The sequence below is a fragment of the Chiloscyllium punctatum genome, chromosome 19 (genome assembly GCF_047496795.1).
Source record: "Chiloscyllium punctatum isolate Juve2018m chromosome 19, sChiPun1.3, whole genome shotgun sequence".
In the NCBI taxonomy this organism is placed as follows: Eukaryota; Metazoa; Chordata; class Chondrichthyes; order Orectolobiformes; family Hemiscylliidae; genus Chiloscyllium; species Chiloscyllium punctatum.
The window spans coordinates 72,553,133-72,697,311 of NC_092757.1; the positions used below are offsets into that span (position 1 = coordinate 72,553,133).

At 40.1% G+C, this 144,179-nt stretch overlaps 3 protein-coding genes and 1 non-coding gene across 6 annotated transcripts; 2 read left to right on the plus strand and 2 right to left on the minus strand.

Moving 5' to 3' along the window:
* Positions 1 to 6,971: 6,971 nt before the first annotated feature.
* On the minus strand, positions 6,972 to 37,004 carry LOC140491465 (stromal cell-derived factor 2-like). The gene is made up of 3 exons (XM_072589655.1): positions 36,775 to 37,004; positions 35,380 to 35,576; positions 6,972 to 8,726 (listed from the first exon to the last, which is right to left on the minus strand). The coding sequence occupies exons 1-3, from the start codon at positions 36,965 to 36,967 to the stop codon at positions 8,436 to 8,438; spliced, it is 681 nt and encodes a 226-aa protein (XP_072445756.1). The 5' UTR covers positions 36,968 to 37,004; the 3' UTR covers positions 6,972 to 8,435.
* A 5,410-nt stretch (positions 37,005 to 42,414) lies between these two features.
* supt6h (SPT6 homolog, histone chaperone and transcription elongation factor) lies at positions 42,415 to 116,634 on the plus strand. 2 transcript variants are annotated; one of them, XM_072589657.1, is made up of 38 exons: positions 42,425 to 42,559; positions 43,011 to 43,073; positions 43,280 to 43,396; positions 50,870 to 51,055; positions 51,490 to 51,560; positions 61,749 to 61,941; positions 63,082 to 63,166; positions 63,581 to 63,857; positions 66,649 to 66,750; positions 71,868 to 71,984; positions 76,145 to 76,234; positions 77,029 to 77,171; positions 77,847 to 78,001; positions 80,672 to 80,773; positions 84,696 to 84,825; positions 85,072 to 85,222; positions 86,435 to 86,589; positions 88,062 to 88,257; positions 89,086 to 89,228; positions 91,669 to 91,786; positions 93,805 to 93,881; positions 94,764 to 94,899; positions 96,049 to 96,186; positions 96,483 to 96,650; positions 97,052 to 97,179; positions 98,356 to 98,563; positions 99,485 to 99,632; positions 99,746 to 99,888; positions 101,236 to 101,376; positions 101,462 to 101,657; positions 101,976 to 102,214; positions 102,688 to 102,801; positions 107,016 to 107,140; positions 108,199 to 108,311; positions 108,570 to 108,650; positions 109,490 to 109,644; positions 111,111 to 111,277; positions 113,771 to 116,634. In XM_072589657.1, exons 3-38 carry the CDS (start codon positions 43,291 to 43,293, stop codon positions 113,958 to 113,960), a joined length of 5,187 nt encoding a protein of 1,728 aa, XP_072445758.1. In that variant the 5' UTR covers positions 42,425 to 42,559; positions 43,011 to 43,073; positions 43,280 to 43,290; the 3' UTR covers positions 113,961 to 116,634. The 2 variants fall into 2 exon arrangements, with proteins under 2 accessions (XP_072445757.1, XP_072445758.1); XM_072589656.1 differs by lacking the exon at positions 43,011 to 43,073 and having other exon boundaries at positions 42,415 to 42,559.
* LOC140491702 (small nucleolar RNA SNORA35) lies at positions 91,953 to 92,086 on the plus strand. The gene has a single exon (XR_011963374.1). It is a non-coding gene; the product is annotated as a small nucleolar RNA SNORA35 (small nucleolar RNA).
* Positions 116,635 to 132,173: 15,539 nt separating the features above from the next.
* Positions 132,174 to 137,496, minus strand: LOC140491467 (uncharacterized). 2 transcript variants are annotated; one of them, XM_072589660.1, is made up of 4 exons: positions 136,916 to 137,496; positions 135,821 to 135,953; positions 135,328 to 135,453; positions 132,174 to 133,543 (listed from the first exon to the last, which is right to left on the minus strand). In XM_072589660.1, the coding sequence occupies exons 1-4, from the start codon at positions 137,343 to 137,345 to the stop codon at positions 132,430 to 132,432; spliced, it is 1,803 nt and encodes a 600-aa protein (XP_072445761.1). In that variant the 5' UTR covers positions 137,346 to 137,496; the 3' UTR covers positions 132,174 to 132,429. The 2 variants fall into 2 exon arrangements, with proteins under 2 accessions (XP_072445761.1, XP_072445760.1); XM_072589659.1 differs by having other exon boundaries at positions 135,319 to 135,453.
* Positions 137,497 to 144,179: the final 6,683 nt, after the last annotated feature.

Below are 144,179 nucleotides of genomic sequence, written 5' to 3' on the forward strand. Positions count from 1 at the left end.
ACCCCGATTACCAGAATTCTTCTTGTTTCTTCTCTTTTAAAGAAAGCATCATACACAACAAAGGTTTCACAGCTACTTCTTTAGATCAGATTTAGGTTTCATTGTCACAAGTACTCAAATAGGGGGTACTGTGAAAAGGGTACAATGTCACTACACACGGTGCCATCTTAGGTACAAAGTACCTAGGTACAAAATCTTAGTTACAAAAGTAGAAAAATAAAGAAATAATTTAAAGAGTTCAGCACTGTAGTCCTCTTTGATTAGAAGTTAAAAAGTCAAATAATACTCCTTTCTTAAACCATAAGCCTGCAGATGTTCCAAGCTGGGCTAATCCCTCTCCCCTGCGCTGGACATGTTTCACCCATGCTCGCCAGCCACCTTCACTACCTAATGCCACTACTGACCTCCATTAGGCACACTGGGCATCACCACCCCTCAAGAATTTGGCCGTGGCCAACATCCTTCACCGCTGGCTGCCGCCTCGCTGCTGCCACCACCTGGGCTCGCGCCAAACCCCAACCACTACCACTCTGTTCCCATGTTAGCTGCCTTGCTGCAGAGTCCTGGTCTGCTCCTGACATCGATAAAACCACAACACCGCCAACCGCCAGAGTTACACTGGGGCACACCAGTTGTCAAAAACTCCCAATTGTTGCCATCGCCAGTGATGACTCCAGAACTGAGCACCTTGCATAAGGTAAGTAAAGGAGGAAAAAAAACTGAAAAACTAAAAGGAAGGAAGGAAAAAGCGAGAAGAACAAAGAGGTTGGAGTTGATGAGCTCCGGTCAGGAGTCCTACTCTGCTGCCATCTTGCTTATCTTGATCAATGGCCCAATTTTGCTTTATGACAAGATCAAATCTAATCATTAAATAGGTGCAGGCTTCTTTCTATTCTTTGAGGCAAAAATGTTCATCTGAGGAACTTTGCAAACATATTGTGTTTATTGCTTGATGGACATGTTGTCATTTTAGACCACCATGATATTCCTGCAGTGGCTTGAAAGGATTCATCAAATTGAAAGCCTCCATGATTTGAAACTCATCATCTAATGGGAATAATTGGCCTTGTTGCAAATGATGCTTGCATGCCATCTTGCCCCATATAACATGACTCTGCAAGTGGTTTTTGCAGCATAGAAATTGCACACCTAAATATGCACAAGGCGTCAGTAACATGGGGGCGTGATTAGTATGTTTGAAATATCTCCACCCTCATTGCAACTGCATTTGGAAAACATCTTCCTCAGCTAAAGCAGGAAATTCCCAGTCCTAACTTTTACTATTAATGAAAATGGCAGCAGAAATCAAGAACAAAGAAGAAAAGTATTGGTTGGGGTGGTGGTGAATAATAGCAGGAAGGTCTAATCCACAGAGCCAAGAGTAATCATAAACAAATAAACAGCAATTACACTAGCAACTAAAACAGACTTTTCTTTGAGAAACCGACTTGAATACATTACATCCTTGGACTGCTCCTGTAATCTTATAGGAGGTTAATACACTGCAACTATACTGTATTCCCTGAAATCACAGACTCAAAAATCCACATAAGTAACATTGGCATATGCTACCTGCTCACTGCCAATGTTGGACCCTTCCAAAATATTTAATGTAGTAGTATCTCAATACTTGACACCTTTACCACCTCCCTCTCACCTAACTCAAATCAATTGCATTGCTGGAAATAGATACCAATGATCGGTAGGAAATCTACAGTGATTATAACATTAAAAACAAAAACACTGCAAAATAATACAAGCAGCCCTGATTAAAATCCATCATGCACTCCGTGTTCCCACAAGGACAAAATCAGAATAAAGATTAGCTGAAATTAAAGATCAACAATCTATTCACTGTAGTTGTTCTATTCAAAATGAATACTAATGCAAAACTCAGCAGGACTCTAAATCAGGATATGAAATGAAACAGATTCTGAAGTCCATTAATCTCATCCAGTCGCATACAGCGATACAAAGCAAATTTGCCTACATGGGTATTTTTCTCGATCCTATTTTCAGCATCAAAAATTAGCTGAATGACTTAGAATCTCTGCAGGAAAACTTCAAAACTGTCACTGTGCACAATCACATTAAAGCAGTGTTCATCGTGAGAAGCTGATGACAATTGTGTGTAACTTAGAACAAAGATATATTTCAGTCCTCATTATTCCCAGAAGTAAATATTTAACAGACTAGAATAAGAAGCGATACAGCACAAAAGACGACCATTTGGCCCATCATGCCTTTCACAGAGCTATCTATTTAATCCCACTTCCTTCCTTCTCCCCATGACCTTTTTTTCACATACGTATTAAATATTGTTAAAGGAGGCAAAGGATTGAAGATTTTCATCTGGTCTTCACTGGGACTAGGACACAAGAAACAGACATGAAAAATGCATACAGCATGAGAAGATGGTGCTGATTGGTTTGGCCATCATTGCCATAGGAATACCAGAACAGCTAAGTGTCAATCATAGTTCTCAAACCAAACAGGTAGAGTCTGATTGGTCAGGATGTTGTACAGGAATGCAGAAGTCAAAAATCACAACACCAGGTTATAGTCCAACAGGTTTAATTGGAAGCACACTAGCTTTCGGAGCGACGCTCCTTCATCAGGTGATAGTGGAGGGCTCGATCATAACACAGAATTTATAGCAAAAATTTACAGTGTGATGTAACTGAAATTATACATTGAAAAAGTGATTGTCTGTTAAGTCTTTCATCTGTTAGAATACAGTGATAGTTCACTTCTTTCATGTGTACATGGCAGGTACTCATGTGACTCAGCCAATGTTGTCTATCTTATACATTGCAGGCAAGGATGCCCGGAGGCATGGTACATTGGGGAAACCGAGCAAAGGCTACGACAACGGATGAATAGGCACCGCACAACAATCAACAGACAGGAGGGTTCTCTCCCAGTTGGGGAACACTTCAGTGGTCCACGACATTCAGCCTCAGACCTTCGGGACAGGCAGCAGAGAAAAGTGGCCGAGCAGAGGCTGATAGCTAAGTTCGGTACCCATAGGGAGGGCCTCAACCGGGACCTTGGGTTCATGTCACATTACAGGTGATCACCATTGCACTACACACACAGACGCGCACACAGGCACCCACACACACCCTTATAGAGACACATACTCCGACACTCTCACATGCACCCCCTCACAGACTTAAGGCGCGCGCGCACACACACACACACACACACACACACACACACACACACACACACACACACACACACAGCCCCCACCCCAGACAGACAGACACAGACACACACACACACAGACAGACAAAGACCCACATGCGCACATATATTTTGTGGGGTGAACTTGTACTTGCAGAGTTACATTGTACTTTGCTCAAAAACTGCATGAATTTATGTAAAACTCCGTTATCTCACTTTTTAAGATTAGAATCAATCTAAACATCATGGCATAGACAGAGAACACGGGGGCCAACATCTTCAACATATTGTCTAGCTATCACCATTGTTAACAGCTAACCCGAGAATGCAACTTTAAAAAAAAAGGTTTTGTGATTTACACATGAAAGAAGTGAAACTATCACTGTATTCTAACAGATGAAAGGCTTAACAGACAATCAATTTTCCAATGTGTAATTTCAGTTACATCACACTGCAAATTTCTGCCATAAATCCTGTGTTAGGATCGAGCCCTCCACTATCACCTGATGAAGGAGCGTCGCTCCAAAAGCTAGTGTGCTTCCAATTAAATCTGTGTGACTATAACCTGGTGTTGTGTGATGTTTAACTTTGTACACCCCAGTCCAACACCGGCATCTCCAAATCATGACTGCAGTAGAAGTCAGCACCTTCCACGATTCCATCACCTTTCCATAAAGAAGGTGCTAAACGCAAATTCCATTGCTTACATAAGACAAGATCCTGGGTATTAATAAATGCAGCTTTTAGCATATGCACAAATAGAATCATACAGAACTTATTGCACAGGAAGAGGTCATTTGACTTATTGTATCTTCACTCGTCATCAAACATCAAGGGGTTCTAATTCCCATTGTTCAGCACTTAGCCTGTAGCCTTTTATGGTATGGCATTTCAAGTGTTATCTAAATCATTTTAAAAATATTTTGAGGCCCACAACTTTGAGTGAAAAAGTATCTCCTCAAATCCTTTTAAACCTTCTGTTCATTACCTTAAAATTGTGCCCTGACTATTGGCCTCTCTAAGAAGAGGAGACGTTTCTCCCTATTTACCCCACCAAAGCCCCACATTATTGATCTAATTGCAAACCTCAATTAGATCAATAATGGAGAAAATTATCCCTGGGTTTTCTGCAATATAAAAGCATGATACAGCTAGCTTCACCTGCTACTCAAAACGTTGAGTCATCCCCTTTTCCAGGGTAATCTGGGGAAGCCTGTGCACTGCTCAAGGACCAAAAGTAATGGAAATGGGCACTTTCACAAGTTTTTGAAATGATTTTATCAGAATAGTCATTCTGATGGACAATTTTGAGACATCCTATCTCAGCATCAAGCTTACACAATGTACAGATGGCTAGGGTTCTCTATTCACAAGGTTGCCTATAAGATTATTCCTGATGAAGGGCTCCGACCTGAGACATCGATTTTCCTGCCTGACCTGCTGTGCTTTTCCAGCAACACACACACACCTCTGATCTGCAGACCTGTCTCCTGCTTATAAGATAAACCTTATACGGTGTTCAATTGTAGAAATTTCAATGTGTACATTGACCAGTGAATGCAGGTTTTCATAAGATGATAATAGAGAAACCATTAGCAAATTTCTCAACTAACAGGCCGAGGAAAGGAAGCTGGTTTGATTGCTCCATTTCAATAGCAAATTTGAGCACAGGACGGTTCTTATCAAGTTGTGGAACAAGATCCTTGGATTTAACTGCAGATTTAATTTTTGCAAATGTGTCATCAACCTATCAGAACTATGCAGACTTAAAGGTTAATGGTCACTCCAGCAACAAAGATGCCAGCAAGAGCTGGACTTAGAAGGGATCCCACAGCAACATCAACCATTTAAGCATGCATAGTTGAACTGGAACTGAAACTGAACTCAATTGCACAAATTGCTAAATTCATGGACGGATAAACACAGATCAAGAAACAAATGACACAGCTAGATTATCATGATAAAGAATAAAGAATCCCTACAGTGTGGAAGCAGGCCATTTGGGCCATTGAGTCCACACCAATCCTCCCAACAGCATCCCATCCAGGCCCACCCCCTTACCTTTCTCCTGTAACCATGCATAACCCATGGCTAATCCACATAATTTACACATCCTTGGATACTGGGCAATTTAACATGGCCAATTTAGCATGGCCAATCCACCTAATCTACACATTTTTGGACTGTGGGAGGAAACCAGACCACCCAGAGAAAACCCATTCAGACACAGGGAGAAGGTGCAAACTTCGCACAATCGCTAGAGGGTAGAATCAAACCCTTGTCCCTGGTGTTGAGAAGCAGCAGTGCTAACCAGGAAGTCATTGTGCCGCCCTAATATAATGACACAGTTCTTGGAGTGACAATGAGTTCTTGGAATGGTACAATGGCAAATAAACTGGAAATGACAAAACAGCTCATCGATATGCTATTGCTCTCAAAGTACAGTTCTTGAATGGTCTTCATTCAGGCATAGACATAGTGGCCTGTAAGGATGAATTCCATCATATATCACCACACATGATTCCACTCTGATATGTAACAAACACCTCTAACATGGCTTTTCAGTCCTACGGAGTGGCAGGTCCTGTAGATAAGACTTAGAATCATCATTAAGCACAGTATGTATTTTGGTCACGTAGAGACTTCTTCTGTCTATGCCAACTCCAGTCTGTTTGCTGGGTTTACTTACATATAACAGGGAGAGAGAGGAGAAACGGGGGGGTGAGGTGGGAAGAAGAGAGGGAGAAACAGAGAGAGACTAGGAGAGAAAAAAAACTATATCAGAAAAAGTGTCCTCCAAAAAAGTGGAAGCAACTGAATTGGTGAAAACTTCTCCCACAGGTTGCCTACCTCCCACACTTGCTCCTGAAAGGTTTTCTAGTCCTTCTAAACTAGCATAATCCTGACATGTAAAGGAGGAAAACCACTGCAAATAGAAAGCATCATGTGCTGGCATTGAGGCATGTCAGTATTAGTCTTCAATGGGAACCAGTCAAGCCCCAAAGCCAATGAAGAATGGCTAATTGAGTAATCCAAAGGTTTGTTGGTGCACATGGCAACAACATCCTAGCAAGAACCAGCAATTTCACAACAGATTAAAATTGAGTTTGGGGAATATATTGACAACATATTGAATGCTGAGCCTTTATTTTGTTGGTGGGTATGGAGGGCGGAGAAGAATAGTCTTATAACTCAGGCAAACCTTTCAAATTTGAAACATATGCCGCTTGTTACCAGACTGTAAACATGACAGCTATAAACCATTTAAGTAAGGAAGTGATTTATTAAAAAGGGATAGAAAAAAGGTTAAAAATTCAGTCACCTGCATCATTCTAAAAAGGATTAAATACAACATTTTGATACTTAGCTTACATTTATTCTATCCTATGTACAATACATGCCAACACCTGGGCATGTGGTTTATGGAAATATTCACTCGGGTGCCAAATATTCCAAACGAGAAAGGGACAAACATGGAAATAGATTACGGTCGAGTAAGTGTGTGAAGGAGAGAAAGAGAGTTAAGTATTCATTACTGTTATTCCATTGTTGGCACATAAGGAAAACCAACCATTCTAAGTTTCAGGATTGATACGTTTATAATGAAAAAAAGTTACCTATAGTCAGCTAAATAGATATTTTAGCAGACCAAAATAGGCAAACTCAAAATGCTCAAATTACAATAAAACTGTTAAATGATAAAGATTCACATCTCAGAACTAACAAATCCAATGAATAGAAGCTCCAAGATAAAGTTTTTAAAAAGTCACTTTTTACAAAACTTCACATAAACAGATTTTATTCCATGCAGTACAATGAAAAATGGTTCATTGACATCATGTAGCAGAAGTTTTATATTAAATGGTGGATTATAACATTTGGGCATTTTGGTTCAAGTTCAGGAAGAGAATATGAAAATTCAATGTACAGCTGTAGCAACATTTAAATTTACGGTAGTTTGGTTCAGGACTAATTATGTTACTTCATTAGACATCACAATCGTCATTTTCCATTACAATTTTGCAAAAACCAGAGTTTCAATAATTTCCTCCTTTTTTGGTCCAAACATACTTCATAACATTATCCTATCATAACTTTGTTACATCACTAAGACCGTATGCATAACAGCAAAGATGCTCAGATGTGTTAAAGTAGTAATGGCTTATCTCTAAATATGAATTCCAAAAGCCAAAAGAAATTGATTTTATTTAAAAGGTCTTAAAAGTGTCAGGATTCTTGAAGAATAAAACAAAGAATATAGTAAATACTTCACAAAGATGGGGGTGGATTGGAAATGGCTGCTAAAGAAAAGATGTTCTTTCAAATGATTGCCTTTGGCTCTTAACTTGGCACCCAAAATCAAACAATTATGTTTGGTCTAGCGATTATAAAACTAAGGTTTTAGCTCTTTAAGACTGCCCCTTCCAATCCCAGTCCCACTTTCTTTACCTTTTGCAGGCTGATTGCCATCATACATCTTCCCAGCGAAGGTGAATTTAACAATTCGCTAAAGAAATTACTTCTCATTTAGTAAGGGTTTGGCCCTTCAGCTTTCCCATTTCAAATTTGAAATGAGGTACCTTGCCTTTATTTTGCACAATCCCACGCATGTAGCTAAAGAATTGAAACCTTATGAAAATCGGCCAACCAAGAAAAGCAAGTTCATGATCTTCAGACTATGAAGCAAAACTAATTCAATACCAGTCTTTTACACAGCCAATTTTAATTTCAGTCATTCCAAACTTCATTCAGTAACTCCACTTTCCCTTTATTTAATAATCTAAATTTCCTTTGCATTAATTCAGGACTCAAAATAAATGACCACCAATATAATTAATACTTTCTTTTTGCCACTGCTTTTTAGTGGTCCAAAGGTTATAGCCTTACTATTCTTCTGAACTGATTTCTAATTTTAAATACTACATGGGTATGTTCCAGTCAAAGAACACATTAAATGCATCCTAAATTTTGTTTTTACATTGCAAGCATAAGTAAAAACAAATACAGTCCCATTCAACTTAAGTGTTTTAAAATGTTTCTGCAGCCATCCGGTGTTAAAGAATAGGACTTCCCAGTACACCTTGTGCTCTTCTCAGGATCAATGTTTCATAAATATACTGTCAAGGTGCAAGATTTTGCATGTCCAACTCACAGTATACAAAATACTGAAAATAGATTGAGATTTAGATTTTGCTCAGGGCCCAAATGCAAATTAAACCACATGTTACTGACAGCTTTTGTTTTACTTATAGTTCAATATGTGCTTCCACTCCAGCCCTTGACACTTCCACAGGCTTCATAAAGATTCCTTCCATTACTTTCCAAGAATTAAACTGGTTTGAATACTGCATGCCATGAACTTCAAGTTGGCCATTTATTGGTCGCCCATATTGTTCTCCTGTAATGGACAGCAGGACTTCTGTAGCAGTATGTTTAAACCTCACCGGATTTTTTCGTTCCCAATATGTTCCACTACACATAACAGTCCAATTATCCAGGCTATCTCCTTCTCCATTCTCACCAAATGCACTCACCTCCTTTATGAGAAAAAAAAAAGAAAAAATATTAATACAACCTCATTTGACCACATTTAAATTGAAAATTAAAATACAAATCCACAAATTATGGTGGAGTATGAATATAATCCTTTGTTTTTGTACTCAAAAGCAAACAGAAAACAATAAAGGCTCACTGTGGCTAGGACTGCTATTTGCAAGTAAGTTAATTCAAAATAAAAAGAAATAACATAATACATAACAAAATTGCGCTAAACCAGCTGCAACAATCAACCGAAGTGGTACAGAATCTTAAATTCAAAACAAAATGAAAATAGCAGTGGGAAAGAAAATCAAAACAGATATAGCAATTAAGACTTTTGTTTAACATACAATCTAGAGACAAGTAGAAAAAAAAATGAACTGACGCAATATTGGTGCCTGCAACTTACCAACATCTCAAAGTTAAATCATATCTTGGACTGTTAAAAGATTTTAGATCATAAGTTGCCAATTTTGAAAAATCCAACTTCTGTGAAACATCATGTAATGGTGCTGCACATTTAAAATTTAGACTTTTTTTTAAATTGAAAATTTATGTAATGAACTTCCATCAGTAGTAATATAACAATGTTATAATTGTAGGGAATACAGTTATTATTTTACTTGCATGAATTCCCATTATTGAATGTCTCCAATTATTACAACACTTGCAAAATGTGCATGGTTGAATACTTACAATTTCCTAAGGGTTATAAGGCTATGTTTCTCAGTTCCTCCCCTCAATACCTCCCAGACACACACTCCAACTTCACTTTGCAGTTGTCACGATTCATTCCTAAATGTTGCCTTAGGTAGAAAAAGCCATTTTATGTTGCAAGTGCAACCTCAAGTGTCAGTCTTTTTTTGGACATTCCCTTTGTTGCTCTCTAGTGCCATAAATAAAGTTAGGGAACTACCATCAGGTTTTTAACTTGTTAATATATTCCATATTTAAGATTTTAAGAACATATATAATTTATAGCATTTGCAGAAAATGGAAAAAAAGACTTTTGTTTCAGGAATAATTTATTCGCTACACTTTTCTGGCTTGGCATTATAATGGATTGTTCAAGGAGCCAATTTTCTTGTATTGAAGTTATGATTGCCCCAGAGCAATACCATAACTCAATAGTTTACCCACCTTATTAATTTGCAGTCAGGGGCTTACATGCTCACTGTACAGTATTCCTAGATATACGTTAATTGTGCTGTAAGTGAAAATTGTCCGTGATGCTTTGCTCCATTGCAATGAGAGAGAACAGGACATTTAAATAAAGCATAAAACATAACCTATTAAATTTATTCACCAATATAACATTTATGAGATGTATAATAATACACCAATAAATGGAAGCACTCGAGCACAGTCTCCAGTAACTTCACTAAGGGTGTCATTAAAATGGGCTTTCAAGTTCATTTATTTATTTCAATGCATTATCATCAACATGGAATTACATTGACTGTTAACACAGTTAGTGCTGGCCTCAGGAAAGCTGACCCTGATTTACAGTTATGTATGGAATATCAACGTTGGAATGATAGCATTTACAACCAAACATTGATGTACAAGTTATACTCAAAGCTAAAGTGCATTTCAGACAGAATATGATCCTAACCAGATGTGCAAGAAAATGCTTTTAATGTAGAGCATCTTTACACCAAAGTTGGAGTTATCAACAGCTGGTACGTAGCAGAAAGTTTGTGAAGTGAAGATGTTTTCAAACCACTGAGCATTATCCGACTGTACGAGGGAGTGTATTGTAAGAGAGTGAGTCAAGCATATCTATACTCTATCTGTCTCTTAGGACAGGTTCCCAAACAATGGATCATGAGTCCCATGGGACAGTTTGTCAGTGCCCTAATTGGTTGGTTAATTTAGTGCATTGACAAGCTAACTAGTTTTCCTGGAATGTGTTCATAATGGACACAGAATACAGGGAGGACTGGCCATTTGGATACAGAACTGGCTCAAAGGTGGTGGTGGAGGATAGTTTTTCAGACTGGAGGCCTGTGACCAGTGGAGTGCCACAAGGATCGGTGCTGGGCCCTCTACTTTTTGTCATTTACATAAATTATTTGGATGCGAGCGTAAGAGGTACAGTTAATAAGTTTGCAAGTGACACCAAAATTTGGAGGTGTAGTGGACAGCGAAGAGGGTTACCTCAGATTACAACAGGATCTTGACCAGATGGGCCAATGGGCTGAGAAGTGGCAGATAGAGTTTAATTCAGATAAATGCGAGGTGCTGCATTTTGAGAAAGCAAATCTTAGCAGGTCTTATACACTTAATGGTAAGGTCCTAGGAAGTGTTGCTGAAGAAAGAGACCTTGGAGTGCAGGTTTGTAACTCCTTGAAAGTGGAGTCACAGGTAGATAGGATAGTAAAGGCAGCGTTTGGCATGCTTTGCTTTATTGGTCAGAGTATTGAGTACAGGAGTTGGGAGGCGATGTTGCAGCTATACAGGACACTTGTTAGGCCACTGTTGGAATATTGCGTGCAATTCTGATCTCCTTCCTCTTGGAAAGATGTCATGAAACTTGAAAGGGTTCAGAAAAGATTTACAAGGATGTTGCCAGGATTGGAGGATTTGAGCTATTGGGAGAGGTTGAACAGGCTGGGGCTGTTTTCCCTGTAGCATCGGAGGCTGAGGGGTGACTTGAAAGAGGTTTACAAAATTATGAGGGGCATGGATAGGATAAATAGACAAAGTCTTTTCTCTGGGATCGGGGAGTCCAGACTAGAGGGCATAGGTTTAGGGTGAGAGAAGAAAGATATAAAAGAGACCTACAGGGCAACTTTTTCCCGCACAGAAGGTGGTACGTGTATGGACTGGGCTGCCAGAGGATTCGGTGGAGGCTGGTACAATTGTAACATTTAAGAGGCATTTGGATGGGTATATGAATAGGAAGGGTTTGGAGGGATATGGGCCAGGTGCTGGCAGGTGGGACTAGATTGTGTTGGGATATCTGGTCGGCATGGACGGGTTAGACCAAAGGGTCTGTTTCCATGCTGTACATCTCTATGACTCTATGGAGGAGATACATTGAATAGACAGTGTGGAAAATGACAGGACAGCCCTAGGATCGGCTTATACATGTATGTGCAATTCTTAGTTCCGAGGCCCTATTAACTGTTGTGAACAAAAAAAAACTTGCCCTGCTGTTCTAATAGGAAATGTAGGGGAGTTCTACGATAGATATTCTAGCTAGGTGAATGACACACAATAGTTACCAATATTGGCAATTCTGAAGGAGGGAAAAGGCGACACAAGTAGTCAAATCGGACCAATTTTGGGAAAAACAAAGGTTCTTGGAAATTACTCCCAGTGCAATCAAACAACATTCAAAATGTCCACTGCTGCCCATTTAACCTCTTTCTTTGTTTTCAGAAAAACAGGAAGCTCTTAAGCTCGAAAAGACTGCAACTGTTCTTCGAGTTTCAAAGGGAAACCAACCTATATCTTTTAAAGGCACAATTAACTAAATTCCAATCATAATACTTAGGAATTTTTTAAGTCTTTCCTTTGTGTTGCAGTCCAGGCAGGGGATTTTGCATGACATATCACATTCAGGAGGAATAGCTATGTCTTAACTGTGCATTCAATTTTCTACCTCTAGATGAAACAACAAGACTTCTCTTTCTGACAGTCACCAATCAAAATGCCCAAGGAAAACGTGCATGAAGAAACCGAAATTGCTGAAAAAGCTCAGTAGGTCTGGCATCATCTGTGGAGCGAAATCAGAGTTAACATTTCAGGTCGAATGATCCTTCCTCAGAACTGACAGTACCTAGGAAATGTCAGTTTATATGCAGAAGATACTCATGAAGAATTACTTTGCAACTGTTTCTCAGCTGTCCTTAAATTGTTCTGATGTCTCTTTTCCCCCAAAGTAGACACCCATCGTAGACTTTTTTCAAAAGGCAGATGTCCAATCACATAGTGCAGAGTTAATGAAGCTGAATATGTTGTTACTGAGTTGATGCACATGAAAAAAAAACATGATCAATGCAAAATTTGCAGAACACAAACTGTTATTGCACACAGTAGCAATAAATAATAATTGAAGTCATGGCACTTGTCAATCTCAGGCTCAGGAATAGGTTGCAAGATTGTTTAGCAAATCACAGTTGGAAACAATCAATTACAGAAGAGCTGAGAAACAGTTGAATAATAATTCTTCATACATGCTTTCATTGGGCATTTTGTTAAAAACCAGACCACCCTTGCATGCTAAACAGGAAGACATGGGGTCAAATGATGCAATAGGTAGGGCATCTAACACATCTGACTTGACTGTAAATTTGTTTTTATATTTCTTGGTTGAAAACTGGCTGAAAATATGAGCTGATATTGTCACAGCAAGGGAAACGACATCTGGGACCAGAAGTAGCAGGGCATTTCAACTAATTAGATCAAAGAATTGTTAAATTAATAACTGATTACAAAAACTGAGAAGGAACAGTAAATTAGAATGGGTGGATTCAGTGCTATATTAGATACCAAAACAGAAGTGAGAAAAAAATTGGACTGAGTATAAGAACCTATCAAAAAGATGACTCGCATTTATATCGTACTTTTCAACACAACCAGATATTTTGCAGCACTTAATGGCCAAGTATTTTTAAAGTGCAGTCATCGTTATAATGTTAGTAATGAGGCAGCTAGTATATGCTCAGTAAACTCTCACAATGTGATAATGACAACATCATTTTTGTTTTGTGATATAGTTGAGTAATTCATATTAACCAGGACAGAGGGATAAAGAAGTTCAATTTACCGACAATGCTCCCACAAATAAATATAGATAAACAACTGCAGAGTTTATCTTTTTATCGCAAAACAAAACCACCCTGGAAACTCAAGAGGAAACTAAAAAAAAAATCAACTTTAAGCTGAGATGAAGATAAAAGGTACTAATTATATATATATATATATATATATATATTATGTGTGTGTGTGTGTGTATAAATGTATATACATAAAGCAGGGTTTCTGCACTTTCAGTAAAATAAAATTTGATGACCTTTCCACATTGACAATTTCTTCAATGAGTTTTATGCAAAATATTGTTGCAAGTGAATCTCAATGATAGATGTGCAGCATTATTTCAGACAATGTCTTATCCACAAAGTTCTTGCTCCTGTTCCACCTCATTTACTGTGCTGTAGCACTGGATGAGGCACCAAAAAAATCTGCAAGTGACACCAGCAAACACAGCTCTCCTCAAATGAAGAAAGCAGAACAGGAGCAATTAGGGAATCTGGTACTACGTTATCGATTATTGTTAATACTTTTGACACTGTTCAAAACTGCCAATCAATGACTGCAATAGAAGGGATCAGGCAGGAGGAAAACAAAAAGAAACCAAACAAGTTCCAGACATGCAAAATGAAGCAAAGAGTTATGGAGATGGAAAGTAGATTTTGAAAAATAACTTTGGTAAAGGCTGGAACTCAACACAAAGTCGGTAGAATTCCTTTTCTAAAGATATTAGCAAATCAGATGGATTTTTAGCACAATTGATGATACTTGTCATTATCCCCATCTCTCTGATTAGCCTTTGCATTCTAAATTTTATTAAATTTCAACTCCATCAACTGCCATGATGGGATTTGAACATGTCTCGAGGACATGAGCCTGGGTTTCTGGACCAATAACATTACCTCCATATCATAGTTGCCCTGAACTCCTGAAAAGCACATGTGTTCAGCATTAATCTTTAATTTCATTACTACCATGATACAATAGCATTGAAACAGTCATTATACAGGCAAGAAAGCTTAGTCCTTCTGAGAAAGCTTAAACCAGAATTGTTCATGGTGCAGTTTTATAAATACAAGGCCCAGCAGGCCCTTTTTGTGATACACTGAAAAATTTGTGAGCACACACCCCTAAACTCCAGATATACTCCAGCACCATTTTCGATTAAATAGATAAAAGATCATCTGTAACCCAACCTCAAGGGAAAGTTAAAAAATCATTAAAGGTCAGTACATTTTTTTCCAACTGACATCAGTCAACTAAAGATATGAATCAGAATTTTGAACCTATAAAGAAAACCTATTATCAACTTTCTCCTGTGCCTCAGGAACTTAAATTGCCCTGTGGCTTTTTGGAGCCTGTTGTGCTGACAACACAAGTTTACAAAACACATTTTCATGCAGTCAGTGGAGGGAGGCAAATGAATAAACATCGCAAATTATTGCTTCGGCTTGACACCCTGACAAATATCAATCCTACCATAAAAACCTTCTGTTGATCATCACTATGTAATCGATGGTACTCGGTTTGTGCAATATTGGAAATCAAAAAATATCTGTCCCTCTCAATGATGCATTTATTTTAGAATTAATGGAAGTTCAAATTAACTGCACACCTAGATGTCCTCAAGATATGGGATTGTCACTATTCAGAAGTCTGGGAGCTGATTGCAATGAGTGTGAAATCTCACCAGTGAGGATTGAGGCTTACGTAATCCAAAAATAATTAAGTTCATGTTAATGTAAATGCAAGGCAATTCATCATTGCTTCCAAAGCATTAGACAAACACTTTCCTCAAGGGTTCCATTGAAACATTTTAAAATGTTAAGCAAAATGAAGAAAAACCTAGCATAAAGCTTGTACTATTTTAACAATTCCTTCAAGGTCAATGTATTGGTTTAGAATAAATATTAATGAGCCAAGCATTTAATGTGTTTATGATGCTAAATGTTTCCAGATGGAATTTCAATCTCTGGGTTCTCAGTTTAATGCCAGAAAATATTTCAAAGAAATGAAGCTAGATAATATGTACATTTAAATAGCGTTATTTCTTCTTTTGGACTGTGGAACACAAAAGTAAGCAAGGAAGACAAACAACTCACATAATGAGTTGCAATTCTCAGAACATGTTCAAATCGTTTGCAGCCAATGAATTATTTTTCAAATATTGTCTTAAAAACAAAAGGAGTTAATTTGTATGCAGTTAAATCCCAAAAACAAGGAGGAGATGAATCTATTTTGGCGAAATGGGCTAAGGGATGATCAGTGGACAGGGGTTAAAAGAACTCTCCCCTCTTTCAAAAGGTTAACGTGCTTTGTTAATGACAAAGCTGCAGCACTGCCTCACAACTGAAATGAAGTGTCAGCCCATAATCATTTGACAGAGAAAAATGCTACTAATGAAAAGTCGTCATTTAGGTCCACATAGGTTGTTTTGCAATAGATGTAAAATAATAGATAGATACAATTCAATTCCAAGAGCTGGTCAAGGGAAATTTCAAATGCAATTTCTAAATATAAAAAGGGACAACAAGAAAGCTCTATAATAAATAAAATACCAATGAACTAACCACAGGTAAGAAGTGTGGGGCTGAAAAGGCATAGCAGGTCAGGCAGCATCTGAGGAGCAGGAGTGTTGACGTTTCAGGCACAAGACCTTCATCAGGAATGGGGCGGGGTGGGGGTGGGGGTGGGGGGAGAGAAAAACAGGAGAGTGGGGGTGTGGCAGGGGGACAGTAGCTGGGAAGGCAATAGGTAAAATGTAGGCAGGGGAGTGATTGTGATACGGTGTAGTGGATAAGTGGGAAAGAAAATGGACAGGTAGGACAGGTCAAGATGGTGGTACCGAGTTGGGGGGGGGGGGGGGGGGGGGGGGGGTTGGATCTGGGTGGGGGGGGGGGGAAGAAAGAGATTTGGAAATGAGTGAACCACCAATGTGGTTGAAGGGTCACAAGGAGAAAGATAAGATGCTCTTCCTCCAGTCGTCAGGTGGCTTGGATTTGGTGATGGAGGAGGCCCAGGACTTGCATGTCCTTGGGTGGAGTGGGAGGGACAATTGAAGTAGTCAGCCACAGGGCGGTGGGGTTGCTGGGTGTGTCCCAGAAATGTTCCCTGATACATTCCATGAGTTGGTGTCCTGTCTCCCCAATGTAGAGGCGACCACTGCAAGAGCAACAGACACACGAGGTGATGTGGTTGAATGTGCAGAAAAATATCTGGCAGATGTGAAAAGATACTTTGTTACCTTGGACGGACGTGAGGGGGGGGTGGTGTGGGCACAGGTTTGACACCTCTTGCAGCGGCAAGAGAAGGTGTGCATATGGAGGGTGGGTTGGTGGGGGCTGTGGACCTAGCGAGGAGTCACGCAAGGAATGGTCTCTGCAGAACACACTTCGGGGTGAGGAGGGAAATAGATCTCTGGAGGTGGGGTGTGATTGTAGGTGGTGGAATGATGGAGGATAATGCACTGTATCCAGAGATTAGTGGGGTGGAAGGGGAGGACCAGTGGGGTTCTATCCTTGTTGCAATTGGAGGGGTGGGGTTCAAGGACTGAGGTGTGGGAAGTGGAGGAGATGAGCCAGAGGGCATCGTTGATCACGTGGGAGGGGAAATTGTGGTCCTTGAAATAGGAGGCTATCTGGGATGTCCTGAAGTGAAACTGATCCTCCTGGAAGCAAATACAGCAGAGACAGAGGAATTGGGAGTAAGGGATAGTGTTTTTATGGGTGAGGGGGTGGGCAGTGTAGTCCAGGTAACTGTGGGAGTAAGTGGGTTTGAAATAGATGTCTGTGTTGAGTCGGTCACTGGAGATGGAGACGGAGAGGTCCAGGGAGGGGAGGGAGATGTCTGAGATGGTCCAAGTGAACTTAAGGTCAGGGTGGAAGGTGTGAGTGAAGTTGATGAACTGTTCAATTTCCTCATGGGACCATGTGGGAGCGTCGATATAGGTATCAATGTAGCAGAGGAAAAATGTGGGAGATAGTCCCAGCGTAACTGCAGAAGATGGACTGTTCCATGTACCCAACGTTTTGCCACCTACAATCAGATCCCACCTCCAGAGATATATTTCCCTACTTATCTGCATTCCGCAGAGACCATTCCCTCCATGATTTCCTCCTTAGGTGGACTCCACCCACCATTCCCGGCACCATCCCTTGACGTCGCAAGAGGTGTAAAACCTGCGCCCGCATCTACTCCCTCACCTCCATCATGGCCACAAGGGATCTTTTCACATCCGGCAGAGATTTTCCTGCATATCCATCCACCTCATCTACTCTGTCCATTGCTCTCGATGTGGTTTTCTCTACATCAGGGAGACAGGATGCCAACTCATGGAGTATTTCAGGGAACATCTCTGGAACACACAGATCAAACAACCCCACCGTTCTCGGGCCGATGACTTCAACACCCCCTCCCACTCCGCCAAGGACATGCAAGTCCTGGGCTGCTTCCAACACCAAATCCAAGCTATCCGATGACTGGAGGAAAAACGTCTAATCCTCCACCTTGGGACCTTTCAACCACACGGCATCAATGTCGGCTTCACTAGTTTCCAAACCTCTCCCCCCCCCCCCCCAACGTAGATCCAACCCTCCAACTCAGTACCGCCCTCTTGACATGTCCTACTAGTCCATCTTACTTTCCAAAGTTTGGGAGAAGATTTGTAGCTCGGGTTCTCGTTGTTGTGGTTCTGTTCGCTGAGCTGGGAATTTGTGTTGCAAACGTTTCGTCCCCTGTCTAGGTCACATCCTCAGTGCTTGGGAGCCTCCTGTGAAGTACTTCTGTGATGTTTCCTCCGGCATTTATAGTGGCTTGTCTCTGCTGCTTCCGGTTATCAGTTCCAGCTGTCCGCTGAAGTGGTCGGTATATTGGATCCAGGTCGATGTGTTTGTTGATAGAGTCTGTGGATGAGTGCCACGCCTCTAGGAATTCCCTGGCTGTTCTCTGTTTGGTTTGTTCTATAATAGTAGTGTTGTCCAGTCGAATTCATGTTGCTTGTCATCTGCGTGTGTGGCTACTAAGGATAGCTGGTCGTGTCGTTTCGTGGCTAGTTGGTGTTCATGGCTGCGGATCGTTAGCTGTCTTCCTGTTTGTCCTAAGTAGTGTTTTGTGCAGTCCTGAAGCACCTACCACACCAGAGACAGCAGCAGCAGCCTCTCCTGAATCGCCCAGGGAACTGACAGACTCACAGGAATTGGTCGCGGCGATGGAGAGACTTACCTTGAAAGTTGTGGCTGCGATTGAGGAAATCCGTGGGGAGATTCGTGCCCAGGTCCAACCTATCACATCCATGCTGCAGAAGCACGAGCAGGAGATCCAGGGCCTCGGGGAGAGGCTGGAGAAGGTAGAGAGTCGACCTAAGGCCTCGGAAGTTGTGATGGAGTCATCATCCAGTTGGATCCAGGTGCTGGAGCGAGAGGTGCGGGCCTTGTGAAACCATATCGATGACCTCAAAAATCGAAGTTGGAGGATAAATCTCCAAATTGTCAGGCCCCCTGAAGGGGAGGAAGATGAGAAACCAGTCAGCTTCTTTGAAAACTGGCTGCCGAAGGTTTTGGGCCTTCACATAGAGTCCAGCAGACTTTGGATTGAAAGGGCGTATGGGGTTACAGTGCACAGGTCAGAGGCGGTGCAGCATCCCTGCCCGGTCCTAGTGCACGTCCACTCATATAAGGACAAGGAAAAGGTCATAGAAGCTTCCAGGTCCCTGGGAAAAGATTCACAGGCGCTGCTGTACAAGGGGTCAAAAATCATGTTTTTCCAGGATTTCTCTGTTGTAATCTGAAAGAGGAAGTCCTTCGATGAAGTTAAAAAGAGGGTGAGGAACCTGGGCATCCAGTACTCCACGAGATACCCCGCAGTGCTTTGTTTCAGAGACGAAGACTCAGTTTATACATTCGACTTGGCGGATAAGGCTAAAAACTTTGTGAACACTTTAAAATAGACGGATTGGCCTGCAGAATATGGTTAATGTTTGTTCTCTTTTCTATTTTTCCCCATGTTTTCCCTTCTTTTTTTATTCCTTTCTTTCTCCCTAATAATTTCCTTTTTGGAAAGGGGAGCAAAGACTTTGGAATAAGTTGTTCCTTTTTTTTAATAACTGGATGTTCTGATGGGAAATTTTGTGGATGTTCTTTGTTGTCTCTCTCCTTTTTGTTTTTTGTTCTGCTTCTCTTTTAGTCACAAGTAGGGGTGTCATGAAGCCAGGGATGGATGGAGTGCTCATCCTGATTTTGTCTTTTTTTCTGTTGATTTAAGGATCATCTCCTTGTTTTTTCTGGCCTAAGGCTGGGGCACAGGTCAGGTTTGAAGGAGCTGTGAAGGAGGGGATGGGTGGGGTGAGTGCCCCCTATGGGCAGGGGGAAGAGTTTTCCATTCAAGGTTATATAGTTGGTTTTCTTTGTTGTTTATAGTTATGATAGTTTTTGTATATATAGTTTTTCGATTCTATGAGTCTTTATTGACTTATGCTAGGCGCTTTGTAAGCAGGGTTCTCCCTCCGAGGGGTTCAAGGGTGTCTGAAAGGCGATATGGCTAAGTGTCTTATTAAATGGTGCACCTGGAACATTAAGGGAAGTCATTCGCCTGTTAAAAGGAAAAAAGTGCTTTCTAGAGGGAAAGGGTTGATATCGCTTTGTTAGAGGAAACCCACCTTGATGATGGGGAACACCTGAAATTACAACAGGGGGGTTAAGACCAGGTATTCTTTTCATCCTTTACTACTAAAAGTAGGGGAGTGGTGATATTTATCCAGAAAGATCTTCCATTCACATCATTAGAGCAGGTGAAAGATGAGCAGGGACAGTTTGCGATACTTAAAGCCCTGATACATGGGGAGGAATATGGCATTTTAAACGTCTACTGTCCTCCGGCGCATCCCTTCAAATTTTTGATGAGTGCTTTCTCTAAGTTGAGTGCTTTTGGAACACGGCACATTATTATGGGGGGGATTTTAATTGTCTTTTGAATCTGACAGAGGACAAGGTGCATTGTGGGCCCCCAACTATTTCTTCGCGGGCCAAGCAGGTGGTTGACTTATGCGAGGAGTTGGGGCTGGTGAATATTTGGAGATGTCTTCACCCTACCAGCAGGGACTTCACCTTTTTTTCCAAACCCACATAAATGTCACATGAGGATTAACCTCTTTCTGGCTCCCTCGGTCCTTCTGGATTCGATTAGGAGTTGTAAAATTGGGAATATAGCTATCTCTGATCACGCGGCAGTATATTTGGAGGTTAAAGCCAAGGGTGAAGGGTTAGGTTTGTGGTACTGGCGTTTGGACTCTTTTCTCCTTAAGGATTCCAAATTTGTAGAATACTTTTTGAAGGAGTTTCAGGAATTCTTGACTATCAACTCAGACACGGCTAGTATTTCGTCCATGCTATGGGAGACTGCTAAGGCCTCTGCGAGGGGATTAGCTATTTCCTATTCGGCTAGCTGGAAACGACAGAAGGAGGAACAGCAGTGTCTTCTAGAGACGCGGTCGAAAGCTGGGGAGGCAGCACATTTTGCGCGGCCTTCGGTGACTAAGCTACAGTGGATCACGGCCCTTCGGCTGCCTTGAATTCAATACTGACACAAAACGCAAAGAAAGAAGTTGCTTTTGCTCGACAGAAGCTGTTCGAATATGGAGATAGGCCAAGGAAGTATTTAGCGTACCTGACTAGGAAAAAGGGTGCTCCCCAATCCATTACTGCAATCAGAGACAGCGCCGGAGTCCTTACATGCGATGCTAAAAAGGTTAATGAGGCTTTTCGGAGCTTTTACTCTGAATTGTATCGGTCTGAAGGTCGCGAAGACAGGAGTGCTAAAATGGAGACCCTTTTTAAGAACCCGGACCTCCCAGGGGTAACCTTGGAACAGGCCTCTCTCCTTAATGCCCCCTTGACAGTTCAGGAAATAGAGGAGGCAGCTAGGCAACTTCAGAGTGGGAAAGCGCCTGGTCCTGATGGTCTTCCGGGTGAGTTTTATAAGGAGTTTATAGGGATTCTGTCAGGGCTGATGTTGGAGATGTACAATCACTCTTATATGCAATATCACCTACCACCATCTTTGAGAGAAGCTAATATTTCCTTAATTCTTAAGAAGGGAAAGGTTCCTGAGGATTGTGCCTCATTCAGGCCCATCTCTGTATTAAATTCAGACTTCAAGATTCTATCCAAGATCTTGGCACTGAGATTGGAAAGGGTGTTGCCCCATATTATTAAGGAGGACCAGACAGGCTTTATAAGGGGCCATAGGTCCTCTAATAGTATTAGAAGGTTGCTGAATATGGTCCAAGTTTGTCAGCAACGATTGATTCAGGAGTTGGTGATTTCCTTAGATGGAGAGAAACACCCCTGGTGCTCACCTTCCACCCTACCAACCTTCGCATCAACCAAATCATCCTCCGACATTTCCGCCACCTCCAAACAGACCCCACCACCAGGGATATATTTCCCTCCCCACCCCTTTCCACCTTCCCCAAAGACCATTCCCTCCGTGACTACCTGGTCAGGTCCACGCCCCCCTACAACCCACCCTCCCATCCTGGCACTTTCCCCTGCCATCGCAGGAACTGTAAAACCTGCGGCCGCACCTTCTCCCTCACCTCTATCCAAGGCCCTAAACATCCAAAGTTTTACCTGCACATCCACTAATATCATTTATTGTATCCGTTGCTCCCCATGCGGTCTCCTCTACATTGGGGAGACTAGGCGCCTCCTAGCTTTAGGGAACATCTCCAGGACACCCGCACCAATCAACCACACCGCCCCGTGGCCCAACATTTCAATTCTGCCGAGGATATGGAGGTCCTGGGCCTCCTTCACCACCGCTCCCTCACCACCAGACGCCTGGAGGAAGAACGCCTCATCTTCTGACTCGGAACACTTCAACCCCAGGGCATCAATGTGGACTTCAACAGCTTCCTCATTTCCCCTTCCCCCACCTCACCCTAGTTCTAAACTTCCAGCTCAGCACTGTCCCCGTGACTTCTCCGGACTTGTCCTACCTGCCTATCTCCTTTTCCACCTATCCACTCCACCCTCTCCTCCCTGACCTATCACCTTCATCCCCTCCCTCACTCACCCATTGTACTCTATGCTACTTTCTCCCCACCCCCACCCTCCTCTAGCTTATCTCTCCACGCTTCAGGCTCACTGCCTTTATTCCTGATGAAGGGCTTTTGCCCGAAACATCGATTTCGAAGCTCCTTGGATGCTGCCTGAACTGCTGTGCTCTTCCAGCACTACCAATCCAGAATCTGATTTCCAACATCTGCAGTCATTGTTTTTACCTCATATCTTTTTTATGTCTTAGAACAGTTCGGGTTGGATAGAGTCTTTGCTAGGTGGGTGGAGGTTTTATATCGCCACCCTCTGGCCACGGTCACCACCAACGGGGTGAAGTCTGGGAATTTTATGATTGGTAGGGGTAGTCAGCAAGGCTGCCCCCTCTCACCGTTGTTGACGTTGGTGATAGAGCCACTGGCAGAGGCCATTTGTCAGAACATCCACATAACCGCTCCGGAAGTGGGACCGAGGGCACACAAGATTACACTGTACGCAGATGATGTCCTTCTGTTTTTAAATCGAACCCGATGACCATACTCCATTTGATACAATGCATCAATTCATTCGAGGCTATTTCAGGATACAAGATTAACTTTGCAAAATCGGAGGCTATGCCTTTGGGGAAACCAAGGATGTGCCAGAAGTTGAAGGTGGCTCTAAGTTCCCTTTTAAGTGGTCACAGGCAGGGCTCCAGTACCTAGGCATTTTTATTACCCCCAAGTGTGATCTGTTATTTCGGACTAACTTTGCTCACTTGCTCGACAATATTAGGCGAGATCTCCAGAGATGGGAGGCTCTTCCAATTTCATGGCTTGGCCAAACATCTCTCATTAAGATGAATGTTCTTCCTCGTTTGCTTTTTCCCATGCGTATGCTCCCTATAATGTTTCCCAGGTTAATGCTGCGGAAGCTTATGGGGTGATTTGGTTCCTTTGTCTGGCATCGTGGGTGGCCCCTCATCAAACTTACTAAATTGCAGTTGCCTCAAGGAGGGGGAGGAGTTGATTTCCCAGACATCAGAAGGTATCAATTGAGTTTCCTGCTGTCCTTTGTCTGCAATTGGGTAGGTAACGATCCAAACTCAATATGGCTGGATATTGAGGCCTCCCAGGCAAAGTGCCCTCTTATTAACCTATTGTTAGTGGATAAGATGAGGACAGTTATGGACCACTGCCGGAACCCCATTGTCATTAGTACAGTCAAGGCATGAAGGGTGATGCGTCAGAGTGAGGGTCGTTTATCCAAGACTTTGCCACTTACACCTTTAGTTGGCATGTCAGGTTCCGACCAGGGATGACGGACTCGGTGTTCAAACTATGGGCAGCAAGAGAAGTTTCTAGTTTGGGAGAGTTGTTTGAGAGGGATGTTATGATGTCTTTTGAGCAACTGAGCCGCAAATATGGGTTGCCCAGCAGAGACCTTTTCCGTTTTTATCAGGTTAGGGATTTCATCCAGAAGACGACTACGCTTCTCACTAAGCCCCATAACCCGATACAGAGGGGTTGTTGCTACACTCCACAAGCACCCTTTTGGTTAGTGCCCTCTATCGCCTGCTGGGTGGCAGGGCCTGGCAAGATATTAACCAGTTATGTGAGGCCTGGGAGCAAGAGCTGGGAGTAAAGATCTCTTCTGAAACATGGGAGAACGCTCAAAAGATCTCAATCTGTAACAGGACATGTGCTACACAGTTAAAAGCTCTGCACAGGGCTCATCTGGCACCAGACCGTCTGGCGAAGTTTAAAAAAGGGGCATCTTCAGTGTGCCCCAAATGTAAAATAAGTGTAGGTACTCTTACCCATTGCTTCTGGACGTGCCACAGGCTCCGTGTTTATTGGAGCGCTATGGCGGAGAGATAGGGAGGGTATTGAGGGCTGAAGTCAAAGTAGACCTGATATCTCTCCTCTTCGGTCTACTGAATTTACCATCTTTAGACGGGCATGGGAAGAAACTATTTAATATTCTTGCATACTGTGCACAGAAGAATATTCTGATCAATTGGGTGTCTGAGTACCCGCCGGGTCTGCTGGGATGGCAGAAATTAATTATGGAGCACATACCCTTGGACTTTTTCACAAACATAGTGCACCACACAACAGACAATTTTTTCTAAGACATGGCAGCTCTACTTGAGTTATTTGGATATAGATTTATCAGTTATCTTAACCAGGGTGTTTGTTTAACCAGGATGATTAGATTTGTCAAGCTTTGGGCCTTGGAGGGGGTCTCCCGAGTTAATACGGGTATGTATACAATGAGAATAAAAGCACGGACTACTTTCTAAATGGTGAGAAAATTAATAAAGCCAAAGCACAAAGGGATCTAGGAGTGCTAGTCGAGGATTCTCTAAAGGTAAACATGCAGGTTGAGTCCGTGATTAAGAAAGCGAATGCAATGTTGTCACTTATCTCAAGAGGGTTGGAATATAAAAGCAGAGATGAACTACTAAGACTTTATAAAGCTCTGGTTAGGCCCCATTTGGAGTACTGTGTCCAGTTTTGGTCCCCACACCTCAGGAAGGACATACTGGCACTGGAACGTGTCCAGCGGAGATTCACACGGATGATCCCTGGAATGACAGGTCTAGCATATGAGGAACGGCTGAGGATACTGGGATTGTATTCATTGGAGTTTAGAAGATTAAGGGGAGACTTAATAGAGACGTACAAAATAATACATGGCTTGGAAAAGGTGGATGCTAGGAAATTGTTTCCGTTAGACGAGGAGACTAGGACCCGTGGACACAGCCTTAGAATTAGAGGGGGTCATTTCAGAACAGAAATGCGGAGACATTTCTTCAGCCAGAGAGTGGTGGGCCTGTGGAATTCATTGCCACGGAGTGCAGTGGAAGCCGGGACGCTAAATGTCTTCAAGGCCGAGATTGATAAATTCTTGTTGTCTAGAGGAATTAAGGGCTACGGGGAGAACGCTGGTAAGTGGAGCTGAAATGCGCATCAGCCGTGATTGAATGGCGGAGTGGACTCGATGGGCCGAATGGCCTTACTTCCACTCCTATGTCTTATGGTCTCCCGTTCCTTTGTTTGGGAGCCTTGCGCCGAGTGTAGCTGTTCTGTTTTTTGTGGTTTTTTTTGTTTTGTTTGCTTTTTTTTTGCTGTTGCGTTGCACAATGTTAGGGTTTGCTTTGTATTATAGAGTAGGTTAACAGTTAGTAGATAGTAGTTGTATTGTAATTTGTGTTTTTTTATTATACTGATATTTGTGATTTGTTTTCAATAATTTTACGTTTGTAAAGTTAAAAAAATTGCTAATAAATATATTTACAAAAATAAAGCTGATAAATGGGAAGATCCAAGATGGCGTCGACCGAGGAGGATCGCATTGCTGGGGTCTGCACCACAACATCAGCAGAACAGAGCTAGAACCCATCCATGTTACTGTGAACAAAAAAACCGTAGAGGAGCTACAGAACCTGAAAATTTTACTTAACTTTGTTCTGGCTGCAGGAGAATGCCAAAGAAAGGAGGAAGTTCGCCTGGACTTGGGGTCGAGGCTCAATCCACCAAGGCAGCGGGCTTGCTTACTCACCATGTCTTGGTTGAGGAGTTCGCCAAATCTAGAGGTTCTGGGGAAGACGACTTAAAAACAAAAGAGGAAAAGCTGGCTGCGGTCTCTGCTATGCTGCAAAAGCACAAGCAACAGCCAGAAGACTTGGGGAAAAGGACTGATGAGCTCAAACGCCAGGTCACAGGGTGGAAGCAGAGGCTGATTCATCAAGGGTCGGATTGAAGCCCTGGAAATACAGTTCCATGGTTTGCTAGATCTGGTAGATCACCTTGAGAAAAGGGGCAGAAGAATGTTGTTGGCATGCCAGAGGGGATGGAAAGTGAGCAGCCAGTGGAATTCTTTGAGAAGTGGTTCCCAGAATTCCTTAGTTTGGAGGCTGAAAAGGGAAGGAAAAATATCGAGAGCGCCCACCGGGTCGTGGCACAGAGGCCAAGAACAGATCAGCACCCTCGCCCTGTCGTGGTACAGTTCCATCATTATAAAGACAAACAGAGTCATGGAAGCTTCCAGAACACAAGGGAAGGATGCAAGACCATTTGTGTGTGAGGGCTCCAGGGCCACGTTTTGCCAAGATTTTTCAGTAGTGGTGATTTGGAAGAAGTAGTCCTATGCCGGCATCAAGAGATTGAGCGTGCTTCAGATCCATTACTCTAAGATATGCAGTGGTGCTTCAGATTAATCATAATGGATCTATACATGTATTTGACTTGCCAGAGAAAGCAAGAAACTTTGTGGACATATGGACTTAAGATGGACAATTGAACAGGCATAGATAACAGTTGTTTGGGTTTATCAGTCTTCAGAGAGGACTTGGTGGAGTCTCCTTTTGTTGGTAATAAATTGCATTAAATTATTCTCAGGATGGATAAAGTATTTATCTTTAATGTCTAAGCAAAGTTACTTATGTATATTACTAATCTTGTTTTTCCTTTTTTTACTACTTTATCCTGGGTTGCCTGTGCTTGTCGCTCGACCCTAACTAGTAGGAGTTAAGAGGATGGTTGGGAAGATTAGTAGGGTTTTGGGATATGTAGGTATCCCCCCTTTGAAGGGGGGATAAATTCTTCTAATCAGTGCCTTAGGTCTTTTTTTGCTTTTCTGTTTTTGGTGTAGGTAGTTTTTTTATAAGTTTTGTAAGTTCGTTGACTGTAGCGGTTTTAGTTTATGCAGTTTTTTTGTGTTTTGTGGACTTTGTATTGAAACTCGTCGATTTGCAGTTCGTGTTCTTTCTCTCTGGAGTCTAAATAGTGCTAAAGAGGGTTATGGCTAAGGATGTGTTCAAGTAGTTGTACCTAGAACATTAAGGGGAGTCATTTGCTGGTTAAGAGGAAGAAGGTATTCTCCAGTCTTAAAAGAGAGAGGGTCAATGTTGCCATAATGCAAGGAACATACTTAAATGATGCAGAACATTTGAAACTGCAACACAGTGGGTATGACCAGGTTTATTTCTCATCATTCAATACTAGGAGTAAGGGAAGTCACCATACTTGTTAGGAAGAATCTCCCATTGAAGTTGTTAATGTGTGTATTAAAGACACACACGGGAGATTTGAAATCCTTAAAGCTTTGATAAATGGGGAAAGAATATGGGATCTTAAACGCTTATTGTCCTCCAGCCCACCCCCTCAAGTGCTTGATAGATGCACTTCCTAAACTGGTTAGCCTTCCATCTCAGCATATTTGTGTGTGAGGGGGGGGGGATTTTTTTTAATGTCTAATAGCCCCTATGGTGGAGAGATTGTCCAAAGGTCTCCTGATATCTTTTTCACGACCTAAGCAATTAAGGGATTTGTGAGACTGGTAGATGTTTGGAGGTGCCTTTAACCTACTGGCAGGGATTTTACATTTTTCTCGAATCCACACAAACGCCATACCAGGATCGATCTCTCATTGACACCCGCCGCGCATTTGGGCTCGGTGGAGTCATGTACAATTGGCAATATCACTATTTCTGATCACGCTCCAGTGAATCTAATGGTCAAGAGTAAGGATACTATGGTAGGTTCAAGGCACTGGCGACTGGATCCTTTCATCCTTAAGGATAGCAAGCTTACCGAATTAGTTTCTACTGAATGCTGGGCTTTTTAAGACATTAACCCAGGCTCGGCCAGTAATCCATCCATTCCTTGAGAAACTGCTAAAGCCTATGCTAGGGAGTTAATTATTCCCTATTCTGCCAGTAAGAAATGGCAGAAGGGTGAGCAGCAACGCTTGCTCAAACATGTGTGAAGGCAGCTGAAAAGACATACCTTGGTAGGCTTTTGTTGGCTAAACTGCAGAGGATCACGGCACTTCAGTCCACACTGAACTCCATGCTCACACAGACAACTAAGAGGGAGCCTACATTTGCAAAGCAAAGGTTGTTTGAGCATGGGGATAAGCTGGGCAAGTACTTAGCGCAGTTTGACAGGAAAAGAAGTGCTCCCCAAGCCATTACCTTGATCAGGGAATTTACTGGAAATTTAACCCATGATTATAAAAGGATTAATGCAGCATTTCAGAAATTTTACTCCAAACGATGCCAGTGTGAAATGAGAGAGGATGGGCTGGCTAGGATGGAGTCTTTTTTAAGAATTTGAACCTCCCGGGAGATGACCCTTGAGCAAGAGTCTCTCCTTAATGCCGCACTGTCAATGCAAGAGGTGCAGGAGCTGTGAGGCAGCTTGAGAATGGAAAGGCACCAGGTCCTGATGGACTTCCCAGTGACCTTTATAAGGAATTTAAATATATCGTCAGGACCAATACATAGTATGTTGACTGATTCACATAGTCGTGGCCTCCTCCCACCATCTCTCTTATGCTTAAATAAGGGCAGACTGTGGAGGTCTGTACTTCCTACAGGCCCATCTCACTTCTGAAGGTTGATTTCAAAATCCCTTTAAGACTCTTGCACTAAGACTAGAAACTGTGCTGCCCTCCAACATTAAGGAGGATTAGACAGATTTTATAAGAGGTCACAGATCGTTGAATAATGACAGGAGGTTACTTAATATGATCCAAATATGTCATCAAGATCGGTACTGGCATTAGTGACCTCTCTAGACACAGAAGATATTTGACCAGGTCGAGTCGCCATACCTTTATACTTTAAAGCGGTTTGGCCTGGGCGAAGTCTTCATCAGATGAGTAAAGGTTTAGAATAATGGCCCTTTTGTATACTGGCCGCGTTTCTCACCAGTGGTGTGCGGTCAAGCAATTTCAATATTCTTAGGGGCAGTCAGTAGGGCTGTACCTTATCAGCATTGCTTTTCATATGATGATTGAACCACTGGCAGAGGCAATATGTAGGATCCTAATATATTTGCTCCAGAAGTGGGGACAAAGTTACATAAGATTACATTGTATGCAGACGGCGTTCTTGTCTTTTTATCAAACCCAACAGTTTCAGTGCTTTATCTGACACAATGCATTAATTCATTTGGCGGCTTTTCAGGTTACAAGATCAACTTTGCGAAATCAGAAAATTGCCCATGGGTCGTCTCCAGGAAATGCCTGGGCCTGAGGACAAATCTCGATTTCCCTTTAAATGGTCACAGGAGGGCTTTCTCTACTTAAGGGTATACTCATTACTTCAGTCTTTGATCAGCTATTTAAAACCAATTTTGCTCATTTATTCGACAGAATCAAACAAGATCTTCAAAGATGGCAGGTGCTTCCAATCTCTTGGCTAGGTCAGATAGCCCTCATTAAAATGAACATTCTCCCTCGCTTGCTGTATCCTACGCGAGTGCATCCTCTGCCGTTTACTAAGCAAACACTGAAATGACTAAACAGCTGGTTCAGTTCCTTTATCTGGTATTGCAAGCAACCCTTTATTAAACTAACTGAACTGCAGCTACCCCACAGCCTGGGAGGAGTGGATGTCCCAGATATCAAAAACTATCAATTAAGGTCGTTGCCAACTTGTGAATGACTGGGTCGGGGGCTTCCTCACTTATCATGGTTGGACAAGATTCCTCCTTACTAGCTAGCTGTTCTTGGACAAAATAAGGACAGTTAAGGAAAATTGCCCTTTCCAGATACTATAAATTATAGACGGTTGGAAGCATTCAATGGTCTACTAATTATTCAAGATTAGCAGTTTAAAACTGAATCACATCAGATGCCATTTTGTCAGGACACATTGTGATATTCTGAAATATTTCAGACAGATGATGAGTATGGACAATTATGGCTGGATAATAGAACATAAAAGATTTGTTTGTGTCTTAGGTATTTATTTCTGGCACAGTAACATTTGGTAGCAGGAATTAAATATTGGGCAAATAAAGGGCTGCGGTGAGCCAGGAAAGCTTGAGACAAATAAGACTGAGTCATGAATTATACTCACCCTCCTCAGCATATAGATTAATCATGTCATATCTGACCTCAAGACATCCTACTAATCACCACAACATAACTAAACTTGTACCTTTCTAATGTCTGTGTGATGTGGAACAACCTCAGATGAGATATAAGAATAGCATTAGGAACAAAAGGTACTCATTGTTTTCCAAGAGGTGGAATTCAAATGTACACAGAACCAAAATAAAATCAAATTCCTAAGAAATTCTTATATACTTTCAAACAGTTCAGAGGGGGAGTCACTGATCAATGCATATGCTCTTAAACTAGGCTATTTTTATAGCATTGAAAAGCAAATTTGTTATCTTTATCACAGGAGCATTTTTGTAAACAGAGTTAAGAGTGCCCTGGCCATATACTGCCTGCGATGTGAGTTGCAGCCTTTAACTTTCTTTCATCAAACGTCACAGTATTTTCAGCTGGCTTGAGTTGGACCACGTGTATTTAAATAACATTGAGACATTGCATTATGGTAAAAGCACAAAGACAAAAGTACACAAATACAGTGCATAAACGCAAGTTTCTAGACATAAGAGGAGGAGCAGCCCTTCAAGCCTTTTGTACTGATCATGGGCTGATCTCCAGCCCAACTCTATACATAGCTTTGCCCCATATCCTTTCATATTTTTGGTCAACAAAAATCCAGCAATCTCACATTTAAAACTAATGTTTGATCTAGAACTTGTTACTTGTGGTAGGGACATCCAAATTTCAATTACCATGCACATGCAAAAGTGCTTCCGAGTTTCTGCCCTGAAAACTCTGACTCTAGGTTTTAGGTTATGCTCTTAGTCCTAGACTCCCCAACCAATTTCTTCTCTTGTTACCGTATTTATTTCCCTTGACGTCTTGAAAATTTTATCAAGTTACTCCTAAACCAGTTTTAAGCATTTTGTACGTTGGACATTAAATCGAACAATAGATCATAACAGCACCAAAATATACTGTCAACTTAAAACAAGAATCTGATCCCACTAACAGTACTTCTATCATTTGCAATTTATAAAGCTTTAAAATGTGCTTCATAAAATTAAATACATTTTCATGACTCAAATTTTGCCCTCTCTTGAAAGTTTAGTGTATATTCAGAGAACCAAGTTAAATTATTAAATCACAATTTATGTTGTTTACCAAAAGATTGCTAAAATCTAATGGCAGGCAGCATGTCATTAATTCTGGAATTAAAATTAGTCCCACCTTTAACTAGAATTATCTTTTAAATAGGTATTGTGACCCATCAAAATTATTGAAATATACAGCTCTATTCCCCCATTCTATGATGATTGGTACATGTAGTATCAATAACGTTAAGAAAGTTTCACATGAATCCTCAACAAGCTACAAGACTACAACGCTGAGGAAATAAACTCCAACTTAAATACACATTCATTTTTGTACTATCATATTATGAAATGTTGCATCGATACCAAAGGAAAGCACTGCAGACATATTTACCCAATACAAAAGCCGCCTGTAAAATTACACTGTGTGCAGTGTACTAATATGTTCTTTCCCAGCACATGGCCTGCAATGATTCAAGAAGGCACCTCTCCATCACCATCTGTGGGACAATTCGAGACGTGCAATAAATGCTGGTCCAGAAATAGTCTCTCACACCCTCAAGTGAATAAAAAAAAAGTCACAATGGATTTCTTCCTGACTTACAGAAAAACATAATTATTTGACAGTGATGCCAGATGTGACAGTTAAGGAAATGTGGCCTTTACCTCATCCCTTAGCCTGTAGTCCAAGAAAACCGGAAGAGAAGTCAATTTTAAGGACTTATAACTGAACCAACTAGCTTCAGTGTCAAAAGGTAGCAAATGAAAGGGTATAGAATAAACTCTCTGATTTTGATACAATCCAATTTGCAATAACATTCATGTGACATACAAACATTAAACCACAGATACAGCTATATTCCCTCAACCTTAATAGCATCACTAAGTCTGCCCTTCAGCAACATGTTGAGACCATCATTAACCTCAAGATTAGTAGGCTCAATGTCAACATAATGATAATAGAAATGGGACATGGGGAAGATATGCATTAATGACTGGCTAACTAATTCTGTTCTCCTCTTCTCACTGACCCACCCCCTCCTTTTTTTGTTTACCCAACTCTGCTGACCCTTGAGTTGGGACTTTACAAAGGCAGGAAATAAAAGGTTCCAGAGTGTAACCCAAGCACAAAAATATACAAAAAGCGCCACCAACCCAGGACACAGCAGTCTGCTTGTTTGCAGCCTTGGCAATAAGATTACTACTCCAGCGACGTTACACCTTACACCAGTGTCTCCCTCACTAAGGCAAGGTCGCAGGAGACAACCACCTCTGCATGGGATAACAATTTGAAATTTATTGAGTGTGCAACTTCATTCAAGAAATAATAATAATAATAATAATAATAATAATAATAATAATAATATCAGATCCTGGAACTTTGGAATGCTTCACTAGGGAAGGTAGACTGTGCAATTATGGAATATCACTGGAAAATTTAGTGATAAGTTGCATCTTAAAGGCAGAGTTGGTAAAATAAAGTACATGTAAGCAATTTCTCTCTGTTCAAGGAAAGAAAACTGTAAAAGTGGGACGCACTTTGTCTGACTGGACAAGGCTATTGAGATGAATATTCTTGGGGAGGGGGGGTTTTGGGAAGAATCTGTCACCCTTACCCAGCCTGGCCTATGTAGGACTCCAAACCATAGCAACATGACTGACTTTTCAGAGGACAGTTCAGAGTGTGATGAAGCAGCTCCTTTAATGAGGTTACACTGTTCTTGGCTTTTTTCCAAGAGAAGTTGTTTCTGACAAAGACTTTGAAAAGTCTGAGATTGAAGGGTTTTAGGGTCGATTTGATAATATCTAACAGAGACTGCCTCAGACAGAAGGCTTTCAAGTTAAAAAAATACTTGTACAATGAAAGGGGAGTGGCCAGTTCTCCCAGCTAGGCTTTTCTCTGGTTTGGTTTGATTTGATTTTTAGCAGTAGTGTGGAAAAAAACGTTACTGGACCCAAAAAGGCAGCTCCAGGCTGGTACTCTCTCTGACTCCTCTCCTGTAAGAACCTGTGTTTGATTTTACCTTTTGTGCCAAGAGGATGTTTATGGGGATTGTTGCAAGTATTTGGAACAGCCTCATTAAAGGTGGGATGATCTGTTGGGTTTTCAGAGAGGTTAGGTTATTTGGTCTTCTGTTTTCTGTTGTTTGTGATTCATTCACTAATTTTGTAAATAAATTCTGTTCTGTTTGAAACGAAGCACTTTGACCAGCCGCATTTCTCCTGGAACATCCATTTTACACCTGCTTAAAACAACTAGCGAAGTTGGGGCCTGGGGTGTCTTCCTGAAATGTTTTGAGGGCTCTGGCCTGGTCCATAACAAGAATCAGTTGTATAAAAATCAGTAAATAGCACTAAACACAATAAAATTGGTCAGACCAACCTGGCATCAACGTGATCAACAGAAATGCCAGAAGTGTACCCAACCTGGTCAACCCTCCAGTCCTCCTCTCTAACATTTGGAAACCTGCTAAAATTGGGACAGCTGATCTACACAGTATTCAAGCAACAAGTTGCCATAGACATTCTCATTTAAACATACTTGTCACCCAATGTTCCAGACTTCTCAATCATTACCCACCCTCTCCCTCATCTATGTCCTACGCCACTCACAGGACAAGCCGATCAAATGTGGCATCACAGTAGTAAACATTTAGGAAGCAATAATCTGAGGAGTCCTGAACATGGACTCTGGCAGCATGCCAAGTGGGCTAGAAAACCTCCCACTGTTTTCCATTAACTGAAGAATCAATGCATTGTCATGTTAAAAACCACCTGTAAGCAGTACCAATGGTGACACATGCACCGGAAACTAAAACGTTCATCATTAAGGGTCATTTCCAAGAATATAAATTCCAGACTGGACTTGTAATGAGCACAAGACTCCGACGACAAAAGGAAAAACCTCTTTGGCCCAGCTGCAATTTATGCATCCAAGATACATAACCATATTGATAAGAGCAATGATCGTACATTTCTGACAAGACAAGACCTCTCTTATACCACCCAGCATGGTATGTGGCACTAGCATCACACAAAATGGGATAAATTCAAAATAGTATTTGTATCGCATGGGTCTGGATTTTGGAAGCAACAACGTTTGAGAAAAAAGGGATTTGAAGATGGGTTGGGTAATTTGCATGGGTAGTTTTTTTTTCCCCTTTTAATAGAATTTTGCTGACAATGGACATAAAAACACAGTGACAGCATCTGATGAGACGGAAAGTTTAACAATGTCATTTAGAATGAGGACCAGGAGGGCATGTCAATAATTTAGTAGGATAAAAGGAGGCAAAAGCTAATATTATAGAAAATGTAAACTTAGTGAGACAATGAGGGAAGAACGGAGAGACAGAGTTTAGAATTAGGTTATGGGGAAGCCAAAAGAATTGTTAAGAGTAAAAATAGAGGTGGACTCAGCCAAATGGATTGTATCAACCTACACGTCAAAAGTTTATGCTGCTGAAAAATAACAACACTATAACTGGCAGCAAATTTAAATGCCATGTATTTTGCTTGCTATCAAGCTTTACAGTTCAACCTCTATCCAAACTGGTAAGGAACAGAAACATGCACTTCCTAATCTTGAAAAACATTCCTGAGTCATTAAAGAATAGATGATTAGCTGTCTATGTAGCCAATACAAGTAAAACCAATTATGGTTACAGAAATGTGAAAATATGCAGTTATTTTGAAACATTGCAAAACTAAACCCATAAAGTAATTTTAGATGGCTTTGGCAGGGCTGTTGCTGACGCTAATTGTGTTTCTCAATAAAAGTTTCAGCTACAGGTTCCTTAAATAGAATCGTAGAAAGTACATTGTCAATTTAGGGGCTTTTAAAAAGTTAAATACAGAAGGCATAGATGGCATTAAAAAAAAATCACTGATTAAAAATTTGTTCAGCTCACCTGGTTTCCTGATAATGGAGATGTAAAGTAATGGCTGTGCAAATTGCGGCCCGTGTTTATATGGGTCAAACGAATAGTTTCACCACATTTTATCGGATTTCCACGTTGGCACACAGTGTCACTTTTTCCACGTATCCTCCAATAACTATTACTGTCATCTGCTTCAGTCACTCCAGTCACAGACTGCTGACCACTTCCTGAAACAAAATATTTCATAGAAATTACTTTAATATTGGTTCCAGAATTTCTTCAGGACACAAAACTAATATGGGGTTCGAAAACTGAAACAGCACTGGAAATCCAAAATCAAAAGTAGCAAAAGACTCTTGAACAAATAGCTGTGTCAGAGCACACAGGTACCTCTAGGTGGTGCAAGGAGCATACAAGCAACTTCACTGATAAGCAATGGATGAAGTTGCCTTCCAACTGTAATGATAATCAATTTAAAACCTGAAGAACTACAAATGCTGTAAATCAGAAAGAAAAACAGAAGTTGCTGAAAAAGCTCAGCAGGTCTGGCAGCATCTGTGAAGAGAAATCAAAGTTAACATTTAGGGTCTAAAGACTGTTCCTCAGAACTGAAGAACAGAATGATAATCTATTCAGCCAACACTCAATGGGCTGAATAACCTACCGTATCCTCTGAATGGAGATCTTTAAGAGATCCTAAAGGTAGATCAAATATACTTCCTACAGGTCATGTTCCCACCCTCATCCCTTTCCACCCCCTCCCCCTTCACAGCCCTTTTCCAGCACCTTCCCCCTGTACCACTCCAGACCCCTTCCCCCTTCTCGCTCCAGATCCCTCCCTCCTCCCAATCCCTCCAGCCCATCATACCCCCTCCCACATCCAGACCACCACACCCACCGCACCAGATCACCATCCCTCCCACAATCCCTCTCCCCATCCTGACCCCTATTCCACCTTCCTCCTACAGATCCCTTCACCATCCCAAAGCCTATCCTGCCTGCCCCATCCCAATCCCTAACCCCCATTCCTCCTGCAAACACTTTTCCCCATCCCACTTCTGGACCCCTAACATCCCCTTACCCCTCCACACCCCTTCCCCATCTCAACCCCCAACTCGTTCCCCTCCAGACCCCTTCCCCCATCCCCCATCCCAACCCCTCCAGACCCCTTCCACCATCCCAACCCCTCCAGACCCCTTCCCAACCCCCTAACTCATCCCCCTATAGACCCCTCCCCCCATCCCGCCACCTTTCCTTCCCCCCCCCCCCCCAATTCCGACCCCTTCGCCCATCCTGACTCCTATCTCGTTTCCGCCTACAGAAGCCTCCCCCACTTTCCTGCTCCAGACCCACATCCCCCCCCCCACCTCCTGACCCCTACACCCCCTTCTTACCCCATTCCACCTACAGATCCCTCCCCCTTACCTGAGCCATACTTCACGTCGTGCGAGTGCAGCCTCACATTGTGCCGGGTGTTTAATAATTTTATAACCGAGCCACAAGTGACATAGCTCAAGTCAGATGTCCCCAGGAGGCCGCACACCCAGAAACAGGAAAAAACACAAAGTCGCCAAAACAACGGAGCCACCTTCCCTCCCAGACTCATCTTCCCTTTCATCCAGCTCCAACTGACTGACAGTTCAACGTCAGCCCAGAAAACGGGCGGCAAGAGAATCCAAACCGTCAAACACCGCACTCCGAGGACAGCGCCACCGACAGATGGGAGGATCAGCCCCGTCTGCGCTACTGGGAGGATGAGCTCATCAGCGGCACCAGCTGACTGGGAGGTCCAGCTCATTCGCCCCAAAGACAGGATTGGAGGATCAGCTCAATTAGCGCGGATTGGAGACCAACTCAAGCATCTCCACCGGCTGGGGGGAGGATCAAATGCTTACAAGGAGCCAGCTGTTAAAGAACAGCTGGAACCTGACATGTAGTGTTCAGCTGTTTACGAGCTTGCAGTCACTTATAGATCACCAAACCGCAAAAACAGCCTAGTAACAAGGTGCAAAAATTGTTTCATTTGTTTTTTTTAGCCTTTTTTTAGTCTGTAAACATTAAACGATAATTGAATTTTTCTCTGCTACCCATGAAATTAAAATCGTTTTTCCATTACATGTAGTTGAACTCAATGAATCACAAACTTTAATGTAATTGCAATTGTATGTATTAAATGTTTAACGTAAGAGTTTGGATAATTTCAACATTACAGAATTTTGATTGTATCTTTCATTTTCTCAAATTATACTTTTGCTTTGATGTGTTGAAAATATATTTTGCATTATGTGCATATTCTGTTCATTATCAAAAGAACTGCAATATTATTTGTCTGTTGTAATATTATTTATACTTGAGTATTTGCTTCCAATCAGTAACTTAATCGTAAAATTATATTCTTGATCTTCGACCGCATGCTGTATCCTCCTTCTCAAATACAGCTAAGGATAGGCAACAAATAGTGACACTGATATCCTAAGGACAAAACCTGTTTCTTTGTTTGATTCACTGCTGATTTATTTTTCTGACAATAAGTCAAAGGATTAGCGATTTTTGAGAAGATTTGTAGCTCAGACTGATGATAAGTATGTAAGTTAGCTCGCTGAGCTTTAAGGTTTGTTTTTAGATGTTTCGTCACCATATTAGGTAACATCATTAGTGAGAGTCTCTGGTGAAGCGCTGATAGTATGTCCCACCTCTCTCTTTATAGGTCTTGGTTTCTTAAGGTGGGTGATGTCATTTCTAGTTTTTTTCTCAAAGGAAGGTAGAAGGGATCATCAATATCAGGGGTCATAGTGGAAGCAATAATAATGCAGAGACTTGAACAAGCTGCCCTGCCATCTATCCAACCCAAACTTTGGATCCGCTACATAGATGACACCTTTGTCATCACAAAACAGAACAAATTAGAAGAAACATACAACACCATCAACAATATCCTGACAGGCATAAAATTCACAAAAAAAAAGGAGAACGACAACAGACTCCCATTCCTAGATGTGACAGTTGAACCTATAGTTAATAAAAAGCTTCAAATCAGCATCTACAGAAAAACACACACGGAACAAATACTTAACTTCAGAAGCAATCATCGCAACACCCACAAACAGAGCTGCATCAAGACATTATTTCAATGAGCGACATCACACTGCAGCACCCAAGTACTACAAAGAGCAGAAGAAAAATATTTATACAATCTTTTCATGAAAAACGGGTACCCTATTCCTCAGAAACAAACCCAAACAAGCAGACACAGTGCAACCAAAGACCAAAGCCACATTACCTTACATCAAAGACATACCAGAAATGACTTCCAGACTACTCAGACCCCTTGGCATCATGGTAGCCCACAAACCTACCAATACACTTAAACAGCAACTAATGAACCTAAAGGATCCAACAGATGTCACCAGCAAACTAACATCATTTACAAGATACCATGCAAGAACTGGAAAAAACACTACATCAGACAAACTAGCAGGAAACACCAGGATACATGAAGACCAACTGGCCACCAAAAGACACGAACCACTATCACTCATTTCTATACATCGAGACAAAAAAGGTCACCACTTTGACTGGGACAACACACACATCCTAGGACAGGTGAAACAAAGACACGCATGAGAATTATTTGAGGCATGTTATTCTAACCAAAACTCCATCAATAAACACATTGATTTTGACCCGATCTACCTTGCCTTGAAAAGGGGACCGGAAATGACATCACCCACCTGAAGAAACCAAGACCTATAAATAGAGAGGCAGGACATACCACCAGCACTTCACCAGAAACTCACTGACGATGTTACCTAGTATTTTGATGAAACGTTTGAAAACAAACCATCGAGCTCAGCGAGCTAACTTACACACTTAGCATCAAAGGATATTGAGGCAAGTCAACATCCAAATTGTAAAGGCACAGCCCACAGCTTTTCAGTCTTCCTTAGATTTGGCTAGAAAATTGAAACCATTGCATGCTCACACAACAAACAAGTCAGTTTAAGGTCAGCAACTTCAGGTCAGTCAGTTTAACTTCAGTGGTGGAGTATCATTCCAGCTGTGAGGACATTTGATTGAGGTATTCAAAATCATGAGTATTCTGGACAGACAGATATAGAGAAATGTTCCCACTTGTCAAAGTATCAAGAACAAGGGGGTACAGATTTAAGGTAATTTGTAAAAGAAGCAGAATGGCAAGTACAAAATCTTCTATATGCAATGACAGGCTAAGAACTGGAATGCACTGCCTGGTAGCAGAAATTAGACTATTACGTCAAAAAGATAAATGTGGGTTATGGGGAGAATGACATGAAATGATTTGTCTGCAGACAGGTGATGCAGGCACAATGGGTAAATGGTTTCCATTTGTGCTCTAACAGTTCCATAATTATGTGAAATTATGTTCCAACCAAAGGGAAAGATCAGTTTAAAAATTAGTAATACCTGAAAATGAACATACTGATCATACTGAAGTTCCATTTTGAAGTATACAAGACATGTCAAATCAGTGTATGTCATTCACTAGTTTTACTGGTTTTGCCTTAAAAGTGGTTAAAGTTATCAACATAAGCAAAATATCCTATACACACTCAAGTAAACAACTGTGGAACTGTGTTTGTTTGCAGAAGAGACCTGCTCTGCTGAACAAGGAAGTATAACGAGCAAGATAAAAATAGTCATTGAGGAGAATGAGAGGCGACTTTAGAAATATATAAGTTTCTTAAGTGAAGTTGTTTTTCATTGTTGGAGAGTCTAGGACCAGGACGTAATCACTCAGAGTAAGAAGTGGACCAGTTTGGACAGCGATGAAGAGGAATTTAATCTTTCATAGAGTAGTGGACCTGTGGAATTCTTTACTCAAGGCTGAGACAGTTTTTAATCAATAAAGGAATCAAGGAACAAGAAAGAAAAGTGGCCTGGTGGGCGGCACGGTGGTTAGCACTGCTGCCTCACAGCGCCAGAGACCCGGGTTCAATTCCCGCCTCAGGTGACTGACTGTCTGGAGTTTGCACATTCTTCCCGTGTCTGCGTGGGTTTCCTCCGGGTGCTCTGGTTTCCTCCCACAATTCAAAGATGTGCAGGTGAATTGGCTACGCTAAATTGCGCATAGTGTTAGGTTAGGGGTATGGGTGGGTTGCGGTTCGGCGGGTTGGTGTGGACTTGTTGGGCTGAAGGGCCTGTCTCCACACTGTAATCCAATCTAAAAAAAAGAGGAGTTGAGGATTAACTGATTGGCCATGGTCTCGTTAATTGGTGGAGTAGACACAATGGGCCGAATGGTGGAAGAGGCTCAATGGGCCTGAATGGACTACTTTTGCTTTAAATTAGAAAGTGTTAGAGGAGCTCAGCTGGTCGTGCAGCACGTGTAGAGTGAGGACCAAGAATAAGATCATAAGAAATAGAAATAGGAGCAGGCCATTCGGTCCCTCACATCTGCTCCAACAGTCAGTAGGATCATGGCTGATATGATATTCATCAAACCCCCTTTCCTTGTAACCCTTAATCCCTACTGATCAAGAATTGTTGGAATATTGCGTGCAATTCTGGTCTCCTTCCTATCGGAAAGATGTTGTGAAACTTGAAAGGGTTCAGAAAAGATTTACAAGGATGTTGCCAGCATTGGAGGATCTGAGCTACAGGGAAAGGCTGAACAGGCTGGGGTTGTTTTCCCTGGAGCTTCAAAGGCTGAGGGGTGACCATATAGAGGCTTACAAAATTATGAGGGGCATGGATAGGGTAAACAGACAAAGTCTTTTCCCTGGGGTTGGGGAGTCCAGGACTACAGGGCATAAGTTTAGGGTGACAGGGGAAAGATATAAGAGAGACCTAAGGGGCAACATTTTCACGCAGAGGGTGGTACATGTATGGAATGAGCTGCCAGAGGAAGTGGTGGAGGCTGGTACAATTGCAACATTTAAGAGGCATTTGGATGGGTATATAAATAGGAAAGGTTTGGAGGGATATGGGCTGGGTGCTGGCAGGTGGGACTAGATTGGGTTAGGATATCTGGTCGGCATGGACGGGTTGGACCGAAGGGTCTGTTTCCATGCTGTACATCTCTATGACTTTATAAGTGATCTATCTCAACCTTAAGTATATACAAAAACTCTGTCCCCACAGCTCTCTGAGGCAAAGTGTTCCAAAGACTCACAAACCTCAGAGAAGAAAATCTCAGTCTTAAATTGGTACCCCTTTATTCTGAATCTATGCCCTCTTGTCCTAGACTCTTCCATTGGGGGAAATATCCTCTAAACATTTACTTTGTCAAACCCTTTAAGAATCCTGTAAGGTTCAATAAAAATCACCTGTCATTCTTCTTAATTCCAGTGAGTAGAGACCCAATCCATTTAATTTTTACTCAGGAGATAAACCACCCAAAGTAGATATCATCCTAGTGAACCTTCTCAGAACTGACTCCAATGAAACATTCTCTTTCCTTAAATTAGGGAACCAAAACGGCTCTCAATATTCTCAGTGGGGTCTTGCCAGCACATAGTTTCAGTTGCAATAAGACTTTCCCTACTCTTATATTCCAAAATTCTTGAAATAAGGGCCAACATTCCTTTGGCTTACCTGATTCTCTGCTGCATCTTTGTGCCAGCTTTCTGTGTTTTGTACACAAGTACCCCAAAGTCCCTTTGTGTTGCAGCTTTCTGCAGTTTTTTCTCCATTAAAATAATATTCTATTCTCCCCTCCAAAATGAGCATCTTTGCATTTTCCCAGATGATACTCCATTTACCAACTTTCTGCCCACTTAGTTATCAACATCTCTCCGCGAACTGTTTGCATCCCTCTCACAACCTGCCTGTCCACTTACTTTGGTGCATTCTGTAAATTTGGCTGCAGGGCACGACACTTGGAGTAAGAGTTAAAACTCACACAACACCAGGTTACAGTCCAATAGTGTCGTGTAATTTCTAACTTTGTACATTCCAGTCCAACACCAGCCCCTCCAAATCCTGAAGAGGGGGATGTGCTCTCCACTCCCTATTCCCCCTTCCCTGCTTCCGGAACCGGGGGCGGTGGGATAAAGGAGCCGGGCGGGCGGTTTGTCGATGCACACGGGCGGCCATTTTTAAAGCATTTCCGTGCAGTGCTCCGCTCCGACAGTTTGGATTCTCGTTTCTCTCGGGATTTTCAGACGGTTTCTGGTCTTTTCTTGTGTGTGTATTCTGCCCGTCCGTCGTCACCTTCCTGCTTGTCGGCGAGGTGCTGATTCCCATCTTTGTGTCGTAGTTATTTTTGAAGATTAGTGTTGTTTATGCTCGAGCGCTGACCTGTTCTTGTCGGTTTGTGGTGGAGGCCCCGCACTAGGCCGCAAACCCTGCCAGCCCCGAGACCCATTCACTTTACCCCCCCCCAAACACCTCACCCTCTCCTAGCCCGGAACAAGCAAAACCATCTTAAACCACCTCCAACCCAATCTCCTCTAATTCGCCTCCTCCTATAGATTTATCACAAGTACGTCCCAAGGCTGGACGGTTATTTGGACAGAAGTGATGTCCAAGGGTCTTGGGGGTGAAGGCAGGAGATTGGCACTCGATAATGAAGCTCATTTAACGAGCTGCTGTAGGCACGATAGCTCTTCTGTGGTCTGTGGGCTCAGTTGAGCTAATGCATATGAAGGTTACCTTACTGACACGCTATTTTAAAATTTCAGAAAGGTGCATCCTTGTACACGACACTACAGTTCCACGCTCTCTCCTTTTTAACGTTATAAAATGTAAGCTTAATGAATTTTACACCGAACATTAAACTTTTGGCATATTAATAAAATTATTTTTAATTTAATATTTGTCATCTGTTTTAAATGAGCATTCGTTTCTCATCTGGACAAACCACATTATCAAGGCTTTTTTGTTTCATGTGTTCTTTTAGCTGTCTTGTAGACTTAGTGTTACACTTAAATTTCTTCTTCCTCTTGTGTAGGGCCTGTGATCATGTCTGATTTTGTTGAAAGTGAAGCTGAGGAATCTGAGGAAGAGTACAATGAAGAAGGAACTATAGTACAGAAGAAATCTAAAAAATTCATGGACGATGATGATGGTATGTGCAACAATGTTGCAACATATGCATGAATGTTATATGTTTGGTTAATGCTTTGCAAGAGCAAACAATGCTAAAACTTTTATAATGTGAGGGCCAGCTGAATGTCTAATTTTGGTTATTTTCAGTGTAAAGAAGATTTGAAGTTTGGTTAATGTACAGTGGATGTTCAGATCATTATTCATGTCATCTAATAGACAAATATTTACATGAGACAATGTGCTCATCTCAAAGTACGTGGAAACTAGTTATTTTTGAAATGCTAGTGTTGTCTAGATATCTGTCAATCAGTTTGTAAATAATGATCGTCAAACAGCAAATGAGTAATTCAAATTTGTTTTTAGCAGTAGATGACAGGATTGCTGAACTTTATATAATGTTACGAATTTGGCTGTGCTCGCCAAAAGGGTGGATAGAGCTTGTGGCCATGCTTCAATATTGCAATTAAAAGTCACACCTGAAATGAGTGACTAAAATTCATTGTACAGCTTATGCCATCATTTGACCCAAGAAATCATATTACGGGGTCCCCAATTTATGAACAGCTGACTTACAAACGCTCGTACTTCTAAGCATGAACTCATACAAGGCTGTAATTTTAAATCCTGGGTTACGAACATGTCCTGTACTTATGAATGGCAATTTTATAACTTTCCTGCATTGTCTAAATTAACTTGCAAATACAACACAGAATGGAATCTGTTTGCAACCCAAGGGTGCCTGTACTCTATCAGTTCTAAGCTAATATGTTGTAAATTGTACTGAAAGTAAATTTGTGAATGTTAGTAACAGCAGTGCTAAACGTTTTTAATCTAAAAGGTATTTAAGTATGGAATAGAATCTCCAAACATGTTGCTTGCTGTAGGACAAATAGAATTGAAACTTGACCTATTTGAATGCAGAAACAAAAGCAGAAATTCCTGGAAAAGCTCAGAACTGAAGAGGGGCATTTCTGTTTTTGTTTCTGATTTACAGCATAGAGTCATAGAGATGTACAGCAGAGAAACAGACCCTTCAGTCCAAGCCGTCCATGCCGACCAAATATCCCAACTCAATCTAGTCCCAACTGCCAGCACCCGGCCCATATCCCTCCAAACCCCTCCTATTCATATACCCATCCAAATGTTCTTAAATGTTGCAATTGTACCAGCCTCCACCACTTCCTCTTGTGTACAAGATGATTAGGGGTTTAGATAGGGTTGACAGTGAGAACCTTTTTCCGCGTATGTAGTCAGCTGTTACTAGGGGACACAGCTTTAAATTAAGGGTTGGTAGGTATAGGACAGATGTTAGGGGTAGATTTTTTACTCAGCGGGTTGTGAGTTCATGGAATGCCCTGCCAGTAGCAGTGGTGGACTCTCCCTCTTTATCGTCATTTAAGCGGGCATTGGACAAGCATATGGAGGTTATTGGGCTAGTGTAGATTAGGTAGGCTTCGGTCGGCGCAACATCGAGGGCTGAAGGGCCTGTACTGCGCTGTATTTTTCTATGTTCTATGTTCCTCTGGCAGCTCATTCCATACACGTACCCCCCTCTGTGAAAACGTTGCCCCTTAGGTCTCTCTCATAACTTTCCCCTCTCACCCTAAACCTATGCCCTCTAGTTCTGGACTCCCCAAACCCAAGGAAAAGACTTTGGCTCTTTACCATATCTATGCCCCTCATAATTTTGTAAACCTCTATAAGGTCACCCCTCAGCCTCCGACACTCCACGGAAAACAATCCCAGCCTGTTCAACCTCTCCCAATAGCTCAAATCCTCCAATGCTGGCAATATCCTTGTAAATCTTTTCTGAACCCTTTCAAGTTTCACAGCATCTTTCTGATAGGAAGGAGACCAGAATTGCACGCAGTATTCCAACAGTGACCTAACCAATGTCTTATACAGCCTCAACATGACCTCCCAACTCCCGTACTCCATACTCTGACCAATAAAAAAGCATACCAAATGCATTCTTCACTATCCTATCTACCCGTGACTCCATTTTCAAGGAGCTATGAACCTGCACTCCAAGGTCTTTGTTCAGCAACACTCCCAAGGACCTTGCCATTAAGTGTATACATCCTGCTAACATTTGCTTTCCCAAAATGTAGCACCTCGCGTTTATCTGAATTAAACTCCATCTGCCACTTCTCTACCCATTGGCCCAGCTGGTCAAGATCCTGTTGTAATCTGAGGTAATCCTCTTCGTTGTCCACTACATCTCCAATCTTGGTATCATCAGCAAACTTACTAATTGTACCTCTTATACTCGCATCCAAATCATTTATGTAAATGACAAAAAGTAGAGGACCAAGCACCGATCCTTGTGGCACTCCACTGGTCACAGTCCTCCAGTCTGAAAAACTATCCTTCACCACCACCCTGTGTCTTCTACCTTTGAGCCAGTTCTGTATCCAAATGGCTAGTTCTCCCTCTATTCCGTGAGATCTAACCTTGCTAATCAATCTCTCATGGGCAACCTTGTTGAACGCCTTACTGAAATCCATATGGATCACATCTACCGCTCTGCCCTCATCAACCCTCTTTGTTACTTCCTCAAAAAACTCAATCAAGTTTGTGAGACATGATTTCCCAGCACAAAGCCGTGTTGACTATCCCTAATCAGTCCTTGCCTTTCCAAATACTTGTACATCCTGTCCCTCGGGATTCCCTCCAACAACTTGCCCACCACCGATGTCGGGCTTACCGGTCTATAGTCCCCCGGCTTGTCCTTACCACCCTTCTTAAACAGTGGTACCATGTTAGCCGACCTCCAGTCTTCCGGCACCTCACCTGTGACTATCAATGATACAAATATCTCAGCAAGAGGCCCAGCAATCACTTCTCTAGCTTCCCACCGAGTTCTAGGGTACACATGATCAGGTCCTGGGGATTTATCCATCTTTGTGTTTCAAGGCATCCAGCACTTCCTCCTCTGCAATTTGGACATTTTGCAAGGTGTCACCATCTATTTCTCTACAGTCTATATCTTCCATATCCTTTTCCAAAGTAAACACTGATGCAAAATACTTGTTTAGTATCTCCCCCATTTTCTGCGGCTCCACACAAAGGCAGCCTTGCTGATCTTTGAGGGGCCCTATTTTCTCCCGAGTGACCCTTTTCACCTTAACGTATTTGTAAAAACCCTTTGGAATCTCCTTAAACCTATTTGCCAAAGCTGTCTCATTTCCCCTTTTTGCCCTCCTGATTTCCCTCTTAAGTGTATTCCTACTGCCTTTATACTCTTCTAAAGATTCACTCGATTTATCCTGTCTATACCTGACTTATGCTTCCTTCTTTTTCTTAACCAAACCTTAAATTTCTTTCATCATCCAGCATTCCCTATGCCTACCAGCCTTTCCTTTCATCCTAACAGGAATATACTTTCTCTGGATTCTCATTATCTCATTTCTGAAGGCTTCCCATTTTCTAGCCATCCCTTTACCTGCGAACATCTGCCCCCAATCAGCTTTTGAAAGTTCTTGCCTAATACTATCAAAATTGGCCTTTCTCCAATTTAGAACTTCAACTTTTAGGTCTGGTCTATCCTTTTCCATCACTATTTTAAATCTGGGTTTCTACTTAAATGGAGTTTGTCATAATACCATGTGACTGGGCATTGAGAAGCAGCAGTTCTGCAATACAATTTCTGAAACCACAGATATGTTTTATCTGAGTAATTTTTATTCTTTGTTTGTGATAAGTGTGTATCAGCTTTGGATAATGCCTTATCATGTCAGGGTGCAGAATTAAAGTGGTTCAAAATTTTCATGGCCTGTTTTTCTAAAGTTCTTGAGCATTGCTTTGGCAGCAAAGAAAAATTAAATTAGTTCTTTTTAGTAAAGCAAATTTTGTTGAAATCGAGGCAGAGCAGCAGAAGAGTTGACTGTTTCAGCCCTTTGGGTCTATTCCACCATTTCGATGAGGTAATGCAGATATATCCTTCAACACAATTGATCCATTTTGTTTCATATTCCTAATGCGTTCCAAAGATGTATCCACAGCTTTTTGGGGAGTTGTGGTCCAGGTTTCCAACTTCGATATCAAAAAGATACTCAAATTTTAAAATTATGCTCTTTTGCCCCATGGAAGGAAATAGTTTCTCTGTGTCTGCTTCAGCAAATTCCTAGGTTGTTATAAATGCCTTGATTGTATTATCTTTCAACCTTGTAAACTCAATGCCCAGAATGGAGTTCAAATGTTTTACTTTAAACTTTATATTTTGTTAAATCTGTGTGAGTGTTTTCAAGTCCAAGTACCTGCTAATTGCTCCAAACTGAACAGTATCCGTTGGCCAGGAAACAGGAGAATTGTCCTGTTCCTCCATTTTGTAAGTGCCATGGAAGCTTTTACACCCATAAGTACTCAGTTCTTAGTTTTCCCATCTACTCTAAAAGGCAGTCACCCTGATAATATAGACTCCATCAGTAGTACAGTATAGATTATTTGTGCTTATCATGGATTATTCAAAACCATATCCAAGAAAGAAGAATGCTCCCACTGACCTGTCTTATAAAATTTGATTGTGACATATCTATCACTGGCAAGACGATCCTTTATTGACCCCTTCATGAGCGCACCTTCTATTTTTCTGGACTTCATAGTCTATTAAGGCAACATAGTCTAGATTTCCTCAGCATTCTGTGGAAAAGGTTCTTTGCAGTTTCACTCCCAAATAGTTCCGCTTCAGTTTCACGATTATGCCCTATGGTTTTAGTTTCCCATCAGAGGAAAATATCTGCTTTGTTAAATTGCTTAATTATTATCAGTCCCTTAATTCTATTACCTTCCAATCTTTCAAATTCATGTTGAATGCAAAATTTGTTGTTCTTGAGAAGGTGCCAATGAACTGATTCTGAGCTGGTATAGTCTGCATGGTTTAAGTATTGATGAAGTTCTGTTAAGGACAGGGTTCAGGAATTCTGATCCAGCTGCATTGAAAGAACACAGTATACACTTCCAAGTGAATTTAATGTGTGATGTGATGTTATTTAGTGTATTAAAAATCCAATAAGCCCCCAAGCCTCTAGTTCAAGAATCCTGTTAAGAGCCATGAAAACCCTTGACAAACACACTTAGCTGACAATTAATGTAAGCTACACCAGCTGTAGGCAAAAGGTCGCTACCATGCGACATCTGCCTTGATGCACGCTCTGTCAACATAGATCATCCCAACCCATGTTACTGACCAGAAACAACTTCAACTGAGGTGCTTGTGAAGACTTTCTGATTAAGAGTGTTCAGTCATCAAAAGAGGTACAGCAGATGACCTCATTTGATCTCCTCTGTTGTGAAGCTGTGTGTGTGCAGGAATTACTTTGTGCTCGAGGTGTACAGTATGGAAGTGAGCACTGATCAAGAGTGGATACTCCTGACTTTGTGATGGAGGGAAAGTCATTTGATGAAGCAGCTGAAGGTGGTCGGCCCTCAAGTGTCTGAGGAACATCTCTGGAAATTATTGGCTTTCAGCAACCACATCCTTCTTCCATTGTATTGACCCACTGGAGATGCTTTCCCCACAATTGTCATTGACATCAACTGTAGTAAAGCTCCCTAATTATAAATGCTACCTGGATGTCAAGTGAAATCATTCTCACTTTGTCTTGAATTCAGCTCTTATGCTTATAATTGGACCAAAGTTGAAATGAGGACAATGATGCCAAATTGACCTGAAAGAATCCAAACTCCGTATCAATGAGTAGGTTACTTGCAAGTGGGAGACAAATGCCACTTGCTGGCACTGTTGATAAGCTATTGTTCATCACTTCAATTAAGTGTAAACAAGTAAGGCAGCAGTTGATTAGATTTATCCTACAAAACCTATCAAGGCACATTGGATGTATGTTGGTGTCGTAGCTGCACTGGAACAATTTGGGTTAGTTTTGCAACTGGTTCTGGAGCCCAAGTCTTTACAATATGCTAGATATTGTCAAGGGCTCATAGCCTTTGGTGCAACTACTTTGCTAATCTGTTTCTTGAATCTCATTGGTGAATTGAGTTAGACTGGAGACCTGCTTCAGTAACGCTGGAGATCCAAATAAATCTTGACTCGATGAAAATGGTTGCGAATACTGCATATTCGTCATTATCATGATAATGTGGACATTTTTTTCATCATTGAGAGCAGTGATGTTTCTTCTATTTTTGTTGTTTAATTGTCTATTGGTCATGGCTTGATGTTGCATGACTGCAGAGTGTTGATCTGATCTTTTATTTGTAGTATTGCTTAGCTCTCTCTCTTGCATGCTGCTTTCAGTTTTTACCATGAACCTGGTCCCATGTTATAACTTCACCATTTGAGGCTGCATTTTAAGGTATGCCTGGTGTTGTTCCAAGTATGCTTTTCCTCATTGAACCATGGTTGGTACCCTGTCTAAATGCTAATGAAACATTGAGGGATATGCTTGCCGATGCTGCTAGAACTGCATTGGATTTATCCCATTTAATGTAGTGTTGTGTCACAATATGGTGAAGGGCATTCTCAGTGCAAAGATTGAAATTCAGCATTGCAAGTATCCTGGGGTAGTCATTCTGATCAATTCTGTCTTCGATAGGTGAATCTATGATGGCTAGATTGGTAAGTCATAGAGATGAATAGCACGGAAACAAACCCTTTGGTCTAACTCGTCCAAACTTGTCCATGCCGACCAGATATCCTCCCTTAATCTGGCCCCATTTGCCAGCACTTGTCCCATTATCCCTCTAAACCCTTCCTATTCATGTACCCATCTAGATGCCTTTTAAATGCAATTGTACCAGTCTCCCACACTTCCTCTGGCAGCTCATTCCATGCACGCACCACCCTCTGGATGAAAAGGTTGCCCCCTTAGGTCCCTTTTAACTCTTTTCCCTCTCACCTTAAACCTACGCCCTCTAGTTTTGGAATCTCCCACTCTGGGGGAAAAGACCTTGTATATTTAGGAGAAAGTGAGGACTATAGATGCTTCTGATCAGAGTAAGGTGTAGTGCTGAGAAAGCACAACCGGTCAGGCAGCATCTGAGAAACAGGAGAATCGACATTTCAGGCATAATCCCTTCATCAGGAATGAGGCTTGTGGACCAAGGGAGCGGAGAGATAAATGGAATGGGGTTGGGGCTGGGGGGATGCGATAGGTAGATGAAGGTTGGATCTGGGATAAGGTGGGGGGAGGGAAAATGAGGAAACTGGTGAAATTCACATTGATTCCATGTGGCCGGAGGGTCTCAAGGCAGTAGATGAGGCGTTCTTCCTCCAGGTGATGGATGGTAAGGGTTTGGCGATGGAGGAGGCCTGGGACCTGCATTTCCTTGGAGGAGTGGGATGAGATCAGTGTGGATTTCACCAATGTGAATACTGCCTGACCAGCTGTGCTTTTCCAGCACCATGCTCTCGACCTTTTTCTATTTACCCTATCAATGCCCCTCATGATTTTATACAACTCTATAACATAATGCATTTTAGATATGTGAGGAACTGGATATCTAAACTTTACTTTTGTGTTCATACCGACAGAGGAAGAAGAGGAGGAGGATGAAAATGCAGATGACCAGGATGAGCAGGGAAATTTAAAGGACTTCATTAATGATGATGACGATGATGAGGAGGAAGAGGAGGAGGAGGATGATGATGATGATGACGATGGAGCCAGTGAAGGTTCTGGGGGTTCAGACTCTATCACAAAGAAAAGAAAGCGTAAAAGTCAGTGTTTAAATCATCTTATTTTTCTTCAGTAGATATTCAGAGTCCACAAGGCTAAGACTTCTGTTTCGTGTTAGTACTTGCAGCATATATGCTTGACTCACCGAATTTACACCATACTTTGGTGTATTTTAATTATTTTTAAAAAGGAAATTCTCCTTTGGAAAATATCTGCAGATAATGTCCTGTCATTCAGAAATTCTTGTTGATATGACTCTTGATGAAAGGACAAGACAATCAACATTCTAGGCATTTGGAGATTTAATATACTGTGGGAGAGGCTGTAATGATGTCAAACAATTTAAATTTATATTTGTGAATGTTCTGTTGGATCAACAAGATTTTAATAAAATCTTAATGAATCATAGTCACTAGAATGTCATGTTTCTATGTCCATAATATGATGAAAATAATTGTTTTCTTACTATATGCAGCTTATGATGACAGGCTGGAAGATGATGATTTTGACCTAATTGAGGAAAACTTGGGTGTCAAAGTCAAAAGGGTAAAGCTAATTCTTTTGGTTTACCTGAAACTGTTTGGTGATTTGAAGTTTAAGAATTAAAAATTAGAAATTTTTTAATCTATCCAAAGTAGAAAACTGCTCTAACATAGTGATGTTGTAAATAAATTAAATATTACTAATGTTCATAAGATTTTTAAGAAAAAGTAATGTTTTCGAGTTTCTTTTGTGTAATGTGTATGTCGTTGCTTCAGATTTTTGTCTGTCTTAGTTTAATTACACAATTGTGTTTTCAACAATGTAGCATCAGGGTTGTTGAGTTATTGGTGGTTACCAGGTCATTTACCATTCATATGGGGTACAACTAGAGATGATTGAAGAGCTTTGTGCCAAAGCCAAACCATTAGTTTAGCTGAAAATTTTCCTCTACATATGTTGGTGATAATAGTATTAAAGTGTAACAATTAGTCATAGAGATGTACAGCATAGAAAAAGACCCTTTGGTCCAACTCATCCATGCTGACCAGATATCCTAACCTAATCTAGTCCCATTTGCCATACTTGGACCATAACCTTCTCAATCCATCCTATTCATAAACTCGTCCAGATGTCTTTTAAATGTTGTAATTGTACCAGCCTCCATCACTTCCTCTGGCAGCTCATTCCATACATGCACCACCTTCTGTGTGAAAACGGTGTCCCCAGGTCCCTTTTAAATCTTTCTCCTCGTACCCTAAACTTATGCCCTCTAGTTTTGGACCCCCCACCCCATGAAAAGACGTCTATTTGCCTTATCTGTGCCCATCATGATTTTATAAACCTCTGTAAAGTCAGCCCTCAGCCTCCAGTGCTCCAGCGAAAACAGCCCCAGCCTGTTCAGCCTCTCACTATAGCTCAAATCCTCCAACCCTGGCAACATCCTTGTAAATCTTTTCTGAACCCTTTCAACTTTCACAACATTCTTTTCATACCCGGGAGACCAGAATTGCACGCAATATTCCAAAAGTAGCCTAACCAATGTAGTCAACAGACGCAACATGACTTCCCAACTCCTATACCCAATGGTCTGTCCAATAAAGGAAAGCATACCAAATGCCACCTTCACTATTCTATCTACCTGTGTCTACTTGCAAGGGACTGTGAACCTGCACTCCAAAGTCTGTTTAGCAACACTCCCCAGGATCTTACCATGAGGTGTATAAGTGCTGCTATGACTTGCCTTTCAAAAATGCAGCACCTCATCTTTATCTAAATTAAACTCCATCTGCCACTCCTTAGCCCATTGGCCCATCTGATCAAGATCCCGCTCTGAGGTAACCTTTGTTGTCCACTACACCTCCAATATTGGTGTAATCAGCAAACGTACTAACTATAGTGTTCACATCCAAATCATTTACGTAAATGATAAAAAAACAGTGGACCCCGCACTGATCCTTGTGGCACACCAATGGTTACAGGCCTCTAGTCTGAAAAGCAACCCACCACCACTACCCTCCGTCTTCTACCTTCAAGCCAATTCTGTATCCAAATGGCTAGTTCTCCCTGTATTCCATGAAGTCTAACCTTGCTAACCAGTCTACCATGTAGAACCTTGTCGACCGCCTTACTGAAGTCCATACAGATCACGTCCACCACTCTGCCCTCATCAATCCTCATCATTATTTCTTGATAAAATACAACCAAGTTTGAGAGGCATGATTTCCCATGCATACAGTCATGTTGACTATCACTAATCACTCCTAGCCTTTCCAAATGCATGTAAATCCTGTCCCTCTGGATTCCCTCCAACTTGTCCGCCACCAATTTCAGGCTCACCAGTCTATAGTTCCCTGGCTTTTCCTTACCAACTTTCTTTAATAGTGCCACTATGTTAGCGAACTTCTGGTCTTCTGGCGCCTCTCTAGGATTTGAGCTATAGGGAGAGATTGAATAGGCTGGGGCTGTTTTCCTTGGAGCATCAGAGGCTGAAGGGTGACCTTATAGACGTTTATAAGATCATGGGGGACATGGATAGAATAAATGGACAAAGTCTTTTCCCTGGGGTGTTGGATTCCAGAATTCAAGGACATAGGTTTAAGGTGAGAGGGGAAGATATAAAAGTGACCTAAGGGGCAACTTTTTCACACAGAAAGCACACACTGTTATGGTCTGAGCTGTCAGAGGAAGTGGTGGAGGCTATAGTATAATTGCAACACTTAAAAGACTACTTAAACCTCGCTAATTTAAAATAGGAAGGGTTTGCAGGGATATGGGCCAGGTGCTGGCAGGTGAAACTAGATTGTGTTGGGATATCTGGTCGACATGGTCACGTCTGACTAAAGGGACTGTTTCCGTGCTGTACATCTCCACGACCTGATCAGGTCCTGGGGATTTATCCACTCTTATACGTTTTAACACATGCTCTGTAATATGGGCATTTTTCAAGATGTCACCATCTATTTCCCTACATTCTATATCTTCCATGCCCTTTAAGTATACTCTTTCTGCCTTTAACTCATCTAAGGAGTCACTCGTTCTATCTTGTCGATACCTGACATATGCTTGCTTCCTTTTTCTTAACCAAAACCTCAATTTCTCTAGTCATCCAGCATTCTCTATACCTACCAGCCTTTCCTTTCAGCCTCACTGGAATATACTGTCTCTGGAATCTCATTATCTCATTTTTGAAGGGTTCCCATTTTCCAGTTGTCCATTTGCATGCGAACAACAGCCCCTAATCAACTTTTGAAAGTTCTTGCCTAATACCATCAAAATTGGCCTTCCTCCAATTTAGAATTCAACTTTTAGATCCAGTCTATGCTTTTCCATCACTATATTAAAATGAATAGAATTATGGTCGCTGGCCCCAAAGCGCACTCCCACTCATACCTCAGTCACCTGCCCTGCCTTATTTCCCAAAAGTAAGTCAGGTTTTGCAGCTTCTCTAGTAGGTACATCCACACACTAAATCTCAAAATTTTCTTGTACACACATCAAATTCCCCTCCATCTCAATCTTTAACACAGTGGCAGTTCCAGTCTATGTTTGGAAAGTTAAAATCTCCTATCAAATCCACCCTATTATTCTTATCGATAACTGAGATCTCCTTATAAATTTGCTTATCAATTCATGCTGACTACTGGGGAGTCTATAATACAATCCCAATAACAAGATCATCCATTTTCTCTTTCTCCGTTCCACCCAAATAACTTTCCTTGATCCATTCCCAGAAGTATTCCTCCCTAAGTACAGCAGTAATGCTATCCCTTATCAAAAATGCCTCTTTCCCCCTCTCCTCTCTTGCTGCCCTTTCTATTCTACCTGTAGAATTTGTATCCTGGAACATTAAGCTGCCAGTCCTGTCCATCCCTGAGCCACATCTCTCTAATTGCTATGATATTACAGTCTCATGTCCCTAACAATGCCCTGAGTTCATCTGTCTTTCCTGTTAGGTCTCTTGCATTGGAATAAATGCAGTTTAATTTATCAGTCCTATCTTGTTCTCTGCTTTATTCCTGACTGTTTGACTCACTCCTTTTCCCAACAGTACCAGTCTCAGATTGATCTCTTTCCTCAATATTTCCCTGAGTCCCACTCCCCTGCCTTACTAGTTTGAATCCTTCTGAGCAGCTCGAGCAAATCTCCCTGCAAGTATTAGTCCCCTTCCAATTCAGGTGCAAACTGTCCTGCTTGTACTGGTCACTTCTTCCCCAGAAGAGAATCCAATGATCCAAAAATCGAAACCCTTTTCCCCGCACCAGCTCCTTAGCATTCCTCTGCGGTATCCTCCTAATCCTACCCTCACTAGCTCACAGCATTAGTAGTAATCCAGATATTACTACCCTCCAGGTCCTCTTTTTTTTTAAAAAAAGAAATTCCAGCCTAACTTTCTATATTCTCCCTTCAGAATCTCATCCTTTTCCCTTCCTATGTCTTTATTTCAAATGACCTCCTGTGGTCCATTTCCCCTTTGAAACCGTTCTCTGAGATATCCTTGATCCTGGCATCAGGGAGGCAACACACCATTCTGATTTTTCACTGAAATGTCTGTCTGTGCCTCTGACTACAGAGTCCCCTATCACAATCGATCGCTTGGAACCCGATGTACCCCTCATTACATTAGAACCATTCTCTGTATCAGGAACTTGGCTATTCATGTTATATTCCCCTGAGAGTCCATCATCCCCTATATTTTCCAAAACAGCATACTTATTAGAGATGGGGATAGCTGCAAGAGACTCCTACATTACCCAGCTACCCCTGCTACATTTCCTAGAGTTAACCCACTTACCTGACTCTATCGGTAGCTTTTCTCCCTTCTTATAACTGCCATCCATCACACCACCTAGCTCCTGTAAATTTCTTATTGCCTCTAACTACCGCTTCAACCGATCCATGCGATCTGATGGGATTTGCAACTAAAGATACTTCCTGCAGACACAATCATTAGTAACACGGAAACTCTCCCGAAACTCCCCCATCCGACAACAAGAGCATTTCATTCTACTAAAGGCCATCTTTGCATACTGTTTTACATACTGGTGTATAGTTTTGGAGATTTTGTGGGGAAAAAAAACAAAACAGTGGCACTTTAAAAAGGAAGACAGACAAAGATAACAACCACATGGCCAGAGAAAGAAACTTATACTGTTGTCTGACACAGCAGTGAATCTGGACAATTACTGTCTTTGCTTTCAAGTATCTTTGAAGTGCATCCATACAATCTGCCAATCAAGAAAATAACACTGTCTTTCTGCAAGAAAAACGCTGCTCAAGGCTAACTTAATTTAGCCTTGCTTATATTTTTAAAATTTAACCAAGAGACAGATCTCAATAAAACATGTAATCAAGAAAGAACCCACTCTACTCACTTTTGTAGATTTATAGCAAGGCTACACTTAAAAACAATGCACTGATCTGTTCCTGTGCTGTGAACCCTCCCACACAGGTTCCTCCAAGATCAGCTGTGAATTTCACTCTTTGTTCAGTTTCTTCTCGTTGCACTTCAATGATACTTGAAAGCAAAGACAGTAATTGTCCAGATTCGCTGCTGTGTCAGACAGCAGTATAAGTTTCTTTCTCTGGCCACGTGGTTGTTACCTTTGTCTGTCTTCCTTTTTAAAGTGCCACTGTTTTGTTTTTTTTCCCCACAAAATCTCCAAAACTATACACCAGTATGTAAAACAGTAATTGCTGCTCCTGGAATTCAAGGAAATCACCTCCAACACTGAAAATACCTCAAAAAAGGCGCAACTCTTACACCACAATTTTTTCCCCGTCCTCCATCTTTGATTACCCAGAATCTTGAAGTGAAGAAAACTTCACTTCGGACGTAGAAAAAGAACTCAATTTAAAAAAAAGTTAAGCCTGTTTGGCATTTTGTTTTTACTATATAGATTAAATGCTGTTAATTTGTTAAATGCTGTAAAAGAAATGAGTCAGGTTTTACAAGAATAAAATTAAATCTTGTGAACAGAGCTGTCTCTAATTACAGTCTGAGATTTTAGACTCTGTAGAAGTAGGAGATTTCAGTAAATCCTTAAATGAATTCAGTAAGTCAGTTTGTGATCAATTTATTACTAATTTGGTCATCAAACTCTCAAAGCCTCAGTTTTACATTCTTTTCTCTACATCTCTGTTTTCAGACTTTTTTTATTTATCTGTTCTCTTGTTTAATCCCAACTGATTCTGTTTTGGGCTTTCCATATGGACTTGTTTGCAAATATTTGTTAGCTTTTGCATAACTGTTAGTCAAACTATCATGCTTAACCATCCCACTGTATTTCTCACACCAAAATGGAATTAAGGGAGAAAATGGTCATTGTCCTTGTGTATTTGGACTTGGAGCTGGATGGCCTGGTTCTGTCCTCTGACAAAATAACCTGTACTTTGGAATTTTATGCTAGTAAAAATATTTAAATAAAATAAAAACATTTCAAAAGACAGATTTACATTAAATGTATGGTTTTTAGCTTGAGAAAACGGGCAGGAAAGAAACCAACTAGTATATCATACTTGTCTTATAGTTGTGATGTCTTAAGCTTCTTGAGAATTAGATATCCTTTATCTATCTGTGTGCATGTACTCTCAGAGTCAGCATGTGAAATTAAAAGATAGTGAAGAAGAACAAAGCTGTCTTTAATTACAGTGTGAAATTTTAGAGTTCAGATTGGAAAATACCTCTTTACTCCCCAGTGGTTGAGAGCTAGTCAAGAAGATTGCATTGACTTGTGTTACTCAGTTCTTTGAACGAGAGAGTTAACTTGTACATGAGTTTTTAAAAAGTTTTAGCAAAGGTCTCAAAATTGTAATAAATGGGATTAATGTGGTAGTGTTGATATACAAATATTGACTGCAGGACAGAAACAGATTCTGAACAGAGGAATAGAGTTGTGTTTCGCAAGATTGTTATAATAACCATAGCATTTTTTGATATGGATGACCTTGGATGTACAGGGTATAATTTCAGTCTGCGGATGATGTGGAGCTTAAAGTTGGCAAGGCTGGTGTCAGGAGGACATAGGCTAGTGAAATGAACAGGCATGTGTCAATTGGAATTTGATGTGAAGAAGTGATACATCTTTTATGGGTTATAACCTTGCTCATAATTCTATAATGTAGAATAGTGTTTCTGTTTCTGGAATAGCAATCTAGAGATCTGGGCAAATGATTTGGAGAGAGAGGATCAATTCCTACCAGAACATTTGGGGAATTTTAAATCTTTCAAATATACTAAAATCTGCAATAAAAAGCTAGAATCAGTAATAGTGACCATGGAATTGCGGGTTTTTAAAAACCCATCTGATTCACTATTGTCTTTTTAGTAAAGGAAGTCTGCTGTTCCTGCCGGTCTAACCTGTATGTAATTATGTCGCACTATTAATATGCTTGACTGAAATTGCCACAGAAGTCAGTTAGGTGTACAAAACTGCAATGAAAAGCTAAAAGGATGAGAATACAACAGAGACCATTGAACACCAACCTGGACATGATAATCCATATGCCTTGCAAAGTTATCCTTAGTAATATTTGTAAACTTGTGCAGCAACTGGAAAAGCTGCCCCACATTATTCCACGGTCTGATTCTGGACACTACGATTATTATCTCTGGATCTATCCTGTCCTACTGGCAAGTCAGACCTACCAGAAATGGGGAGGCAGTTGTATCCAGTTGAAAATAAGCTATCCTTGGATTCCTTGACATCAATTCATCACTATGATGTCAAGTCAAAACAAAAAGCTGATTATTACCTTCTGCCTTTCATAACTGAGGCGTATGTGCTCCTCCATACTGGGATAAAAAAACCCCTTTAGAAATAACATAATCTCAGCACCTACTCCCAATGAGAGATTCAAATGTCAATTAACAGGAATATCTTCAAGCCCTGATTATGACTAAGCTGGACAGATCTGGTAAGACATAAACACCAAACTGGTGAGTTACTCAATAATAGGGGAAAATGTTATTTGAGCTTGTCCTCCATAATCTGTCGCAAATGCATCTAGTAGTAGCAACCATAGCATGGTCCTTGTGGAGGTAAAGTTCTGTCCCAACTCTGAGGGCGCATTCCTCTTGATGTCCAAGCTATTGCAGGAGCCAGTCTTCAGCCAATTTAACTTACTCCACAATACCAAAATACGCAACACCACAAAGGTCCTGACAGCATTGGCCTGTAGTGCTGACATCATCTAGGCTGGACATCTGCTCAAACTGTTCTAGAAAAGGCAAAGCTCTACCATCCAACCCTGACAAAGTAGAATGCTGTGTAAATTAGCCTGTCCACATAAAATGCGATAAACCTAGTCATGTCCTGTCAAGTCTGCTCTTTTGTCAGCAAAGTGATGGAAGATGTCAACACTGCAAATAGGTGGTACTTTCTCCCAATCACCTGTTCACTCACCTTTAGTTAGAGTTTTTTCAAGACCTTGGCTCAGATATCATTATCCTTTATTCAAATATGGCTGATGTGGAATGAAGTGCCTGCCCTTGATATCAACATAGTATTTGACTGAGTGTGGTATCAAGGAGTACCAGTAAAGTTGATGACTGAAAGTTGTGCAGAAGTTGTTCACTGGCTAGAATCATATCCAGCCGAAACAAAAAATGTTTGGGACTTTTGGGGTCAACCATCTCAGCTCTAGGTTATCATTGACAGAGTTTGTCAGGACAGTGTTTTTGAACCAACAATTTTCAGCTGCTTCAGTAATGGCCTTTCCTGAAACATGATATCTGGTGGCGATTACTGTTCAGAACATCTCCGATAAAGTCTGTGCCCACTTCCGACTGGACCTGGACAGCTTGCTGGCTTGGGATGTTCAGTGACAAGTAACATTTGGTCTGTACACGTACCACAAAATTACTTTCTCAAAAAAAGAAATGGTCTAAACACTTTCCTTTGACATTGAACAACATTACAATAAATCCCCCACCATTATTATCCTATGAGGAGTCATCATTGACCAGGAGTTTATTGAACCAGCTGCATAAATGCAGAATATAACTGCAAGTCGGAGGGTTGGTGTTTTGTGGCACATTACCTACAATATTATGATTATTTCTTAATCATTCACTCCCTGCATCACAAATGTACAATGGCAATCAAACATTCCTTCAACTGCACCTCCAAAACCCAGAGCCTCAATTAGCCTCCTTCATCGTAGAGATAAAATCCCAAAGCTAACTAACCAATAACCATTTCACCAGATGAATTGTAAGAATCTGGATGACTCCACATTTAGTGTTAAACTAGTTAAAGGTTGATTTATGAGACAACTGTTGTACAAGATTGTTAAGTAAACTGTAATAGTTACTAGCTTAAATACAGATATGGAAACTAGCAGTGGGTATGGATAAAAGATAGTTTCAAGGGTGAAAATAAGAACAGTCTTTTATCGTTATCCTGTTAACTGCCCAAATATTTCTCATTCTGAGGTGAAGGACTTGAAGGTAGAATCCAGCATTTGTGATGGCTTTGTAATTGACCATTTGGAGGTTTTTTCCACAAGTAACTGAACTGAATGGAACAGATTTTGGGAGCAAGTGAAGCCTCTTTTATTTTGCCTTTACTGCACTACAAGTTGAAGCCCTTGGTGATCTGATTTAGTGCATTCGTTTCTTAGCTGTGTTGAATTTCTCTTTGTGCTCTCTCTGGTTGAGCGTTCTGTCTTTTCTGATGATGTTTCTCAGACTACTTTTTTCGAATTTTATTAAAATTGTGCATTGTGTATATACAGGTTAAAAGTTCAGATAGCTATTGTTAATTTTGAATTATTGTTCCACAAAGCAAAGATAATTATGCAGTAATTCCTTGTGGATCCTTCCAGTCTCCTGTTTTTCCTCAGAGACTTTTGAATTCTCTCACCTTCTATTAGTATGATACCATTTTCTTGATTGCCTTCCAGTTAATCAAATTCTAAATGTCTTTCTATGTGATTGCCAAGATTACACACCAGTCTGTCTCACTGGCTTAGCTGACAGTGAATTAATAAGGGCAGTCACGCGATTTCTGGTACAATTTTCTAAAATCTTGTGTTCACTTTAAGTTAGATTTGCTTTGTTTGCAAAATACATAATGTTATAATTATTCAGTCATAACAATGCTAAACATATTGAAGTTACCCTTCATTTAAATCCTGTGAAAGTAAAGATTTTTAGCTGGGAATCATTCTTGCGAGCCTCCTCTGAATTATATTCAGTTGCGCCCATCGATATTGCTATCTGGCTGAGGAGATGAAAAACCTGATTCTTGAATATGGTTGAACCACACTAAATGATTTTGCACCAAATTAACTGCCCTGATACAAAGCTTTTTGTTTGATTGAATACCCGGAGTACAAGAAGAATTTATGTGCAAATTAAAACAGAATTTTCTCACTTTAGTTTAAAATGTAAGCTAATGGGAACCATGGTTGAGCAGTGTGAAAAGTTTGCCCTGCAGATTTCAATTTGTCAAGTTTGAATATTCCATAGCAAATGGCTGACTTAAAGGCTAACCCAGTGCAACACCTCTTTCAGAATCTGATGTATTACTTTACAAAGTAAGTTTTTGTCGTAATTCTCTATAAATTGTGATAATCTTTGCAACAATGTCATGTGTAGTTACATTGGCTATTTAATCCAAACAAAATTGACCTAATTTGTTATTAGGTAGGATAATAAACACTCACTTTGAACCTGTTTCTGTTCATTCTAAAATATTAAAATGTTCTGATATTCAATTTGAAAAGTTGTTAATATTTATGACTTTGTAGAAAAAATTCCGACGTGTGAAAAAAGTATCTGATGATGAAGATGATGAAGAAGAAGATACTGCAAAGAAAGGGCACGAGAAAGAGGCTATCGCTGATGAACTTTTTCCAGAATTTGAAGGTGAAGAGGGAGAACAGGTTGAAGCACCGGTGGTAGCCCCAGAGGAAGAGGAGGAGGAAGAGGAGGAGGAGTCAGGTATGTTGGCCTGCAGTACAATAATGACTGCATGAAGGTTTTAAGAATGGATGCCTGCCTGTCTGCATTAGGAAATAAACAGAAGTAATTTTATTGTGTTCAACATGAAACTCTCAAAAAGCAAAGTTATGTTTTTAATGTTTGTCTCAAAAATTGTGTAAACTCTTCTGTTACTATGCACAAATTAGATGTTGTATCTCATTTATTGAGAGAAAGACATTCAGTTCATTTGGAGTTTTGGATAAATTTAACATCCCTATTCCATTTGGCTGAGAAACAAACTTATTTGTTCAATCTTAGAAACTTAGCTCCAAAGGGTAAAAATGTTAGCTGTGGCTTAGCATTTTTCACTTCCAAGTTCAATGGCTGTCTATTCTGGTCACTCCAGAAACTTGAGCATACAAGCTAGGCTGACGTCTCCACTGCCGTATTAAATGATGCCATGTTAGAAGCATTACCTTTGGGATGATAATTTAATTCAAGGCCAAGTCTGTTAGGCAGAATGTTAATACTTATTTGTTAATAAGAGGGACCTATTTACCAATAGTTAGCACGGCCAATAAGTGATAGCTCTTTGAAGTTAGGATTATTTCCTGTCTCCATCACTAGATGCTGACTTAGATGTGTTTAAAGCTTGTGCTGTGTAAACACAAGAGAGAATGTTTCAAGTGACTGAAATTAAGTAAGGTGGAGCATCATGTAAAGTATAAACACGGACACTGATAAGTTGGTGTCAAATGGCCAGTACCTGTCCTATAATTTTTATGCACTTGAGTTGTGTTTCCAAAGACAAGAAAATGACTGAGGTTTTATTTTGCAGTAATAGTTTCCCCACTGCAGTACCCCCAATCCCTCCTTGACTCCTATTCCCTATATTTCCTACCATTTCTGTTCAGGTCTATAACATTTACTATTTTACTTTTCTTAATTACTAATTAGTTGCTCTTGGCATATAATGTCACCATCATCTTTAAACCTTGTAAGCATTTTAGGTTTTCAACTATTTGTGGTGTGGCATAAAGCTAGACCCACACTCTGAACCATTTTTAAAAAGTGTTACTTTTCTGAAGCCAAATGTGGTATGCAACTTTGGAGGAACAGGAATTGCAATATTTCAAATTGATTTTGCATTAAATATAGATATTGATGACTTCATTGTTGATGATGATGGACAACCAATCAAAAAGCCAAAATGGAAGAGGAAGTTCCCAGGTTACACAGATGCGTAAGTAATGTCCTATACAGATCATGCTTTACAAACCACACAGCTTTCTCTGGTATAATAATACCAAATGACCAACTCTGACAGAAAAATGCACATAAAAATAGTTGCTGTATTATAATCCTTTAGCTCCACTGCATACAGCTCTTAGAGAAATATCATAAGCAAATGTGTATTTTTACATTCAAATGCTTGGTGCAATTTCAGTTTAAATATTTTTAAAAACCCACATAATCTGCTCATAAAAAGTATGCATAAGAACATGGGATGTGTTGGCATGTAATCTCTGCGTCATCTTCGAGCATGATTGCATGGCATTTTGTAATTTTGGTCTTGAATTCCAATCTTAGTGAAAGTTGGATTGGTTTACCCAGTGGAATCCTATCTATATACAGCAGCTTTTACTTTTCATTGCAGTGCTCTTCAAGAAGCTCAGGAGATCTTTGGAGTAGATTTTGATTATGACGAGTTTGAAAAATACAATGAATATGATGAGGAACTTGAGGATGAATATGAGTTTGAAGATGAAGAATTGGGAGAAGGTGAAACAAGAGTTCGCCCAAAAAAAACCGCCAAAAAACGTGTCAGCCGCCGTAGTATCTTTGAGATTTATGAGCCTAGTGAACTGGAGAGCAGTCACCTCACGGACCAGGACAATGAGATCAGAGTTACAGACATGCCAGAAAGATTCCAGGTTAGTGTATCATTTTGAAGGAAAGAGACCGTATGCTTCAACTTAGCTTTATTTCAGAATTGTATAAGAGATTAAGGGAAAAAAAAACATTTTTTTCCAGCTTAGATCTGTTATTTTGGTTGATTTCTTCTAAAACAGCTGCGCCACGTAGTATCATGTACCAGTGCTTAACATTTTACATTGTGAGCACATAGTCCGATACTCTTAATTCAATTTTATACCCTCCATATTTGGATGTTCCGTCAAATGTATCATTATTGTTCATTTATCAAAAAGCTAAAGAGGATTCAAGCATTTAAAAATTAAGCTTTTGGTTTAGACTTATATAAAATAGATGTTTAAATTACTTTATTGCACTATAAACCTGCTGGTCCAGTTTAAGCATATTTATTTACCTCTGTTACAACAGTGGCAAGTTGAGTGTTGCTGATTCTAAACCATGTGCATCATAAGACTTTAATCCTTTTGAAGTTATTAATCACCCACTAGGTTCCATATTCCAGTTTTATCAAATTACTTGTTGTCTTGGATGACACATCTGCAATGTTTCTATTTCAGCATCCCTATAAATTCATAAATCCACAGCCTGTTAAGTATTATATCAATGACTAGAAAATAAATTTAAGCTTTTCATGCTACTGTTCAGCCAGTTTTTTCTTCTTGGTTTCTGTTTCCAGATAAAACATTGAATTTGAGTAAGTGAATGCCTGTAATTCTCAACATGCAGTTGTTTTCAGTTCCTTAGTTCCTGTGGTTAGGAATCTGACGCAAATGTTCCACCATTGAAACTTGACAATGTATTTGCTACCAGTTTTTTTCCAATCAATAACTGCTGATATTTCATCCAGTTGCTTAATAAAATTTCAGCAATCTCCACCCAGTTGACCTTACTAAGTTCCCTTAACAGACATCAACCACAATCTGATGCATCCAAGCTTGGGATAGTATCTTATCAGCATACAATCTGGGTTCTTGGGTGTTTCTATTCCCACCACTGGGATTGATTCACCAAATGTGTGGACGCAGTGAAATATCTTTTTGAATGAGTGGTTCTGGGTAAACTTACTGACCCCACAGCTTGGAGCTTCAGAAGAAGAAAGGTCAAAGCTAACCACCTAAAGTCCTGCTCACCTGATAAATCAGCGTTCCTCTATGTTCACAGTCATTAGTTACATTGTAGCATGGGAAGCAAGTGTACAGAATAATAACGTGTGATCTTCTGTAACTGCCAGCAAGAGTGGCTTAGAAGCACCACTGTTGGCTGACCCCAGAAAGTTATGGCTGTCAAACCTAGTTTGGATCATGTGGTGAGAAGCCTAATCAAATGTAGAGTCATAGAGATGTCCAGCACAGAAACAGACCCTTCGGTCCTACTCATCGATCCTGACCTAATTGAGTCCCACTTGGTCCATATCTCTCTTAAACCCTTCCTATTTATATACGCATCCTGATGTCTTTTAACTGTTCTAATTGTACCAGCCTCCACCACTTCCTCTGACACCTCATTCCATACTGCATGGAAAGGTTGCCCCATAGGCCCCTTTTAAATCTTTCCTCTGTCACCCTAAACCTATGCCCTCTAGTTCTGGTCTCCCCGACCCCAGAGAAAAGATCTTGTCTATTTACCTTGTCCATGCCCCTTATAATTTTATAAACTTCTATAAGGTCACCCCTCAGCCTCCGATGCTCCAGGGAAAACAGCCCCAGCCTAATCAGCCTATCCCTCTAGCTCTAACTCTCCAACCCTAGCAATATCCTGTAAATATTTTCTGAATCCTTTCAAATTTCACAACATCCTTCCAATAGGGAGAAGACCAGAATTGCACGCAATATCCCAAGTGGCCTAAACAATGTCCTGTAGAGCCACAACATGATGTCCCAACTCCTATACTTAATACTCTGACCAATAAAAGAAAGCGTACCAAGCGCCACCTTCATTATCCCATCTACCTGAGACTCCACTTTCAAGGAACTTTGAACCTGCACTCCAAGGTCTCTTACTTCAGCAACACTCCCCAGGACCTTGCCATTAAGTATATAAATCTTGTTCTGATTTGCCTTTCCGGAATGCAGTACCTCGCATTTATCTAAATTTAAGTCTATCTGTCACCCCTCAGCCCATTGGCCCATCTGATCAAGATCCTGTTGTGCTCTGAGGTAACCTTCGCTATCCACTACGCCTCCAATTTTGGTGTCATCTGCAAACTTACTAACTATGCCTCCTATGTTCACATCCATATCATTTATATAGATAATGAAAAGCAATATAGTAACTTACTTGAGCTTATTTGCTCAAATCTAACTGTTGCAGACAAGCCTGTCCATGTTGGCACTGACAAAAAGTGTTTGCAACTGAGCGAAATTAAGTGTAAATCTAGCAGCTTAACTCTACACAAAGTTGTTTCAGCAGTGCTTCTTATCTGCACATCAATCTGTATCACTGTTTCAAATTAAACCATCGATGCCATCAGACTTTCTACGTTTCCCTCCAGGTCATGTTATTCAGACTTGGGCATAGTACCCTACCTTCATTCTCTTGTTTCTGCTGTTTAATTAGTATGCTGACTGTGAAGACTGCTCTGTCAAAGCAAAGGCCTACTAGAAGCTTGTGGGAACCAGTGTTGGGCCAGTGTATTCAGTGCATGAAAGCAATTTCATTGCTGACATGTCCACAAGATTTGATCCATGAAAATTGATTTATTTAACCCTCATCATTAATAGAAGGTTGTAAAGTTTTAGTGCATTCAAGTACAGCAATGGTTAAATTGACTTTATTAAATTCTTTCTATAGCTTCGTGGCATTCCAGTTAAACCTGCCGAAGATGATGAGCTAGAGGAAGAGGCTGACTGGATTTATAGAAATGGATTCTCAACGCCAACCATTTCTTTGCAGGTTAGACTCCAGATCTACTTCCCAAGTAATTAAGGGATTTTCTTTCTATTGTTTTAAATCTGTCACAGTGTGTCTAGAAAGTGATAGTTCATACACAGTGAGAATTTAGCACGCTTTTTGGGTATTTGTGCTATTGTTAAGATCGTTGTTTGGATAACAGAATTTGGCTGGTTGTAGGATTGTCGACCTCTGTTCAAAATACAGGGCTTTGTGTGGGAACGCATGTCTCACAAACTTGACTGAGTTTTTTGAAGAAGTAACCAAGAGGATTGCTGAGAGCAGAGTGGTGAACTGATCTATATGGACTTCAGTAAGGCTTTCGACAAAGTTCCTCACGGTAAACTGGTTAGCAAGGTTAGATCTCACGGAATACAGGGTGGACTAGTCATTTAGATACAGAACTGGCTCAAAGGTAGAAGACAGAGTGTGGTGGTGGAGGGTTGCTTTTCAGACTGGAGGCCTGTGACCAGTAGTGTCCTACAAGGATCAGTGTTGGGTCCAGTATTTTTCGTCATTTATGTAAGTGATTTGGCTGTGAACATGGGAGATATACTTAGTAAGTTTGCAGATGACACCAAACTTGGAGGTGTAGTGGACAACGAAGAAGGTTACCTCAGAGAGCACAACGGGATCTTGGCCCATCTGATCAATGGGCTGAGGAGTGGCAGATGTAGTTTAATTTAGATAAATGTGAGGTGCTGCACTTGGGAAATGCAAATCAGAGCATGACCTATATATCTAATCGTAAGGTTGTAGACAGTGTTGCTGAACAAAGAGACCTTGGAGTGCAGGTTCATAGCTCCTTGAAAGTAGAGTTGCAGGTAGATAGGATAGTAAAGAAGACATTTGGTATGCTTTCCTTTATTGGTCAGAGCATTGAGTACAGGAGTTAGGAGGTCCTGTTGGGCCACTTTTGGAATATTGTGCGCAATTCTGGTCTCCTTCCTATCAGAAGGATGTTGTAAAATTTGAAATTGTTCACAAAAGATTTATAAAGATGTTGCCAGGGTTGGAGGATTTGAGCTATAGGGATAGGCTTATGAGGTTGCGATTATTTTCCCGAGAGAGTCGGAGTCTGAGGGGTAACCTTAGAGAGGTTTATAAAATCATGAAGGGTATGGATAGGTTAAACAGACAAGGTCTTTTCTCTGGGGTGGGGGGAGTCCAGAATTAGAGGACATAAGTTCAGGGTGAGAGGGGAAAGACATGAAAAGGACATAAGGGGCAACGTTTTCATGCAGAGGGCAGTGCATATATGAACTGAGCTGTCAGAGGAAGTGGTGGCGACTGGTACAATTACAGCATTTAAAAGGCATCTGAATGGGTATATGAATAGGAAGGGTTTAGAGGGATATGGGTCAAATGCTGACAAATGGGACTAGATTCTGTTTGGATATCTGGTCGGCATGGACGAGTTGGTCCGAAGGATCTGTTTCCATGCTGTACATCTCTGATTCTACAAGTTAAATAAAAAGTTAATTACTCGTATTTCAGTGGAACAAACTAAAGAATACCAGAGAGCACAAAGAGAAAGGGCAAGACACATTTTTCAGGTTTCTGACTTTACAGTGGTAATTCACAATCCTGGGCTTGCAGTGGGATGCTTATGCTTCATTTCCATAAATTAGTCTTAAATGCGCCTAATTGAAATGATCCCCCAATATATGGCCTGTGGTGCTGGTATCAAAACTGTTGTGATCCCAGCTTATGTTACAAATGGACATGTCAGATCCCAGAATGAAATGTGACTGAATAGATTTTTTTTAATTTAAAGTGGTCATTCAATGTAAAAAAGGAATTCCAGGAATAAAACAGAAGTTTAATACACAATAGGAAAGGAATCCTAAAACATGAGGGAGTACTGGTGTTGGACTGGGATGGACAAAGTTAAAAATTGCACACCAGGTTATAGTCCAACAGATTTATTTGGAAGTACTAGCTTTCTGAGCACTGCTCCTTCGTCAGGTAGCTAGGGGGTAGGATCAGAAGACACAGAATTTATAGCACAAGGTCATAATGTTGTGTAACTGATACAATATATTGAACAAACCTAAATTGCTGTTAAGTCTTTCATCTTTTAGAATGTGTTGCAGGTCTCAGTTCATTAATATGTAAATCCCAGAATTTCTTTCAAATCACATTCCTGAGATAATTTGAGGTTTTATTTTAAAAGAGTGACATCTCCACTCTCACAATGCATTAAAGGTGTGAGATTCGAGTCTGTCTGTATTCCAAAGTAGGAATTTATAAAATGTCACATGGATTGACGGTCTGCAGATTGTGTGTATTTTGAACAAAATAGAATGTATCTGCAAATACAGTTCTGCAAATGCAAATTCACCCCATAGACTTATATGTGTGTGTGTGCATGCTTGGTAGAGTGCGTGCATGAGTGTGAGAGTATAAGCTGAGAGAGGGTCAGTGTGTGGGGGGGTGTATGTCTTTGAGAGAACGTGTGGATCTGCGTGAGTGTGAGAGTATTATAAGAGTGTGTGTGTAAGTGTGTTTGTGTGTAGTGGGGTCATCTGTAGTGTGGCATGTTCTGGTTGAGGCCATCCTCATGGTTATTGAATTTGGCTATCAGCCTCTGCTCAGTCACTCTGCGTTGTTGTGCATCCTGAAGTCCACCTTGGGGAAAGGTCACCCGAAGGTCCCAAACCGCTGAACTGTTCCTCAACTAGGAGGGAACATCCTTGTCTGGTCATAGTTGCACGGTTTTCATTTATCTGTTGTCTTAGCATCTGCTTGGTCTCACCAATGTACCATGCCTCTGAGTATCCTTGCCTGCAGTGTATGTGATAAGACAATGTTGGCTGAGTCACATGAGTACCTGCCGCATACATGGTGGGTGGTATCCATGTTGACACTCTGACAAGTCTTGTGGTGGTTGCCATAACATGGTTGTATGGTGTTGTGGTCGATGTTATCCTGAAGGCTGGGCAGTTTGCTGCGAACAATGGTCTGTTTATGGTTTAGCAGTTGTTTAAAGGCGAGACGTGGAGGCATGTGGAATGTCTTGGTGAGGTGCTCATCCTCATCGATAATGTGTTGCAGGAAGATGAGCCAAACCATCTAAATATAAAACACAGTTTGAAGAAAATTTTAAAACAAATAGCAAATCAAGGTTTTGCTTATGTCTCAACTTTATCACTTTATAGCAAACCCAGTCCAGAGTCATAGAGACATACAGCCCGAAAACAGACCCTTTGGTCCAACTTGGCCATGCCGCCAGATATCCTAATCTAATCTAGTCCCAATTGCCAGCACTTTGGCCCATATCTCTCTCAACCCTTCCTATTCATAAATCCATCCAGATGCCTTTTAAATGCTGCAAATCTACCAGACTCTGCCTCTTCCTCTGGCTATCCTTCCAGATCGCATCTTTAGATTTCACTTAACTGCTGCTACGTTCTGACTATGAATTGCACAATCTTATGAACTGTCACAAAACTGAAAGCTTAGACTTTCTCGGTCTTTTTAATAGTCAACTGATTTCTAACCAAACACACCGCTTCTGGAAATTTCACAAGCTAAAATTTTACACCAAGTGAGTTGAGCCTCCAGGAGAGAAGCTCTGTTTTTGCTTCTGATCCCAGTCAGGTCTCCTCAAAAATTATCCTAAAAATGTTCCATCTCTGGCTTCTCTAAGCTAGCAATCCTTGTTAATTTCAGATGAGAAAGTGAGGACTGCAAATGCTGGAGATCAAAGTCGAAAAGTGTGGTGCTGGAATGACATTCCTGATTAAGGGCTTTATGCCCAAAATGTCGACTCCTGCTCCTCAGTTGCTGACTGACCTGCTGTGCTTTTCTGACTTGTTATTTCTAGACCAAAACAAGATAACTCCTTTCAACGTTTGCTCTGTGTCATAAACCCAAACTATAAATAAACAATCTTCCATTTACACTCCAGGGGCTTGCAGTCATACGCTGTCTGACATATACTGAATTAGGTAATGCTTTTGGACCTTTCAGAACCCTCTTCACAAATGTGACAGGCACCCATGACGCTACAAATTGAAAGCTAGTAACTGAAAGGCTGGTGGTGTTGACAGATTGATAACTGTAAGGGTGCAGGTGCATAGTTCCTTGAAAGTAGAGTTGCAGGTGGACAAGGTGGTGAAGATGATATTTGGCATGCTTGCTTCATTGGTCAGGCAGCACATTGAGTATAGGAGTTGGAATGTCATGCTGCAGCTGTGCATGACATTGCTGAGGACACTTTTGGGATACTGCATACAATTTTGGTTGCCCCTCTTTGGAAAGTTGTTGTTAAACTTGAGAGTTTTCAGAAAAGATTTACAAGGATGTTGCCAGGACTGGCAGTTTTGAGCAAGAGGAAAAGGCTGAATAGGCTGAGGCTGTTTTCCCATAAGTGTCAGAGGCTCAGGGGTCACCTTATAGAGGTTTATAAAATCATGAGATGTACGGATAGGGTAAATAGCCAAGGGTGGAGAGTCCAAAGCTAGAGGACATAGGTTTAAGGTGATAGAGGAAAGACTTAAAAAGAACCTGAGGGGTAACTTTATCAAACAGAAGGTATTGCGTGTATGGAAGGAGCTGCCAGAGGTAGTGGTGGAGGCTGATACGATTACAACATTTGAAAGGCATCTGGATGGTTATATGAAAAGGGAGGGTTTAGAGGGTAACAGGCTAAGTGCTGGCAAATCAGACTAGGATGTCTGGTCAGTGCGTATGAGTTGAACCGAAGGGTCTGTTTCCAGGCTGTATTGCTCTTGACTCTAAGTAAGTGGGTGAATATGAAAAAGGAAAAGATGTGCATGATTATTGGGTAAGAGCAGCTGACAAGGACTAATTGGATAGCTCTTTCAGAGAGTCACTACGGGCATGATGATTCAGTGATCTTGCTGAAAAAAGTGCTGAGAGTAATCAATTCTTTTTGGTAACTCACTTTCTCTAACCCCTTCACTGATTGAACTCCGATAACTTGAATTCATTTCTTGCTGTGTATAACTTGGTATAACAATGTTTGAAGCAATTTCTAGACGGTGTTGCATTTGAAACAATATGCAATTTGCTTCATTTCTGCAGAGAAGTTTGTGAAATGGCCATTTGTTTTAGGGAGCTCTTGACAACAGAACATCTTTTTGTTATCATAGGAAAGCTCCGAGTACCTCGAACGAAGCCAGGGTGTCAGCAACTTCAGCCGCAAAGGCCCTGCCACAATCCAGAAGATAAAAGAAGCACTGAATTTTATGAGGAACCAGCATTTTGAGGTACTTTCATTTTGCTGATAGTTTTAATGGCATTATTTGAATTAAAGCAATAAACATTTCATGGATCCATTTTACAAATACAAAGCAAATTACAGAACAATATTGACATTTCACAATTCTCATGTGTTGGAAACATAGAGATGGGTTTTGCAAATTTGAGCTCCGAAAAAACGTAATGGAGAGCGCATCAGGAGTTTGGAATAAACAGTGAGGCCCTGTAAATGGGGATAGGAACTGTTGACTTTCACACCCTGACATGACACTCCCAGGGTGGAATACAAATGTCTAAAAATGTTCCTGTGGTGATCAACTTTGAGTCCTCAGCGGAGGCATCCCTGTTACAGTAACCAGGACAATTATGTGAATGTTGAGATAATATCATTACAGAAGATTACAAAGAAATGTGCATCTGTATTTTGATATCTACATTGGCGCTGCACTTACTCATTACCAATTGTCTGGTCTTTGGCCTTTCATTCGTCATGGCATTTCTGCCGCTACTAATCTGTCCAATCATATCCTGTCCATCACCTTGCAACTCAATTTTTTCATGAAAACCATTACTCCATCACTCACTCTGGAAAACCTCCACCTAAGATCCTCATGTCCTCTTCTTTGGATGCAGGCTAGCACATCTGTGGTAACCGTTAAGTGCTCCTCATCAGATCTAGTCAGGCTATGTACTTCAGTACCTCCTGCTATCCATATTTTTCTATTCAATGGTCAATTTGGAACGCACCAGTTAACATTCCAGCTTCTCTCCTCAACTGCATGTTTCTGTAATCACCTTCACGTGCCTCCTTCACCCTCTCCATCAATAACAAATGAACAGTTTTGTTGCCACAAAGATCAAGTTCCATCTGTTCAGCTTCTGTTTGCTTTTCCTTAGTTTGCCAATCCAAATTTCTACAGTTGGCACTATCATGGTCCTCATCTCACAACTTCGTCTAAATTTTCTTCTTTCACTCCTCACTCTCCAAATTCATCTTGCCTGTGAAGTCACTATCATGTGATGGTCCTGTTCCCACTAAACTGCTAACCATTTAAATTCTCTTTCTGGCTCATTTTCAGTTCAGATGCTGGCCTCCCATCGCCTTCTGATCTTCCATTTGTCCTCCAGAAACTCATCCTCTATCCTTTCAAATGGCTGCCATCTCCAATCTTCCTTTCTTCTCAGGACCTTAAATGTGTTGTCAATCTTTTCTGCATTTCACCCATCAATCAGATTTCTTCTATCACAATCATTTGAGTTTCCTTCCCACATCTGCAAATTTTAACTGATTTTAATCACACTATCACAGCTGTCAAAGCAGTGACATTCCCATCCTAAACCACTCCCCATTTGCTATTTAAAATTGTCTCTTTGACAAGACTTTGGTCATATGCAATGATATCTCCTTGTCTGTCTCTGAGTCCAATTCCATTTGATCACAGAATTGCGGAAGTGTTACAGCACAGATGCAGCAATTTGGCTTATCATGTCTGCACCAACTCTAAAAATTTACATTATAATTTAGCTGTATTCTCCTGCCTTTTCGCCATACCCTTTGCGTGTTATTTCTACATAAGTAATTATCCATTGCCCTCTTGAATGCATCAGTTGAACTTAGCTCCACCATATTTTCAGGCAGTGCACTCCAGAGCCAAACCACGCGTTGTGTGAAAGTATTTTTTTCTCGCATCCCATTCATCTTTTGCACATCATCTTAAATCTGTGCCCCCTCATGCATCAACCTTTTAATGAGTAGTAACAAAAGTTTCTCTCTATCTACTCTATCCAAATCCCAAACAACCTGGAAAGCTTCCACTAGATCGCTTCATATCCTTCTGTCCAAGGAAGATAGTCCAAAACTCTCCAATCGATCCTTATAATAATCAAAGTTTCTCATCTCTGGCACCATTCTTATAAATGTCTCTTTTGTCTTCTCTCCAGCACATTTACGTCTTTCTATAGGCAGTACTTTAGTTGGGGGCAAACAGGTATCTTATACCTCCATGCTTTTGTACCTAGCCTCCCTTAATAAAGACAAGGATGGTGCACCCTTTCTTAACTGCTGTCTCTTCACCTGTCCTGTCACATTCAGTGATCTATGCTCATATGCACCCAAATGTCCCTGCTCTCGCACCCCCTTGAGAGTTGTACACCTTATTTTGTATTGTCCGTCCAAAATGTATCACTTCACAGTTATCGACATTGAACTTCATCTGCTCCCTATCTGCCGACTCCATCAACCTGTCAGTGTCCTTTTAGGGTTCCAGTCTGCTTCTAACTTTGACATCAGCTGCAAAATTTGGAATTGGCCTCTGCAAACCAAGATCTAAGTCTTTGATTTATGCCAGGAAAATCAGTTATCCCAATACAGATCTCTGGGGAACTCCACTACAAACCTTCCTCCAACCCAAAAAATAGCCATTGACCATTGCTCTTCATCAAATGTTACAGTCTTATTGCTACTGTCCCTTTAGTTCCATGAGTAATTTCATTTCTCACAGGTCAGTTGTGTGGCATTATCGAACACCTTTTTGGAAGTCCATGTGCACCACATTAATAGCATTACCCTCATCAGCCCTGTCTGTTATAACTTTTTCAAAAAAGTTAGTTGAGCACTGTTTCCCCTTTGAAACCCATGCTGGCCCTCTTTAATCGATCCATGTGGCTACTAATTCTATGTTAAATAATTATTTTTTAGAAGCATTCCCACTTTTGAAGTTAAACTGACTGGTCTTCTGCTGCTGTGAAACATGTTGGGAAATGTTGCCACATTAAAAAGTGCAAGATAGTTGAAGATAGTTCTTATATATTTAAGTAAAAGTTTGTTGTTATGAACACTAGCATAGATGATAACTGATATGAATTGAATTCTTAAATATCACTGCATTGAAGAAGGTTGCTGAAATCCTTAGGATGAAAAGTATTGACGTAATACTAGTTAATATTTGTTCAACCTGTTTCTTCGAACAGCTGATGAAAGAAGTTAATTAGCAAGGTTAGATCTCATGGAATACAGGGAGAACTAGCCATTTGGATACAGAACTGGCTCAAAGGTAGAAGACAGATGGTGGAGGTGGAGGGTTATTTTTCAGACTGGAGGCCTGTGACCAGTGGAGTGCCACAAGGATTGGTGCTGGGCCCTCTACTTTTTGTCATTTACATAAATGATTTGGATGCGAGCATAAGAGGTACAGTTAGTAAGTTTGCAGATTACACCAAAATTGGAGGTGTAGTGGACAGCGAAGAGGGTTACCTCCGATTACAACAGGATCTTGACCAGATGGGCCAATGGGCTGAGAAGTGGCAGATGAAGTTTAATTCAGATAAATGCGGGGTGCTGCATTTTGGGAAAGCAAATCTTAGCAGGACTTCTACACTTACTGGTAAGGTCCTAGGGAGTGTTGCTGAACAAAGAGACCTTGGAGTGCAGGTTCATAGCTCCTTGAAAGTGGAGTCACAGGTAGATAGGATTGTTAAGAAGGCGTTTGGTATGCTTTTCTTTATTGGTCAGAGTATTGAGTACAGGAGTTGGGAAGTCATGTTGTGGCTATACAGGACATTGGTTAGGCCATTGTTGGAATATTGCGAGCAATTCTGGTCTCCTTCCTATTGGAAAGATGTTGTGAAACTTGAAAGGGTTCAGAAAAGATTTACAAGGATGTTGCCAGGGTTGGAGGATCTGAGCTACAGGGAGAGGCTGAACAGGCTGGGGCTGTTTTCCCTGGAGTGTCGGAGGCTGAGGGGTGATCTTATAGAGGTTTACAAAATTATGAGGGGCATGGATAGGATAAATAGGCAAAGTCCTTTCCCTGGGGTTGGGAAGTCCAGAACTAGAGGGCATGGGTCTAGGGTGAGAGGGGAAAGATATAAAAGAGACCTAAGGGGCAACTTTTTCACGCAGAGGGTGGTATGTGGATGGAATGAGCTGCCAGAGGATGTGGTGGAGGCTGGTACAATTGCAACATTTAAGAGGCATTTGGATGGGTATATGAATAGGAAGGGTTTGGAGGGATATGGGGCGGGTGCTGGCAGGTGAGACTAGATTGGGTTGGGATATCTGGTCGGCATGGACAGGTTGGACCAAAGGGTCTGTTTCCATGCTGTACATCTCTATGACTGTAAGTACATTTTCTTTGTCTTCTTTATTAACATATCTTTCCTTTAATAGGTGCCTTTCATTGCATTCTACAGAAAGGAGTATGTAGAGCCAGAACTGAACATCAATGACTTGTGGAAGGTCTGGCAATGGGATGAAAAGGTAGGAAGAGTTGATGTTTGAAATAGAATAAATTCCTATTAGTTTATTTAAGAGGAATCAACATTTATTTCTTGAAGGGTTTGGAAGTCAACAGTATTGAACTGGTATTGAAGGAAAGGCAGGAGAGAGAATATTGAACTACAGGACTGTTTGTTCCTGTAGGACGTTCTTGTTGACCAGGGAGTCTAGAACCAGGGGTAATTGTCTAAGGGTACAGGGTAGGTTATTAAGGGCTGAGGTGAGAAATTTCTTCACTTGGAGAGTGGTGACCCTATGGAATTCTGTCGTAAAAAGCAATTGAGGGCAAATATTGAATGTTTTCAAGAAGGTATTAGATTGATTCTGTTTGTCCTAAGAGCTCTAAGGGTATGGGAAGAAAGCAGGAAAGGGAGACTGAATTGGATGATCAGCCACAACCACATTAAATAGTGGAGCAGGCTCAAAGGGCCGCTTAGCCTACTTTTGCTCTTTATTTTTCTATGTTGCTATATTTCTAATGAGCTGGACCCCAATTTCTAATGCTGTTGACCTGCTGAAAGCTACTCTTAATGTCTGTTCACAGTGGCACAATAATTTGTACTCGTGTGAAACTGCAGATTTCATGGCAAGAAATCGCCAGTATGTAGTTGATTCAACTGCAGTGTACATTCAAATTTTTGGTTTAGAACTTTCAATTGGCAAAACTTGCGATCTGGCTGTCTGTCATACTCCGATTTATTGGGTCTGTTGGAATTTTATCACTGACAAATATTGCACAGTTCTGCTGAGTCACAGTTTACAATTCCCTATCACAGTGGACACAGCTGAGAACTCGAAAGGAAAACCTTACACGACTGTTCCAGAAGATGCAAGCGTACCAGTATGAGCAAATCTCTGCTGATCCAGACAAACCCCTGGCTGATGGAGTTAGGGCACTTGACACAGCAGACATTGAAAGGTAACTTTTAGATGTTATGAAATGGAATTTTAGGTTCTAAACTTTTTTTCTGAAAAGTTAAATGCAGAATCTTTGGTGGTGCAGCCTCAGTGGGCTGAAGGGCCTCTTTGCTGTATAATTTATTTATCTATTTCCTCATTTAATCATTAAAGCATCGGATTGTTAATTAAGATGGTTGTGATCTTTGCAAAGCAACATATATTTTGAAATCATAGAATTAAATGACTGAAGACCAGTTCTGTGAAATATATTATGCGTCACAGAATGATGAGGCACACACTGTAACCCACAGCCTGACATTCTGTGAATTGCATGGAATGCTGGGTCTCTTACAGCTTTCAGGACTTTGTTCTGGAATTCTGTGACCCTTTATCCAAGTGATTAATGATTTCCCTCCTGAATGGCCTGCTTCACATATTAAAATTACAGATATTTTCCATTCAAACTGTTCAGAGATGTTCTTACACGCCTCTGGAGCAGGTAGGGCTTTGAACCCTGGCATTCTGGCTCAAAGGTAGTGATGTTACCACTGCACCACAAGAACCTTATCCGTATAAAATTTTCCAATCGACTCTGTTCAGAAATACTATTCATACTTCTGGAGTAGATGGGGCTTGAAACAAAGCAAAGTTTGCTTTGTGCTTTTGTATGATATGCTTCTTTTCACTTGTGTAGATTGAAAGATGTACAGTCGACTGATGAGTTGCGAGATGTCTATAATCATTTCCTGCTGTATTATGGTCGTGATATTCCAAAAATGCAAAATGCTTCAAAGCCAAGGAAAAAGAAGTATAAAAAAAACCAGCAGGGTGGAGAAGATGAAGAGGAAGGTTAGTATATCACCACTTTGACAGAAAACTTCCTTGTTGTAGAAGATTAAATCATTTTCTTGAAGCTTTGCCACGTGGATTTGATGTGGATTTTCCTACTTACAGACCTACACAAAATTATATTTCAGGCGTAGATTTATCCCAGAATGTTGAAGGATGTAAGTATGAGGATAATGGATGCATTGGTGTTACCTTTGACAATTCTAAAGATTGTGGGAAGGTGCATTCTTACTCAACTACAGCAAATGTAATCCCACTATTTGAGAAGGGTGGAAGAGGGAGAGTGGAGAACTACCTGTTAGCTTGATGTCCATAGCAGGGAAAACATTAGAATCTATTTTAAAGGATATAATAATGGAACATTTAGAACAAAAATGGCAGCATTGAGCATTGTCATCATGGATCTATGAAAGAGAAATCATATTTGGGCAACTTGTTGGAGGTTTCTTCAAGATGGTAATTTTAGCATTGCCAAAAAGGAACCAGTGGTGTGTGTTTGAACTTTCAGAAGACTTTTGATAAGGTCCCATACAGGTTAGTAAATAAAATCCAAGTGCATGGGATTCCAGGGAATATGCTCCTTCGGTTTGAGAATTGATGAATAGACAGAAAACCGAGTCAGAATAAACAGATCACACTCGGGTTGTTGGCTGTTACAAATAGAGTACCATCATGATCTGTGGTAGGTTCGCAATTGCTCACAATCTATGTAAATAAATTAGATGTGTGGACTAATTGAAATACTTGCACAAAATGGACGAGAAAGTAACATTTGAAGGCTGCAGAAAAGTTCAAAACGTCTTGACCGAGGTCAGTGAATGAAAAGTGAGAAGTTGTTCACTAACACTAGCATACAGGTCCAGCAAGCAAGCAAATGAAAAGACAAATGGTATATTGGCATTCATGTCAAGAGGATTTGAGTACAGAAGTAATAATGTCTTGCTGCACTTGTTTAGAACCTTGGTGAGATTTCAGCTGGGGTAAGTGTACAATTTTGGTCTCCGTATCGATGGAATGAGATACTTAGTATGGTGGGAGTGCAAAAGAGATTCAGCAAATCAATTCTCGGGATTGCAGGTTTGCTTTAGGAGATTGAGAATGCTGGGTCAGTATTCTCCAGAGTTGTGAAGAGCTGATCTCATTGAAATGTGCAAAATTCTTAGTGCGTGACAAGGTGGTTAGAAATAGAACACTCCCCTGGCTGGTGACTCTTGAACCAGAGAAGATAATCTCAGATAAGGGACAGGCCTTCTTCATTCAGAATGGTGAACCTTTGGAATTCTGTATCCCTGTGAGGCTCAATCATTGAGCAGATTCAAGGCAGAAATCAGTAGGCTTCTGCAGAGTAATGACGTCAAGGAGCATGGTGATAGTGTGACAAAGTGGCATTGAGGAGATAATTAACCCTAGAATGGGTGGTGGGTAAGCTTGATGGACTGAATGGCCTCCTGTTGCTATGTAAAGTATTACCTTAGTTTAACAATAATTATGACTATTAAAATCTTTAAGGAGATCTTAGTCAGTTGAGGTCAAGGCGAGAGCTAAATATTTCTTCCAGGGATAAATGATTTGCATTACTGTTGTCATCCTTTCTACTCTGGTTTACTAATGATATTGTAACAATAACGTGAAATTCCAAACTACAGTACCACATTCTAATATGGCAGATTAGACTACTTTCCACTTCCCCAATATGAATTTACACAGGCATTTGAGATTAAATATGTTCTAGGTTTCAAGGAGCTTAGTAATAATTTTCCATTTCCCTGGAAGTTTTCCTTGACACACTCCTATTTGTGATCTTGCATAGTAACACACTGGCTTTCACTGTCTTATGAAAACATAAAGGGAACAAAACTGTGATCGAAGTAATTTGTGATTGGTGATATCCTTCTGCCTTGTATGCAGATGGTTCATCATCTTGATGGTGGCAGTCAACACTGTTAAACATTGCTTCGGGAGACTCGGGAGCCCATCTCTGACATGCAAGCCTCTGGCACTTTCTGCAGAGGAAGATAGTGGATGAGTGGGTACACAATTCTATGGGCTTGGTTTTCTCTCCGCCTTCTTCGCAGTTGACTAAATTCTTTGTTTTTGTATGCTTGTTCTGTTAGTTTATATTAAAAATCCTATTTCCTGTTGTATTCCTGAATGAGCACAGAGATTCATGATTCCATATAACTGAGAAAAGGGCCACTCAACCTGAGACGTTAGCTCTTCTCTCCACAGATGCTGCCAGACCTGCTGAGCTTTTCTAGCAATTTCTGTTTTTGTTTCATATTATTAGACTGTTTGTTTATTCCTTGCTTATATGTTTCAACTGTTGTATAACATTCTCAACCCTAAAAACCTTACTTTCTGTACCAGAACAAATTGATTATCTTAAATGTTACGTTACTGCCTTTTTAAGATGAAATTGGATGCAGTGACAGAGATATGGGTTTTCGATAAACCATAGAAAACTATATTCGCTGGTGTGAATTTTCTATGAAGTCCCAATTGGCTAAGTCCAATGGTAAAGAGTAGTCAAGATGTAGGGATATGTACCATGTATCAATGATAATGTGCTGCTTATTATTCTGTTTACAGTAACTTGAGTATTTGTGAGAGTTGTCATATTTTTGCACTTGATTAATTGCCTTCACTATCAATTTATCATACTTTTTCCAGGAGAGAGGGATGAAGAGGTTGAAGATGACGAGCATCATGGGCCAGAACTTAAGCAGGCTTCTCGCAGAGACATGTATACCATCTGCCAGACAGCTGGTCTAGGTAAAGAACCGGAATGTGTTTGCTTCATGTCTGTAACAAAACCTAATTTTAGGCCAAGGATTGCTTTTAATAACAAACCAAAATACATTTTTAACTTTCCACACTATCCGTGGGCAATGTTTGGTTAGAAAATAAGACAGCCTTTAATTGTAATCTTATTGTGTACATTAAATTATTGCCTCAATATTCCACACAATTAACTTAGTTTTAATCAAACCTAAGTGACTTCAGACTATAAGGCAAAGTGGAGAACAATTTTTTTCTTTGTGGAGTAGGGACATGTTAATGGAAAAGAGCAAAACTGGCTATGACATCAAAATGAAAATTGTCTTTTGGAACAGTTCTCAAGAAGAGTCATCAGACTCAATTTTAACTTTGTTTTTCTTTCCACAGATGCTCCCAGAATTGCTGAGTTTCTCCACATTCTGCTTTTATTTTAGATCTCCCATCATCCAAAGATGTGCAGGTTGGGTGATTTGGCCATGCTAAATTGCCCATAGTGTTCAGGGATGTGCCGGTTGATGCATTAGTCTGGAGTAAATGCAGAGTGGTAGGGGAATGTGTCTAAGTGGGTTTCTGTTCCGAGGGTCGGTGTGGACTTGTTGGGCCAAAAGGGCCTGTTTCCACGCTGTAGCGATTCTCTGATTTTTTTTTAACTCAGTTACAGAATGTGTGCATCACTATCTAGGCTACAATTTATTACCTACATCTGATTACCCAGAGGGTAGTTAAGGGTCAGTTACATTGCTGTGGATCTGGAGTCACATTAGTAAACCAGCTGGGTTTTTCCAACAAAGGTAGAAGACAGAGGATGGTGGTGGAGGGTTGTTTTTCAGACTGGAGGCCTGTGACCAGTGGAGTGCCACAAGGGTTGGTGCTGGGTCCACTATTTTTCATCATTTATATAAATGATTTGGATGTGTGCGTAAGGCATATAGTTAGTAAGTTTGAAGATGACACCAAAATTGAAGATGTAATAGACAGCAAAGAAGATTACCTCAGATTACAATGGGATCTTGATCAGATCGACCAATGGGCTGAAATGTGGCAGGTGGAGTTTAATTCCGGTAAATGCGAGGTGCTACATTTTGGGAAAGCGTATCTTAGCAGGCCTTATACACTTAATGGTATGGTCCTAGGGAGTGTTGCTGAACAAAGAGACCTTGGAATGCAGGTTCATAGTTCCTTGAAAGTGGAGTCGCAGGTAGATAGGATAGTGAAGAAGGCATTTGGTATGCTTTCCTTTATTGGTCAGAGTATAGAGTACAGGAGTTGGAAGGTCATGTTGCGCTGCACAGCACATTGGTTAGGCCACTGTTGGAATATTGCATGCAATTCTGGTCTCCTTCCTATCGGAAAGATGTTGTGAAACTTGAAAGGGTTCAGAAAGGTTTACAAGGATGTTGCCATGGTTGGAGGGTTTGAGCTATAGGGAGAGGTTGAATAGGATGGGGCTGTTTTCCCTGGAGCATCGGGGGGCTGAGGGGTTACCTTATAGAGGTTTATAAAATCATGAGGGATAGGACAGGATAAATAGACAAAGTATTTTCCCTGAGGTGGGAGAGTCCAGAATTAGAGGGCATAGGTTTAAGGTGAGAGGGGAAAGATATGAGGGACCTAAGGTGCAACTTTTTCATACAGAGGGTAGTGCATATATGGAATGATCTGCCAGAGGAAGTGGTGGAGGCTGGTACAATTGCAACATTTAAAAGGCATCTGGATGGGTACGTGAATAGGAAGGGTTTGAAGGGATATGGGCCAGGTGGGATTATATTGGATTGGGATATCTGGTTGGCGTAGACAAGTTGGACCGACGGGTCTGTTTCCGTGCTGTATATCTCTGTGACTCCAAGTGGCAGCAGTTTAATGGTCATCATTTGATCCTTGATCCTTGGTTCTTGATCTTTATTGAATTCAAGTTCCACCATCTGCCATGGTCTGATTCAAACCCAGATGCCCAGAACATTGCCTATGTCTTTAGGTAGTCTCGTGACAACACCTCTAGGCCATCACCTCACCAAATATTTTGCTAATATTATGTTTATGTTCTGGCTGGTCCTGCATTGGCATTACCAGCATTGTTGAGGCTTTTGCTTGATATTTGTCAATCCCTTTATATCAGTGAAATATATATGATCTACGTTCATGAAGCTTGATTTGTGCAAAAGTTAATTGTGAATGTTTTAAATTTTAGATATAATTTATAGATGGGGGTTAAATGTGACAATAAATTGTGCTTCATTCTTTGTTTTGTCAACAGTCCACTGTTAGAAGTTAAGTTGGTTGCAGAATAGAGAGCTTTACATTGGCTTATGAGTTTGCTATAAATCCACAGTACAAAGTCAGTACCTTTTTTTTTTCTTTCCATCCCACCTTTGGATGCATTGCACCAAAGTTCACTGTAGTTGTACATTTGAATAGCAGTAGGTATTAATAAGATTGCAGACACGAGTGAAAAATTCGGAGAAAACAAAGTTGTTAGATATTTAAAGTAAACCCATGTGGTTAAATTCTGCCTTTTCAAACACTTACTGACCGCATCTACACTTTACCCATTTCCTCCACCCACCTTCATAATGGAAGCTGCCAATGTAACTACAAAAGCTCTCTGGTCACTGCCTTTGTGACTTCTTCCATCAACATGTCGGGGTATAGTTGCAGAATGAAACATTAACAATAATGGCACCTCTCTGTGATCAATAATAAATATTCCTTTGTCCTTTTTGGTGTGTTTGCAGCCTTTAATACACTTGACCACCAATCCTACTCCAGTGCTTCTCCACCATTGTCAAGCTGGATGTCAGGCACACCCTGGTTACCTTTTCACCTCACCAGAGTAGTTTACAGTAGTTTTTCTTTAGGTCCTACACCGTATCCTCTAATGGCCCAAAACATCTTTCACTATATTTCTCAAATCCACGTTGCCACTGAACAAAATGATCAGAAAGAAAAAAACCTCCAAATAAATATGGAAGCAATATTATGTCTTCATTCTCCGCCACAGACTACATTCCTCTTCATATCAGTAATCTGAGGCTGTAGACATTTTGAAACAGGTGTTATATTTGATCCTAAAACAAGTTTTGCACCAAGAATGCTTATGATCTCATTTGTAACATTGCCTGACTCTGCTCCTACTTCAACCACTGCTGAATTTCTCATTTATGTTACCTTCAGTTGACAATTCGAACGCACCAGTGGCCAAACTCACATCTTCCACCTTCCATAAAGTTAATGTCATCAAAAATTCTGCTGTCCATGTACCAACTATTTACTTAACTTGAAACCAATGCTTGATGTTTTAAAAAATTCTTGTCTTTTGTACACATTCCTTTGTGGCCTTTCCCACCCTATTTCTGTAATCTGCACTACAATACTTAGTTATCTGCTCTGCCCATGATTGACCTCTTGCGCATCTCCAGTTTTAATTGCTTCACTATTGGAGGCCATACTGTCAGATGTAATGACGGAATTCCATTCCTAAATCTTACCAACTCTTTACCTCTCTTTCATCCTTTGTTATGCCCCTCAAAGCTCACTGTTTGACCAAATCTCTTGCCATGCGCCTTAATATCTTAGAGTCTGATTTGTTCAATGTTGCTGCCATCAATATTTCTTTAAGTAATAAAATGCTAAAAGATACCCTATAAACGTTTTTGTTATCAAACTGGACATGTGATAGAAACATACTAAATCAGGGTAGAATGGTGTGACACTCAAGTGGAGAGTGCATTGCATCTCCAACTCTTGGCCCAGTTGTTACTGGTTTCTATTTACCTAAAGACAGTATTTGATATCACTCCTTTGAAACATCATAAAATCAATTATGCTAAATTATATCACAAGACAAATGATTATGGGAAAAAACATAGAGCGCAAGAATAATAAATGCATTTGCTGACATTAACCACATGTTTTCTAGATGGTCTTGCAAAGAAATTTGGTCTGACCCCTGAACAGTTTGGTGAGAACCTGAGAGACAGTTACCAGCGACACGAAACTGAACAGTTTCCCGCTGAACCACTGGAACTCGCAAAGGATTATGTCTGCAGGTTAGAAATAAAACTGACAACGCATACAACTTTTAGACTGTAGTTGACCTCACAATATTTATTGGACTTGCATGATGTTTAACACTTAAATCTATGTCAGCTGCCTTTTTGAGTTTAACATACTATTTCAAAACCTGCATGAGAAAAATTAATGTTTGCACCAAACTGAAACCCTAAACATTTAAACTTATACAAAAATGAAGTTAGCCACCTGCATCAATCTGATAATCTTTATGCATCTTTCAGTCAATTTCCAACACCTGAGGCTGTACTGGAAGGTTCTCGTTACATGGTGGCCATGCAGATTGCCCGAGAACCATTGGTCAAGCAAGTTGTAAGACAGACCTTCCAAGAGAGAGCCAAGATTAATATTAATCCCACAAAAAAAGGCAAAAAGGTAACATGTGAAACCTCAACATGCATGTATATCTTAGAAGTCGAGAAAGGGGAAAAACAGTGGTTTTCTTTGGTTCTCATTTCTAGCATGTCAAATTGAGGAAGCTAATGCAATTAGCAAATTTTTATTGTGACTTTGCCAACATAATTGGGTAAATTCATGGCTGACGTACACCAGAAACCTTGAAGCAACTATATCAGGTTATCATGCAGTGAAGCAGCATTAGCCTGAAGTATAAGCAAGAACAACTAGTTTATTTCGAGAGTTAAAACAATGCATTAAATCTAATTTGGAATCTCTGTTGGAAGTACAAAATAAATTAACCTCTTCATCACATGTAGTTGACTCATTAATTATATAATTTCTCCAACATCCTCTCCAATTCTGAAGAGATATCCTTAATTTTGGCATTGGGCAACTAACACCCCTTCAAGACCATCATTCTCAGCTGCAGTGAACAGCACCTATTCCCCTAACTACAGTTTTAAATTGTCTTCTTCAGCCTCAGACTCAGTCAGAGGGTGTGTGCCGGAAGAAGACGACTGAAAACTGAGTTTAAGGAAATCTGTATTTGCTATGAAGTTAAAGTAGCAGTGAGTTTAGTTTGTGGTTTGCTTAAGTGTCTCCAGGAGAGACAGCAGCAGAGTGAAAGCCCAGAAATTAGACGTAAGAAAATAAAATAGCCGCCGTGCTAGCTTGAACAAGAAACCTTGGCGTGGAAATAGTGATAATCCTTGACTGAAAGCTTTGATGTTTGTCAGGATATTGCTGGCATAAAGGAAATAATGTGAATTTGAATCCTTCTATGATGTCTGTATTGAATTCTTTCGACCTATTTTGTCTAGTTTAATATCGTTCACATTTTTCTTAATATTACACTGCCAGACTCCTGCAAATGTCTTCAGTGATTGGCTTTCCTTTAAAAAAGAATGTGAGGGTCGACCAAGCCAGGTTTTACTTTTGAGGTCTGACTTGTTCAGTATTACCATTGGCTAGAATCTTAACAAGGGGGACAGTAAAAATGTTATTCCTTTGGAAATTTTGAAGAGTAATATGACAGAACCCAGTAGAGTAGAGATTAGTATTTCAAATAAATTAGGCAAATAGGATGAAGACTAAGAGAACATTTTTCTCTTTTTTTATATTCCCACTAAATGTATCTACAGCAGAAATTCTATAAATGAAATTTACGATATTGTTTTGTCATTGCAGGATATTGATGAAGCCCACTTTGCCTATTCATTCAAATATGTAAAGAACAAGCCAGTCAAGGAATTGAGAGATGATCAGTTCCTCAAAATGTGCCTTGCTGAAGATGATGGCTTACTAACAATTGACATCTGTATTGATATGAAAGGAGTTGAGGGGTGAGTTATCACAACAGCAAATTTAAAGTTAACATGGTATATGATATGCAGCAGTTAGAATAATATTTATAAATACATAGATATTTGTTACACAAAATATTTCTGAAGCTTACTGCTGCTGATGAATACACTCTGCACTTACTTTTGACTGAGTTGTCTACATGCAACTAAAGGTTTGATCGATGATATCATTTTGTGATGGATATTCTTGTGGATAACAGAATTTTCTCCTCTTTCTCCCCTTCCTCAAAATACTGTGGCATAAAATAATCAACAGGGTTACAGAAATGGATGACCAAAATCATCTTTAGGGTCCCAACTTGGTTCTGTACTATTTAAACAGTATTTGTCTTCAGCCTGTCAGACAGGAGTTCACAGAATCTGAGGGTCAAAACTTCCACTGATCAACCTGGTCAAAAGGCTGATGGGAACAGAATAAATGGGGAGGAGAAACATAGTTAATGTAATAAAAATTGAAGGTAAACAATTTAAGTTAATGATTGAATGGGTGGTTAAGGGAAATGCTGCTTAATTTCTTTTTGCACAGTTGTGTTGAAATGTTATCTATAAGAATACTTATCGTAGGCAATGGAATACTGCAGTGAAGACGGAAGTGCTGTAACGTGTGTAATTTCATTAAGTTTTAATCTCTGTGCAATTGCAGAGTGGATTAGGTAGTGATGAAACCTGAAAGGTAATGGGATGATGCCAGGATGAATTAAATCCATTTTGGCAAGGTACTGAGAAACCTGACTATGTCAATTACATATCGGTTTTATTGTTTGTTATGGCTGGGAATTCTGCACTACAAAGCTTATCTTCTGATTCCCCAAAGCCTGTCTACCACATATAAGGCATTCATCAAGAGTATGATGGAAAAAACAAGTGCTCAAGTGTGCAGCTTCAGTGATATTCTGCTTAATTGCCTTCCATCCACCATTTTAAATATTCATTCCATCTACCACAAGAATACGGTAGTAGCATTGTGAACCATCCATAACTTGCACAGCAGCAATTCACAAACGTTCTTCAGGACTTTCAAAACTCCATCACCTTTACGATCAGAAAGGGCAAGGACATAAAATATAAGAATGCCGTCACCTGTAGGTTACCCTTCAAGTTACATGTCAACCTAACTACAGTTAAAAAGGTGGCTCATTACCATATTCTGAAGAGTATTTGTGATAGACAACAAATGTGTGTTCACATCCACTGAATAGATCAATATAAAAATTAGTTCCTATCTGGAGTTTTAGTAAAGTTAAAGGTTTTAGTAAACCATTCTGGGAACATTCTGTGGGTCTCTGTTTATCTTCCAAAAATAATGAGTATGAATGTATGAGTATTAATCTGCTCCAGTTTGCCATTATTGTTGAAGCTTAATTAGAAAAGGTGTTCTGTGCACTTTTGGTATACAGGGATATCTTATCCAATAATGAGTTTGTGTTATGGCTATATCTCTCATTTTTTAGTTATGGGAATGACCAGACTTATTTTGATGAAATCAAGCAATTTTATTACCGTGATGAATTCAGCCATCAAGTTCAAGAGTGGAACAGACAGCGCAGCATGGCAATTGAACGTGCACTAAACCAGTTCCTCTACCCACAGATGGGTAAGGAACTGAAAAATAAGTTGCTAATTGAGGCAAGGGACTATCTTTGCAAGGTATGTGAGAAAAATTATAGTTTCTGTTCTTGGCAATGACCCTTTCAGGATAGGATCATTGTCTGTAATTACGATATGTAGTGGCTTCTGTTTCCGCTAAATCGTCTACACTACTAAAACTCTAAAATGTCTGGCTTTAAATCTATCTTGGTGTTCATTGCTGCTGACATGATGTGTTTTCAAAGTAGTGAAATACCTCGTTTGTCAACTTTTGTCAATGTCCTGCACTTAGAGTGCTATTAATTTGAGGGTTGGTTTGATACTGCCTACAGTAGTACCATTACAAAAATAAACTCTGAATTAGAATGTGACATTATAACTGTATGTCAGTTTGATGGGATATTAAATGAGCATCAGAGTGGTTAAACACAGATGAAGCTTTAAAACCACATGTGGTTTAGGATAAGGGATCTGAATGATTCAAAAATCCAGAACGGTTCCAAATTTGAATTTAAGTCAGGCTGATTAAGTCAATGATTCTACAAGCTTGACCACAATCACCAGGTCTTTAAATGCACCTCAGAGCTACCCACATTACAGTATAGATTATGAATAAATTTTCAGTTTCACCAGATGCATAAAAAGGAGTGGAGTGGAAAATGAATGATTTGCTGCAGATATTTTACTTGATGCTGCTTTTACATTTATAAAAATGCGCGTGCACAGCATTTCCAAAAGAGAATCTTGCATGAAAAAATGTTATTGTTTGAATGCCAACTAGGTTTAATTAGTTAACCAACTTATAGTATTGTGAAGACCTGAGTGTATTTTTGTCTTCTTTGTATAAACATTACTTTTAATACTAACTTGCTGTTATCGTTTTAATAGTGTTGTAGCCGTAAACTTTACAACTGGCTGAAAGTTGCACCATATCGACCTGACCAGCAGAATGAAGAAGATGATGACGACTTCATGGAAGAAAATCAGGGTAAAGGAGTTCGAGTGCTTGGTTTGGCGTTTTCAGGAGAAAGGTATGTGTGCAAGGAAACATGTATTTTCTGTATAACTTGTTAAAGTGAGTATTTATGCTGAGAGATCCATGGAAAGCATGATTTGTGTTTTTATGGAAGAACATAACTTTTAAACTTTTAAACAAAGGTGTTACCCAGTTTTATGGATGTGGTGCTTACAAGAATCGAGTGAACTAATGTTCTTGTGATAAACCTTGTGTTTCAACCCAATTCCACACTTAGTTCACACTTTACTGCTAATTCCTGTAATATTATTACTTTCTTATGGACCAGGTCGGAACCTCTCCAAACATTTCAAGAAAGTAGTCCAGACCCTTACTTTGCTGTTTGTTTTAAGCAGGTGTGATGCAGATATTCCAGGAGGATGCAGCTGGTCAAGCCACCTCGTTTTAAACAAAACAATTTATTTACAAGATTACCGAATGAAACACAAACAAAAGAGAACGGAATACAGAATAACTTAACCTATCTGAAAACCCAACTGATTATCCCAACTTAATGATGCTGTTCTCAATACTTGCAACAATCCCATAAACACCCCTTGGCACAAAAGATAAAATCAAACTCCGGGTGTTACAGGAGAGAGAGAGAGGGAGGGTTAGCATGGACCTGCTTCTCTTAGGTCCAGCAGCTTCACAACTGCCTGACTGCTTTCAGTGAATAGCCAAAACCAAATCAAACCCGTGAAAAACTGAGCTGGGAGAATTGGCCACTCCCCTTTCATTGTAGAAGTGTTTTTTTAACTTTGAAAGCCTTTCTCCTGAGGCAGTATCTGTTATCTTAAGTCAAATTGGCCCTAAAACTCATCCAAGCCCAGACTTGCCGGAACTTGTCTTTACAACCTCCTGGGGAAAAAAAGGGAGTAGCATCATCACAATTTCAGTCTGATATACAAATATATATATAATATACACACACACACACACACACACACACACACACACACACACACACACATGTATTTGTAAACTGCAGTAAATGCAGCACAGTTACCAACACAAGTGTAACATTTTTAAATAGAGTCTGCTACATTTGTATCCTTCAAATTAATTATTTTTTGCTAAGGAATGGAGGCTGCTAAAAGATTTTGTTATGTTTATTGAATCATAACACTATTATTATGCTGAATAAACTTGCATTTTGAGAGAAGGGTTTCTGTGAAATATAAAATGTATCTCATCATTATTATTTGCATATACTATGCTAAGAAGTAGCACATCTGTTTGAATAAATATTGCTTTTTAAAAGTAATTTGAGTTGAGAAACTTTGCATCATCCAAATCATAGCTGCTCACATGCTGCTTTACTTGTCAGCTTCAATGAAGAAATGGCCAGTCAAATACATAGTATTTGGTAGCTGTGCTACCTAATTGATGTTTTAACATTTATTTCAAAAATCTAGAGATGCAGCTATTTTTGTGAATGTCCACCTTGAGCACACATGTGCTCTGTCATGACCTGAAGTCAGAGGAGTGACTGAAGGAAGTAACGCTGCTGGAAAATGTCTAGTCTAAATACCCAAATTGAGGGAGAATGACCAGGAGTCAGAGGGAGGCATGGGGTGCAACAGGTGCAGCTGCAGGCCCATACCTGTGCATGACCCCATGGGTCCAGATCGGGATCCCCGTCAATGCTGACCGTGAGATGTCACTGGAGAGAGTCAGCATGTCCAATGGAGAAAGCAGTTGCTGCCACAGCTGGGTAACTTGACAGACAAATCCGTGCATGCAGAGCGGCCATATTACTTTATCCATCAATCTGTTTAATCAAAGCTGTCATGTGCTTACAGCTCATGAAGGTCAAATGGTGAAAGATTAAATTACAAGTGTTCCAGACTCACTTTGGCCTCTCCACACACCGCTCCCCTTCTTCCCCCCCCCCCCCCCCCCAATGAATTCCTTTCCTTAAACAGCAAGCATCATTCAGCCTCCCACCCCACCACACCCTGTCACCCCACGATACATGAAGAGTTTGAATACTTATTTGGTCAGAACTGTTACCAAATAACAGTAGTGTCCCAACTCAGGCTAGAGCTTTGGGTTCAAGTCCCATCTGTCCTTGAGGTGTGCCATAACGTGCCTGAAGAGATTGGATTTTTTTAAAAAATTTTAATAATTTAAAGTCTTTGTGATGGAGTTGTAGTGGGTCAGAGGTTCTGGGTTCAAATCCCACCTGCCCCAAAGGTGTATCGTAATGTGCTCAAACTGATTTGTATTCAAAAATATAGTTTTTAATTAATGAGTTTAATCTACTTATGAGTTCAGAATAGGCTGCTTTTGTGTGAGAATACAGTTAAAACCATGTATAACCTGAAATTCCTGTGCTTCTTGGTACTATAATGAATCCTCAGTTTACCAAGTTGCAGGCGTAATGGAGCAAAGGAAGCTGCTTTAAGAATATTGCTTATTATCATTCTATGTAATGTTCCCTCTTTTGCTAGGGATACACCAGTTTTCTGTTCTCTTGTTAATGGAGAGGGTGAAGTGACAGATTTCCTTCGTCTGCCTTACTTTTTGAAGCGAAGGAATGCATGGCGAGAGGAAGAGAGAGAGAAAAAGGTAAGAAATTCACTTTTGGAATATTTCCTTGTCAGTTCTTCATGTATGTTGACACAGACTGAAAAAGTAGCATGCTATTGTTGGAGCAGCATTAATTGTAATTTTCCTACATGATTTAGAGAAAGGAATTCTATCCAAATTTGCAGAAACCAAGTTGGGAACATTAAAGCGCAGTTTAGTGTCTTGGTGTCTTGTCTATGGCCTTCCAAGCCTCATTCTTGTGCAAGATCCAGTTCCAGTTTGCAGAAGGGCTAAGCTTTTACTTGTAGCTTGTCCCTTTCAAAGACTGTGGGCACTACTGACAAAATTACAACATTTAAAAGTATCTGGATGGGTAGGTGAATAAGAAGGGTTTAGAGAGATATAAGCCGATTGCTAGCAAACGGGACGAGATTAATTTAGGCTATCTGGTCGGCATGGTCGAGATGGACCGAAGGATCTGTTTTCATGCTGTTACAACCCGTTGATACTATTAGCAAATGATGAATAAAAATGCATATCAGCTTACAAAGGCCTTGGCCAGTTTGATCAATGGACAGGTTCAACTTCATACATTGGATCAAAGGTAATGCGATTGGGCTGAGGCAAGGTTGATGTGAAATATGTACTAAATAATGGCATGGGATCTTGAGACTGTTAATGATTTGGGGTCACTGAAGCCATGGACGCAATGAATTTAGGTCTACTTGAAATGAATTGCAAGAGTATAATCATAGAATCCCTGCAGTGTGGAAACAGGCCATTTGATCCAACAAGTCCGCACCGACCATCAGAAGACTAATCCATCCAGACCCATTTCTCTGCATTTACCCTGACCTAATCTCCACACCCTGAACACGATAGGCAGTTTAGCATGGCCAATTCACCTAACCTGCAGATCTCTGGATTGTTGGAGGAAACCCACGCAGACATTGGGGCAATTTACAGCAGATAGATGGGCTAGATGAACTGATGGTTTTCTGCTTTAATATCTTGCTGAACTACGTTGATTAAAAGGTAAACCAGTTTTGATCTTGCTCAATGAAATGCATGTGTACTTTTTTTTGTAAAACAACAGGAACAGACTTTGCCATTTTAGTGGTTGCATGTATTTTTTTCATTCATTGGATGTTGGCATCACAGGCAAGGATTCAGAAGACTGTACTGTCTCCAATTATTAGAATTATTTTGAGATGTGGCCATTCCTAGCAAGGCCAGTATTTACTTATTTCTATTCCGGTTGTAAATGAGAAGGTGATGGTCAGCCAACTTGTTGAAGCACAGCAATCTATCTATGCATCCACAGCACTGTTAGAAAGCGATTTCATAATTTTGGTCCAATATGCAGGGCCATTCCAATTCAAAGTGGTATGCAACTTAGGGAACTTATCGATGGTGATGTTCACATACATGTTGGGAACTAAGTGGCAGAGGTCAAGGGCTTGAAAAGAGCTATGAATAGACGTTAGCAAGTTGTTGCAGTGCATCTTATATACGTACATGGTGCTGCCACTGTGTTGGTATTGGGGGAATAAATGGTTAAGGTGGTGAATCTAATTTCTTTTGCCCAAATTATCATGAACTATTATTGTTCTATTTATTGACTATGCACATAGTGCCAAGCTTTTTGGAATTTTATGTTACTAATAAAAATAAAATACCATAAACAAAAAATAAGAATGGATAATGTTGAAAGTGCACAGACTAGTAAACGGAAAAGACTGGTTACAGTTTGTCCATTTACCTCTTATCAGAACTGTAGCAGAAAAATATTTTTTCTCCCCTCTAAAAAAGGTTACACATTTGAAATATTATCATAAACTTGTCCTTCCTTTACAGCCTGACCTTTGCCTTTTCAGCACTTTTTATATTTTGCCTTTGCTTTCCAAATTTGGTATTTACCAGAGTGCAGTTCAACTTCTAACATTTTTGCTCCCATTATTGTCAAGCTAATAGCATAAATGCAAGTATAAGGTAGTAGACATAAAGGAAAGGAAATTGAATTGCAGTAACTCAATTCTACATCTTGCTCTCTATAGGCACATGATATTGAAACTTTGAAAAAGTTTCTTCTAAATAAGAAGCCCCATGTTGTGGCCGTAGGTGGAGAAAATAGGTAAGGAGCCAATACATTTGTTTATAATTATCAAGTTGCTGGTGTATCATCAGGATGGTCATGTTTAAAATATGATCCAATCTACTTTAAGCCATTTCTTATTTATTGATTTGATTTTAAAGCTGGCTTCTCCTTCCAGTCAAAGGCCAAATTTCACCTGACACACAACATGGCATTTAGTAAGATGATGAAGGAAGTGAATAAACATTCGTAATTTCAGGATTTAGAAGCATCTGTCATGTGGCTGTTGTATGGAATTCATAGTCGCAGCAAAATAAAGTTGGTCAAGTCATGATCTATTGGTCAGACAGTGTTTTGAATTGCAAACAATCTTGTTTAGTTATTGATGAATTTAAACCTCTTAATCAACACCTTATAGTTATAATGGGCTCACAGTCTTTATAACATTAATCTTGTGATAACTGTTTTCGTTAAGTCATCAGAGTTGACACCTTTTATTGAACTAGAGAACATTTTTTCTCGTAACTGCAAGGATGTTTACTAAGACACAACTTAGTTCTGATATTTTGTTTGTGTATTAAAACCCTTGTATCTACAGTACATCACTGAAAATATTCTTTCTTAATTTGATGCAGTGGGTGCTACAGTTGTGCTTCTGCTGCTTAGCCATATGTTGATTGGGAAAATAATTTCTTCCCTTCGTAAGAGGCAGAATTATGAATAGTTCTTTCTGGCCACCAATGGTTATGTAATCAAAGGAATATTGGCTACAGTTTGGTGATAGTTCCAGTGGCCATTTTTTGCAATAAATGTACCTGTATGACTACTATTTATAACAAATTTCCAGAAGTAATGTTTTGAGCAGGACATGCCTACTATATGCTGGATGTTTAATGTATATATATGTGCTTTTCTTGGTAGGGATGCACTTATGGTTGTAGAGGACATAAAACGAATAGTACATGAATTAGAACAGGAGCATCAAATGTCACCCATTGGAGTACAGCTGGTGGACAACGAGCTAGCTCTTTTGTACATGAATAGTAAAAAGTCAGAGGTAAGAATTATGACAATATGTGCTTCACAATTACACTGAGTAAACCTGTTGGAATGTAACCTTTTTATTTACCAACTTTTGTATCATTCATTTGATGCCACTGGCCAACCCTCATGTAGGCTCTTGAACAACTTTAGAAAGTCATCAATTCCTTCTCTTACCTCTTTCCTGCCTTTGTTGCCAGTAATAATCAGAGAGTTGCCCCTATGTTGTATATTTCAGACCCAATAAAAAAGCAAAATGATTTGTCACTAAACAGCCAAGTATCTGACATCTTTGGTCCTTAGTCTCATACCTACCGGAACGTAAACAATCACAAGACCTAGGTTTGGTTCAGTTAGCAAAGTTGTTCAATCTTCAGCTGTTGCATGTTTAGTGGAGGAGAAAATTTTAACTTTAAGTCTTCTAAATCAGAGTGCTGCTGATAGGCTAATCAGTTGATACTTTTTCAGTCATATTCACTGTCATTATATGACAGTTACAGAATTTGAAGGATTCCAGTTGAAATAAAGCAAATCGCAAGTTGCATAACTTGCATTGAAATTTTTGAATCTTACTCCAAATATTGTATGTTTTAAATTTCTGTAGTGTGTGCTGCCATGCGATTTTGGTAAGACTAATATGCATTATCACTGTTGAAGTTTGTGAACTATCAACAAATGCAGGCTACAATATTTCAAGAAAATTACACTAAATACACAGCTGTATGTTTTGCACAAGTACTGAAAGCATATTGTACATATTACATTTCATACATAATATACAAGTATCCTCAGCATCAATCTATTATAATTCATAACAAAATTGCATTAATCATGACTCCAATTTGTGGTACTTTGTTCGAGGGCAGTTTATTGCCCTTTTGTTAATCCTTTCTATTTTATAGTTGCGCCCCTGATTTCCACATCAGTGACGTTTCTGTAAAGAAAAGACCAGCCGTCCCTTGAGAGAAAGGAATCTGAATAATATTTGTTATGCTTTGCTCCTGTGGGCCTCCCAGCAACATACTGAAGAAATACATTGTCAGAGGACTAGGAGAGTGCTCTGAAATGTGTTTTCACGAGATTGAAGAGCTGGAGACAAAGTAGACAAATTTGCATTTTTAACAGGAATACAAACTTTGTTTAACTTGGTTCTATTGTGCACCAGAATGACTTTAGGGATTATCCACCATTGTTACGTCAAGCGGTATCATTGGCTCGTCGGGTACAGGATCCACTTGTAGAATTTGCTCAAGTTTGCAGCTCAGATGAAGACATTGTTTGCCTCAAGTTCCATCCATTGCAGGTAATCTGCCTTGCTGCCTTTTTATCCTATGTGCAATAGATTTAAGAAGTTGGATAATATGCAATAATTTAAAATGTGTCAGATTGAAGGATATCTGTTATACTCTATTTTGCCTCCTCCTACTCGCAGAAGACTGTGGAGGAGTGAAAACAATGCCATAAATTCTATTAGGTGATTTCTGAAGTTTAGTCACAGTCAAAGAAATATTTATGTGGATGCCACCCTTAGTTTACTCTAACGTGACTAAATTGAAGAAGTTTTAACATGCTTCCATTTTAATTTTTTTCTACCCTCAGGAACAAGTTGTAAAGGAAGAATTATTGAATGCACTTTACTGTGAGTTCATAAATCGAGTGAATGAAGTAGGTGTTGATGTAAACAGAGCAATAACTCATCCACATACTCAGGCATTGGTTCAGTATGTCTGTGGGCTGGGCCCTCGCAAAGGATCGCACCTACAGAAGGTAAGGACGTAAACTGAAGGCTGCTGATTAAGGCCTCTATTTCAATTGTCAATACATTTAACGATCATGGTAGTACTTGTTGCTAACAGCAAAAGGGTGTAGCTGGTTCCATATTGTAAAGCCAGATGGTTAAAATGTTTATCTTGAGTACAACGTGAGGTGGATGAAAAGGGGATTGAAGGGAAAAGGAGATAAAAGTGCCGTATTCAGTGAAAATGTTTTTTTTTAAAGGCACTAAACAATAAATACAATGGTACCGTTTTGCATGCTCTGCTTATCAAAGATCAATTCACCTGTTTTATAATTGCATTGATTTTGGAAGAGTGGGACTACAGTTCTGTAAGCAGCAGAATTATACTTTTGATTTCTGTATTTTAATTTAACGTCATTTTCTTATGTAGATCCTGAAACAAAATAACACTCGCCTGGAAAACAGGACCCAGCTAGTTACGATGTGCCATATGGGCCCAAAGGTCTTCATCAATTGCGCAGGCTTTATTAAAATAGATACCGCATCATTAGGGGACAGGTCAGTCTTTATGTAGGAGTAAAATTTCATTCTGAATTTTTGTGCTGTATTGTTTACTCTGTGATTTGCCAACTACATCTACACTGTAACAGTGCAGTGAGCCAGAGGTCTCCAGCTACCTAACTGCTCTTAGTGTCTACCATTGCCATAATGTCTGTCAGAATGAACTCAAAAAGGCTTTTCTGGATATAGGCTGTGCTTTGTAAAATATACTACATTGGTTCTGATATAATGTGATAGTACCATTATAGGAAAATCGTATAATAGCAGCACCATTTCAACTAATGGGGCTGGAATCGAGGTTATAGCCAATACATGTAAGGAAAGTTTGTGTTTTACAAATAATGGTCTAAATTCTTCAATCGCGTTATAGCCAATTTGTATTGATGAAACACACGTTATAGCAGAACTGACTTTACTTTATGATTTATTCTGGATTAACAAATTGGGATGGATAATACTTCAAATATCTAAAGCTTGAGAAAAATTTTCTTTTGAGACTCATCCCTTGGAAATGTGGATTCTGGCATGATACCTTTTTTCAGCAATGCAAACTAAGTGATCGAGGCTTTTCAACTTGCACATAGCAGGCCAAATGCAATAATACCAAATTTCAAAGGAACAAGAATTTATTCTACATGGGAAAAAAAGCAGATATGTACACAGAAGTTGAAATGTTGGCACATAGAATGTATCACAGAGCTGTTGTTCCCCATGTTTTTGTTTATTGAGAAATGTGCAATGTGTGGGTATATACATTGTCCTGGCAGAAAATAGCTCCTTCAGGCTTGGAGGGCTGAAGGGCCTGTTCCTGGGCTGTAAAGTTTCTTTGTTCTACCAACTGTCTGAAAGATAAACAGCAAGCCTGACTGATCTTAAATTGGTTAGTTCAATTATTAACACACTTGGGATTGTTTAACATGTTCTGAGCTATTGTGGAATCACATCTAATTTTGGACACCATACTTTGGTTTGTGCAAGCATAGGCTGGTTGAGCATTGTCAGTACTCTGCCAGTGTTGAAGGTGTTGGAGTGTACTGTGGCATGCAGTCTGACATACCTGACATTATATCTGCACTAAAGTTCCTATGCCATATTACTCACTTATGTGGTGCGCATTTGTCTTGTACTTTCATTGCGACGTTTACCTATATCTGCCTTGTATAAAATCTGCAGTACTGATTCCTACATTGAGGTCCTCGATGGCTCAAGAGTTCACCCTGAAACTTATGAATGGGCCAGAAAGATGGCTGTGGATGCACTTGAATATGATGAGTCAGCAGAGGACGCCAACCCAGCTGGAGCACTGGAAGAAATTTTGGAAAATCCTGAGCGACTGAAGGATCTTGACCTTGATGCATTTGCAGAAGAACTGGAGAGGCAGGTTGGTACTTTCATAAATGACTTTTCATTGAATATTTAATTCAGAATTATTTGTCAGATATAATTCAAAACAGAGCATTTTCATTTTTGGTGCACTTGCATCTGTGACCAGTGTACTGATAAGCAAGCTATGTTTCAATATTTATTTGCACATGTCTAGAATTGGTAGACAATGTATATTTTGAATATTTTATATTAATGAATGTTGCAGTGTAGAACAATTTCTATTAATAAATGGTACAATGTATAATAAACCTTCAAAAAGCTTTGGCATTGTTAGACTTGAGGGTGATATTTATCTTTGCATCCTGACAATGATAACTTGATGTGGCGCAATTTTAAAGGCACTACCAGCCTTCCTACCTCACCCAATTGATTAATTGTCTGAGAACCAGCTTATGTATGCCTACTCAATATATTCTTGTCAGTATTTGCAAAATATATACTTGGTGTTCACAAATATCATCTGAAGTAAGATCAGATCAAAGGATATTCAGTGTGTGCCAACTAACCCTGTCCATTTGAATAGGCTGCTCAGATTACGTAAAATTATTTGAGTTATTTATGTTTTGCTGCTTTAACTCCCTTTATCTCCAAAATATCATTTGATTTGAGATATTTTCATAGAAATTTACTGTTCAGTTTTTTTAAGTGCTATTTAACATTTGAGAATTGAATTTTAATATCTAGACCTCAGTAGAAATGGTAGAAATATAAAAATGCATTTAAAAGGTGTGCTGTGGAAAATTCTGTGTCTGCATTAGGCCTAGGACGTAGTCCCTGATTTCCCCAAATGTTTAATATTTAGCAGAAATTTTGTTTTTCGTGAAATGTTTGTAAGCATTGCTTCCTGCAACTACTAATTAAGTACAGAACAAATAATTTTACGTGTCTATTTTGCACTTAAATTTATCATTAACAGGGCTATGGTAACAAAGGTATCACATTATATGATATTCGAGCTGAGCTGAGTTGCAGGTACAAGGATTTAAGAGTTCCATGTCGTGCAGCAAACTCAGAAGAAATTTTCAACATGTTAACAAAAGAAACTCCAGAGACATTTTACATTGGTAAGACTTCTCTTTCACTAATCTCTAAATAATTAGGAAAGGATTTTAAAACATTTTTACTTCTATGAGTTTGTTGAAATTACTATTACTCTAACTCTCTTCCTTCTGTTTAGGTAAGTTGATCACATGTGTTGTGACAGGGATTGCTCACAGGAGGCCTCAGGGTGAAAGTTATGATCAAGCTATAAGGAATGATGAAACTGGACTCTGGCAGTGTCCTTTCTGCCAACAAGACAACTTCCCAGAACTTAGTGAGGTATGGCACCATTTTAAAATTTTGGATCTATAATTTTTTAAATCTCATAATTCATCATTTTCATTTTTGCATTTGTAAGTTGAATTAAGTTTGAAATTGTTTAGATGTGTTTTGTTTTTCTAAAGTACTTTTCTTAAAGCATTGTGTCAGTCATAACAGCTTTTGAATTTTTTTAAATTTATGGAATATGGGTATTGCTGACTGAGCCAACATTTGTTACCAGTCCTTGAGAAGTTGGTTGTGAGCCACCTTGAACCATGCAGTCCATCTAGTGCTGGTGCCACAGTGCTGTTAGGAAGGGAATTTCAAGATTATGATCCAGTGACAGTGAAGCAATAGAAATAATGGTCATGATGGTTTGTGGCTTAAAAGGAACCTTGTAAATGGTGGTCCTTAGAAGTGTTAACAAGTTCTGAGTTTGGAATGTGCTGTTAAAGTAGACCTGGCCAGTTGCTGCAGTGTATCCTATATATTGTACATACTACAATAGCTGTGTGCCCGTGGTGGAAGGAGTGAATGTTTAAGTTGGTCAACAGGATACTCATTGACTGGGCAGCTTTGTAGTGTGTAATGGTGAGCATCCTGAATGTCATTGTCATTGAATCACACTAATTCAGGAACAGGAAACTATTTCATCACACTTCTGGCTTGTGCCTCATAGAAGGTGGATAGACTTTGGTGAGTAAGAAGGCACGTTACCCCAAATTCCCAGGCTCTGGTCTGCTCCTGTAGTCACGTTTATATCTCATCCAGTCCAATTTCTGATCAATGTTAACACAGGATGTTGATGATGAGGAATTCAGTGATGGTAATGTCAAATGGGTGTGCTTAAATTCTCTCTTGTTGGAGATGGTCTTTGCCCAGCATTTGTGTAATTCAACTGCCATCTGCTTACTTATCAAGCCAAATCTGAATATTGTCCAGATTTTGCTGCATATCAATACAGAGTGCTTCAATGTCTGAGGGGTTGAAAACTGAACTGGTATGGGCTGAAAAACTCATTCCAGATAGTTGAGCATAATAAAATGATTCAGTTCACTCCAGTCACAACCTTGGGTCAGGATTTCGATTTTTAGCAATTTTAACCTCCCAGTTGGAGGTTCAAATTTTCCTGCCTGCCTTGTGTGCTCTCTATCTGAAGACCTAAAGGTGAATGACATAAAGGTAAAAAGAAAAGATTTTTTAAAATATGTGGCTGTTATCTTGAAAGAGTGTCTATCAGTGCGAAAGGCTGTGTGGAGTGTAAATGTTACTGTTGTCTTCATCACTTTCCTTTCAGCAGAAAAACTCAAAATCATTAAAGTAATTTTAAGTTGTTCTTAAAAGATTGATTTTTATTCCCCACAGGTTTGGAATCATTTTGACAGCGGTGCCTGCCCTGGCCAGGCTATAGGTGTGAAAACAAGGCTAGACAACAATGTTACAGGTTTCATTCCGACAAAATTCCTTAGCGACAAAAATGTGAAGCATCCCGAAGAAAGGGTCAAGGTCGGGATTTTTTTCTCTTGAATTATTTCTCAGGTTTGGTGATATCTGATTGGATGTGTAATTGTTCATGTCTGCCTCCTTGTAGATTGGTATGACTGTGCACTGCAGAATAATGAAGATAGATATTGAAAAATTTAGTGTCGATCTTACCTGTCGAACATCTGATCTCATGGACAAGAACAATGAATGGAAGTTGCCCAAGGACACATATTATGACTTTGATTCTGAGGCAGCAGATCAAAAGGTAGACGACGATGCAAAGAAAAAACAGCAGCGCACGAGTAAGTCACTCAGCAGTTCAAAATTGATTTATTTTGATCTTGGGGTTTTCATTATATTGACCTCAGTTTTAAGTTAATCCTTTATTTGAATTAAGTCTGTAGCCAAATCGCCATCATCTAAGTGTATAAAAGCTTCAGGAAAAACGCCTTTGACTTGAAAGGTATTTTTCACCTCCAATCTTTACCGCAGCATTCAAGTTTTACAAACTTGTGAAATTGCAGGTCTAAGTTGTTAGTAGTATGCAAAAACAGAAATTCTTGCTTTTTGAAAAAAAGAATTATTGTATTAATTGTTGTTCACTCTTTACTTTCCAACAGCATATATCAAGCGAGTAATAGTGCACCCCTCGTTCCACAACATCAACTTCAAGCAGGCTGAGAAGATGATGGAAACCATGGACCAAGGAGATGTTATCATCAGACCTAGCAGCAAAGGAGCAAACCACCTCACTGTAACCTGGAAAGTGACTGATGGGATCTATCAACATATAGACGTAAGAGAAGAAGGCAAAGAGAATGCCTTTAGCTTGGGACAGTCTCTTTTGATCAACAATGAGGTAAGAGAAGAAAACACCTAAATATTTCATTGAAAATAAAGATTTTATGAAGTTTGTTGAATCTGTAGCTATGAAATTTATGGAAATTCAGCTTCCTGGAAATAAACATTGCAGTGTTCTCGAAGAGACTGGATTTTTCAGATTTTTGTTTTCTGCACTGATGTGCCTTTATTTACAATTTCAAATACATATTTGATACTGGTGACTGTTGGCTTCACATTTAGAGTAAATCTGTTTTGTGAAATGTATCTTTTTATTCACTTTCGACAGATTTTTTTTGTAGATGTATTTTACATTATGGATGCAAAAGCAATGCAGTGCATGAACCTTTTGGATGCAAGTTGAGGTCTTCCTTTTAAATAGTCATGCAAATGTTTATTCTTTTTAGCAAATATATATCCTCTTTTTTTTAAATAAATGCACTTTGTATTGTAAGGCACTTACAGTTTTTAATCTTCAATTTCATTATCCAGGAGTTTGAAGATCTTGACGAAATCACTGCTCGCTATGTGCAACCGATGGCATCGTTTGCTCGTGACCTGCTGTATCACAAATATTATCAGGATTGCAGTGGCGGAGACCGCAAGGTATTTACACAACATGTGAACCTGGCTTGCTCCACACAAGGGGCAATTCGAATGAGTTTATTAACATGGAAATGGGCAAGACTGTTTTAATTTTTTTCCACATTAATATTAATCTTCACTGAACCCATTTTATTAAAAGTCTATAAGCAGGACATGAATTATTGGAAGCAAGTGTATTCTCATAAAATGATTGTACCTGCCATCAGTTGGGTGGGCATGAAGGAGGTTGTTGGGGTTAAATCCTTGAAAATACACTCCATGTGGACAATCATCTCTTTCTAGGAATTGTAATATTCCTAGTGATGCATGTATTTTTAACCAATTCCTCTGGGAATAACTTAATGTGAGTTAATTTAAAACGTGATTTTAACTAAAGATTGCATTAAAAGGGTTAAACCTGTAACATTTGGCACGCGGTCTATTAAAACAGCAACACATCAGCAATGAAAGATTTTTTTAAATCATACTAACAACTATCCCCACTCATTCTTGCCTTGATAGGCTATTCACTTGTACTTGGGATTATTGTCAAGTTAACCTATAGATTTTCCTCTGGGAACTGAGGATAGGCAGGTTTGACTAAATGGGAGGCAAATGAATAGGAGACTGAAAAAACAAATGTTTTTCTTTAGGCATTGTGACAAAAGGTAAAGGTGTTATTTAGTCTGGAGAAATGATCCACTGGACTGTGATAGTATTGCCTTTCCTTCATTTCATTTTATAGCATGGATATAAGATGTCCTAATTTAAACCATTTTATTCTCAGCATATCTGTTGCTAGGTATATATTATCTCAGTTTGAAGTAATTCTGTTTACAGATTCCGTGAACCCTTAACTACTGCAATATTGACTTGATCTGACATCAAAAAAATGTGAAGAGATCTGTACAAAAGACACACCTATCCATTGCAGGTTGCAAAGAGAAACTGTCTTAATATGCTAAGTTATTTCATAGAAACAAATCCAGGACAGCCCGGTGGCACAGTGGTTAGCACTGCTGCCTCACAGCGCCGGAGACCTGGGTTCAATTCCTGCCTCAGGCGACTGACTGTGTGGAGTTTGCACGTTCTCCCCATGTCTGCGTGGGTGCTTTGGTTTCCTCCCACAGTCCAAAGATGTGCAGGTCAGGTGAATTGGCCATGCTAAATTGCCCGTAGTGTTAGGTAAGGGGTAAATGTAGGGGTATGGGTGGGTTGCGCTTCGGCGGGTCGGTATAGACTTGTTGGGCCGAAGGGACTGTTTCCACACTGTAATGTAATCTAATCAGACAGTTGAGTTTTTTTCAGTTTAAGACACGCAGATCATTTATAGGAGTAATAATATTGCTTATCCAGAGAAACTATCAAGTTTACCTGAAATCCCTAACTAGCATTGTATCCTGAAATCAAATAATGGAAAATGAGGGGGGAAATTACACACGAGAAATTGTGTACTGTGTCCCATTGTGCAAGTGCCATTAATTTATCTGTAACTGAACATAATACATTAGATGAGAAGTAGAACATCATGAATCTTGCAGTTGCTAAATGAAGTTTCACAGAATCCATGCAAAAATGATTGGTCTATTTTTGCCCCTCGAAGCAATCAGTTCCTCAAGTCTATTGTTTCATTCAGTTTTGATCCCTTTCCCGATACCTTTCTGAATTAAATTGTGAAGATCAGCTTTCAAAACTTGCACTAACCAGCATCTACAACCTCTTGTTCAAAGCAGTTCCAGATTTTACTACTCAGTTCTGAATGGCATGGTTATAATTGTAAGATTACACCTCCTTGTTCTGGATTCTCCACCAGTGAAAGTAGTTTCTCTGTAGCTACTCTATTGAAACCTTTTTTAGTAATTTGAACACCTCCATTTTATCATCCATCAATCATCAAAATTTGAAGGAATATCTGGCACATTTATCCATTCTGTCATCATAATTTAACCATTTGTATTTTGATATCATTCTGGTGAAGTATTGTAGCCCTCCAAGGACTTTATCTTTTTTGAAGTGCCATGTCCCAAACTGAATGATCAGATCATCTGCAATACTCTATGCAAGTTGCTTCCTGTTTAGATTAGATTCCCTACAGAATGGAAACAGGCCCTTTGGCCCAACAAGTCCACACCAACCCACCCAGACCCATTCCCTTTACCCTATATTTACCCCTGACTAATGCACCTGACACTATGGCCAATTTAGCATGGCCAATTCACCTGACCTGCACACCTTTAGATTCTGGGAGAAGCCGGAGCATCCAGAGGAAACCCACGCGGGCACAGGGAGAATGTGCAAACTCCGCACAGACAGTGGCCCAAGGTGGGAATCTAACCCGGGTCCCTAACAGTGTGAGGCAGCAGTGCTGACCACCGTGCCACCCTAAATTGTGTTTCAGTCCTTTGGAGATAAAGACAAAAAGGAAAGCAGTTGGTGCACTTTGGATGAAAAAATAAAGAAGTGCACCATAAGCTAAATAAGGGAGGTCAGAAAAAAAAGAGATCTTGGGGTTTATACATAAAGATTTTTGAAGATGTCAGGATGAGTTGATGAGGCTTTTAAGCAGTTTCATAAAAACAAGGAACTTGTGTTTAAACCTTTTGTAAGACCCAGACAGGAATATTGTGTCAGAGTTCCTCCCCAATGGTATAGCATGTTACTATTTGCCCTCAGCCATAGGTCGTCATTTTGTTATGGTTAATGTTTGAAAAGCTTTGAGCTGTCACAACCTCTTCACCATATGAATGTAGCTTGTAACGTTGTACACTGTACTCATACGTGTAGGAACAAATACTGTTTTCATTTAGTAATATGATTAGTATAATCTGCACTCGTGTTCTACTTAATTAGCGCATTTGACGTTCCACGGAGTTCTTTTTTAAAAAAATTCAAAGACTCAGTTTCTATCATCTTTCAAAAGGAGAATTCCAAAGACTTATCCTCTGACAGAGAAAAAGTTGCCTAATCTTTGTTTTGATGCACAACTCCTAATTTTTAAGCATTGCCTCTGCATTCTAGGTTCTCCCATAAGAGGAAGCATCATCTCCACATCTATCCCTCCACCCCTGTCAAAACCCTTCAGGATTTTATATCATTCAATTAAGTTGCATCTTATTTTTCTAAACTCCAGGTACAAGCCTACCCAATCCAACATTTCCTTCTAAGACAACCCACCCATTCTGGGCATTAGTCCAGTGAAACCTTCTCTGAACTGCCTCCGATGCATTTACACCCTTTCTTAAATAAAGTGACCAATTTTATGCACAGTACTGTCGGTGTGATCTCACTGATATAATGTATAATTGAAACATAACCTCCTACTTTTAGATTCAATCCCCTCTCCAATAAATGGCTTTCCTAATTAGTTGCTATATCTGTATACTAATCTTCTGTGTGAGGAGACACAGATTGCTCTTCATCTCAGAGCACTGGATAAGCACAGGATTCTGGACAGTACCTGCTATACAGCAAGCAGCCTGATTAGCAGAGCATTCCAAGGTTGCACTGTGACATGGTTTTTCTTCTGTGTTGGACCACCATTTGTTCCAGTTATGATAATACATTAAAATCAAGCAACAGTTTTAATGCATTACTTTTGTTATAAAGGTGGTTTAGCAAAACTGGTGATTAAATAGGAGCGACCTTGAATTCAACTAAGACAGTTATTCAAATTCAAATTGTACATTTGCCTGGATTTTGAACACATTGTGACTTTGGAAAAATGTTGTTTGCCATGTTAAATGTTTGGAAATGAGTTATTTCTTAAAGCAGCTGAGCTGAGCAGCATTTTCAGCTGAAGTCAAATTAGGAACTAGTGGGAATCAAGCTGCCAGTATTTAATCAATTGGAATATGTCAGCCCACTCTTATTTTAATTAGCCATCAAGACAGGGTCCCTTCTTAATAGAACGGTTATTTGCAGTTCTACTGCAATTATTTAATAGATCAGTGGTTCTAATAGTAAACAGTTGTCTAAAAAGTGTTATTTATGAAAATAAAACAAATTAAAAACACTAAACACAGGTCATTTGGTTTCTGTAGTAAGAAAGTAATGTTTATTGTTTTTGTAGTGTGGAACATTTCATTGCATAAACTCCTCTTATCCTTTTGAAATATAAAATTAATTTGTGCCAAAAAGACCTACCTTTTTTGAACAGTTATTTCCACAGTTAACCTTAATGTTTTGTTGTCACCAAGACTGTATTAAATATGGCATTAATTTATTTTCCTTTCTAGAAAATGGAGGAACTGCTATCAAAATCCAAAAGAGAAAAGCCGTCTTTTATTCCCTATTTTATTTCAGCATCAAAGGAATTGCCAGGAAAATTTTTGTTAGGCTACCAACCTCGTGCTAAACCAAGGTTGGTACCCCCAAAGTGGTGTTCTGTAATTTCAGTGATAAGCATTTAATATTCTTAATTAGCTCGTATAATTATTACTGAAAGGTCTCCCCTCTCCTGGGCTTATAAAGTTGTTATTATGGATATAATTATGATATTCATGCACTACGTTGCAGAAAATGAGGAATGCCAGTAGTGTCATGTGCAGAGTAGCTAACAGTATGTCTGGAGCTGGAAAAGCATGTGAATTTCAACTAATTTCACGTTGTTGCATTTCCTTTTACAAGTACAAGTTCAATATGCAGTTATTAAGTGAAAGTAACTGTATACTGAACTTAGATCCTATTAGATGATAAGAATGAGCCAGTTTCAACTGGTTTGAATCGTAGAATCCCCATGGTGTAGAAAGAGGCTATTTAGCCCATCAGGTCTGCACCAGCCTTCTGAAGAATATCACACCCAGACAGCCCCTATCTAATTCCAATAACCCTGTTTTTACCATGGCTAATTCACCTAAACTGCTCATCTGGAAAGAAAGTGGATCATCTAGCAGAAATCCCATGCTGGGGAGAACATGCAAACTCCACAAAGTCAGTCACCCAAGGCTGGAATTAAACCCAGGTCCCTGGTGCTGAGATGCAGCAGCACTAACCACTGAGACACTGTGCTGTCCAAATGTGGATGCTTTAATATATGATGTGATGTCAGTGGTCTGTTTTAGAATAGGAACGTTTTCTGGAATACTTACTTTACAAGTTTGTTATATTACAGTACAAGCCAAAGATGTAAATTTGATAGCTTTCAGAAATTGGACTGCAAACTGCAACTCAAATTTCTAAGACAGGTATCTTTGTTCTGTGGTATTAGGGTATGAGAAATCTATTTACGTTCTTTTCTGGAAAGAAAGGAAATCTAATGTATGAATACAGTACATTTGTAGAGAAGAGATACTACTGAAGAGAGCCTGCATTTCTATAGGTTTAACACTAGGAAGATTATAGGACAATTTTAAACAGTTCAGCAAAGTAATTCCATATACAGTGTTTCTGTTTGCACTCTAAATGTTATATTGTTTGTAGGGTGGAGTATGTTACAGTAACACCAGAAGGATACCGTTACAGGGGGCAAATTTTCCCAACTGTGAATGGACTGTTTAGATGGTTTAAGGATCACTTCCAGGATCCTGTTCCAGGTAAGACTACAGAGGCCATTGAATTTAACCAATGCATAGAATCTGTGCACTTCCAAATGGGTTGAGATTAGGTAGTATGAAAAATACGGATACATTTGACCTTTAAATAGAAAGGATTCAGATTGTTAAAAGTTTGGATGGAATATATTTTCACCACAAGGTATACATTGACATTTATGATTTTTGTGGCAACTGCATAAACAAGAATTTTAGTCATGAACTATGAATACTGAAATGAACATGATTATCTGTTCCCAGGTATTACACCTTCAAGTACAAGCAGATCCAGCAGAACACCTGCCTCTATGGATGCAACACCAGCTAATCTTAATTTGGCAGGTATGTGCATGGAATTACTTTCTTCCCTTGTGTTCGAACTGTCATTCCATTCTGTTCCTGATTGTAAAATGCATTGCTGTACTTCTACAGTTTTACTTGTGTTTAATAAAGCTGAATGGCAAGGAAGTAAGTAATTTTGTCTCCCAAAGCAGTTTTGTTTTAATATTTAGTGCAACTTCTACAGTTCCAAATCTGGTTTTTAATGCCTTAACATTGTTGCTGTCACTATCTTTCACCACCTTCTGTCAGCTATTTCATATTTCAGTGAAGTTATTCAGTTGCTGGAAGGACCATAATAAAAATAAATATTTGTTTAGTGTTTTCTCCAATGTGGTTTTAGAAAACCAGTGATGAAAATTAAGTTGAATGTTGTCCCTTCCATGCTTCACATAACATTGAGTCACAACACCATTACACCAGGTCTTTTTAATAGCTGCTAATTTCCTGGTGGACAGAATGAGTTAGAAATGGATTGGATATTTTGAGGATTCGTAATCTAGTGGTCATGAATTTTGATCCAAAGAAAGCTTTTAGATTTGGGGGTAATGAGAGCAATAATCATGTTGGTGTTGGATTTACTTTGACATGTAAATCTCTAAAAAGAAAGTGGTTCTATGCTGTGCTTTTATTCGTGTTGTTGTAATGTTTGTACACTGCATAGCCAGTAGTTTAATATTAAGAACCATGTTGCGTACTGAATCTGTCTTAGTTTGTGTTTTCAGTGTAGATGTAATAGAACTGTTACTTTGTTTCAGATGTGCTAAGGAAATGGAATTTAAATGAATATGTAACTGATGTCCACAGTAATTAACTAAGCAATTATTTCCCTTCTCTACTAGATATTACACGAGCTGTTAATGCTCTCCCACAGAACATGACAACGCAAATGTTCAATGCCATAGCAGCTGTTACTGGACAGGGTCAGAACCCAAATGCTACTCCAGCACAGTGGGGATCCAGTCAGTATGGCTATGGAGGAAGCAGTGCCTATCACGTATGTTTCTGCCTTAAGATTTCTATTTTCACCTTTTTTAAATACTACCATGTTAATAATTTCTAAGTTGCCCAAGGCTTAATTGTTGCTCTCATTTAGGCAAATTGCATTTGGGATTTCCTGGACCTGTCCATTATCCAAAATACCAAGCATACAAATGGAAATCCTTCCTCTTCACTTAACCTAGTGTGCACTGGTACTAATTCTGACTAATTATCAGCCAAGCTCTCATCTGGGCAAAAGAGTAACTTCTTCCCTTGCACCTGACATCTTGTGACAGATAAAATAATCAATTGTGTCATTGCTTCAAATAGTCATTGCGATTTTGAAGATACCTCCTCATTTGCTCTATTTCTACTCCATAAAGTCCCAATGACTCCAGTCCCTGGGGATCCACTCTCAAATTCATTTGTAGATAGCTCCACAATGGCCAAAGTGAACCCTTTGTAACCTGATTTGCTTACCAACACACTGTCAAAAGAAACTGCCAGATGAAAACACAATAAAACAGTAAATATGGGGAAAATGTCTTTATTCAACTCTGTTCACACCTTACAATGCCTTGACTTTGTAAAAGATACTGAAAAATGTCAGCAATTGGCGCTGGAAATACTCGAGTACTCTCTTCTGCTTGGTGTGCTGTCTTCAGATAGTGGGTTACAATCTACCGTGTAATCAATGCAGTCAGACAATTTTTAGTGTTTTTGCGCTGCAGTTTTGAAATCCAAGGCACTCTGTATGGCCTTTTCTGTAACGACCACACCCACACTACTTAACATGTGGAAGATGATGATGTCTCATTTTCAGTCAGTCCACATGTTCATTCATGTACCAACACAGCATTTCAGAGATCTTGCATGGTCTGGGCTGCTCCATACTGTCGAGAAAAGAGATTGCAGGTCATTGAAGATCCCTCCAACTTTGCCTAACCGATCCCAGAGCTGGCAATGTATCACCTCCAGAGATGACATGGTCTCAAACAAATTCAAGTTTTTACAGGAATAGGGTGAACTGAACTTGGTCAACTGTTAAACTTGCTGAGCAGAATTTCCACTGGTTGCTTGCCAGCAAATACCAACTCAGCCAACAATGAGCTACATCCAACTGTAGCATTACTTTCAAGTAGCAGATCTCCTCAAACCAATCCCCATTCTGTTTTTTGTTTTGACTTTTTCACTGAATTGCATTATGGCAAAGTACGAAACAATAACTTGCAGTTTGAATTGCTGTCAAATTCTTAAGTTATTGTTAATATTTTCTGCAATTTAACTTTTCACTTCAAGAGACATTTATATCTTCAAACGCTTGTGCGTCGATCAGCTTTTTTTTTGTTAAATTCTAGTAGTGTTGGGGCACAACTTTTCATGGTTAAGATACAGCAAAATGTAACCCTTATAATCTTCTCTAGCTTAGCCACCTATTTTCTGTCTTAATTGAATCTGATTTAGATCTGATCCTTTTACCAGGTTTTTGCAACTCCTGCACAGCAGCCAGTAGCAACACCATTGATGACTCCAAGCTATTCATACACAACACCCAGTCAACCAATGACAACACCTCAGTACCATGGTAATGCTACACCTCAAGCTTCTGTCATACCGCCATCTACAACACGACAAAGGTCACAGCCAAAGTGAGTACTTTTGCAGTGTTGATTGTGTTAAGATCCCAGCCAATGGTACTACTGCACAAGTCACATTCCAGAATGAAATCTGAATGGATAGATCAAATTCTTCTATTTCAGTTAACCGAATGGTCAGTTATTTAAACTTAGTCACACAAGGCTACAGAGTTTCATTAACAGAATAGAAATGTATTACCCAAAAGGTGAAAAGAAAAAGAAACAGCAGCCATTCAGGTACAGAGACTGTGTTTGTTTGTTTGTTTGTTTGTTTGAGAAAAATTAAACTGCCCCCCCCCCCCCAGCCCGTATCAAGTCTAAGTTCTAGTTAATGGATTCTCCCCAGGAGAATTAACTGTAAAATCATCTTACATGAACACTTCTGATTTGGAAGTTATACAAATTAAAATTTGCTGCCAAGGTAACTTATTCACTTAACTGCCCTGGAAAAAAAGTTTTATCTCTAGGAGAAAAATTATGTTTGCACTCCCCGACAACCTTTTAATCACTGCGATTTTCTAATCTAAATCAATTCTTGATTATTCTGATCTGAAAACAATGTAATGGCTTTTGCTGTTTACTTGTTGAAAATAACAATAATAGAAACCGCTTTCCATTATTACCCATGGGGTTGCCTGCTCCTAGGACACTGGATTAAATCATTATTCGAGAAGGAATATCTGATCTATTTGTGTTTGTCCCAATAAAAGCCCTTCTTTAAAATAGCCAACATCCATATGCTACTATTTTTTTCGAAGTTCAAAAATGATATTAATATATATAAATCTCTCAGCTTTCAATACAATTGGCACAAAGTTAAGAGGAACATTAAGTTCAGTGAGCAGGGAGTTGCAGTGGGATAGCAAGGAGGAGGACTTGTTTCTCAGGGTAGTAAGAATTCTTTACCACGAGAGGGCTGTTGATGCTAGGTCATTAAGTATATTCAAGGTTGAGATAAATGTATGTTTAAACATTAAGTAAATGGAGGGTTATAGGGATAAGGCAGGAAAGTGGAGTTTAGGATTATCAAATCAGCTATGATCTCATTGAATGCTGGAACAGATTGTCTGGACCAAATCAACATCTTATGGACAGGGAACGGTTTAGTGAGGGAAAAATCATGGCATTAAATTCGATGTAGACAAGAGAGAGATAATCATTTTAAAACCAAGAAAGTTAAATCAGAGCATGTTTGAAAATGAGAACTGTTGAGTAACAGATTTTTAAAAACTAACCATCAATATCAAGTTGATTGATTCAAAAGGGCTCAGGGAATGTTGTTGTTCTTTTCATGGGGACGAAGATGTAAAGAGGAAGCAGATGTAGTTCAGTTTTATAAAGCTTTTGTCAGACTCCATTTAAAGTGCTGTTTAATTTAGGTCTGCACTACAAATAATATATTAGCCATTGAAGGAATGAAATGCAGAATCACTAGAATATTACTGAGATTTGAAGAATTTGTATCCCTTTGATTATGATAGATTAAGGAGTGATCTGATCCAGTTGTCCACAATGTTAGAAGGATTTGAAAGAATTGATGAGAAAGCATTATTTTCTCTAGCAGGAGAATCGAGAACAGGTATATGTAATCCCAAAATTAGAATTAGGTCATAGGGGAGCAAAATTTGGAAGCATTTCCTTTATAAAAACAGGGTGGTGAAAATCTGGAAATTACTACATAAGGGCTGTGCTTAATTGATTGTTGGGCCATTTAAACACTGAGGCAAATGGATGTTTGAAGGCAAGGATACAGTGATATTGGGAAGTATCTTGTGGTGCAGTGGTAATGTCCCTAACTCTGGTCCTGTAGGTCTGGGTTCAAGCTCCACCTGCTCCAGAAGTATGCTATAGCACATCTGAACAGGTTAATTCAAAATATCCATAAGGATGTGGGGCAAACGCAGATAAATGGAAGTGAGGTAATCCTTTGTTGTGGTCTAATTGGTTAATCTAAAAAGTTAAAATGTGCTGGATGCTCTGACTGGCCTTGAGCTTTGGAATGTTTCTGTATTTATATAACTTGAAGGTTGAAAGGTGTAAAGTTGAAATTTTGCTTGCCGACATCCCAGCTAGTGTGCTGGGTGGTATACAGCAAAACCTGTTTATAATGAGGTTGGAAAGGTATCACCTGGACTCCCAATCTGCAGTGCTGACGTCTTAAACTATATGTTCAGGGCACCAAGAAAAGAATGTGCCCCATAGTCTCCACTATTGAAATTCAAAGACTGGGATTGCCTTGCATTTAAAAATAGAAAATAAAACATTAAATCATTCATGTTGTAACCTAAGTATGGGAGTTAATTCTTTAAGCTAAATTTCAGGTAGAAAATGAATAATATATGGGTAATCTGCAGTCTACTTGTAGCAATGTCCTAATGTCAGATATTAGTCTGGAATTTAGATTGAAATGCATGCATTTTTGGATGGTGTGCAGCTTAAGACAAAACTTAGCATGATGAAAACATGAATTCAAAGACACTAACACTTTATCATTCTTTAACCTAGGACTTCAACTGCTCATACTGCAGTAGACTGGGGTAAGATAGCAGAACAGTGGCTACAAGAGAAAGAACAGGAAAGGCGAAAACAGAAAGCAAAGATGACACCTCGGCCTTCACCTAGTCCCATGATTGAAGGCACCCCGATGTCCATCGCAGGTGATGCCACACCATTACTAGATGAAATGGATCGGTAGAGGACAAAATGAACAGCATTTGAACATTAATCCCACTTTACTGGTCTGCTATTTTCAGTGTTTCCCTGAACCAAACCCAACTTTTCTCAGCTACACATTGGCTATTTCAGGATGTCTGTGACACTCAGTATTGTCCATACAACTGGAAGTATGATTCTTTCAGAAACCTAAGGAAAATCACTGGAATACCGGATTGAATAGGCCAGTAGGCTTATGTACTATTCCAAATGGCTGAACCAGTGAGTGCATATCTCTACTCTGCTGGGATTTGTACATGTGCAAAAAAATGCCAGTTTACAGTCAGCTTAATTTTAATTTCTACAGAGTGCTCAAATTTCAGAACATTTGTAACCGTTAAGTAATGGATAACTCTTTGAAGCATACTGGTTATTACCTGCTTGACATATACAAATGTTTCAGATACTATTATGGTGTACATAAATGGGCATATGCAAAATGGTTTTGTTTTATTACGCTTGTGGTGAAACTTAAAATAACAAACCAATTCCCAGCATGTTCTGGTGGGAGAAGATAGTTTAAATTGTACTTGATTTAATAAGATTTTTTTTCCCTTTAAATAAAAGAGCATTTAGTTTTGAAGACATTTTCTGATACTCTGGTTATTTTTCAACTTAAATCAGAACGCTATATCTCAGTTGCCTAATAGGCACTTGAAGCGTGAAATGATTCAAACATAAATAGCTTTACTCCTTCATCTGTGTTTCAAGGTATGTGAATGACAGCATAAAGGGATACTTATGAGAGATTTAGATAATCTGAGTGTGAAGTTTAATCAAATTACCAATATCTGAATTCCAATGGTTTGTTAATATGTGTGTATATATTTATTGTATATATGATAGCAGATTTATTCCATTTTCAGTTTTCCTTTGCAGCACAAATGATGTACTAACAGATGGAAGTTAAGTTGACCTTTGTACCATGTCATCTGGGCTGGGTGCCATTGTGTAATGTCATTTGATCTGCAGCAGTTGGTTGTAGTCATACTGTATACACAGGGTATGCTGTTTCACTACAGCAGATACTGAAACGAGAGATGTGCTGCTGTGGTCCAAATCACATTGCACAGTAGTCCTTCAATAGTTTATCCTGTGACTTCTGCTTGTCACAGAAAACTGCCCCACACATTCCACTCGGAGGGAATGATGCAATGAATAGATGTACCATTTTTGATATCTGTAAAGTCACCTTAATGCCTTCGTTTTATCTTATCTGGACAACTCCACCTTTGTGGTCTATATTTTTCATTGTTGAGGCAAAATAGCACCCAGTCTACATTAAGATACTCCTTTCTATCAAATTTGTCAACTTAAAATCTTTCAGAAACATGGCTCAGAAATAATTGAAGGCTGTCATGAAATAGATTTTTGAGTACTCACAGTATTATATTATCTGAGCTATTTATCCTAATTGAGATTGTAGCCAGTTTGTATTAAATTTCTTTGTGGCCTATGAAAAAGCATTTAATGGGAATTATTATCATCCTCTTCTCAGTGTCTGTAATTCATTTTTAAAATTTGACACCTTTTCTGAGACTTTGCCATACCTGAATAATAAGTGCTAAGCCATTGCAATAAGCTTCAAAAGATTTAAAAATGTAGTGCTTTGTCCAAATGTATAGTTTCACCTTAGCTTTTGTACTAAATATTGAAGCAAGTCAGATGGGGAAGTATTTGACCTATGTACCAAAATAACTAAACACAACTTGTTTAGTTTATAGTAGCACAAACATTGAAATGAATAAACTTGCAAATGCTTTTTTGAAACCCAGTTCATTCCTCATCTAAACACATTGATATGTTTGAATTGGTTTGAAAAGGGAATAATTTAGATCAGGTGGAAAGAATATATTAAAAGAAAAAATAGTGTGGATGCTGGAAATCTGAAGTAAAAATGTTGAAAATACTCAGCACATATGGCAATATCTATGAAGAGAGAAAAACCGTTAACATTTTGAGTCAAGTGACTTCAGAACAGAAAAGTCCATGAGAGCTTTTTGTATTTAATCATTTTTTCATTGCAAAATAATTTTCCACAATATCTTGGAAAGTATTGCTTTGAAGAGGAGACTAGATATTTTCAATACAATCTTTACCTAGTTAGCTGAAGTATATTAAACTCGTGTTCTGAATAAAAGTACTGTGAATCTTAATGAAACGTGCATTTTGTAGTTGCAACAAGTCGGTACAAACGTAGCTATATGCAATTTCAGTAAATTGCTATGGCACAGTTAACTGACCAGCGAAAGCAGCTGAATTAAGAGTTGTAATTAGGATGAATGTGAGTGAGCTTGGGCTGTGCACTGAAGGCAGTTTTATGCACACTGGGAACTGTATTATGCTTTGAAATATAATGTTATTCTGTTCCATTTTACACAAAAAATATTTAAGCCTATGTATAACTGCTAGTATTTTAAATCTACTTTAGTTCTTTTTTGGTGAGAATGCCTTTTCCCACTGATTTACTTCTGGTGGAAAATATATAGATAATAATGGGGTTCTCCTTGCACTCTATTTCAATAATTTAAAGTTTTATGGTTTCATAAATGAGTGTTAAGTTGTATTTGCAACACGGGAAAATTTAAACCATATTATCATGCTTTCCATTCTTGATGTCTGTATCTTTCCATGAATAAAGCAAATACACCAAGAAATTCCTGTTTCAATATTTTAATGACTGAATTCCTATAGAAGTAAGTTGATTTTAGCCAGTGTAATTAAATATTTGCCAGTGTAAATGAATCAGTTTAATATTTCAAAATGTATGTTCCAAGCTTTCTGTTTCCAAGTACGAATTGTTATCATTTTAAACTTTAAGTGGCTTAAAGTGGATGTTTTCATTAGTTCAGAACGTAATTCAAGGGAATCAGTATTTCTTTTCTCCAAACTTGTATGCCCAAAAGAAAAATACATGCTTTTACTAATCATCTTCCCACATTTCCTCCCTCTCTCTCCCCACCTTCTCTCTGACACACATGCACATGTGTCCTTTGTCCCATTTATTAATGGCTTTAATTATGTACAAATGGTATAGCTAGGTGCAGATTTCTGGTTAAGTTTAAATAACCAAAAGTTATGATTTGAGCAGCTGTGCTTTTGGCATTTTGAGAATAGGATCTCTCTGGCTAATTTAAGATGGAATAATGTGAACTTACTGTACACACACATATGCAAATACAACTCATTACAAAGTTAGTCTTGTTCATTTCAGTTTAAATATTTTAACAATTTTGTGTTAATTATTATCAATCAATATTTCTCATGAAAATTAACTATTACCAATATGTAGACACTCAATTCTTTTATATTTTATTGAAATCTTAGTTATTAAGCTTTGTTTAGCTTTCCTATTTATTTTTCTGTCTCAAACTTTTTGCTTCCCTTTATTTCGTTCTCTGTACCAGATATGTTGTTGAATTTGAACCTGTGTAATTTTCATTGCCTTTCAATCCCTGAACTATTAATTTCATAACCCTATAATTAAGTTAAGGATGTTGCTTGCCTTTATTCCTACAGATCTCAGATGCCCAGATTTCCTCGCTGCGACATTGTCAACTCTATTGGAATAAAAGTTGTAAATTGCAAGGGCAAAACTAACTAACAGACACTGTTAAATGCCCTGTTACAGAAACTTAGTGCAAGATTAAATTGCAGTGTGCTTCATTTAATTCCATTCTCTTCTATAAAAAAACCTGCCATTTCATCTTTTCTGGTTTGCTTGTTTGGGAACTTGTATTAATGATCAAATGAGATAAAGCAGTAAGTTTTATGAAATTGGGAGCAAATTCAGGATGTGCTTGCATCATGTCAATGGAAAGCAAAGAGATTCGTTAACTAAGTAGGAAAGGGAGGGGTGGAGAGATGATGGAGAAGATGGTGTTAGACTGGGGTGGACAAAGTTAAAAATCTCACACCATTTAAAAGGCATCTGGATGAATATATGAATAGGAAGGGTTTGGAGGGATATGGGTCAAATGCTGGCAAATGGGACTAGATTAATTTAGGATATCTGGTCGGCACAGACAAGTTGGACTGAAGGGCCTGTTTCCATGCTGTATGTCTCTCTGACTCTACATAATTGATATTATCTCTTTTTTAAATCTGTTCTTTTCAGATTTGCCCAAATTTATAATGTCCATGTCTAACTGAGGTACACTGTACAGGTGCCTATGCAATATGTCATCTCGGTGCCTATTATACATTAGTCTTCAAATGCTTGCCTGAGATTTTCCTGTTAATATCCTTCGAGAATCCCAGTTTAATCCAATCCCGTCCTAGTTCAAGAATTAGTTCTAGGGAAGTTAATTAAATGTTAACAAGTTACACTGATTTCTCACTCCTAAGGAGTAGCAACCTGATCTATGGAATTCACTGCCACAGAAGGCTGTGGAGACCAGGTCATTGAATGTATTTAAGACTGAGATAGATAGGCTTCTCATCACCATTCTCCCAGTAACCCTTGACAATCCAGAACCTATCAGCCATGAATGAATGGCAGAACAAACTCAATGGGCTGAATGGCCTAACTTCTGCTTTGTTTTATGGTCTTATAGACATCAACCTGAGTGATCTTGGTCACTGGATAAATATAGTACTTTGTACTAATTATGCACAATCACTAGTAATTTCCATTCAAATATGGTTTAAAGGTGTATTTTGCTGCACAACATCTATGCAATAAATTGATTAACACACATGCTCAAGAAGCACTTTGGATTTTATTAAATGTCAAGTTAGTAACAACTAAACTGTATGCAAGAAAGCACTAGGTTTAAACTTAGTGTTTGGTGATTAAGTATTAGAGTTTGCCTGAGTGCCGGAGGAAGGGTGGAGTGGAGAGCCAGGTCTGATCAGTTTTAATTACTATTTGAAATGAAATAGGACATGAAAGGACAGGGTTGAACCTAACTATAATGTACTTGTTGAATGGTGAGTCCAGCAGGATTACTTGAGTCAATATGAGAACAGTCTGCACTCTAAATCATTTGAGTAAGTTGTGCAGAAACATTAACTTGCCACGAACAGGTATTTTGTTTTTATCAGATTCCAAAGAGGAATGAGTTTTGAGAAACAGTCACTGAGAAGATATGGATACAAAACTTGTTTAGGCTGATTTCTCAATCACTACAAAGTGTAGGGTATAAAAGACCTCAGTAGTAACTGAACAGTTACCCAAAAACTGTCCGACAAAAGTAGATCAATAGACAGTATTGTTTTCACCACCCATCTTGCATAATGGAAAATGTAAGGAATTAATTATGAATGTGAGGCTGAACCTATCAATTGATAATTGCATATGTCATTTTAAGCAAGAGACTAGCAATGTACAGACTAGTCCACTTTTCCAGATGAGGGGAGAGCAGAACTATTTTGATGCCCTGGCCTCATTTTAAGCAAAATCTGTGACAATCCTCAGTTCTTCTCTCTCGAATCAGTTTTTATGTTAGGTTGCCATTAACACTTTAAAAATGTAATTGCAAACCACTGAGATTTGCAGTCACTAAGGGATGATTGGATTCCTTTTTTTAAAAAATATGTCAAAATGCTTTGGCAGTCTTAAATTAATATAGTGATTCGAACTCCAACGAAAACTACTGAAGAGTGCCATGGGATCTGTTATGTCGACAGGAGAGGGCAGGTGGCTTGTTTGTTTAATAACTCCACAGAAAGGCAGCATTTCCAACTGTGCAATGTTTCCTCAGCATTGTCACTTTAATCTCCATAAGAAAATGTGGATTGTATCTTGAGTGGAACTTATGTCTGAACTTCTGTCTTTGACAAGAGTGCTACTTGTGGAAATTGTCATGCAATAGGTGATGTGGGCAACCTATCAATTATTAATTACATACATGTCATTTTAAGCAAGACATTAGCAATATACATAATCCACTTTTCCAGATGAGAGAGCAGAGCTACTTTGACGCCCAGGCCTCATTTTAAGTAAAATCCATAACAATTCACACCACCTCTCTCTTGAATCATTTTAGTTTTATCTGCAGTAAAATGTCAATTTTGGATTTTAAGCATGTCAGATTTGACTATTTAAAAAAAGACAGCAGTTATATTGTGAAAAACTGAAGGATCGCACACAACACCTTTTTTACTATCCTGTAATCCCTAAAAATATGAGGAAAAGCCCATCTCTCACTGGACGCTATATTAATTGACCGCAGTCTACTGGAGGAACAGTCCTTAGAAAGTGATGCAAGTGAAAGCTTCCTTTTGTTGGAAAGGGGTAAGTTTATTATTCACATCTTTCTGTTACATTTAATTTGTAATTGTAGATTAATGCTTTGCAATGTAGATGTTAAAATAGAATGTCAAATATGTTAAAAGTATGCAACTTGCTCTTGTAGATTTGAATTTATTGATTAATTTGATGGGTACTTATTCATAGTTTATACTACTTCTCACAGAAGAATCCTTCCACATAGAATTATTTTAATGTTGCAACAAAATAAATCAGCTGTTTCTGATCTACCACAAATGTTTTATATTGCCAGTTTCTGTGAGAATGCATAACTGAATATTTTAATACTAGCATAAACAACTATATTGAATATACTGAATTTTGACAACTCTAAAGTAAGAGTATGAGAAAATCTTGATGCTTCCTGCTACATAAGTCTAATCCATACAATTACTCTGGACCCTGTTGAATCTTATTTGGTTTGTGTTTAATATTTTTGCCTAAACATTGTTGTTTTAGTATTGGGTAACTATAACAGTTTACTTTAAATGTTGCAAGTCCTACTATTTGTTACTTTACATCTCATGAAATGTTTTACTTATTTCAAGATAATATCAGAATCAAAGGGTGGGAGAAATAATTTGATGGTTGTACCATTGAAACAACTGTAATAATGTTACATCTAACCTTTAAGGTGATACACACATTTAAATTTGTAAAAGCAACCAGAATTTAGTTTGTTAGCATGCAGTTTGCATTTTCATTGCTAAACATTTATTTGCCCTTCTGACATTGTTAATACAAAGTATAGCATGTTGACAATTAGACCATAAGACATAGGAGTGGAAGTAAGGCCATTAGGCCCACCAAGTCCACTCTGCCATTCAATCATAGCTGGACATTTCAACACACTTACCTGCACTCTCCTTGTACCTCTTAATTCCTTGCGAGATTAAGCATTTATCAAGCACTGCCTTGAAGACATTTAACATCCATGCCTCCATTGAGCTTCGTGGCAGGGAATTCCACAGCTCCACCACACTCAGGCTGAATAAATGTCTCTTCCTTTCCATTCTAAATTGACCCCCTCTAATTCTAAGGCTGTGCCCACGGGTCCTAGTCTCTCTGCCCAACAGAAACAAGGTCCCAGCATCCACACTTTCTAAGCCATGCATTATCTTGTAAGTTTCTATTAGATCTCCCCTCAATCTTCTAAACTCTTGATGAATACAATCCCAGGATCCTCAGCCATTCATCGTATGTTAGGCCTACCATTCCAGGGATCATGTCTGTGAATCTCTACTGGACCAGTGCTAGTATGTCCTTCTTGGGTTGTGGGGCCCAAAATTGGACGCAAGATTCTAAATGGTGCCTAACCAGAGCTGTATAAAGTCTCAGTAGCACATCACTGCTTTTACATTCCAACTCTCTTGAGATAAATGACAGCATTACATTTGCTTTCTTAACCATGGACTCAACCTCCAAGTCAACCTTTAGAGAATCCTGAAGTAGCACTCCCAGATCCCTTTGTAGTTTAGCTTTATGAATTTTCTCACCAGTTAGAAAATAGTCCATGCCTGTGTTCTTTTTTCCAAAGTGCAAGACCTCGCATTTGCTCACATTGAATTTCATCAGCCATTTCTTAGACCATTCTCCTCAACTGTCTAAATCTTTCTGTAGCTCCCCACCTCCTCCGAACTACCTGCCTGTCCACCTAACTTGGTATCATCGGCAAACTTCACCAGAATGCTCCTGGTCTCTTCATCCAGATCATTTATATACAAAGTGAACAGCTGTGGCCCCAACACTGAACCCTACGGGACACCTTTTGTCACAAGCTGCCATTCCGAAAAAGAACCTTTTATCCCAACTCTCTGCCTTCTATCAGACAACCAATCCTCAATCCATGCCAGCAGGTCACCTCGAACACCATGTGCTTTCACCTTACTCAGCTACCTCTCATGAGGCACCTTATCAAAGGCTTTTTGGAAGTCTAGGTAGATAATATCTACTGGGGTTCCCTGGTCTAACCTACTTGTTATCTCTTCAAAGAATTCTAACAGGTTTGTCAGGCACGACCTCCCCTTACTAAATTCATGCAGACTTTTTCTAATTCGACCGTGCACTTGCAAAAATTTAGAAATCTCATCCTTACCGATGGATTCTAAAATTTTACCAATAACAGAAGTTAGGCTAATCGGCCTATAATTGTCCATCTTTTGTCTTGATCCTTTCTTGAACAAGGGGGTTACAACTGTGATTTTCCAATCATCTGGGACTTTCCCTGACTCCAGTGATGGTTGAAAAATTACAACCAATGCCTCCATTATTTCTTCAGCCACTTCCCTCAGAATTGTAGGATGTAGCCCATCAGGGCCAGGATATTTATCAATTTTTAGACCTTTTAGCTTTTCAAGTACTTTCTCCTTTGTAATAGCCACCATACGCAACTCTGCCCCTTGACTCTCCTTAATTGTTGGGATATTACTCCTGTCTTCCACTGTGAAGACTGACACAAAGTACTTATTAAGTTCTTCAGCTATTTCCTTATCTCCCATCACTAGTCGCCTTGCATCAATTTGCAGCAATCCAATCTCTACTTTTGCTTCTCGTTTGTTTCTTATGTATTGAAAGAAACTTTTACTATCATTTCTAATATTACTGGCTAGCTTAGCTTCATATTTGATTCTCTTATTCCTTATTTCTCTCTTTGTTATCCTCAGTTTGTTTTTGTAGTCTTCCCAATCTTCTGATTTCCCAGTACTCTTGGCCATTTTATAGGCTCTCACTTTTTCTGTGATCCTTCATCAGCCATGGTTGTCTCAAACATCCCACCCTCCCCCACCCCCAAGAATCTTTCTTTTCTTTGGGATAAACCTCTGTGCTGTGTCCTCAATTACACTCAGAAACTCCTGCCATTGCTGCTCTGCAGTCAATTTTTGTACTTCGTTGTTATTCCATGTACTAAAATACTACAGACCAACTTAATGGACTTCTGCCAGTTGCATAAAATGAAAACATTATCTTGATGTTGCATTAAGGTGGTTACAAGTAACCTCTTACTCCAGCATTTTATACATCCTGTGAATATGTGCAATGGGGCTGTTTCCTGGCTATACTACTTATGAGTCATAGAGATGTACAGCACAGAAACAGACCTTTCAGTCCAACTCATCTATGCCGATCGGATCCTAAATTAATCTAGTCCCATTTGTCAACATTTGGCCCGTATCCCTATAAACACTTCCTATTAATCTACCCATCCAGATGTCTTTTAAATTTGTAAGTGTACCAGCCTCCACCATTTCCTCTGGTAGCTCATTCCACATACGTACCACCCTTTACATAAAAGCTTGCACCTTAGGTCCCTTTTAAATCTTTTGCCTCTCACCCGAAGCTTATGCCCTCTAGTTCTGGACTCTCCCAACCCTGAGAATAGACCTTGTCTATTTACGATAACCATGCCCCTAATGATTTTATAAACCTCTGTATCAGCCTCCAATGCTCCACGAAAAACAACCCCAGCCTATTCAGTCTCTCCCTACAGCTCAAAGCCTCCAACCCTGACAACATCCTTGTAAATCTTTTCTGAACCCTTTCAAGTTTCACAACATCCTAAAATTCTCCTGTACATCCGCAACATGACCTCCCAACTCCTATGCTCAATGCTCTGTCCAATAAAGGAAAGCTGACTAAACACCACCCTATCTCCCTGAGACTCCAATTTCAACGAACTATGAACCTGCACTCCAAGATCTCTTTGTTCAGCAACATTCCCCAGGTCATAACTACAACATTAAATGTACAAGTCTTGCTCTGATTTGCCTTTCCAAAATGCAGCACCTCACATTTATCTAAATTAAAACTCCATCTGCCACTCTTCAGCCCATTGGCCCATCTGATCAAGATCCCATTGTACTCTGAGGTAACATTCTTCACTGTCCACTACACCTCCAATTTTGATGTCATCTGCAAACTTACTAACCATACCTCCTATGTTCACATGCAAATCATTTATAAAAATGACAAAAAGCAGTGGACCCAGCATTGATCCTTGTGGCACACAGGTCACAGGCCTCCAGTCTGAAAAGCAATCCTCCACCACCACCCTCTGTCTTCTACCTTCGAGCCAGTTGTTTTCAAAGGGCTAGTTTGTCCTATTTTCCATGTGATTTAATCTTGCTAACGAGTCTACCATGAGGAACCTTGTTGAATGCCTTACTGAAGTCCATATAGATCATGTCCACCATTCTGCCCTCATCAACCTCTGTTACTTCAAAAAAACTCAATCAAGTTAGTGAGGCATGAGTTCCCACACACAAAGCCATGTTGACTATCCCTAATCACTCACCTTACCAAATACATGTACATCCTGTCCCTCAGGGTTCCCTCAATAGCTTGCCGATCACCGCTAATAAGCTCACCAGTCTATAGTTTTTTTTTCTTTTCCTTACCACCTTTCTTAAATAGTGGCACCACGTTCGCCAACTTCCAGTCTTCTGGCACCTCACCTGTGGCTATCGATGACCCAAATATCTCTGCAGGGGGCCAAGCAATCACTTCCCTAGCTTCCCACAGAGTTCTAGGGTATGCCTGATCAGGTCCTAGGGATTTATCCACCTTTATGCATTTTAAAACATCCCAAAAGAGCCTCCAGTTTCACTACAAAAGTACACTATCAGATAGACACTGTTAGTTAAGCTAGACCATGTTAAATTTGAAGCTGCTTAAGCGCACATATTGTCTGTATTGGGCAACCAAGGTCAACAAATATATTTACTTCCCTTCTCAGGAAAAATATATATGAAAAGTGAGAGATTCCAAACCATCCCATTAGAACATCCAAAAGAAAGTGAATGCTCAATAGTATTAGCAAGGTAAAATGAATTTAATTGGCAGTTCTGCAATGATGAGGAGGAAAGATTTTTCGATAAAAGGACTGCATTGTCCCAGAGTTATTGTGTCCAAGTCAGTTGATCACATTGATTTACAGGCTATCCTTCTGAAGTAGATGGAGCTATTTATTCTTGGGTTTTGTAGAAAGTTGCAGGCTTTCAGAAGGAATTTGCAGTTTTGAGAGGGGGATTTCAAGATTAGGAGACCTTTTTAAGGTGAGAGGAGAAAGATTTAAAGAATTCATGAGGGTAACTTTTTTTGAGAATAGTTAAGTGTTTGGAATGAATTTCAAGGAAGTGGTGGATACAGGCATAATTGTAATGTTTAAAAGTACATGAATAAGAAATGTTTAGAGGGATATGAGCCAACTGCAGGCAGTTGAGACTAGTTTATTTTAGGATGGTGGTCGGCAGGTACTGGTTGGCCCACAGGGTCTGTTTCTATGCGGTATGAATCTATGACTCTACTAAAGAACCATGCTTGAAACAGGGGGTGTGTCTTCTATCTGTTTGTAGGCCTCAATAAGCTCTAATATTGCCCTTAAGAAGGATGATTTTAACAAGTTAAAATTGTTCCCAAACCTTCTAATTCAGTCCATGGCTGGGGAAGAGTTAAGAATCAATACGTAAGACAAAATTTATGGTCTTGGGGATGCACACGAATAGATGGAAGAGACTGGTATCATTATTATTAAGTATTAGCAAATTCCCATAGTTCTGAATGCAACCACATTAGAGAGATGATTAAGATCCAGAGAGTGGTGGGGGCATGGAATGCGCTGCTTGTGGGAGTGGCAGAGTCAGAATCATTGGTGACCTTTAAGCAGCAATTGGATAGGTACGTGGATGGGTGCTTAAGCTAGGACAAATGTTTGGCACAACATCGTGGGCCGAAGGGCCTGTTCTGTGCTGTATTGTTCTATGTTCAGAGATGTATTCACAGAGTAAATGTGGAAAAGATGCCTCTTTCTTGTTGAGGAATCTATAACTACTTAAAGACAAGGAGTCATCCATTTAAGACAGATGAGATTTTTTTTCTTTGGAACTGTCTTCCTCAAAAGGTGGTGGAAGCAGAATCTGAATATTTTTAAGACAGCATTAGATAGATTATTGATGAGCATGAGGGCAAAAAGTTACTGGAGATAGCAGGAATGATTTTGAGTGGTGGAGGAGGGTTGAGAGGCAGAATGGCCTCCTATATCGTTGTATAATATTCACTGCTTTTGAACCTCTTATTGGGTATAGTCTGCAAAAAAGCAAGCACAGGAGAAAATAAAATACCTGAGGCAGATTTTGATAAACAGGAGCCTAATTATTTTGTTGTTGATGTTCAAAAACATTGGGCTTGAATGAATCTCACTTCCTATTACTAATAAACCCATGTATTGCTCTTTCTCTCACAGCAGCACATGGTCAGTGTCTTGATTTTCTATGGAGCAGACTTTTTAAAAATGTGTATTTTAAAAAATGTTTCTTGGAATATATTTAGTGACCAATTAAAAAATATTTGTTCATTAAGGACATGTAAACTGCTAACATTCCAACAGTGTTGGTATGTTTTTTGTAATAATTTTAATCCTTTGTTCTTTGTTTCTTTTGGAATAAATTGATTTTAAAAGATTTATGAACCTTGAAAAATCTTACTTTTACTTCAAGGTAACAATTCGCAACTTGTTTCCCACTTAACAGAACTATGAAAGTCTGTTACAATACTAGGATGAGAATAAATACTCAAAGGTTGGAATTAAGATTATTCTCTTTTTTTTTGTCAAACCATATCAAGCTACTGGGGTCTAACTGCAAAATCCAGCACATAAACCACCATTTTACACAGTCTTCTGTTCAAAAACTCAGTGACAGCTCTTCAGCATTTATCTACTCATCGGAACACGGCAAGTGGTTTAAAATAGTTTTTCTTCAGACAATTTTCCTTTTAATTATTACTGTTTTGGGCTAAACTAACTTAATGCTCAATTCCAGATCAAGTTGATAGGCTGTTCAGGTCTTCAAAGAAGTACAGCACATATCCAAATGTCATTACTGCAGGCACTAAACCATTCAATGTTAGAGGGCACACTGTTTCTGGAAAATAGTCTGAGAAAGTGATACTATTTTGACCTAGAATGTTTAATATTTAACCACTTTACTGTTAATGTTATTAAACCATTATTTTAGTACTTAATTGTGGAAACTTGTGAAAACCATAAGAGGATTTCATTTCTCTTGCATAATACTTTGGCACATTCTCTTAAAATATTCTGAGTTCATGTTTGTACCCTTTCACAATTATTCTGTTTTATCCAAGGGCTTAACTAGTGTTTAGCAGCATGCAGATGAAAGTTAGGTGGCTTTAATTTTGAGTAAACTCTAACATGTGGTGAAGCAGAGGACCAGTGCATACACAATTAAACAGTTAAGTCAAAATTTCTGGGTTTGATCAGAGTAAAAGGAAGGCTTACTCTTTTGTGTCTGACTGCCGGGTGTTATTTGTACCTATCACAGCAGGGCTAGATGTGCCGACAAGATAGCTAAATGTGCCATTTGAAACATTATGCTTCCATTGCAGAAGAATAATGAGACAGTCGTAAAGGCCTATTGACCATTCTTTATCAAAGTGTTAACGTATTTTGGTTCATTTTTTTATTAGGATCTCCTTTTCCTTTTCTCCTCTTAAAGAAAAATGTAGAATTGCATTTATAAAGCATCTTTCATGACCTCCGGACAAGTCAAAGGCACTTCAGAGTCACTGTTGTAGTGCAGTAAATACATCAGCCACACAGCAAGCACCCATTATCAGCAAGGAGAAAGAAAGCAAAATCTTGCTGGGGTTGGAGGGTTTGAACTAAAGGGTGAGGCTGGATAGGCTGAAACAATTTTTCTCTTGGAACATTGGAGGCTGAGGGTTGACCTTAAATAGGTTTATAAAATCATGAGGAGTGTAGATAAAGTGAATAGCCAAGGTCTTTTACCAAGGGCAGAGGAGTGCCCAAATAAAGGGCATAGGATTAAGGTAAGAGAGGAAAGGGTTAAAAGGGACCTAAAGGGAAACTTTTTTTACAGAGAGGGTATTGCATGCAATGAAATGAGCTGCCAGAGGAAGTGGTAGAGGCTAGTACAATTACAACATTTAAAAGGCATCTGGTCTGCACCTGAACCTGAGGGGCACCAGTATCCTTGGGGGGAGGTTTGCTAGTGCTCTTGGGGGGGGTTTAAACTAACTCTGCAGGGGCATGGGAACCCAGACTGTAACTTTAGGGTGCAGGACCTGGAGTGTAGGGAGGGTAGGAATATGGTATCAATCTTAAAGGATCGTGCCTGTAAACAGAAGGGTGGCTTGAAGTGTGTATACTTTAATGCCAGAAGTATACGAAATAAGGTAGGTGAACTCGCAGCGTGGGTTGGTACCTGGGACTTCGATGTTGTGGCTATTACGGAGACTTGGCTAGATCAGGGACAGGATTGGCTGTTGCAGGTTCCAGGGTTTAAATGTTTTAGTATGGTCAGAGGTGGGGGTAAAAGAGGGGGGGGTGTGGCTTTGCTTGTCAAAGATAGTATTACAGCGGTGGAAAGGAAGATGGATGAAGATTTGCCATCTGAGGTAGTTTGGGTAGAGGTTAGGAATAGGAGAGGTGAGGTCACCCTGTTAGGAGTCTTTTACAGGCCTCCTAATAGTCCTAGAATCGTTGAAGAAAGGATTGCGAAGATGATTCAGGAGAAGAGTGACAGTAATAGGGTGATTGTTATGGGAGACTTTAACTTTCCTGATATTGATTGGGAAAGCTATAGCTCAAGTTCGTTAGATGGGTCAGTGTTTGTGCAATGTGTGCAGGAGAGTTTCCTGACACAATATGTAGATAAGCCAACAAGAGGTGAGGCCATACTGGATTTGGTTCTGGGTAACGAACCAGGCCAGGTATTAGAACTAGAGGTAGGTGAGCACTTTGGGGACAGTGACCACAATTCGGTGATTTTTACTCTAGTGATGGAGAGGGATAAGTGTGTACTACAGGGCAAGAGTTATAGCTGGGGGCAGGGAAATTATGATGCGTTGAGGCATGACTTAGGATGTGTGGATTGGAAAAGTAGATTCCAAGGCAAGAGCGTAATTGATATGTGGAACTTGTTCAAGGAGCAACTATTGAGTGTCCTTGATAAGTACGTACCTATCAGGCAGGGAGGAAAGGGTCGTGTGAAGGAGCCGTGGTTTAATAAGGAGTTGGAATCCCTTGTTAAATGGAAGAGGGCGGCCTTTGTAAAGATGAGGCGTGAAGGTTCAATAGGGGCGATTGAGAGTTATAAGGTAGCCCGGAAGGACCTGAAGAGAGAGCTAAGAGCAGCAAGGAGGGGACATGAAAGGTCCTTAGTTGGTAGGATTAGGGAAAACCCTAAGGCTTTCTATAGGTATGTTAGGAATAAAAGAATGACTAGGGAAGGAATAGGTCCAATCAAGGATAGTAATGGGAAGTTGCGTGTGGAGGCTGAAGAGATTGGGGAGGCGCTGAATGAATACTTTTCGTCAGTATTCACTCAGGAACAGGACATTGTTGTCGATATGAATACTGAGGCACGAATAAGTAGAATGGATGGCTTTGAGATATGTAGAGAAGAGGTGTTGGAAATTCTGGCAAGGGTGAAAATAGATAAGTCCCCTGGGCCTGATTGCATTTATCCTAGGATTCTCTGGGAAGCAAGGGAGGAGATTGCAGAGCCATTGGCCTTGATTTTTGTGTCCTCTTTGTCTACAGGAGTAGTGCCAGAGGACTGGAGGCTAGCAAACGTGGTTCCCTTGTTCAAGAAGGGGAGTAGGGATAATCCTAGTAACTATAGGCCAGTGAGTCTCACTTCTGTTGTGGGCAAAGTCTTAGAGAGAATTATAAGGGATAGGATTTATGCACATCTGGATAAGAATGATGTGATCAAGGATAGTCAGCATGGTTTTGTGAAGGGCAGGTCGTGCCTCACAAACCTTATTGAATTCTTTGAGAAGGTGACGAAGGAGGTAGATGAGGGGAAAGCGGTAGATGTAGTATATATGGATTTTAGTAAGGCGTTTGATAAGGTCCCCCATGGTAGGCTACTGCAGAAAATACAGAGATATGGCATTGAGGGTGAGTTGGAGGTTTGGATTAGGAATTGGCTCTCTGGAAGAAGACAGAGGGTAGTAGTTGATGGCAAAGATTCATCTTGGAGTGCCGTCACTAGTGGTGTTCCGCAAGGATCTGTTTTGGGACCATTGCTGTTTGTCATTTTTATAAATGACCTGGAGGAAGGGTTAGAAGGTTGGGTGAGCAAGTTTGCGGATGATACGAAAGTCGGAGGAGTTGTAGACAGTGAGGAAGGATATGGCAGGTTACAGCGGGATATAGAGAAGCTGCAGAGCTGGGCAGAAAGGTGGCAAATGGAGTTCAATGTAGCTAAGTGTGAAGTGATTCACTTTGGTAAGAGTAATAAAAAGATGGATTACTGGGCTAATGGTAGACTACTTGGTAGTGTGGAAGAGCAGAGGGATCTTGGTGTCCATGTACACAGATCCCTGAAAGTTGCCACCCAGGTAAATAGTGCAGTGAAGAAGGCATATGGCGTACTGGCTTTTATTGGTAGAGGAATTGAGTTCCGGAGTCCTGAGGTCATGCTGCAGTTGTATAAGACTCTGGTGCGGCCGCTTCTGGAATATTGTGTGCAGTTTTGGTCGCCATACTATAGGAAGGATGTGGAGGCACTGGAACGGGTGCAGAGGAAGTTTACCAGGATGTTGCCTGGTATGGTAGGAAGATCCTATGAGGAAAGGCTGAGGCACTTGAGGTTGTTTTCTTTGGAGAAAAGAAGGTTTAGGGGTGATTTGATAGAGGTGTACAAGATGATTAGGGGGTTAGATAGGGTTGACAGTGAGAACCTTTTTCCGCGTATGGAGTCGGCTATTACAAGGGGGCATAGCTTTAAATTAAGGGGGGGTAGATATAGGACTGATGTTAGGGGTAGGTTCTTCACTCAGCGAGTCGTAAGATCATGGAATGCCCTGCCAGTAGCAGTAGTGGACTCTCCCTCTTTATGGGTATTTAAGCGGGCATTGGATAGGTATATGGAGGATAGTGGGTTAGTGTAGGTTAGGTGGGCTTTGATCGGCGCAACATCGAGGGCCGAAGGGCCTGTACTGCGCTGTATTGTTCTATGTTCTATGTTCTATGAGCAGAAAATGATGCGAGGAATATGGACCAAATGCAGGCAAATGGGACTAAAGTTTGGGAAAACTTGTCTTACGTGTAGACAAGTTGGAGTGTAGGGTCTGTTTCCTTGCTGTACAACTCTGTTTTTGTGATGTTGCTTGAGGGATAGATATTTGGCCAGGACACAGGGCTTAATATCCCTTAAAAATAGTTCCACACGCTATTTTATTCCCACCTCCGACAGCAGATAGAACCTTAGGTGTATTTTAGTTGAGATGTTTAACTAACGTTCACATCCATGCTTCACTCATCAATTTTTAGTCAGTCTAAAATGAGATCCCCCTCCTAATATTTTCCTCCTTATCCCAATGACACTCAAGTCAGTAGTCATATCACTGAAAATGGCATGGCATAAAAATTCAAAGCATTATATATCATATTGTTATATTTATAAATTTAGTAAAAGTTTAGCCACAAGTCTGAATACTTCTGAACATATTAAAGTATAGAATCACTTGTAGTTCCTAGTCTACATTGCTCATAAAGATAATGAATAAAAAAATTGAAGATCACTAAATCATAAAGGGATCTTTCCCTTTGATAAGTGACCTCAGAAACTAGAAAATTGTAAACAGTTTTCGTAAATTGAAAGACAAAATGTCTCTTGCAGTGCACAATCACCAGTACTAGGTTTTACATCTGAACTTGGCCAAAAGTTACAATTCTCAATTGTCAATTCACACATATTGACATTTCAAGTAAATCCCAGCACTCTTCATAGTAATATCACTATCATTCATTTGTAAATGAGTCATTTCACCATTACAGTACAATTCTGTAATTTGTTGAAATTATTTGAAGAGGCAAGTTGAACCCAGCTGAATAGGATTCAGTAGCTGAATACATTCAAACCTGCACTGAGTAGAGAAAACATACTGAGTTAATTATGTCTGAAAGGTATTAGATTTATTAAACTATAAAAGGTTTTTCTATGGTGTATTTGGGTCCATTGATACAAATCATGGTCCAACAGTTGAACCAATTCTGAACAATAAGAAACTTCAATATATACACTGAGTCTATTTCAGGAAGCTAACTTTCTCACAATTACATTGTATAGTCAGACATTTTCTGCAGTCACAAAGTTTTTATAAATTGTCATTTGGCAGCTATATGCATGACACACTTTAATATGCATTCCTAGTTAATGAGTATATCATGACTAGTCTTGCTAGAAGCTGTTGGTAAAATCAGCTTGCTTTCTTTAGATTTTTGATGCTTCCTCCTTCGGCCCTTCCTTTTACGTCGTGGCTTTTTGTTTTTTCTTTCTGAGGGAGGAGCTGATTGGTTTGCTTTCAGCTTAACGTTTGTAGCCACTTTAAGCTTTTTCTGAACAGTTAGTGGAGTAGACACCTCGGCTCTATGTTGTCCAGACATAAGCACTGTTAAAACAGAAATTTGTTTGTTGAAGTGAGAATCATGACTGGGTTTTGTAGGTGGTTGTGTAAATGCTTCTTCTCTATGGAGCTGATGTGCATCCTGTAACTTAAGCAGTGATTTGGCAGTCACACCCTCACTATAGAATTCAGAATTAGGAACTTGTGTAAATGCAAGAGGTATAAAACTTTCATCTCCATAACTTTGAAATCTACGAAGAGGTTTGGTTGCAGCCACAGAAGGCATCTGATAAACCTGTGTGAAGCTGTCCACTCTGTAAGATTCATCATTCATAACATCATTAAACGCATTTTCTTTTATCCCTAAATCCAGAGAATTGTCAAAAAGATGGTTAAATTCATTATTTCTAATCTTCTCTATCTCAGTGAAATAATTCTCCTTGTTGGGAATTTTCTTTTCAAGAATTGGCAATACATTAGTTGCCTCGGTGGTTTTGGAATAGAGTTTCGCTTTGCGATTTTTCTTCCTCCCTTTCCCCTTTCTTCTCTTATTGCTTTTCCTTCCTTTCTTTTTCTTGGCTTTGTCCAGTGTAACATGGGTCTTGTTGTTCTCAGAGTTGCTCACAGGGCTAGGTACAGTACTAGGGGCAGAACTTGGAGTGACAGAAACCATGACTTTGAGGACATCTTCCGCCGCATGAAACATTTGGCCAAGTGTTGACTGTTGCCACGTAGCTCCTGGTTTAGAGGTTTCTGGAGCTGCTGTAAAAGATGGGATGTTGCTTATCGAAGAAAATGATGTTGAGCTGTCTGAAGTTGGATTCTGCGTCACTGTAAGATCAATCAATTCTCCTCCATAATCATAAAGCCCAGACTCCCTGGGTACTGCGATCAGAACATGATCATACTTCTTACACCTTTTAGATATGAACAGAAATAATTGAAACCTCTTAAACCCTGAATGATTCCACACTATTGTCCCATCATTTTATAGTTTTACCAGTGTCCAAACCACAGACACATGAAAACTGTTGGCTAAAAAAAATTTTCTGGAGTATAAAATAAGTGTAATCTTTCCTTTACAACCACAAATCTGGATTGATACTTTAACTGATTTCTGAAATAATGTTAACTGACATGAACTGAATGAACCAGTTGTTGTTATGGTTTGGTTAACAGTAAGTGGAATTTAGAAATAAAAGTTCTGTACAAGTCTCTTTTCAAAAATAACCACTACAAGTTTGTTTAAATATGAATTAACTATTTAAAATGGGCACTGAAAACATGAAAGCATTAACTATCTACAAAATGTCATTTTCAAAATGCTCAAAGTCTAATTCTGTGCAATTGTGTTGGGTTTGGTATATAACCATAGAAGTCAGTCTAGTTATCAAGCATAGGAAAAAGTATGCACAATACTAACAACACTAAGTGCTATACAAATATAACACATCTGAAACTGTTTCAGTTCATAGTAGACTCAGCCACTACAAGAACTATAGGTAAGAAGGCAAAAAGCTTAGTGTTTAGTTTAAAGAGTATGCTAAAGGAAGAATGTACAGTAAAGAAGTAGAGAGGTGTGGGCAGAAGTTTGAGTTTAGGGATCAGTGCCATCAATGGATGCACAAGACCAAAATAAAATGATCACAGATATTGCAGCAGGTTGTAAACAAGAGGCGGGTAAAGAGGACAAGGCTGTAGAGTGACTTGAAAACAAAGATGAGATTTTACTTTGATTACTGGTCAAGTAATACCTTTATTTAATGTGTCTCAGTCATCACAAGCATAATAAGCTAAAGGGTTTTGTGAGAGTTAGGACACAAGTAGCAGAGGTTTGGATGTGGTCAAGTTTATGGGTACAATGTGGGAGACAGGCCAGAATTGCATTGGAGTTTTCAAATCTAAAGACTATAGATGCATAAATAAAAGTTTCACATGAACTCAGATATGAGCAAAATCTGACAATGTTACAGGGATGGAAAGAAAGATTTTCATTAGAAATGGTCATTGTGATTATCAGAAGCTCATTTAACAGTTATCACACTCATGTTGTAAAATGTTTGCTTTAGTTTCATAGTTACCAGTGAGAAGAACGGGCTTAGTAGCAAGGGAATGGAATTAGGAGTAGAGACTAAAAGGAGGACATTTGGAGGAAACTGTCACTCACCCAGCATTGAGTAGTCTAATAACTTGGCAAGTGGAGGATTCAGGAGAGGTAACGGCGAGGGACAACTGGCTTTTGTTAGCATACATATAAAAATGAACACTATGCTTTTGGATAATGCCACCCAGGGGCGCTTGTCCATAAGGACCAAGGATAAGATTACATTTATACCTTCATGTCTATTTGTAATTTAAAACAAACAGATTTACATTGGTGAAAGGGAAAATAACTCCTGTGTTAACCCTTCAGATTATTTAGAAAGTAGAGGATTATGATCCCAAAACAAGTGTGGTGTAGAGGAAGTCTTGGCTCAGAATAAAGGTACTTGGAAAATCAAGGGTTGTGTGTGATGAATTTGCATATGGCTCGTTAATACATACATTATTTGAATTGATAGCCCATGATGGTGAAACTGACTGTACAGGTTATGAGAAATCATAAAATGGAAAGAGCTGAGTGTCTGCTGTTTCCACTGCTCAGTCTGTTTGTTGCTTGATTTACAACACTGATTGTTAAAAGCAAACTTACCAGCCGTACCAATATCGTTCAACACACTGCTCCTTGTAGGTTAGGTCAAAGCAGGGGACCTCTAACACATTGAAGAATGCCTGTCCCACAACCATTGAGGATGTGTCGTTAACGTTTCTTAAACACCTCTTTAACCTGTGAGGAGAAACAAGGAGAGAGCAAGGGAAAGGAAGAGTGAGCACAGAAAAAAAAGATGTCACTTCATCTTTACATTTTAACTCCTGCTTAAATTAGCCCTTTTAAATTGTTCCTGAAACTAGTGTTTTCAGTATTCTCCAAATCCTAAGATTTACAACAACTAAATGTAGCATTTCAATGCAGAAAACATCCAAAGTTCTGGAGTCCCTGGCTTTCCTGTTATTTGCCAAAACTTTTAGTCAAAAGGTAGCACTTCCTGGCATATCTACTTACTTCCCCTGTCCAAACACTTATCTCAAAACACACACACTTCCAATTCCTGAGCGAACAGACCCAGCAGGGGCCCCGGACAGGTGTTACCTACTCTGTGTCGCAGTCACAGTGGCTGAGGGTGTACAGCCTTAAGTTCCTGTGGCCGTAGGAATAGGCAAAAGGGTGGATGACATGTTCACAGTGGTCATGCTCCCGGCAGCATTTATCCGTCTCCGCGAACTCACCTGGGTTTGGGAATTGGGGGGGGCGGAGGGGGAAACAAGAAAAAAAATACAATTACAACAGTGCTCAGATAGAGGGGAGGACAAGGAGGAGGGATAATGGCGGGGGGAGAGAGAGGTGGGGATGGGGAGAATGAGGAGGGATAATGGTGGGGGGGGGAAGAGAGATGAGGAGAATGAGGAGGGATAATGGGGTGGGGAGAGAGATGGGGAGAATGAGGAGGGATAATGGTGGGGGGGGGGAAGAGAGATGGGGAGAATGAGGAGGGATAATGGTGGGGGGGGGGAAGAGAGATGGGGAGAATGAGGAGGGATAATGGTGGGGGGGGGAAGAGAGATGGGGAGAATGAGGAGGGATAATGGTGGGGGGGGAGAAGAGAGATGAGAATGAGGAGGGATAATGGGGTGGGGAGAGAGATGAGGAGAATGAGGAGGGATAATGGGGTGGGGAGAGAGATGGGGAGAATGAGGAGGGATAATGGTGGGGGGGAAGAGAGATGGGGAGAATGAGGAGGGATAATGGTGGGGGGGGGAAGAGAGATGGGGAGAATGAGGAGGGATAATGGTGGGGGGGGGGAAGAGAGATGGGGAGAATGAGGAGGGATAATGGTGGGGGGGGGAAGAGAGATGAGGAGAATGAGGAGGGATAATGGGGTGGGGAGAGAGATGAGGAGAATGAGGAGGGATAATGGTGGGGGGGGGGAAGAGAGATGGGGAGAATGAGGAGGGATAATGGTTGGGGGGGGAGAGAGATGAGGAGGGGTAACGGGGGAGAGATAAGGAGAATGAGGAGGGGGAGTGAGGATGGGGAGCCACTCAGCCCTTCGTGCCCGTACTAGCTCACTGATCATCGGCGCCAATTTCTTTCATATCTCCCTGTAATCAGGACCGTGAGGGGCGATGGACCCTTTTTTTTATTATTACCCCCATCCCCTAATCTAGCGCCAGCCCCGGGCTCCAGTTACCCAGGTGATCGTAGCTGTCGGCGTTGTTACCGGCTCCGCACCACAGGGTCCCCGGGTAGGTGAAGCCCCTCTTGCTCCTGCGGAGGGGGGTGTGTTCGGGTCCCGCCTGGCACCGGCTCCAGGCGTCTCTCAGCTCGGTGCCGGGCGGCAGGGGGGCGGCGCGGAGCTCACACTCGCGCATGAAGGAGCTGACGGCCCGCGGCTCGGTGCTCACGGAGCAGCCGGGGGGACGGCCGGCCTCCCGCTCCGCCTCCCCCTCCAGCCACAGCAGCAACGTCCCGTCAGAGATCCGCGCGTAACCCGCGCCGCGCGCCTCCGCGCAGTAACGGCCGTCGCTCAGGTAAGAGGCTGCGGCGCCCGGCTCGCGCTGGCGCGAGAGCGCGGCCAAGGAGAGCAGCAGCAGGAGCAGAGCCAGCGACAGCGCCCCCATGGCTGGAGGGCTGGCGTTCCCTTTCAGCACCACCGGGGGAACTGACAGCGCTCCCCTCGGCTCTTCCCCCGCTTCTGTCTGCGCCTGTGCTCCCGGGGACCCTTCAGCAGCTGGAGCTGCACCAGCTCAGCTCCTGCCCCCCACCCCGCCTTCTGACCGCCAGTTACCTCGCAGAACCCCTCTCCCTTTATAAAGTCTGAGATGGGAGGAGGGAGCACGCACTGATCTCCTTGGCGATCAGAGATCGGGTGATGTTTGAGGACCCATCAGCTTCAACCTCCTCCGGGGTTTGCTCAAACACTCACACATACACACCCTCCTCCTCCCCTCACTCTCAACCATTCCTTGCTTTTACTTCTCTTCCCCTGGCTACGAGAGGAGCTGCTTCTGTGCCCAGCTCGAACACCTCCTTTTCAAAGTTGAAGCCGCTGGACATGACCATCCAGTCACCTGAACCTGGTAAAAGGCTGGACTTTGGATTGAGACGAAACAAAAATTTAACACAATGCAGACTCTGCGGGACATGCCGCCTCTAGAAAGCTCTGCAATTTTGTTTTACATTTAAGTACAATAGTTTGGACAAGAGTTTCGTACTTGGCAATTGAACGGGTTTGCTCTTCGGTGAACAGAAAGTTACTTATCCGCAGTTAACAGTACAAATCGAAATTCCCTCGAAGCTAAATGAAATAGTGAGCCCCACCACACTCAGTTACTTCACATTTCCGTCCTTGAGTCCAAATCCCATGAGATTTTTTTTTAAAGTACTTCAGTACAGCACTTCTCCGATTTAAAAAAAGGCACATCGAAGTATCGTCTTCCCATTCAAATGTATATATTTTTAAATTCCCCTACATTTTGCCAATGGGTTAATTAAAATGCAAGACTTTCTTCAAATCCACGGCACCCACTTCACAACCACCTTCTCTCTCCATGTCACAAAAAACATTCTTTCCCTGATACAGAAACAGAAAGTGCTGGAGAAACTCAGGAGGGCTGGTAGCATCTGGGCAGAGGGAAACAAGAGTTAATGTTCCGAGTTCAGTGACCCTTCGTCTGTTCTGAAGAATGGTCACTGGACTCGAAACGTTAACTTCATTTCTCTCTCCATAGTTGCTGCCAGACCTGCCGACTTTCTCCAGCAATTTGTATGTTTTTTTTTCGTTTACTGCAGATCTCCTGCATCCGCAGTTCTTTGTTTTAGTTTATTCGGTCCGTGCTCACCGCTGGTCTCAAATCACGGGCATGAATGTTTTACGTTATGCTGTTTACGTGCAAAATTCCGATGCCGAACGAAGCCAGCGATTTCCTTTGTCAAGTACATTTCTGGTCCTACAATAATGCTGCAGTTTAGATCAACAATAAGTTCAGCAAGTAGCGTGTGAGCCCCATCTTAGAGCCCCATCTCCGGAGCGCATTATGTGTTCGCTCATTGTTGCCTGTGTGGGTAAAATGCGTGGAGATGTTGGGAGACTGGGCATGCTTGTGGACTATTAACATGTTCTCGGGCGTGTATTATAGCCAAAAAGACCGTGTGAAAAGCAAACACAGCCAGCATTCTTCCAACATTCCACAGGCATTAATCCTGACTTTTCCTGTCCCCAGCGGAGATTGTGATCGCCCTCAGATTCTGCCCCTTACTGTCTGGTCCAAATTTGGGAACTTATTAAGTAGATAAGGGAGCCATAGAGTCTGATGAAGGGCTTTTGCCCGAAACGTTGATTTCGCTGCTCGTTGGATGCTGCCTGAACTGCTGTGCTCTTCCAGCACCACTAATCCAGCCATAGAGTCATTCAGACCTTACGACCAACTGGTCCATCCTATCTATCTGTGATTCCACTTTCAAGGAACCATGAACCTGCACTCCAAAGTCTCTTTGTTCAGCAACCCTCCCCAGGACCTTACCATTAAGTGTATACGGCAAAAGCGAGGTCTGCAGATGCTGGAAATCAAAGCACAGTAGGTCAGGCAGCACCCGAGGAGTAGGAAAATCGATTGTTTTTAAATTTCAAAAATATATTTTATTCATAAAATATTTCGTACAATATATGTACAATTGGTCATGCCATACATATGTAAACATTCAATTTCTTGGCATACAGGGACAGAGTAATCATTCATATATACAGGTCTGTACGATTACAATCCACATATTTAGCAGGGGTGTCAGTGGAGCCCCCTTACTGCGTCAGACCCCCGTGCGTAGGCAGGCAGCTGTTACACAGTGGTCTTTCCCCACCGCGCCTTGGCAGCAGCTGCCCCAAGCTTCAGTACATCCGTCAACACGTAGTCCTGGACCATGGAATGTGCCAGTCTGCAACACTCAGTCGGGATCAACTCCTTCAGCTGAAAGATCAACAGGTTTCGGACCGCCCAGAGAGCGTCCTTCACCGAGTTGATGATCCTCCAGGCACAGTTGATGTTCATGTCGGTGTGCATCCCGGGGAACAGACCAAGAGCATGGAGTCCTGCATCATGGCGCTGCTTGGGATGAACCTTGACAAACACCACTACATTCCTCTCCAGACTTCTTCTGCATAGGCACATTCCAGAAGGAGGTGTGTGACAGTCTCGTCCCCCCTGCAGCCACTTCGAGGGCAGCGTGCAGTGCGGCTGAGAGTCCGGGCTTGCATAAAAGATCTCACAAATTGATGTTTCAGGCAAAAGCCCTTCATCAGGGCTGGCGGTTGGAGTGAGAACAGACAGCACTCAGTGTCTGGGTGGTTTCGAACTACCAACCTTTCAGTAACAGCAGAACGCGCTGACCAATTGCAGAGACTGATGAAGGGCTTTTGCCAGAAACATCGATTTTCCTACTCTTCCAATGCTCTCTGGCCTGCTGTGCTTTTCCAGCATCACTCTAATCTAGACATTAAGTGTATAAGTCCTGCTCTGACTTGCCTTTCCAAAATGCAGCACCTCGCATTTATCTAAATTAAATTCCAACTGTCACGCCTCTGCCCATTGGCCCATCTTATCAAAATCCTGTTGTAAAAAAGCTTTGACAAAGGGTCAGTTAGGCTTGAAATATCAGCTCTTTTCTCTCCTTACAGATGCTGCCAGACCTGCTGAGATTTTCCAGCATTTTCTCTTTTGGTTTAAGATCCTATTGTATTCTGAGGTAACCTTCTTTGTCCATTATAACTCCAATTTTGTTTCATCTGCAAACTTACTAACTATACCTCCAGTGTTCACATCCAAATCATTTATATAAATGAGGAAAAGCAGTGGACCCAGTACCAATCCTTGTGGCATACTGCTGGTCACAGGCCTCCAGTCTGAAAGGCACCCATCCACCACTACCCTTCTACCTTCAAGCCAGTTCTGTATCCAAATAGCTAACACAAAATGGACAGATTATTGATAGAAAGGTGGTGAAATATAATGGGGTTGAAGGGGATGTGGTGTGATGAGATTAGTCATGATCTTATTGAATGGCGGAATAGGCTCCAGATAACGTTTTCTCCTCATGTGTATGTTCCTGTGAGTATAAGACCTCTTGGTCCTATTTCAATCGGTCTGAAACCGGTTATTATAATACTGACTCCAGACAGGTTGTAATATACCGGTCCCACTGAGCAATGTCCCAATGAGCTGATGCAAAACTTGCATCGAGAGAGAAAAAAAATCCCAGGTCTTTTCCTGCTCTTCGGAGATATTAAATCTCCGCTTGAGAGATCTATTGTGGCATTTGAAAGATGAGCTACAGTCTAGTGACATCGCTGAAACAGACAGTCACTGACACAATCATTTTTTGTGTGGCCGGTTCATTTTCCAAGGGTGAAGACTCGCTAAATGAGCATTGCAAAGCGTGGTGATCAGGGAAGGAAAGCTATGTTGAAAATACAAATCTTTCGAGAATCGAGAACTCTGACGCAGGGTTCCACAGTGAATCGTGCGCTGCAAAGTGAGATTTTCATCCGAAATTAGCAGTTCCAACGGGGACCCCTCAATTATGTGGCGCAAAGCTATTTTCAGAACCGCTCCGTTACTCGATGAGCAGAAGGATGCTTCATGAGCGTTGAAACACTTGGTCGTTCGGTCGCTTCACTTATTGATCATAATTAGGCACGGTCTTGTGAAAAGAGAATGTAAGGGCTCTTGTGTCGCATCTGAGCCAGAGGGTTTGACTTCACTCCTACTTGCTCCAGAGGTGTGTAATTACATCCCTGAACAAATGTATTAGATTATCTCGGAATGGGCTGGTTAGAAAATATCTGAAACGAGAGTCTGTGCACAAAGCAAATTCGTTTGCCTGTTAAGTCATTTGTAAGATTTCAAAATACTACACAAAAGTTTTAGCTTTCTAATTTTCGGACATTTAATCCGTTCAATGCACAATTCCAAAGGTACCTCCTCCCCCCCGTCAGTATTTCCATTCATTTAACAAATGGAGTGGATGCCAAACGCCCTCTGAAAAGTGCAAAGTTCTCATTCAGTAATGGGGTCTGAGAAATGTGCTTAACCATTCGACTGACTGTTCCCCGGTTCCCTTTATTCTGCTTCACAGCCTATAGGAAGGGTCGGTAAACTTGAATGTCCCACAGTGATAAAAGGAGCAGCACAACTGATGTCAAATCGTACGAGGGAACAGGCGATCTTGTACCCTCCGTCAGGGAGCTTACAACAATATCCACTGTAGAAGGGAAGAACCTGACCTCATTCGGGATCAAACTGCGGGATCCCCCTGAGAGAGAGTATGCTAATTACAGCCGCCGCCTGGAATAGACCGAGGGTTTGAAAGCCGCACAATGTGACAATGTAACTGCTCCGAATTGGTTAGCTTTTCATCTTCACTTGAAAGCTAAACGGTGACAAGAGTAGTAATGTATCCATTCCCAATTCAGATCCAGATATTGCTCCTTAATTAAAGAGGTTCTTTTATATCGCCTGCTAACCCGAAACTCGCTTTTGTTTCTTTTCTGAAAAACCAGCAGTTCCCTGAACTTTTGTTCTCAATATGAACGACCCCAGTTGTAGATTCTGCACACGGCAAAGAGTGCCCACACATTGATTTCTCCTTATGACAATTCCACGTGTTGGATATATTTCAGGTAAAAGGTTCTCGTTTTGCAGATGATAAATGCATCTGTTAAAAGTCTTTCCTTGTTTCAAAAGTTTCATTTGAATTGTATTGTAGGCTAAACGGTGGCAAAGGGAAAGGAGCGATTGACTACAATGTCCGTCTGTTTACAAAATATGCAGAAGCGGGTCGAGTGGGATTATCGTGGAATTTCTTTAGAGAGTGCAGGGTAACTCGCGGTCACTGAGCTCCAGACTCTATTCACTGCTCGTACAATGGGAGTGGCAGCAAAGTGAAGGGTTACTAGAGGTTATTGCAGGGAAAGAGTGGGCTTCAGAAAGGAACGTGATTTACTGCAGAGAGGAGAATTGCTGAAGACATGGTTCAGAAAGTAGGCTGCTCTATAGGCGCCTGTGGACGCCGTGACACAATAGAGTTTGCATTCCATGTGAAGGACCCCGCTTCTCAGGGACCACTCTCAGTCTCTGAGAAATCCCAACTGCTCAGGATTTCTGACAAACCCTGACTTTCTGACAATAGCCAAAGTCAGAAGTCACATGACACCAGGTTATAGTCCAACAGGTTCTGGATGTAGGTTTGTGCGTGCTGAGTTGGAAAGTTAATTTTCAGATGTTTTGTCACCATACGAGGTAACATCTTCAGTGAGCCTCCAGATGAAGCACTGGTGGTGTAGCCCACTTTCTATTTATATGTTTGGGTTTCCTTGGGTTGGTGATGTAATTTTCTGTGTTGACATTATTTCCTATGGTGATGCCATTTCCTGTTCTTTTTCTCAGGACGTGGTAATTCCTAGAAGCATGGCATTCCAACTGGAACCTATCAACAAACACATTGACTTGGATCTCATTTACCACCCCCTAAGAAAACAGGAAATGGTATTACCATAGGAAATGACATCACTAACCCACAGAAACCCAAACATATAAATAGAAAGCGGGCTACACCACCAATGCTTCATCCAGAGCCTCACTGAAGATGTTATCTATTATGGTGATGAAACATCTGAAAATGAACCTTCCAGCTCAGTGAGCAAACCTACATCCAGAACTTCAACCTGAGCTACAAATCTTCTCAAAACTCTCCAGCAGGTTTATTTGAAATCACAAACTTTCAGAATAAACCTGTTGGACTATAACCTGGTGTTGGCTGACTTCTGACTTTGTCCACTGCAGTCCAACACCAGCACTTCCACATCATTTCTGGCAATAGGACATTAGAGTATTGACAGTCTGCATTGGTTCTTGACTCAGTACATTTGCAGGTCCATTACAGAAGCCAATCAGACCAAACAAAAAGCCCATTCGCAGGGGTGGGTGGATATTCACCAGCATTGGGCAATCAAAGAAATAACTGTTGCTGCTGGAAATCTGAATCAAAAATAGACAGAGCCAGAGAAACTCAACAGGATCTGGCAGCATCATGCCAAGAGAAAAAAGACATAGTTAGTGTTTCGAGTCGAGTAACCTTTCCTTAGAACACAAGACACTTCGGGTCAAACATTGTAGCAGTGGGTCAGAACATGAAAAAAAAAGCAAGGGTAGAATACCAGATTGGGGTTGGGTGGTCAGTTTTTTGGAAATCTAAAGGGAGAAGGTGAGGCAGTGGGGAGGTGATTTGGGTCAAGACAGGCAGTGTGGGATTGGAAGGGAAGGTTTAAAGATCATAATCGAATCAGGGAGTTGGATCAGTGCAAAAAATAACATTAAAAAGCTCTTTATCAGATTTCACAAAGTGTTTGTAAAGAGATAGACAAATTAAAGGCACAATGGAGATATATGTAATCACCATCAGGG

What these genes read in the sequence shown, in the direction of transcription:
- LOC140491467 (XM_072589659.1), bottom strand. Translation starts at nt 137,345, where the DNA reads ATGGGGGCGCTGTCGCTGGCTCTGCTCCTGCTGCTGCTCTCCTTGGCC. An exon ending in CGACAGCTACGATCACCTGG is followed by an intron (nt 135,954 to 136,915) that starts GTAACTGGAGCC and finishes TCCCAAACCCAG; the next exon opens with GTGAGTTCGCGGAGACGGAT. An exon ending in GAACGATATTGGTACGGCTG is followed by an intron (nt 133,544 to 135,318) that starts GTAAGTTTGCTT and finishes CATATCTAAAAG; the next exon opens with GTGTAAGAAGTATGATCATG.
- LOC140491465 (XM_072589655.1), bottom strand. Translation starts at nt 36,967, where the DNA reads ATGAAAGGGAAGATGAGTCTGGGAGGGAAGGTGGCTCCGTTGTTTTGG. An exon ending in CGACGTGAAGTATGGCTCAG is followed by an intron (nt 35,577 to 36,774) that starts GTAAGGGGGAGG and finishes ATTTTGTTTCAG; the next exon opens with GAAGTGGTCAGCAGTCTGTG. An exon ending in CTCCATTATCAGGAAACCAG is followed by an intron (nt 8,727 to 35,379) that starts GTGAGCTGAACA and finishes TTTCTCATAAAG; the next exon opens with GAGGTGAGTGCATTTGGTGA.
- supt6h (XM_072589656.1), top strand. Translation starts at nt 43,291, where the DNA reads ATGTCTGATTTTGTTGAAAGTGAAGCTGAGGAATCTGAGGAAGAGTAC. An exon ending in ATTCATGGACGATGATGATG is followed by an intron (nt 43,397 to 50,869) that starts GTATGTGCAACA and finishes TCATACCGACAG; the next exon opens with AGGAAGAAGAGGAGGAGGAT. An exon ending in GCAAAGGATTATGTCTGCAG is followed by an intron (nt 84,826 to 85,071) that starts GTTAGAAATAAA and finishes TGCATCTTTCAG; the next exon opens with TCAATTTCCAACACCTGAGG.